At 40.3% G+C, this 109813-nt stretch overlaps 6 protein-coding genes and 1 long non-coding RNA gene across 9 annotated transcripts; 6 read left to right on the forward strand and 1 right to left on the reverse strand.

Annotated features, from left to right (window-relative positions):
- Positions 1-880: 880 nt before the first annotated feature.
- Positions 881-14722, reverse strand: LOC144517091 (NACHT, LRR and PYD domains-containing protein 12-like). Its single transcript, XM_078248944.1, is given in 16 exon segments — positions 881-3012; positions 3014-3125; positions 3374-3515; positions 3652-3768; positions 4150-4415; positions 5466-5683; positions 6690-6736; positions 6915-6970; positions 7156-7211; positions 8149-8322; positions 8720-8893; positions 9912-10085; positions 10578-10751; positions 11451-13263; positions 13638-13843; positions 14613-14722. Coding segments are annotated over 15 exon segments (3924 nt in total). The 5' UTR covers positions 13819-13843; positions 14613-14722; the 3' UTR covers positions 881-2792.
- A 1385-nt stretch (positions 14723-16107) lies between these two features.
- On the forward strand, positions 16108-16914 carry LOC144517100 (uncharacterized). The gene is made up of 3 exons (XR_013501893.1): positions 16108-16238; positions 16407-16468; positions 16549-16914. It is a non-coding gene; the product is annotated as an uncharacterized LOC144517100 (long non-coding RNA).
- Positions 16915-21933: 5019 nt separating this feature from the next.
- On the forward strand, positions 21934-42055 carry ipo9 (importin 9). The gene is made up of 24 exons (XM_078248945.1): positions 21934-22239; positions 24455-24516; positions 24727-24813; positions 24960-25161; positions 25969-26057; positions 26319-26405; positions 26785-26904; positions 27074-27174; positions 28176-28234; positions 28366-28517; positions 28632-28730; positions 29321-29427; positions 30041-30180; positions 30415-30577; positions 32143-32369; positions 32703-32851; positions 33053-33181; positions 34405-34680; positions 35398-35564; positions 36993-37126; positions 37262-37381; positions 38191-38298; positions 38432-38508; positions 41185-42055. The coding sequence occupies exons 1-24, from the start codon at positions 22080-22082 to the stop codon at positions 41293-41295; spliced, it is 3126 nt and encodes a 1041-aa protein (XP_078105071.1). The 5' UTR covers positions 21934-22079; the 3' UTR covers positions 41296-42055.
- A 1314-nt stretch (positions 42056-43369) lies between these two features.
- Positions 43370-52399, forward strand: shisa4 (shisa family member 4). The gene is made up of 5 exons (XM_078248950.1): positions 43370-43657; positions 45952-46129; positions 49013-49149; positions 49241-49432; positions 50214-52399. Exons 1-5 carry the CDS (start codon positions 43579-43581, stop codon positions 50252-50254), a joined length of 627 nt encoding a protein of 208 aa, XP_078105076.1. The 5' UTR covers positions 43370-43578; the 3' UTR covers positions 50255-52399.
- A 986-nt stretch (positions 52400-53385) lies between these two features.
- On the forward strand, positions 53386-58038 carry lmod1b (leiomodin 1b (smooth muscle)). Its single transcript, XM_078248946.1, has 3 exons — positions 53386-53971; positions 55056-56813; positions 56904-58038. Exons 1-3 carry the CDS (start codon positions 53684-53686, stop codon positions 56928-56930), a joined length of 2073 nt encoding a protein of 690 aa, XP_078105072.1. The 5' UTR covers positions 53386-53683; the 3' UTR covers positions 56931-58038.
- A 2262-nt stretch (positions 58039-60300) lies between these two features.
- Positions 60301-66123, forward strand: timm17a (translocase of inner mitochondrial membrane 17 homolog A (yeast)). The gene is made up of 6 exons (XM_078248954.1): positions 60301-60384; positions 61738-61837; positions 62588-62651; positions 62929-63057; positions 64137-64247; positions 65205-66123. The coding sequence occupies exons 1-6, from the start codon at positions 60359-60361 to the stop codon at positions 65279-65281; spliced, it is 507 nt and encodes a 168-aa protein (XP_078105080.1). The 5' UTR covers positions 60301-60358; the 3' UTR covers positions 65282-66123.
- Positions 66124-67582: 1459 nt separating this feature from the next.
- Positions 67583-93939, forward strand: LOC144517098 (ras-related protein Rap-1A-like). 3 transcript variants are annotated; one of them, XM_078248951.1, is made up of 8 exons: positions 67583-67692; positions 76531-76619; positions 77509-77577; positions 77881-77937; positions 81289-81429; positions 87148-87291; positions 87697-87823; positions 92840-93939. In XM_078248951.1, the coding sequence occupies exons 2-7, from the start codon at positions 76563-76565 to the stop codon at positions 87784-87786; spliced, it is 558 nt and encodes a 185-aa protein (XP_078105077.1). In that variant the 5' UTR covers positions 67583-67692; positions 76531-76562; the 3' UTR covers positions 87787-87823; positions 92840-93939. The 3 variants fall into 3 exon arrangements, with proteins under 3 accessions (XP_078105077.1, XP_078105078.1, XP_078105079.1); XM_078248952.1 differs by lacking the exon at positions 67583-67692 and adding an exon at positions 70241-70355; XM_078248953.1 differs by lacking the exon at positions 67583-67692 and adding an exon at positions 73814-73823.
- Positions 93940-109813: the final 15874 nt, after the last annotated feature.

Below are 109813 nucleotides of genomic sequence, written 5' to 3' on the forward strand. Positions count from 1 at the left end.
TAACTGGGTAGACACTTTTAGCTCAAGCCATTTGTGTGATGTTGAGAAAATCGAGACTCATCCACAAGGTAGAAAACAGTCTCCGTTTTCTGTTGATTTAAACTTTGAAATACACTAGTCAAAGTTATGGGGACACCTGAACATTACAACTATATGTGATTGTTGAACATCTCACTCTTAAACCATGGGCATTAACATGTTGCTATAATCTACACTTTTGTGAAGGGTTTTGCAGGAATTTGCTCCCCTTGAGGTCAGCCACTGATGTTGGGCGATGAGGCCTGGCTCACAGCCTGCTTCCTTATTCATCCCAAAGTGTTGAATGGAGGTAAGGTTAGGGCTCTGTAAAGGCTAGGCGAGTTCTTCCATATGGGATGAATATAATGTCATCATTCAAAACTGAAAAAAAAAAAACTTTGTAGCTTGAAATCTTATAATGGTTTTGTAAGATTGAAACTGAAGGCTTGCATAATGTTTTGATAGGCTGAAAAACATTTAGCATTTGAGTTTTCCTTCTTCACAACTGCAGCACTCTTTTTACAGTGTTTCTCCAACACATTTTCAGACTTTCAAATGGGTCACTGGTGTATTAAGCTGGTGCGCATACGCTGTTGGGGGGGGAGTTCAGAAATGTTGAATTCTTTATTCGTGGATGTACATTTGCGCTCATATTGCAGACTGATCTTACAGAGCTAAGTTTACTCTGAAACAGTCGGAATCCATTTGCTCTTGACCTATTGTTTGCTCTGAGTGCTGCAGTTGTGAAATAGGAAAACTGAAATCCAAAATATTTTTGCAGAGATTTTTAGAAAAATGTTTATTAGAAATGTAGTAGAGAAAAGACGTGTAGACAGCTGATTCATCCTCGCAACACAAACAGTTCTGTTAATAATAAAACTTTATTTATATACAACTTTTCAGAACAAAGTTGTTAACAGCAAAATAGACAGAACCCAATTAAAAAACTAATAAAAAGAACAAAATAAAAAGGATAAACTTAAAGTATACAAGACATTAAAACTAGGGCTGTCAATCGATTAAAATATTTAATCTAATTACATACTCTGTGATTAGATAATCGAAATGAATCGCATACATAATTAACAGTGCCTGAACCGATACTTTAAGTAAAAAAAAAAAAAAGGGTACTAAACAACAGTTGGTGACATTAAAGAACGGCTTGTTTATTGCTAAGGCCATATGGTCAAAATTAAATTATTTAATAATAATGTATAACAATAACTTATTTCACTAGTAAATTGCTGTTGAACGACAAAATCAACAACCAGATAGGAAAAGGACATTTACAATAACTTGGATAAAATGCACCACGAGGCTGTAGTTTACCAGTTGTGTTGTTTCTCCGACGGCAGCTACAGATTGTTACATCCCGGTGTTGAATCCTCTACAGTAAAACACAGTCACACTTTACACCGTTTAGCGTTAGCTGTCAGCATTTTAACCGTGTTTAATCCAGCTACTAGCTAGCGGTAGGCTAACGTTAGCTGCTGTTGAGTATTGTGTTAACTAGCGTCACGTGCAGCGGCGTTTGTGTTTCCTGTAACGTCTGTTTCAGAGCAGCAGAGAGAAGCGCAGACATATCAGTGGCACCAGATTTTCGTCGATATGCAAACGTCAATATGGAATGGATTAATCTGCGTTAATTTTTTTTAACGCGTTATTTTTTCTCAGATTAATTAATCGAAATTAACACGTTATTTTGACAGCCCTAATTAAAACAATGGAATTGATAATTAGTTTTCTATCTAGATCTCGGAATCTGTAAAATGGGACGCATCGGAGGATCTCAGGAAACACTAGGCTCATATGGAATTTAACAATTACTGATATACTCAGGGTTTAGTTCCATCCGGGCCTTAAAAGGTATAATATGTAGTGAGTAACAAGTTTGTAAAGACGCATGGTTCAAAGTTGGCCCCTCCTCCCTGGCTCAACAGCCAGAGAGAGCGCGCAGCAGTGGCGGTGGTAGCGCCGTACAAAGCAGTGAATCAAAAGAATAAAACGTTATTTTCTGATTGTCTCGCAGCACTTGCGTTCTAAAAACACAAATAAACACACCCACACCTCAGTGGGAAGGTTCAGCATTGTATGATTAGTGTAGTGAATGGAGAGCTTCATCCTGTCTGTTTCTGTGTGTCTGTGTCAGTTAAACTTGTGCGTCGATATGAGACCTGAGGGGCAAAGCGGCAGTTGTGAATGAGAATAGGCTGCACACCCTGCACGCCGTTATTGGCTGGGGGTTACACACCCACGTGAGGCCCAAAGGCTCTTGTCCCGCAATCCCTAAAATAAAAAGAAAAGAGAAAATCCAGGCAGAGATGCAGATACAGACACCACCACACACTTCTAGTGGGTCATAAGTAATGATTGAGTGTTTTTGTATTAGTCTACATTGTTTTTTTAGGAAACTCCATTACATATACCTTTAAAAGAAGGGATAATTAAAATCTTTAAAATCGATTTGAAAACGCAAAAGGTAGCCTAAAATTGGAAGTGTATGTAGTCTTTTGTTAGAGTTAGTAAGGAGTCTGGCACCAGCATTTTGAATTAACTGAAGTCTAGAAAGGTTGTGTTTGATTAAGCGTGAGAGGAGTGAGTTACAGTAGTCTAGACCAGTGGTTCTCAACCTGGGGATCCCGACCCCCAAGGGAGTCACAAGATCCTTTCCGGGGGTGGTTGTGGATAAAATTACATTAAAAACGAGGCTTTCCCGGCCAAACAGACAGCCATTATAGAGATTCATCATCACACTCCAGTTTCTTGCTTTTGCTTCAGCTTACGTTCAGCACTGTGGAAAGGCCTGGATCCACCTCACGGAGAGCAGCGATCAGAACGGAGCAGGCTTCAGCTCCCTTTCTTTGCACCGTGTCGATCACTTCTACCGCTTTTTCTGCTTTGGCTTTTGTTCTGGCTGACTGCATTTCAGCGTCATTCATCACGTGAAGCTCAAGAAGTTTATCTAGAAGCTGGTCCAGAACAGGTTCAGATACGGTCAAGAAACTCTATTTGACTGGTGTGCAGCTTCTTGTCACCTGGGACGCCGTGCCCTGCTGGGACGCTGTCCAATGCTGGGATATTTCTCTGTGGAGTTTCCCCTCTTGGACCTTGACGATAACCACGGAAAATACTTGTCATACAACGAACAATCACTTTTACACAGAGCTCTCTTAGAAATTACGAAATTGTAAAATAAACTGAAATTAAATCATGTCATGTTTGTATCTGCTACAGCAACATATCTGCTCTGTAAGTCCCTGAATGTGCAGAAGAGCTACATATCTATTCTCTTCCGGTTTATGGCTGAACTCTTGACATCAGGTGGAGTGCTGCTGCAGGTGGGTGACGTCTTTACCTTTCAGTAACACCTGACGTTTCCAGATTACTTTCCTCTCCTGGTCCTGAACCATCAAAGTCACTTTCTCCGTGTTCGTAGTCAGGAAAACTTCAAATGTCGGATGCAAATTTGGGCCATACTTCGAGTGAAAGGGTGCAGACTGAAAACCAGTAGCAATGCGTCATTTTCAAACCAGTTGTAAAAATGTTTATCTGGTAATTCCCCGATTGTGAATCTACATGCAGCCAAACATTGTATTATTGATGATTATAAGAATTAAAAGTGACTTGACTCACATCAGGCTGTATTGTGAAGCTGTCAGGTTCACAGTGGACACTGTAACTCTGACCAAAGCCGAGGTAACATTTGGAAAAGGCTGTGACGTACTCCGCACCTCGTCGTTTCTTTTCAACCTTTAGTAAAGACATTTTTTATTAGTTTATGCTCAGATAGTCAAGACAATTTTATTTATAGACCATTTAAAAACAACAAATGTTGACCAATGTGCTTCGCAGATTGAGAATTACAGTCAATGAAAAACATGAGGACATACTTTAAAGTTAATTAAAACATAAAATAGGAAATATCACACTGACAGACAGAAAAACAGGCTGAGAGAGAATCCAGAAAAAAGCCTACAAACTAAAGAGCAATCCAAAGATCTACAGTTCAGATTGAGTTTGATTTTTTAACCACAACACCAGAAGCAAAGTGTGAATCATCTCTGTGGAAAACGCTGTGGCTTAAAACAAGAGTTTAGGCTGATGGTGAGCACATATGACAGATAGCGTTACCTCATCTAGAAGGACGTTGTCAGGCAGCAGCAACACATCGAGTACTTGATGCCCTGCGTACAGGGGTCGGAGGAACAGCAGAACTTGGCCCTCTATTGGCAGGGTCATGTTCAGAAACCTTTTAACGAAATCCCAGACCAGGCCAAAGGCAGCGAGGTGAGGGACCTTTACGACAGCATGAGTTACTGTAATCTTCAGCGGCTTCAAGATGCTCATTCCGTCATCGGTGATGTTGACGACAGACAACAGGCCATCAACGAGCAGCGCTGTGAAAGCAAAGAGCTGTTAAACCTTTACATACAACAGTAGCATTTCTTACCACTTATTAACTCTGGAGCCTCCCAATGACGTACCAGTTTGCCTCCATCCTTTACCTATTATTTTTGAATGCGTTATTACTTTTCTGTCCCACATGTGGTGGGTCTGGATGTGTGCATTTAGTGATAAGCTTCATTATAATTTTATATACAATACCGTTTGTATTCTCCTGCCACGAGAGCTTGATTACAGTCAGATGTCTGAGAGCACTACTCTATATGTCTGAATTGTCTTTAGTGCTTTTAGGTTGGAGAGAGTCCTCTTTACAAATGGATGTTATTGAGTGAAGAGTTTGTTTTGTACATGGAGAACCAAGCGATGTACAATAGTTCAACCAGACTGGGAACTGAAAGGGCAAAAAGACAAAGATACCTCTGAGCAACAGTTGAATGAAAACTGTAAGCCATTGGTTAAAGAAACTGGAAGCTTACCATCAAAATGTGTGTAAACAGGTTCCTGTTTCTGTGTGCACACAATAACACAGCTTCTAACAAGCTGGAATTAACAGGCAATATGTTGTGTGTAAGCTCTTCTTCAAACTACAATAGAAATAGAAGGTTAGTCTAGGATTTGCACTATTGGGATATCAGCTGTGTCATACTGTGGACTGAAAAATCAGTTTAAACCTCTTCAATCTAACCTCCGAGTAGACTGCAGAGGGCCCAAAGAAAAACCGACTCAACTTAATATTTAGAGCACAGCTGTGTTTCAATAATGATAGAGGGTCACTTAACCTTTCTGGACCGGAAAATTCATTCAAAACCCAAGGTCCAACAGTATTTTCCCCATCATGCAACACTGTGGGGACATCAACTAAATGGAAGTTTGAAAATGTAAATAATACATGTTTTGTCTGAATTATGTATTTATCTCTGTTCAAAGAGGTGTTATTGAAGGAAAGAAGAAGCTATGTATATTTTTCAATGCTACACATTCATATTAATCTTTGCAAATGTTACTAATTTATATTTTGACATTGTGTACAGCCATGTCTTTACCATCCTTTGTTTCACAGTGTGGGAGGCGGAGCTGAAGGACAGCAGCGTCCTCAGAACACTTGATGTTGAACAGCGGCCCTGCAGCCTTCTTGCCAGCTGGTTGGAGGAGGCTCTGATCCCATTGGACAGTCCTGTACAGCAGCTCCGCCTCCTGAGCCATAACAAACACCAGTCCAGTCAAACTACACTGGAACACACCTGGACCAGGACACCTGAACCTGTAGGACACCGAAGGGACTAATTAATGTAACAAGCATATATCGAAGCCGTGCAGCTGAAAGCCGTTGCTAACTCCGCCCATACAGTTGACAAATTCATGTGACGCTTCAGAGAAAAGGATGTCTCATCCCTCTAAAAACACATTTCCTCTCTGCTCCCACGATTTCCCCCGTGCTTCCTCGGTGGGGCGGACTAAGACGTGAGGAAGGGAGGCAAGTGGATGAGCCGGGGGATGCAATATAAGGGAAATGAGAAGGACCCAAATCCCCAAGATCCCTTCATTGCCATATTCCATCCATCCACCAGATGCCCTCGGACACTCCCTCCTTCCCCCCCCCCCCCATCACCTCACTGCCCCACCCATCTTCACACCTGTTGCCACTCCCCTTATCTGCTCTGCCTGGCCTTCGCCACCCACCTCCTCACCTCTCCTGAAGGGTTGGCCAGCACCTTGCGTGGTAGCTCGCTGCCATTAGTGTGTGAATGAATGAGAGGCAAAATATATAAGATTATATAAATGCAGCTATGGTGTCTGCATGCCTCCACCAGTTCATTCTCTGGTGTTGAGCTGGCTGCAAAGCCATTAAAGCATCTACCTCCATGTCTGACCTGTTTGTTCAGTTTGTTGAACTGCCTGCATTAACAGCTGCTGCAGCCACCAGCCTCTCACTATTTGTTTAGTTTGAAGAAGAACAATATGTATGAATGGTCATTGACCATTGATGGTTAACTGACGCGGGCAGAATGAGGCTCTTCAATGAGTTGAAGGGAAATAAGAGAAATTAGTGTGCATGGAGCGTGCACAGTTTAATGAATCAGATTTCTTGTTTTATATGGACTTTACACAGTTTTATCAATGAGGTCCAGGTCCATACTGCTGTGACCGCTGGGTGCGTTATGATTATTCAACCTACAGTGTTCAGCTTACTAGCTCGCCACAGACTACAGACCCTTGACGAACCATGAAAGATGTTGGAATAGTGTTTTGTCATATTATAGGATTACCTGTATGAACCTTCAGTTGTGTGTTCAGGTGAGAAGGATAATGGAGTCTGGAATTAAGAAAAGCACAAAGTGAGTTATTTTAATAGAAGTCAAGTTAAATTTTAATTAAATGAAAACAAACCACAACTACTCGCCCTCTGCTCACTTGGTACAAATTCATTACATTTTGTTCAGTGGTGAAATCTCAATAAATATACTTCACACATACAACTGCTCCTCTCTCACCTTTCTGTAATCCTCGGGCAGCATTGTTTTCACATCCAGTTTGACACCGGAGTCATCTGATGGAGAGAAGTGAAGGAGAAAGAACAACAATGAAAACATGAATCAGGGTCAGAAACATTAGCAGGGAAAATTCTTAAATATTTTCAGCTCGAACAAAAATGGAATTGACAAATTTTTTTTTTATACAATGAGGACATTGACACATTTTAAAGTAAAATAGTTTGATGAATTCAATACCCACTGTTTTTGTGTTTCTCAGCTGAACTTGCCACATGTTTAATAATCTTGCCATTGATCCTGTAGAGATAAACACAATCCCAAAGTTATAGCTCAAGTTTAAAATAATTGTTTGTTCTTTGAGTAAAGAACAAACAAGCTTCAGAATCCTGACATGAGCAAACTGATCTAATGCTTTGTATCGCATCACATCTTCTCTGCAAAAACTACAACTGACTGCAGCCGATGTTCTGAGCCTGCATTAGAGGAAATAACTAGTCAGTCTAGATCCAAAAACATCATAGGCAAATTCACTCTCCTGTAAAATCCCACATCGGTTCAAAAGTGTCAACCGATTGTAAAATGTTGCTTGGCTTTGCATTGTCAGTTTGCATTTTATGGTTTGTGGAAGAAACGAAACATAAGATGAAGGGATACCCTACTGTTAGAGACACATTAGGCCGGCTGCACACTGGCTGCGTGGCGTGTCCATTTTTATTATCCATGTTAACAGGTTAGTGCTTGCACACTGCCTGCGTGACACGCACGTCTCAGGCGAGGCTTGAGCTTTTTATGTTTGAAAGTCTCTAGGTTTTGACATAAATGTAATTTAAAAAGATTATAAATAATTATCGATTTTCAAATAGCCTATTGCACTTGTCAATACAGAACGAAATATTCTGTAGCCCATTTTGCTGTCAATAGCCTACTGCTGACGTTGTCTTTGCTGTAATCAAATCTGTGTGTGTATGTGTATATGTATATATATATATATATATATAAAAACACATGGTATTTCATTTTATCAATGGGAAACATACATGTGTACAGACAAGGCTAGCAGCAGCGCCGCGTCAGACACGTTTCTGGTGTGCAAAGACAGAAAACGCCACGCAACTGACACGCAACAGAAATGCCACACTCACGCCATGCAGACAGTGTACAGCTGGCCTTAATCTCCATGGGTTTATTAAAATACTGCTGAACCAGCATGGACTGAGTTGGCCCCCTCACTGACCTCAGAGTCTCCAGTCTACAGTGTGGACTCTCCACAAGAGCAGACAGCAGCTTCAACCCAGAATCCTGCAGCCTGTTGAGACTCAGCTCCAGCTCTCTCAGACTGGAGGGGTTGGACCTCAGAGCTGAGGCCAAAGAAGCACAGCTGATCTCTGACAAACTGCAGTGCCACAATCTGAATAATAAAAAATAAAAAAAATAAAATCAATGAAATTGATTTATTATTCATTCAATCAGATGTGTTCAGGTTTTAAATGTGTAGCTTGACATAACTATGTCCTTAGTTAATTTATCAATTAACTTGTCCATAAAATGAGTAGAGGGACTTTGTCATTGTGGATCATCATTACATCAGACTTCTATTTTATTATTTAAGAAAACACATTGAAATGAATGGAAACCAAAGAAATATTTCTACTTCAGAAAGTTAACTTCATCACATTAAAACAAACAGTTCAGATGATCGTCTGTATGCAGATGTGACCCTTTACCAAAAAGTAGAAACATTAATTTACTACAACTACCAGAGTGGACATTTTCTAGTTTACTAACAAGAGAGCCAGTGAACTGACCTCAGAGTGTCCAGTCTACAGTGTTGATTCTTCAGAAAATCACACAGCAGCTTCACTCCTGAGTCCTCCAGCTTGTTGTTCTCCAGGTCCAGCTCTCTCAGATGGGAGGCATTGAACTTCAGAGCCGAGGCCAGAGAACCACAGCTGATCTTTGACAAATTGCACCTCCTCAATCTAAATAAAGAATAAATTATGTAACTTTAGGAGACAATTTTCCTGCTTAAAAATCTTACAATGTTTGATTATCAGTTCAAAGCAGAAGAAGGTTTCGAAGGTAGAAGTTTAAAAAAAAAGGGAAAATCCAAACACCTGAACCCAACAGGATGCAGGTTAAAAACTGTAAAATACAAAAAGAGAGGTCTCAGTAATATTAATACAAACACTGTGTTGCAAAAGCCTATCAGTGTTTAGATTCTTCTGATGTCCTGATGTTGTGTAATCAGAAATGGAGGAACAAATGATTGTAGCAGTCTGTGGGCTTCCAGAGCTCTGTAGTACCTCATTATTTGTACAGAGCCTGGACGCTACAGTACGAACACACAGTTATAGTCTAGCTAGCTGTCTCGATTTACCCTAGAGGTGGGAATCACGATATGATATTATCACGAGACTTGCGTCACGATACGATATTACTGCGTTTTTAAACATAGTGATATATTGCAATTCATTACCTTTTTTCCAACTTCTAATGATGTCCACAAAGCACAACTTGGTTGACATCTGTTTGGTCTAAAAAAAGAAAGGTCTCTGGTTTGTTCCATCTCACTTCAATTTTCCATCTAGTGGACTGAAAAAGCAATTGAGTGTATTATTCTAGTACCAAAAGGTTAAATTCTCATGTGCAATGTATATATTAAAAAGATCCATACTTGGCGTCCGTGTATCGATACAGTATTGCCATGGAAAATATCATGATACTATGCTGCATTGATTTTCCCCCCCCCCCACTCCTAATTTACCCTGCAGAGATTCTGAGGAGCAGTTAACCATAGTCCTCATAAATCAACCAGAGTTTGAAATGCCAACACAAAGAAAGGGGAAGGCGACGGACATCCGGCCGAAATGGGGGACATCTGGCGGAATTTCCGGCGGCACCGGCGCAATCCCGGAAGTGAAACATCGTTGATAGAGTAGTGCACCACAACTTTCACAAAATATAATCTCAGCACAGAAGTAAAAAATTATGTCTGACCTCAGAATCTCCAGTCTACAGTGTATACTCTCTAGAAAACCACACAGCAGCTTCACTCCAGAATCCTGCAGCTTGTTGTTACTCAGCTCCAGCTCTCTCAAACTGGAGGGGTTGGTCTTCAGAGCTATAGCCAGAGAAGCACAGCTGATCTCTGACAAACTGCAGCCCATCATTCTGGATAAAGAATGATGTAGATAGAATTGCATTTATTGTCCGATCACATCTCTTCAGTGTAGTGTGTAGCTCAACATTACTATGCCCTAATCAATATGCCTTTATCCTAAAAAGTAACTTTGGCATTCTGTTATTGTGGACTATCATAATGTCAGCAATGGTGTAGATACAAATCAATTAATGATCCAAGCTCAAACTGTTGGCAGCCTGTTTTATCTGCTATCATCAGATCTCAAACAACGTTATTTATTACTGTCAGCCTCATCAGTACTGATATCATGTTCACTGACTGATGGGACCACAATGTGAGTATGTCAACGCTAAAAAAACTGTCAAATAATTTCCTTTCTCAACTTTTCATTACTTTACTAACTGTTTACCCATCCCGAAAGACAGAACATGTTGCAGGAAATTATATTTATTTGTGCTCAGGCAAACGCAGAAAATGTACGAACCAAGTACGTGAAACTAAGTCAAGGATTTGAAACTGACCTTAGTGTCTCCAGTTTACAGTTGGGACTCTCCAGTCCAGCAGACAGAAGCATTACTACCGATTCCTTCAGGGTGTTGTCAGTCAGGTCCAGCTCCCTCAAATGGGAGGGGTTGGACTTCAGAGCAGAGGCCACAACTTCACAGTTCATATCTGTGATTCCACAGCCAGAAAGTCTGTTATGACACATAAAAGAGAACACTTTAATTCACGCACTGGATGACAAAACAGTTCGACATATCCGGTTTTGGTTAACATTGGCTCTCCATGTCAGTGGTTCAGCTGAGCTTATATTTATGTTTCACATGAAACAATAATTATGTCTTTTTCATACCTGCAGACTTGTCCCATGTCTCTCTCCACAAAGTTATCATGAGGTCATGTTGATTAGAAAAACATGTTTACAGCTCAGTGAACAGTTACAGTTGAAAAGAGAATCTCTCTTTGTCGGCTACCTGCTCCAATAAAGTTTTATTTATTTCAACATGATATCATCAGAATCTTTTAAAAACTCTGTATTTCTATGTGTGCTTTGTTTAACCAGGAAGTTCCCATTGAGATCTTCTTCATCCAGGGAGTCTTGCCCTTAAGCATTGTGGTAAAAATAATAACCAGGGACTATTGTATGTCTGATTATAAAAGAAATCGTGCTGAAAGTACTCATGTAATTACAATATGCTAATGACAACTTTACTGCACTTACTGATAACTGTAAAATGTTGCATTTCAAACAGCTCAAGAACATCTATGACTAAATAGAACTGACAGATTTTGAAAAACAACGAGAAAGACAATTTAAAGTATAATAAGAATTTTTAAGTTTTTACTGGAAGAAGTTAACTACTAATCTAAAAATGAATTACATATGGACTTACACAGCCTTTCTGCAGTTCGTCACAGCTGGAATCATTCTCTCTCGTCCCCAAAGTGTTGTGGTGTACTGGTGCAGGTCCAACTCATCCAGAACCTCCTCCGACAGCTGCAGCATGTAGACCAGAGATGTGCAGTGGATCTCAGTGAGTTTCTTCTGTGATCTGCGCTTTGACTTCAGGAACTCTAGGATCTCTTGATGCACCGAGTGGTCGTTCATCTCCATCAGACATTGGAAGATGTTGATGTTTTTGTTAGGAGGCATCTCATCACTTTTCATCTCCTTTAAGTTTTTGATGGCTTTCTGGATGGTTTCTGGACTGCTTTCTGTCTGACCCAGCAGGCCTCCTAAGGATCTCCGGTTGGACTCCAGACAGAGGCCATGGAGAAAGCGGGCAAACATTTCCATGTGGCCATTTTCAACTTCAAGGCATTTTTTCATTGCTCTTATCAGGAAGTCATTCAGGGATGGGTAATCGTGATCATTGCCATCACCGTTTTCATTGTCCCAGTGTTTTCCCAGGAAGTCCTTCAGTACCTCCGTGTTCCTGTTGGTATAACAGTGAAACACGTAGAGTGCGGCCAGAAACTCCTGAACACTCAGATGAACGAAGCAGTAGGCGGTTTTGTGGAAGACCACACGCTCTTTTTTGAGAAATGTTGTACAAACTATTGAGTACACAGAGGCCTCTGTCAAATCAAGACCACACCGTTCCAGTTCTTCTTGGCAGAACAGGGTGTTTCTTTTCTCCAGCTGTTCCAACGCCAGCCTCCCCAGCTTCAAAATAACTTCCCAGTCCGCCTCCGTCAGCTTGTGTGGGCTCGTCTCCTGTTCTTCATCATTCTTCCGCTTTGTCTGAACCAGCAAGAAGTGTGAGTACATGTCAGTCATGGTCGTGGGCGGCACTTCTTTCAGGTCTTTAGTGAACATTTCTTCCAGAACTGTAGCAGTGATCCAGCAGAAGACTGGGACCAGACACATTATGTTGAGTTTACTGGACGCCTTGACATGTGAGATGACTCTACTGGCCATCTCTTCATCAGTGACTTTCCTCGTGAAGTACTCATCCTTCTTGGCATCAACGAAGCCTCGTACTTCTGTTACCCTGTCAATAAATGCAGGAGGGATCTGACCTGCTGTTTCAGGTCGGGAAGTTATCCAGATGAGAGCCGTGGGAAGCAGATTTCCCTGGATGATGTTAGTCAACAGCACGTTCAGTGATGACATCTGTGTGACATCAGAAACAACCTCATTGTTCTTGAAATCCAGTAAGATTTTGCTTTCATCCAGGCCGTCAAAGATGAACATAACTTGACAGGCGCTAAGCTTGTCTGGTTCAATCTGTTGTAATGTGGGATGGAAAAGCTGGATCAGCGTGAGAAGACTGTACTGCTCATCTTTGATCAAGTTCAGCTCCCTGAATGGAAGCGGAATCATTAGACTGATATTTTGGTTTTCCAAGCCCTCTGCCCAATCCAGAGTGAACTTCTGCACTGCGAAGGACTTTCCAACACCAGAGATGCCGTTCGTTAGGACGACTCTGATCCTTGGCGTTACGTCAAGTTCGGAATTAAATACGTCGCGGAACATGACTGGAGTGTCTTGGATGGTCTTCATCTTGGAAGCTGTCTCAAGCTGCCTTACATCATGTTGGGTATTAACCTCGTCACTATCTCCCTCTGTGATGTAGAGCGTAGTGTAGATCCTGTTAAGGAGGGTTTCACTTCTCGTTTTATCAGTTCCTTCAGTTACACATTTACATCTCCTCTTCAGACTGATCTCATGTTCGTCTAAAACCTCCTGCAGACCGCCATCTGCTGAAACAAAATGTTTCACCAAAGAAGAACATTTAGAGAATCTGGTGATTATTTTTATGACCAACATTACAAACAAAACAATAAAGCCTCTTTTTATTTCATGATGTTTATAAAAATCTTGAAAAGGAAAACTAGGTAGTTTTTTCAACCTGGATTTCCCAATTTCCCCATGCATTTGTGTCTAAGTGACTAATGGGAACAAAAACCTTTGAAATTGGTCCAGTATTGAGCGAGAACGTAAGACACAAATGCATAGGAAAATAGGGTTAAGGTAATAAAATACAGAAATTCCCCTTTATTGACTGTGCTGAAAAACACAAGGAGAATCCTGTTTTCAGACATAATGCCATCAGCAGACAGAAGTACAGTCTTACTTTGTACAGTGCCGTTTGTTTGGGATCTTTTTCCACACTGGGGACAGGTGGAGTCTCCTGATGAAGCAGACTGGTCCCAGTATGTGATGCACTGTCTGCAGAACCAGTGTCGACAGCTGGTAGAGACTGGATCCTTCAGGACATCCTGACACAGAGCACAGCAGGACAGCAGCTCCTCCATAGAACTATGAGTCCTCTTATTCTCTCTATGGAAACAAACCCATTATTTAGAACATCTTTATAACATATTAGAGGTGACCAACCCACAGCTCAAAAGTTGCCTGCAGCTCTTTCCCCTACATATAAACTACAGTTTGAAATCAGCGGTTACATAGCTTCTTCTTTCCTTCAATAATAACTATTTGAACAGAGATTTAAATACTATAAATCAGACACATCATGAATTATTTATTGTGAATGACTCAAACTTCCATGTACCTACAGTGTTGCATGACAGGGGAGAATACTGATGGACCTTGGATTTTAAATTTGTTTTCCAGTCCAGAAATGCTAAGTGACCCTCGACCATTATTGATCCATCACAATGGTGCACTAAATATTGCGTTAGTCCGTTTTCTTTGGGCCCTCTGCCGTCTAATCAGTGGTTAGATTGAAGAGGTTTAAACTGTGATTTGACAGTACATTATGTTCAGCTGATATTTCAACAGTGCTTAAGCTGGACTATAACCTTCTATTTCTATGAGTTTGAAGAGCTTTGCTAAAGCAAACGCTTGCCTGTTAACTCCAACTCTCCACTTAGGCGTGACACATGTTAAGTAGCTATAGCTGTGATGGCTCAACAACCAGGAAATGAAAAAAGGAAGAAGACGTCGCCTTGGACTCTAGGCCGCGGATTTTTTTAATTGAGAAAGTATTTTTTTGAGATACAGTACAACAGACTAAACAATGAATCGGGGGGGGGAACAGCAGCTTAATAAAAAATGAGAGTAATCTTTATTTGCAAGTAACACTCACCTTGCCTCAGCCAGTCTGTTTTCCTTCCACTGTTCTGTCGAGTGTAAAATGGAGTCTGGCAGTCTGACTTCATATTTTCACTAGTTTGCTCCTCCTCCCTTCGGATCATAATCAGCTCTATTGGCCAGGTGTGGGAATACTGAGAGGAACTTTGCTCTCAAAGTTAAACAGTTTCAAGAATACTTTACAGGACGACAGAAAACAGACACAGCTAAAAACAAGGAAAACAAAGCTGAACAAATGTAGGTAAAATGAACATTTAACTATAATGTTCACACAAGTAGGTTAAAAAAATTGCGTTGTCTTGCAGCTCTGAAACTCTGAAACAGACGATCTTGCAGGGACATGTTCTGCTCTGAGTGCTGCAGTTGTGAAAGTTTTTTTTTTTTCTGTTTTAAAAACATCATGCAAGTATGGAAGAAAATAATGGCCATACAGATTTGGATTTTATAGGCAAGTGTATGGAGTTACATTCCTATCTTTATTCAAGAGCGCATTATTTCAATTTGAGAGCATTTCTCACTAATATTACGTTCAGATGTAATCTTTTCCCTCAAAACCTTTCTCTCACACTCAAATAGTCACTGCTCGCGCTTGGATTTGCTGTGCTTGTGCTCAAACTTTGTGCTTGGACTCAGATATTTCTCCTTGCACTCAGGCTGATTCTGCGCGCTTGCAAATCTTCTCCTCTCAGATCTCTCCTGCGCTCTCTGATTGTTTGTGTGACAACCCTATCAAAATTCAGCAACCAATAGAATGCCAGCTGTAGTGTTGACCAATGAAATGATCCCTGCCCCGTTGAGGGTGCGTTCGTTTTATGTTAAACATCTGTTGCGGACGGCTCCTCTGTAACCATGGATCTGTAACCCAAGTTTATTTACCCCCGCCGTCCATCGCTTTATTATTAGTATATGTCAATAATGTGCACAGAATGGTCGACGCTCTTTCACCTGCACCCATCAGGAAACGGGAGAAAGCTTTGAAGTGGGACATATCAAGTTACGTACACAACTATGAGGGTGAGTAACATAAATTAAGCACATAGCATATGGCGCTAGCCATAGCTAGCCTAGCTTGATATCCGTAAACAAATAGCTTTTCTTTATACCGGTAGTTTAGCTAGCTAGATTGAACGACATATAATGGACAGTATGTGTGTATTTATAACTGGTATTTAATGACCCCACTTTGTATTCCTCGTTTGGTTAACCATGTTCCTGGGGATTTGGCTAATTTCAGACATGCTAGAGGCAATATTAAAACCTAAACTGTAATATAACTGAAAAACAAAAGAAACTGGATTGTTTGTATCAGTTTTTACATCATTGTTGTATGTTTTTCAGCTATTGTTCTAAATTCTTATAACATTATTTTAACAATAACATTAATATATATTTGTATAGAAAGTTGTAAGTACAATTTCATTCCTATAATAAAACACTATTTAAAATAGCAGTTATTTATTTTTACCCTAATGAAATCAATACAAAGCAAACTGAACAGAAAAAAAACAAGTATTTTGTTTCCCTTCTTCCAGGTGGGGCATAAGTACCCCTGTTGAGCTGCATCACAGCTGCACCGTGTGCATGGACCAGTGTTGTACAACTACACTACTGTGTTGTTCCAGTCAGTACATTACTCCAAACGCAAAATCCCATTGGTTCCCCCTGTACTCACCTGTGTGCAGAGGGCAGGCAACAGTGGCACAAACCAAGAACGTTGGCAAGTCTGATAATTTAATTGTAAAATCATGTTACATACACTTATCATTTCTTATCTTGCTTAAATTCACAGGGTGCACAACAAGGCCCGGGAGAGAAAATTACTGTGATGTCCACAAATCCAAAGCAGAGAAGGTAAGGTAAGATAGTAATGATGTTAAAGAAAGCTATGTACACCTATTATGTGTTGATGTCTATGAATTTGTCTTAAATAGGAGCACACTATACAAAGACAACAGTGGAGAGTTGCTGGATCTGTCTGTCCTCAAAGTGCCAGAGATCTATAAGGACTTCACCCGTTTCTGCACCATCACCGGCATAATCCAAGTGATAAAAGAGAGAACAAACTATTGTGTTCTCTGCTTACATGAATAGGTGCCTGTAATGTCTGCCCACATATACAATCAATTCAATAAATGTTGATAAGTATCACTGATATTTCTTAAATCATTGTAGTTTTTCAGAGCAATAAGATTATTAAAGCCATGTTCATATTTGCAACAAATTAAAACCCTTATCAAGGCAAATTGGTTTTTCATGTTCTGTAATCTTTATAAAAAAAACCAGTACAATTAAATTTACCAGAGTGGACGCTTTAATTTACCTTGTCAAAATAATGAGTAATTCATAACAAACTGCACAATATTTGACACAAAACCTAAAAAGCGTATGGTTCATACTCCTGTGAAGCAGTACACTTTGCCTGTAGGATTTACTGTAGCAGGAACATTGATATTGGCAAACAGATGACCCAGGTACAGGTAGGTTTGTGAGCAGGGTTATGATATGAACTAAAATAAAGATAAGATAAGCCTAGTGTTCACAAGAGGGATAATTCAGGTATTGCAACACAAGTTAAGAATAATTGAATTAAATAGGAGGTATATACAACTAGTAGAAGATAAATTAACTATACAAGAGCAATTAAGGTCAAGTTATGAGGTAGTAGCAAGCTAAAGTGACGTATAATCAATAGCAGTGAGTCAAGTCAACAGTGTACACCAGAATAATATATACTGTGATTAAGTAATGATTCTTAGTGTTGTCTGTAGCCTACTAATATAACAAAACAGAAAAATAATATAGTGTATGATGCAGTATGAAGAACAACCGAGTCCCATATGACCCCAAGAGACTTTAAGTGCAGCTGTTGATGATGTTGCAGATGGTTGTAGTCTGTAGCCAGCCATACAGTAGGTAGATCTGGAGCAGCAGGGTGACTTCTAGCTTTCATGGGTTGGTGATAAGACACTGTGCTGCTATGATGCAGCATTGGTCGAGCCCTTCATCCTCAACTGGAAGAAAAGAAAAGAAAATGCTTGTTTTGCATTGTTTGCTTTGTATTCTTTAAAAAAAACTGCTATTTAAGGAGCAAATCATTTCTAGATCTGTTTTTATTATAGTGATAAAATTGTACTTAACATTACAACGTTTTATACAGACTGATCATGACACATAATTTTCAAACTAATGTTATATGAAGGAATGAAGACTAAATTCTGATGAACAACACTGATGCAAAAACGGACATAAACAATCCAGTTTCTGGTGTTCTTTCAGTTATATTACAATTTAGGTTTTACTATTGGCTCTAACATGAAATTAGCCAAATCCCCAGGAACAAGGTTAACCAAACGAGGAAAAAATACAAAGTGGGGTCATTAAATACACACATACTGTCCGTCATGTTGTTCAATCTAGCTAAACTATAAAGAAAATATTTGTTTACGGACATCAAGCTAGGCTATATGCTAGCATGTGTGAAATTAGCCAAATCCCCAGGAACATGGTTAACCAAACGAGGAAAAAATACAAAGTGGGGTCATTAAATACCAGTTGTAAATACACACATACTGTCCGTCATATGTCGTTCAATCTAGCTAGCTAAACTACCGGTACAAAGAAAAGCTATTTGTTTACGGACATCAAGCTAGGCTAGCTATGGCTAGCGCCATATGCTATGTGCTTAATTTATGTTACTCACCCTCATAGTTGTGTACGTAACTTGATATGTCCCACTTCAAAGCTTTCTCCCGTTTCCTGATGGGTGCAGGTGAAAGAGCGTCGACCATTCTGTGCACATTATTGACATATACTAATAATAAAGCGATGGACGGCGGGGGTAAATAAACTTGGGTTACAGAGGAGCCCTCCGCAACGGATGTTCTAACATAAAACGAATGCACCCTCAACGGGGCAGGGATCATTTCATTGGTCAGCACTACAGCTGGCATTCTATTGGTTGCTGAATTTTGATAGGGTTGTCCAAAGCCCGGCTATGGAAAGCCGTTCCACTCCCTATTCAGCCCTATTGTACCGAATTTGGTTGCAGTTCCACCAGAGTTCCACTGGGGCTGATCGCGGTCCAGTGCTAAATGAATGGGACTCTATAGAGCTAGATGGCTAAATTTGTCTCTTTCGCCTGATTGTCGTTGAGAAATCTCAGATTTGATTGTAGTTTTTGAAAGTTCAACATGGATTATAGGTCAAAAGTTGAATGAATGAGTACTTGTGTCCTTTCGATTTCTTATAGGTTGAGTCGTTGTTGCCCATAACACGCTAGCATTCTGCTAATGAATGCTGATTGGTCAGTGAAGGACTGATTACGATCGGAGATCCCGCTTGACGGCATCCAAAGCAGAACCAGAATGTCACGTGTATTAACAGAGCCTAACCTGTCAGCTGTGTTGTCGATGCTTCGAGAGAACAAAGGAAGCGACTCAGAGCTTGCCGTAAAGCAGTATCTCTGGCCATATATGTGTATGACGTCATTGACATTTTAAAAGGCTTTTTAGAACAAAAAAGCCACTTTAAAAAAATCTAACACCGAGTGTATTTTCTTAGCCTCCCCTTTCGAATGCAATATTCAAATTACTAGACAAAAAATGATATCCTGAGAAAAGTGGATTTTGAGGGGTATAGCTCCATAGAGTCCCATTCATTCTGCACTGGCCTGTGAGCGCCCCCTATATGGAACTTTGGTGGAACTGCAACCAGTTCAGAAGCCGGAAGTAACGAGAGAGTGGAACTTCTTCCCTTATTAGAAATTCTTTGGGTTGTCACACAAACAATCCGAGAGCGCAGGAAAAATCCGAGAGGAGAAGATTTGCAAGCGTGCAGAATCAGCCTGAGTGCAAGGAGAAATATCTGAGTCCAAGCAGAAAGTTTGAGCACAAGCACAGCAAATCCAAGTGCGAGCAGTGACTATTTGAGTGTGAAAGCAAGGTTTTGAGGGAAATTATTACAACATCTGAACGTAATATTAGTGAGAAATGCTCTCAAATTGAAATAATGCGCTCTTGAATAAAGATAGGAATATAACTCCATACAAGTGAATACTAAATTTAACCACTACTGAATACTTGATGTTAAAATGTAAACTGTGTTTAATTAACTAACGTTTTATTTTTCAGACAGCACTGCAGTTGAAAGCAACATCCCCCCCAGCTCCACAAGAGGGAGCCAGAGTTTAAAAACAAAGACAGACAAAAACATGTGGCCCGAACCATACATAGATTGTTAAATACAGTCTATGGGCCGAACGCATGAATGTGTTATAATAAAGATTCTCTATGAACTCGGGTCTAAAACGTTTCTTTTTTATAAGCAGAGACTATTTAGAACCAGTAATTATTATTAGTAATAATAAAGAATCTTTGATTATAAACCGGCCGAACGCGACTATTTTTTCCCCAGGATGAATGGTGAAGGCATGTCCCGCCCTACTCTGCATTTGATTGGCTGCCCCTGAGTCCCTGACATTCTTACCTTAAAGGGGTGATAGAATGATTATATAGGGTATTTCACACTGTTCCTTAAGGTCTCCTAATAGGGTATGTAACATTGGTTGGGCTGAAAATTGCCCGAATGCTATTTTATTAGGCCCTTAACTACCCTGTGAATATGGCTCTATTTGGAACAAGAGCTTTTCTTCCAAATATGGTATGTTCATGAATATTTAGATGAGCTGCGCACTGATTGGTTTGAGCGAACCACATTGAAACACATTGGAGACGAGACGGCAGGTCTCATATTTCAGACACTGCAAAGTTATACATTGTTTGTCGGGCTATTTCGTTATTAAATTCACTTCTGAGACTTTTTTATGTGAGAAATCAACTATATAAAGCGCAAATATGGGCCTTCTTACGAAAATTGATGGCTAATTGCAAATTTGGTAAGACGTGTCGGACTTTAGGAGCTCCACACAGTCTGACGAGAAAACGGCAACCTCCATACCCAGTGAAAGTCACCGCTTCTCGGCTACTGGACTACTGGGTCTTGGGGCTCCGCAGAGCTGGCTGGCTGCCAGCTGCCGGCATAACTAGAGTATATTTAGTTTGAATTTTGTCACGCCACTTATATAACATCTACCCCAAGGTTGTCCGATTTGTGCCCAATTTCAATTTAATGCATTTTTGTGAACATTGGGGATTTCGTTAGCTGCTACTGTCCCTTCAATCCTATGTGTACAGATCGCGGTTAGTTAGCTTCACTTTCGACATAATTAAAGTATATTTACAGTTTGAATTCCGTCACGCCACTTATATAACATCTACCCCAAGGTCGTCCGATTTGTGCCCAATTTCAATTTAATGCATTTTTGTGAACATTAGGGATTTTGTTAGCTGCTACTGTCCCTTCAATCCTATGAATCGCGGCTGGAGCTCCATCAGGGCCTCGGCATTTTGTAGTCCAGTAACCCAGAACCGGTGACTTTGCACGAGTATGGAGCGCCGCGGGCTTCCCTTCGTGACGGAGATCCAGCTAGCTCACAGCGAGTCTATGAAGTAGGACACGCCGTGTGGCGAGGCAGCACCGGCCGCTGTCACGTAGCCTGCTGAGCTCCTGCTGAACTGCGACACACAGTCGGACAAAATTTGCAATTAGCCATCAATTTTCGTAAAACGGCCCATATTTGACCTCTACATAGTTGATTTCTCGCATAAAAAAGTCTCAGAAGTGAATTTAGTAATTAAATCGCGGACCTCTGGAGATCTGCATGACCCAGCTAGATTCAGAAGACTAAGCTGACCTCAGGTCAGTGGTGTGGCCTATGCAAATGTTGGGGCGTGACAAAGACTAGGAGTTGGGATGCTGACTCAGCTTCCAGCTTTGTTGAGATTCACCTGTTTTCAGAGGCAGTTTCAAAATGTGAGATTTGCAGAGGATAGGGGTATCAATGGGATTTTGAGCTTCTATGTATGTCATATTTACCCACCGAACTGTCGTTATTCAACTATGACGAGGTAAAATCGGTTTTGCATTCTATCACCCCTTTAACCCCAGCACTCCACTTGCCTAAACCTAACCAGACTGGTTAGTTATGGAGAATCTGTGACGTAACCAGCCCAACCAATGAAGGCAACGAGTACTAGCTACAGAGGGAGAGTTTAGGGTTAGAGTTAACGACAACATTTTCTTGGTCAATGCCATGAATGGGATCAATTTGGGTGGTCATTGTTAATAAAACTCACTACTAGAAGAAGGTGTCATAATAAAAGACTAGTTCCAGAAGGGGGCAGCAATACAACATTACGGATACCGGCTGCCATAAAACTCCAAAGAAGAAGAATAAGATAACGTTTGTGCCAAAGCCCATACGTTGCTTCCTCCCGCAAAACCCCGCCTCCACGTGTCCATGCATTGGCGCGCTTCACCTCAGGCTCTGGCTTTCTGCTCCTCCCCGGGTGGCTGTGGTGGTGGACTGACTCTGTAGCGGGCTCCGGGTAAAAACACAGCAGGCATGAGTGCGGTGGGTAGTGCTCGGTCCGGTTCGGCCGCTGGCCCGGTACAGCAGGGACTTAAAGAGGCTCTGATCGAAACGCTGACGGCCATCCTGTCCCCGGTTCAAGAAGTGCGCGCCGCCGCTGAGGAGCAGATCAAAGTGCTGGAAGTGACAGAGGGTGAGTGGTAGCCAGTTTCTGAACGCTAGTTTGAGGGAGTTAACAGGGGCTAGCTATCTGGTGTTCTCACTGATTAACGGCGTGGGCCTTTTCAAGCACCATGGCGACAGCTGTTTGCTGCTTCTACCAGTGCTAAACTTGGTTGTATTTTGCTAGGCTGAGAAGTAGCTAACAGTCGAAACGTTAGCCGGGAACTGTCTTGGCCCCCGGGAGGCCATATTTTCAGAAGTTAGTGATGATGACCAAGTTAGCCTGAAAGCTCGTGAAAAAAAAACAACGTGCTATCCTTTCCCGAGCTTCTAGGTGGTTGCCTTTCCGTGCTCAAACTGACGCGATCTGACAAGTCACAGCTAACCGTGCCAAAAGTGCTAATCGTTAACGTTAGCTCGTAAGTTAGTTACATTAAGCACATGGGGGACTGTGAGGACCCCGGCCTCAACAGCACAGCAACAGGGTGGACACTGGTTTATTCTTCTGCTCCAGTAAAAACATTCAGTGAAGTTACATTATCTTTCCCGTTAACATATGTGTTGGAAACTAGTTAAAAAGATTGTCATATTGTAATATAACGTTAATTATAACACAGTTACTGCTCTCGAGCACATTGAAATCTGATAACGTCACAGGGAAACGGGGGAATGACAGCAACAGATCCACAGCCGTTAGCCACCTGAATCAACTGTTTAGTCAACCGTTTATACATCTTAAGGGCGACAGCATGCATGTAACAACCGACTTCCAGATGTCCCAAAAGTAATGTTACTCCCAAACTGAATCTTATTAATTAATTCCATGATTGCTATGGTAACCCACGAATGCTCGACGATGACAGATTTTCCCGCGAAGATGTCTCCCAGGGGTTTCTCCCGCGGATCTGGCCACAGGCTGCCAGCCCCCCCAGCATCATCAGCACCATTAGGATGCACATTAAAGAGAGGGAGGGAAAAAAAAAAAATGTCCCAGAGTCCATACATGCATACATCAAGTCCATACTACTGAATATAAGATATTCCTACATAAACATAAAAGTGCCTGATCTGACCTGCATTACTGCAGTAACTGCCCAAAATGAGCTTTCTTGTTCAAGTTGTGTGTGGATTGAGTTAAAATGAATGTTTCCACCTGTATTCATCCATCTGTTGAATGATTGATGTATGAAAACTTAAATGTAAAATTTATACCAGCATGGGTCTCAGGTTTATAATTAGTTAAGATCAATGTAAAAATGTTAGGACTGAAGGTGTCAGAAAGTCCTGAAAAGATCTTGAGGCTAGAATAGTGTGCTCTCTTATCACACTCTAAGAAATTAAACCAGTTAAGTATCCTCTGGTAGGCAAATAAACGGTTGAACAAACCCTTTTCCTATTCTATTATTATTTTGTAGCAACACAATTGGTCTATTTCAGTTGTAATTGCCAATAAAATGGTTGTTAAAGGTCTCAATTCAGTTTTTACTAGAATTTACAAGCACCTTGTACATGAACTGGTGATTGGTTGTTGTATTTTTATTTTGATAAAGATCTCAATTGGGGCAGATGGATATAGTAGCTAGTAGCTGTCGCTTATACTCACTAGACATTACGTTGTCTGTCCTGAGATCCTCGTGTCACTGGTGAAAGGCTAATAGTGCACACTGTCTGTCGGCTGTACTGTGGTGTCGCAGCGAGGCCAACCCTTTCCGCTGGCCCCTCTCTAAGGCAGACGCTCTGTAGGACTGTCAGCACTAACATTGTCTTCTGGCGCCTGATGTCACTCTTAGTAAAACCCAGTGAGAGCATGCTGGATCAGAGCTGAGGTTGATGCTGATCCTGAACTCTATTTATCGCTCACACTCTGCATGCCTGTCAGCCCAGGTTCAAACTATTGTGCTCTGTTACCTTTTATATAGCTCATGGGTTGTTGCAATGTTGTTAGCCTTGGAACCAGTTAATAGCAACGTTGTCATTTATTGTAGTTAACAGGCTCACAACAACATACCTAGACATATGTCATATTTAATTCCAGCTAACAGGACAGGAATATACAGTTTAATGTCAAAGTGAAAACAAACTTAAACAATGAACATCTACCACAACAAAAGAACACGTATAAACACAAAATGTATTCAAGTTACTATTGAGTCGAGGCATCTTTGGCAGTGATTATAGCCTTGAGTCTATTTAAATTTATGAATTAATTAATACATTTTGCCTTTTTTGATATGTTCATGTATTAGAGTTTGGTGTCCATCTGGCAGAACTCACAGTTGATCCTCAGGGAGCGCTTGCAATCCGTCAGGTGAGTGTAAAAAGTAGACATTTGCAAGGGAGCAAAGGATGTCTAGCCCACACATATGCATGTCAAATAAAGGTCCCAGTTATTGATTATGATCTGCATGTGTGTTGTCCTAATGTTATCCCTATCCTTGTATACATGTACAACCTGTATCACTAATGTGCATCTTAACAAATATCTATAATATAATATCTGTCTTGTTTGTGTTTGCAGTTAGCGTCAGTCATCCTGAAGCAGTATGTAGAAACTCACTGGTGCTCCCAGTCAGAGAAATTCAGGCCTCCGGAAACTACAGATCAGGTAAACCACACATCACCTTAAAAACACTTCTTTTGTCGGCTACTGCCACAATTTTTTTTCCGAAAGTATTCTTGCACACTATTTTTATTTGACCTCAGAGGGCTTTTTGAGCCAAATGTTGTCAAACTCCTGTCATCCCCTTCCAGGCTAAAGCCGCCATCAGGGAGCTGCTGCCAAGCGGTCTGCGGGAGGCGATCAGTAAAGTCCGTTCCAGTGTTGCGTACGCCGTGTCGGCCATCGCCCACTGGGACTGGCCCGAGGCCTGGCCACAGCTGTTCACTCTGCTGATGGAGATGCTGGTCAGCGGAGACGTCAATGCTGTGCACGGGGCAATGAGGGTCCTCACAGGTATGTACATGTGTGTGTATATACACATAAAAACACTAAAGCTGTACATGTTTTTTGTTTGTTTTTAGAATGTAGTGCTCATAGTAAGAGCATTCAGGATAGAGGTGTGAATCTTCAACGATCTTTCGACTCAATTACAATTGTCATTCCTTCGATATCTCGATGCGTCAAATACATTTTTCTATTAAAGCCATATAGGATATTTAATTCATAGCTTTTCGAGCTTCAAAAACAAAACCTTCTGCAGTGCTCTAATACTAAATAAATTGGATACATAAAACTACAGCACTGAGCACATGGCACTTGCTGAATGTGCAAAACATAACAGAATATGTAAACAGAAATGTTGGCCTACATTAAATTGTAAACAGAAATAATTCATAATGGCTTGGCCGATTATCAATGCAGCCTCGGCCATGTCCACGATTCGATGCATCGATTTATTTGATTCATTTCAACACCTCTAATTCAGGAAGATAAAAAAAACTTTTTCCAAGGGCAGAGGCAGTGTTAATATTTAACATTAATAATGCTTATAGCACTATCATCAGTGCCAAAAGACGAGCATTTAAAAAATGCAAGTTGCATCCATCCAAACACCACAACTGTCATGTTGTCTGCCCTCAAATTGCTTTTGCCAACCTGTCCTATTTTGTCTCGGTTCACTTTTAGCATCTTTTATTTCTGATTTCAAAAGTAGTAAACACTTGAGGCAGAAATCCTCCCCCTGGAAAAATAATAACTCTAGGAACATGTATTTTAAATGTCTTTTGGTTAATGTAACAACCTGTTGTCTGTTATGTCCAGAGTTTACTCGGGAGGTGACTGATACACAGATGCCGCTGGTGGCTCCGGTCATCTTACCTGAAATGTACAAGATCTTCACCATGGCCGAGGTATTGTTACAACTCTATCACTACTGGTCAACAAGAGGGTTACTATATATTTTGGCATAATACAGTGTTTTACTGAGGGAAAAAAACACAGTAAAACAGTTGAATTTTCTTCAGGAATTTGTTTTCTCTGGATGCACACATTTTGTCAACCACTAGTGGGAACTGTACTATTTTGTGTTACTGATAATATCTTTAATTGTTCTGCATTGCGTTTGTCTGATAAGTTTCAGCTTCCTTTTTAATGTTCCTTGACTGGCACAGGTGTACAGTATTCGTACCCGATCCAGATCAGTGGAGATATTCACCACCTGTGCCAACCTCATCTGTGCTATTGAAGAGCTTGAGAAGGTGAGACAACAAGACAATATTATGATTTTAACCTAGATATTATATGCATAATTCCATAATCAATTTAGTTTGAATTAATTATATAAAAGAACATTCTTACTCTTCAGTAAAAGTCTTTTGCCATGGAAAAAGTTTTGAACTTATTGAGTTGCAGTTGATAATTTACTTTAAATGAGATCATTTTCTAAAAACTGATAGACTGTTTGGAGATTTATTTAAAACCGTGTTGTGAAATTGTCCTCATGTTGTGTCACATTTATATTTTGTATTTTCTACACAAAGGAAGTGACGTGTGTGTGTGTGTGTGTGTTGCATGAGTTGCGTGTCAATACTGTGTGTGTGAGAATACTGTGCCTTTAATGTCACTGTGTGTGTGTAGGGAGCAGCCAAAGCGTTGATCTTCCCCGTGGTGCAGCAGTTCACAGAAGCGTTTGTGCTGGCTCTGCAGATGCCTGATGGACCCTCGTCTGATAGCGGTCTTAAGATGGAAGTCCTCAAGGTGAGAGACTCTACAGACCAAAGACTGATTAAGTTAGTTGCTAAGTGTGAGCCTAAAATATATATTTAAGTTATCCAATTTGCAGTTAGAGTCACAAATTACGGTGTTTGTCGCATTGTATTTAAAAATTAGGTTTTAAATCTGTCTTTTTTTCCCCCCTCTCTCCCAGGCAGTAACAGCATTGGTGAAGAACTTCCCCAAACCCATGGTGTCCTCTATGCAGCAGATATTACCCATTGTTTGGAATACACTGACTGAAAGTGCAGCTTTATATCCTTTTACAATACCAAAACTGCGTATTAGCTAATCATTTCTTGCTGGGATAACCACCGCTGGCTGTGTTGTAAAATAATCATTTAGACCAGTGAGTGAAAACAGCTTCCATTTGGGGTGGAAAACAAATATGATAACTAAAGGTTTTAGTTCCTTTCTGGGCATTTGTGAGATTGGAGTTTGTGGCATTTTGATTGCAGAACGTCTTCTCTAAGGCCACGTCCACACGTACCAAAACAATCTTTTTTTCCCCCCCGTTTTCCCTGGCGTCGTTTCAAGAATGTTTGCGTCCTCACTACTTCATATTCCAGGCCTATAGGTGCCAATGTTTCTGCTACAGAAATTCACCAAAAACGGAGAAGAAGAGGCGGAGCATGTGCATAAAGCTTGCGCGCTGTATACAAACGGACAGTAGAAGAAGAAACCAAACAGCCCTAGTAACCCTAATAGGCTCAATATCTTCTCCAGCAGGAACACAAGCATGTAGTCCGCCATTGTTGTTGTTGTTGTTGTTATGAGATGTCTGCGCGGGATAAGAGGTCGAAGGCTGGAGGTCGAGGGGTGCGGCGATGATATCATCTATACGCAAGTATGCGGCTTCGGCGTCCAAACGAAGACGCAAGGACGGCGTTTTCAAATTTGTTTTTCACCCTGGGACCAGGTTTCCAAAAAGTGCGTCTTCCGGCAGTGCGTTTACAGGATTCGTTTGGACGATCGGCCAAAATTATGCAAAACGTGCGTTTACACCAAAAAGCGTTTCCGTGTGGATGGCCCCTGAACCACAAGTCCACCTCATTAGCTGCTCATTCTCTGGCATGGACGTGTCCCGCTTACTCGGCAAGATCGAAACACTTTCATGTTGAGAAAAAGTCTGAAAAAATATCGCATTTTACAAAAACTTATTTTCCGATTTCCGATTGAATCACACTGATTGAACCGAATTCAAACATTACATTTAAAGCAATAAGAGCAAGTGCATTCCTTAACCACATGTTCACTTATGTGAGAACAGAAGTCAACTACACGGAGGAAGTGGATGACCCTGTAGACTCGGATGGTGAGCAGAATGCTTTCACTGCTAACATGTAACATGTCTTTGAAAGTTTGCAGCATTTCCATATTATAAATGTATCACTTTTTTTTTAAGCACCTTTTTAATCTTCTGATATGATTGGCTCATTTTCGCAGGTGAGGTTTTGGGTTTTGAGAATCTGGTGTTCAGCATCTTTGAGTTTGTCCACACGCTGCTGGAGAACCACAAGTTCAAGAGCACAGTGAAGAAAGCCCTGCCCGAACTCATCTATTACGTCATCCTGTACATGCAGATCACTGAGGACCAGGTGAGGAATGACTAACACATGAGGGTGAAAGGGCTGTTTGCATAGATGGAAGTATTAGTGTAAAGGTTTAATATTTATGGCGATTCTCTGGCGTTTGCCCTCTTGTTTCTTTAGATTAAAGTGTGGACGGCGAACCCCCAGCAGTTTGTAGAGGACGAGGATGATGACACCTTCTCTTACTCTGTCAGGATCTCTGCTCAGGACCTGCTGCTGGTGAGATAAAAACCTACAATTTACAACAAATCTGTGTGAAAAATGTGATGGACAAAATGCAACATTTCAAAGCCTAAATTAAACTAACCGCTTTGGTACATTTTGTGCTTTCTTGATTTTTGTATAAATTTATAGCTGAGTGAGTTTCCTTAAAATCACCTTTTCGAATAAAAAGTATCTGAGGGTGCGTTTGGTCTCTATCTGTCAATCACTATTTATTTACAGTCTGGTCTAAAAATGCTTACTGTTTCTACACATAGTCCTGGAGAAATACGCCTTCTTGCTCTCCTTTTTCCTTGTACAAATACAGCCTCAGCAAACACACAAGGCATCTGTTGCACCATGTTGACCTAATCCTTGCAAACAACTGCAAATGGTTGTTTACGTTAGCACAGTGATTTATGTGGTGTTGAATCATAGGAACACTGAGCAGTGTGGTTACATATGTAAAACGGGTCATAAATGTAGAGCATTGGACAGGTTTGCAGTGGTTTCATAGCAACTCTTTGGCTCATCAGCTCACTTTGCTGGACTCCGGTCCACCCTGAGAGTGTGTATAATGATGGTAAACTTTTGACTTTTGCTTGCAGGCTGTTGCTGCAGAGTTTCAGAATGAGAGTGCAGCAGCGCTAGCAGCGGCAGCGACAAGACATCTCCAGGAGGCAGAGCAGGCCAAAAACAGTGGCAATGAGCACTGGTGAGAAGAGACTCTACACGAACACTTCTCTGACTCATTATCTGACTACATCTCAGTGTCTGGTCTATAAAGCTATAGTGCGCAACTATTTTATATTGATGAACGTCCGTCAAGCCAATGCCAAATGAGTTTCTACAAAGCTAATTAAGACTATTGGCTCCACAAAGCTCTCTCTGTATTTCTCAGTATGGCTGTGTTTAGAGAATATTGTAGTCTGGCGACTTTCCACGCAGAAGCTGGAATGATGCGTTTTAGGTCACCGCCGAGAAAGGACAACAGCAGCACTCAGCTTTGGAGACAAAGAGGACATGCATACATAAACTACAAGATGATTACCTCTTCTGAAGAGTCCATCATGTTTTTTTTTAATCCTCCGTGTTAGTGACTGCGTGGAGGAGGGGTGGGGGTGCGATCACAGAAGGCTTGCGTCATGTGGCTGCTCCAACAGTGTTGTTGTTGTTGTTGTTATTACTTAGAATTCCTCATGGGGGAGACAGAAACTACGCCGTAAAGCTTTAAGACTGTCGAATTTGAGCCCCATTCCTACTGTAATTTCACATCTGCAGACCTGTGCTTTTAAGTCAGAAGAGTATTTTCTTCTTTTTATATACAGGTGGAAGATCCATGAAGCCTGCATGTTGGCCCTCGGCTCTGTCAAAACAATCATCACAGAGAACGTGAAGAACGGTCGTATCCAGTTTGACATGCATGGTTTCCTGGCTAGTGTCATCCTCGCTGACCTCAACTTGGCAGGTGAGTCCTAGACTGACCCTCAGAAGTGATCAACCACACGGCACAACTTTCTGAAGTGTATGGGGATTGTTTTCCATTCTCTGTAAGTGCCTCAATTCCTCAAAAAGGAAGGAACACAAAAACCGAGAGATTTAATTATTGAATGAAAATGACACAATATTAAATAGTCTCTGACTTGTCTTCTCTCTGGTTGTTCTTCATTGCCGTCTCTTGTTTTTGTTTTCTCTTGAGCAGCAGCGTCTCCGTTCCTCCTCGGCCGGGCTCTGTGGGCGGCCAGTCGCTTCACAGCAGCCATGTCTCCTGAGCTCATCCAGCAGTTCCTCCAGGCCACCGTCAGCGGCCTCCACGACAGCCAGCCACCCTCCGTTCGCATCTCTGCGGTCAGGGCCATCTGGGGGTGAGCAAGCAGTGTTTTTAACTGTGCTGACACCCAAACACAGACTTCTTGTGTTTTTGTGATCTAACACAGCGAGCATGAAAAACTATCTGAATGCCAGAAACTACAGTAGCAGTTAGTCTGACACCTGGATCTTTTCAAGTATAAGAAAACAAAAAAAACAATATTACTTCATAAGCTTTCTGGCAGACTTAGCTGTCAATAAGGCTGAACACATTCTGAACCAACTATTAAGCATCTTGAAATTTTGAAATTGGACAGACTGATCATGATTGCATTCACGGCTGTACGTAAATATGATATGATATATAGGCTATAGCCAGTTAGCTTAGCATAAAGACTGGAAACAGATGGAAAAAGCTAGCCTGGCTCTGTCCAAAGGTAACAAAATCTGCCAGAGCCTCTAAAGGTCACTGCTTAACATTTTATATCTTCTTTGTATGTCTTAGCCTGACGCATTGACTTTCTAGGGTCTTGTTGTCACCATGAGGTTGCCAGGCAACAAGAAGTTGCTGTGCCCGGCTAAGAAAACGTTCAGAGAAACAACAACTTGTTGCTTTTACACTTTTGATTTTGCTTGTGTTAAACAAGATGTAACATGTTAATTGCTGAGCTTTAGAGATGCTAGGTAGATGGATTTTCTGACCTTTGGACTGAGTCAGCTTGTTTTTTTCACGACTTTATGCTAAATAAGCTGCTGGCTGTAGCTTTATATTTACCATTAGGGCTGGGTGATATGATGATGATGTATATCTTCAGAACCATATAAAAATGTCTATTGTTGTAATGTTTCTATATCGTTTCTATTGCAATGTCGGCAAAACCGGCAGCCAAACTGCGTTAATGGCAATATTTACGTCATTTGGACAACGCTTTACATTCTGATGCATGGTATGTTTTATTTCAAAAAGAGAAAACCCTCTGTATTTTTTATTTGTCAAGTATTGAATTCAGACAGGAGTAAACAAAACTAGGCTTTACCATTTGGTTATGTCATATAGACTATTTATTTATTTATTTATTTATTTATTTATTATGTAACCAGAAAACATGCTATATCATGGAGAACACTGCATTTTAGGAGTTGAAAGGTTTACTAATAGGGCTGCACAATATATCACTTTTTCTATCATCGTGATATCAACTGGCGCAATATACACATCGCGAAAGGCTGCGACATATCCTGAAAGACACTCAAAGATTTTTTTGTGTTAGTTAAAAGAGAACATCAGTAGAAAACTGCACTTTAAAACTGTCACTTTTTTTAGTGCTACCTTTTTTATATTCAATTCAGTGTTCAATAAAAGAATGTTGGAAATGATTTCCTTTGTATTAAATTCAACAAGCAATTTGTTGTATTTTAGCAGAATACTGAAAGCAGCAGAACTGACTACACTTTAATATCTGTTTAGATATCGCAAGGAATATATATATATATATATTTATTTTTTCAACAACATCGCATATTTTCCTCATATCGTGCAGCCCTAGTTACTAACTGATCAACAAGATGTTGGGTGGATACTGTCTGGTCATCGATGCCTACTATTCATGTCATTCTCCAGGTATTGTGATCAGCTGAAGCTGTCGGAGAGCACACACGTCCTTCAGCCCTTCCTCCCCAGCATCCTCGAGGGACTGGTCCAACTTGCCGCCCAGTTCAGCTCAGAGGTGCTCACCCTCGTCATGGAGACTCTGTGCATCGTCTGCACTGTCGACCCGGCCTTCACCACCAGCGCCGAGAACAAGATCTGCCCCCTCACCATTGCTATTTTCCTTAAATATAACAATGGTATTGCTATAGCTCCTCTAACCACTTCCTCTACCAGACTTCTACTACTTTCACACAATACTCTAAATTTCAATTTTTTTTTTTTTTTTTTCTTTAAATTTATCCTTTTGTCTTTTCAAGGTTATATCGAGGACACATGGATTGCTATGGGACTTAAAATTTCCCAGCTTGTCTCTAATATTTTTACATTGATTATCTGGAATCCCTTTCTGTTAGCAAAATGTAGCACTTTGTTTTTTTAGATTTTCCAGAGAAGACGTGACAGAGAGAGACGCATGGTTGTGATTTGTCTCTTATCTATTCTTTTTGCCCTATCGCCTCTTTTCTCCTCAGACCCTGTGGTGGCGTCCCTGGCCCAGGACATCTTCAAGGAACTGGCACAGATCGAAGGCTGCCAGGGCCCCATGCAGATGCGTCTCATTCCCACGCTGGTCAGCATCATGCAGGCTCCCTCCGACAAGATCCCCACTGGACTCTGCGCTGTAAGTAGATACTAGCACCTTGATATTGTCATCATATTATAATCATCATCTGAAACTTCACTTTGTCTAGATATGGCACCTTTTGAAAATGACCAAACTCAAATAATCAGTTCTGCTTTGCAATGTAATCATCAGTTTTTTTCCCACTCAGATTCGTAACAGAATTTGACTCTTTTGCTCCCCCCTCTGTCTGCACCACAGACGTCCATCGACATCCTCACCACAGTTGTCCGAAACTCCAAACCTCCTCTCTCAGAGATGCTGGTGTGCCAGGCGTTCCCTGTGGTGGCACAGTGCACCTTACGCACCGATGACAACACGATAATGCAGGTGAACCCAACAAAGACACAAGCACATGAATGCACCAGGAGAACACTGATGTTTTCCAGCAAATGTCATGAGCTCCTTTTCAGTAAAAATACCAAAATCAGTTAAACTAAAACATTTATTTTCATCACAAAGACTTGCTTTGGGTAGAAAATATAAAGAATACATATTACATATTATTGATGCGGATTAAAAACTATTGTAGGTGGCAACACCGCTCTCCTCATCAGGGTTTCCACAGTGTCTTAAAAAGTCTAACATTTCATAATCACAATTTGCAATAATCAATACTGAAGTATTGTGTTCTAGGTCTTGCATACATTTAAACTAGTCTTAATGTTCCTACGTCCATGTAACGCTACCTCCAATGCTCATTGAAATTTTCCCGCAGCGCTTTAGAATGTTTTTTTTATTTTATTCCGTGGTGTTGTAAGTCTTTCTTTCGCTATTAAAAATATAATTCGCTGTGTTATGACTACAAACTAGAGATGGCCCGATACCGATTCCGATACCTGAACTTGCATATCGGCCGATACCGAGTACCGATCCGATACCAGTGTGTCATATATTTTATGTTATATATGTTTTAACAACTGTATACTACTATCCCTGTATGGATGTGATATTATTTCTATCTTTGTTGTCGGCCTGGCTCAGGTTAAACTCTTTGTGAAACGTGAACAAATAACAAACAATGAACGCCCCAGAACTTTCTTTTATTCTCCAGTTTGACAGTCAGTTATAACGGAATAAGAACATAAATAAACTACTTTAACGTAGATTTTCTTTAGGGCTTTATTACGTGGTATCGGATCGGTGCATAAACTCCAGTACTTCCCGATACCAGCGTTTTAGGCAGTATCGGAGCCGATACCAGTATCGGTATCGGAACATCTCTACTACAAACGAGACCAACATGCAATTTATATTGCAGCCAATCAGCTTTTCCGGTTGTTATTGCGAGATTCTCTCGGATTGTACCACAGACATAAACGGATTTTATTCTTCAGCTATGGGGAATGCAAGTTTAGCGATACTTGGCTTGAAAAAACGTTTCAGACAATGTTTCAGGACTCTGACATCTGACTTTTAGTTTGATGTCGTGATATAGGTCTTAAATTTCATTCATAATGGTCTTAAAAAATTCTGACTTGGTAAAACCTGCAGAAACCCTGTCTCATTCTCCTTTTACATCTGCTCTTTCACCATTTTCCTTCCCTCTCCAGAACGGAGGTGAGTGTCTGCGGGCGTACGTCTCCGTCGCCCTTGAGCAGATCGCTCAGTGGAGGGACGAGCAGGGCCACAGCGGCCTCTGGTACGTCATGCAGGTGGTCAACCAGCTACTGGACCCCCGGACCTCCGAGTTCACAGCCGCCTTCGTCGGCAGGTTGGTGTCCACTCTGATTTCTCGGGCAGGAACCCAGCTGGGGGAACAGCTGGACCAGATCCTCCGAGCGATTCTGAGCAAGATGCAGCAAGCTGAGACTCTGAGTGTCATGCAGGTAGGGGCACAAGGTTGATGTGTGTAGGCATGGGCCGGTTACCCATTTCAAGGTATACCGCGGTTTGAAAAAGTTAAGGTTTCAAAACCACTAACATTTTCCGTCATACCGTTCCTAAGTGATGAGCTGTTTTTTATGAATGGTAGAGAAACTGCAGTTTAGAAATCCTTCTCCCTGCCAGTGTGCAAAAAGTAAAAAAATAAAACGTGGGGCCCTATCTTGCACCCGGAGCAGCGCAAAGCCCGACGCAAGTGTCTTTGCTAGTTTAAGACCGACGCAGTTGTCAATTTCCCTCGTTTAAATAGCAAATGCATCTTTGCGCCCATGGGCGTGCTGGTCTTACAGGGAGGTGTGTTCAGGTGCATTCTTGGCGTATTGCTATCTTGAGACAGCGGGAAGTGATCGCGCCATTGACCAACAGAAACCTGGTCTAAAGTCAATAACGCAGCATTTCATTGTTATTGACAGCGCTTAGATTGTTAAAATAGGGCCCTTTGTGTTCAATGGAAAAAATGTTGTTTTTTACTAAAAAAAAAAAAAAAACATTTTAAAGCTGTAATTGCAATACCATGAAACCATGATATATTTTTTTGACATACCATCAGAATCTCATACCGGCCCATACCTAGATGCGTGGCTGTTACTTCACCAACAGGCTGATCCATCTAAACCTGTTCCTGATGTGTTTGATAACCTGGTCGTCATTCTCTCCTGTAGTCTCTGATCATGGTGTTTGGTCACCTGGTTCACTCCCAGCTGGAGCCTCTGTTGGAGTTCCTGTGCAGTCTGCCCGGCCCGACGGGGAAACCTGCCCTGGAGTTTGTCATGACAGAGTGGATGAGCAGGCAGCACCTCTTCTACGGACAGTATGAGGGTAAAGTCAGGTCAGACAACCTTTCCATTCATCATTTATATTTACAAATAATTGTTTTTACAACATTTTAAAATGCAAACCCATGAATAAATTGAACCTCCAGCCAATGGTTGTTTATAAGCTGCTTGCTAATGCCCATGTCCATCATCTTTCCAAAACGGACAATCAGTTAATCACACCCACTTGACGCTGTGATTGGCCAGCTGTGTGGTAGCAGGGTTTGAACTTATCTCTCTCTCTGGTTCTCCTTTTCACATTCTTAACACCATTTTTTTCTATCACTTTTGTTGTGTACAGATGAGTGTAACACTATCAATGTGTTCCAAAAGAGACCGTTTGCAAATGTGTGAGGTTATCCCCAAATTTAAACAACTGTCACGGCTAGTTTTCCCCATGGTTGAACAAGTGTGTACAAACTACTTCTCATAAGCATAACTCAGCCCTCAAACTGAAACTGCTGGCACTGTGGCTCTGCTATTGGATGATACTGGCTAGGCCTGGTTTGGGTACTTGGCGTCAGTGATATTGTGATTTTTTTACAGTTGTTTTGTTAGGTTTAATCTTAGACAGGCAATAATTGGCAGTTTCTGCTTCCAGTACAACTCTGCTCTCACGTTTTGCGAGAACTGAAACGGATCAGATTGGAATATGTCATAAAAAGGCTCTTTTTTTTTCTTCTTTTTTTTTTTAAAGCTGCAGGAAGCAGAATGCAAAACAAATGACAGAATTTGAGGTAGAGTGAGACCTCTTCCTGCCACTTTCTCGCTCTCCCCTTTCTGTCCATCAAACCAGCAGAAGCACCGGCTTCATACAGTAACGTATCATCCCAGCTCCAGTGCCTCTGGTCCTAATAGCAGACTAATGCTGCCATCCGAACAAGGAGACGCTGGAGGATGTGTGACAGGAAATGTAAACACGGCAAACAAGCAAATGTTCGTGCTAGGCTAAAGGCTAACCCCAGCACACCAGCTCTCTCTGTTTTCACAGCAAATGTCTGCTCCCCGGACAATAAATTGGGCTACGTTTTCACACAATTTCGTTCCTCAATGTACTACAGTACTGCACTCTTTATAGATGGATGACACTAAAGTCGCTATCTAATATTTTAGCCTTAAGTTAGCTACAGCCCTGAGCCTTCGGCTACGGTAGGCTGAACTTTCACTGAAGGAACATGCACACGCATCTGCATTGGTAGAACAGCCAATAGGAACGCTCTCTCTAGATTTTCTAAAGCCTGAAAACGGAGCCAAGGAGGAGGTGCAGAAGTCTAGTTTACTTAGATCACTTGAATAGCAATATGTGGAAAGATTATTATGGAATGTTTGCCCAATGACACCAAAAATAAACTGCCTCCCCAGCTTAAATTATTTCTTTGTTTTCTCCACTGTTGCCACATATTTTAAACTTTTGTCATCTTTGTTTTTTTTTTCCCCTGCAGCACGGTGGCTCTCTGTAAGCTGCTGCAGCACGGTCTCAACACTGACGACAAACGTCTTCAGGACATCGTGGTGAAGGGAGAAGAGATCTACAGCCCTGAAGACGGCATCCGCACACGCTCCAAATCAGCAAAGAGTAAACGACCCGCAGATAGTTGAATCTGTACATCACATTATGTCCACACAGTGATATTAGGAGATGTAACGTACGTCCTGTTAACATTGAGCTCTGTGTCTTCGTGCTCTTCCCTTTTGTAATTCTCCTCCACAGACCCAGAGCGGTGGACCAACATTCCTTTGCTAGTGAAGATCTTTAAATTGATAATAAATGAGCTGTCGACTGTAGTGGAGGCAAACGCCAGCAGGGGGAACGCAGGAGACTGGAGTCAAGGTGAATACAAATACTAATGCTTTGATTCAACCCATGGCTTTTTGAGGGACATGAACACAATTGAGAGGATCGAACCTTTCTGCAGATGGACCTCTGTGTCTATTTCTTGTAGTAAATTATTGGCGGAAAGTGATGTGATCAATAAGTCAACCTAAATGTAAACTTCTGATCTGGAAGCCTTTTTAATTATTTTTTATGTATCGCCAAGGGCTCCGAGTTCTCATGGTCAACAGCATCAACTGGTTTGTGCTGGTTTCAATAATACTTGTAGCACAATAAACTTTTCAGAACCATTGTTGGGTCATGTAATATATCCACATCAGAAGTGCAGGTGCTGAACTTTGGCGACCTACTGGATTTAACCCATGCTGATCATTTATGAGCAACGTTTAAGATTCTTTTTTCGGCATTTTTAGGCCTTTTATTTGGATAGGACAGCTTAGACTTGAAAGGGGAGAGAGAAGGGGAATGACCTGCAGCAAAGGGCCACAAGTCAGAGTCGACCCTGCGGCCGCTGCGTCCAGGAGTAAACCTCTATATATGGGCGCCCGCTCTACCAGGTGAGCTAACCAGGGGCCCATGAGCAAAGTTTTTTGGGGGAATCAATCAATGTAATGTTCCCTCTCAGGTCAACTTTTACTACAAAATAGTTGCGACAGTGTTTTTGTTGTTGTTGTTATTGTCATATTTGGCAGGTGAAGCCCTGGACTTGCTGAAATATTGCAGAGTTGTTGTATTTGTTGCCTGTAAACAATGTCTGCTGAATAGGACAGCAGACCTCTTCAATCACCAGCTGTTGTTTGTCTCAGATTCCAGCGGTATGTGGGAGGGGGAGGATGAGGGGGAGGATGAAGAGGAGGAAGATGAAGGCCTTGCAGGGCAGCTGCTTTCTGATCTCATCGCCTCCAACAAATACGGTACTAGTATCGCCCCAGTGCTTCAGCTATTCCTGTATTTTGTCTTCAGTTCCACTTCTTGCTCATACTGTTACGGTAGAACTTTGTTTACAGGCACTAAGTTTCCGTATCCTGGTGTGTTCCTGTCTCACAGATGATGATTATTACGAGGACGATGAGGAGGATGATCCAGATGCTTTGAAAGACCCCATATATCAGATTGATTTGCAGGTATACTAACTCTAAACTTTCACATATTTCAAATACTTCCATTTGTCAGGTAGCAGCAGGGACTAATGAGTCAGGACAGTCCTTCAGCTGGAGGATCGCAGTTTAAGCACTTTGCGGAAGATTTGTGCTAATAGTGGTGGGTGTTATGGTGAAAATCATCTTACGATATGTTTAATTTTGTGTTGTGATATCAAAATACAGTCAGGTCCATAAATATTGGGACATTGACACAATTCTAATCTTTTTGGCTCTATACACCACCACAATGGAGTTGAAATGAAACGAACAATATGTGCTTTAACTGCAGACTTTCAGCTTTAATTTGAGGGTATTTACATCCAAATCAGGTGAACGGTGTAGGAATTACAACAGTTTGTATATGTGCCTCCCACTTTTTAAGGGACCAAAAGTAATGGGACAGATTAACAATCATAAATCAAACTTTCACTTTTTAATACTTGGTTGCAAATCCTTTGCAATCAATTACAGCCTGAAGTCTGGAACACATAGACATCACCAGACGCTGGGTTTCATCCCTGGTGATGCTCTGCCAGGCCTGTACTGCAACTGTCTTCAGTTCCTGCTTATTCTTGGGGCATTTTCCCTTCAGTTTTGTCTTCAGCAAGTGAAATGCATGCTCAATCGATTTAGGTCAGGTGATTGACTTGGCCATTGCATAACATTCCACTTCTTTCCCTTAAAAAACTCTTTGGTTGCTTTCGCAGTATGCTTCGGGTCATTGTCCATCTGCACTGTGAAGCGCCGTCCAATGAGTTCTGAAGCATTTGGCTGAATATGAGCAGATAATATTGCCCGAAACACTTCAGAATTCATCCTGCTGCTGCTTTTGTCAGCAGTCACATCATCAATAAATACAAGAGAACCAGTTCCATTGGCAGCCATACATGCCCACGCCATGACACTACCACCACCATACTTCACTGATGAGGTGGTATGCTTTGGATCATGAGCAGTTCCTTTCCTTCTCCATACTCTTCTCTTCCCATCACTCTAGTACAAGTTGATCTTTGTCTCATCTGTCCATAGGATGTTGTTCCAGAAATGTGAAGGCTTTTTTAGATGTTGTTTGGCAAACTCTAATCTGGCCTTCCTGTTTTTGAGGCTCACCAATGGTTTTACATCTTGTAGTAAACCCTCTGTATTCACTCTGGTGAAGTCTTCTCTTGATTGTTGACTTTGACACACATACACCTACCTCCTGGAGAGTGTTCTTGATCTGGCCAACTGTTGTGAAGGGTGTTTTCTTCACCAGGAAAGTATTCTTCGGTCATCCACCACAGTTGTTTTCCGTGGTCTTCCGGGTCTTTTGGTGTTGCTGAGCTCACCGGTGCGTTCTTTCTTTTTAAGAATGTTCCAAACAGTTGATTTGGCCACACCTAATGTTTTTGCTATCTCTCTGATGGGTTTGTTTAGATTTTTCAGCCTAATGATGGCTTGCTTCACTGATAGTGACCGCTCTTTGGATCTCATATTGAGAGTTGACAGCAACAGATTCCAAATGCAAATAGCACACTTGAAATGAACTCTGGACCTTTTATCTGCTCCTTGTAAATGGGATAATGAGGGAATAACACACACCTGGCCATGGAACAGCTGAGCAGCCAATTGTCCCATTACTTTTGGTCCCTTAAAAAGTGGGAGGCACATATACAAACTGTTGTAATTCCTACACTGTTCACCTGATTTGGATGTAAATACCCTCAAATTAAAGCTGAAAGTCTGCAGTTAAAGCACATCTTGTTCGTTTCATTTCAACTCCATTGTGGTGGTGTATAGAGCCAAAAAGATTATAATTGTGTCGATGTCCCAATATTTATGGACCTGACTGTATATCGTGATTTAGTCAATTTTCTGTAAAAACAATTCAGAAACTGTTTATGGATATGGATGGAAGTAGCTACATGAAAATGTCTGTTTATTCCTGCTAATAACTAGCAGGTACTTCACTACTTCCAGTATTGCCATTAGGAGTCCTTCTCACTGTACTTGCAGCATTGCCTAATACACACAGATATTAAAGTGCTAGTCGAGACTGTGTAAACCTCATGGCAAAATCTCTGATGGTAGACAAATATACAAGTATATATTGTCTCTTGGTTTATATTGTCATGTTGGCCGACCCTATGTGCGAGGTGTTAAATAGCATAAAGATAGCATAGATAACACCATGCTGGTCAGTGAATTTAATATATGCCCAAGTGTACAGAATATAAAACCTTATAGCCTATCATGTGCATACGAATGCATGTCAATGTAATTGTCTGCAAACACAGTGAATTGTAGGGGATGTAAAGTCATCGTAAACCCCTCCCCTACAGCACTTATGTTATTGTGAAACCTTTTATGGTCTTTTAAAAGTCACTATAAATGCTTTCCGGGAAGAGCCAGCCCTTCAGAATGGCTGCAGCCATCTTCACCAGTGTGTGAGTGTCCAATCAGATCAGAAGATGCCCCAATAATAAAAAGGTTTTAGGGTGAAATGGTGCCATCCTGGCCGGATTAGTCTTTAAAGATGAAGTGTGCGGTTTATACAACTGCTGATGAAACATTGTTACTTGATTATGCAGCATTATTAAACAGGATTTGCCTAAATGTCTTTTTATAACACTGCTGCCATTATAATTGACCTGCACTGTATCACCTGTCCTTTCCCAGGCTTACCTGACAGACTTCCTGACACAGTTCGCCCAGCAGCCATGTTACAGCATGTTCTCAGGCCACCTCAACACAGCCGAGAGACAAACCCTGCAGTCTATAGGCCTCTAGCCCCGCCGTCTGCTGCTCCAACACATCTTCTTCCATCTAAGCTCTCTCCTAATGCCCCATCACTTATGCGCTCATGATGAATTGACAACATAGCAAAGAAAAAAGAGAAATGGGATGATGGCCCTGGCGGAGGAAGGAGCCGGGTTAAAAGAGATGGACATGCACTTGCCCACAACGCCCCTGTTTCTACGTACTTGTGATGGGATGAAGGACTTTGCAGATGTTAAAGCGATGAGGATGAAGAGGTGAGAGACTGCCCAGGTCTGTTCCTGAAGAAGGTCCGAGGACTCACCATTTAAGAGTAATTTCAGACTGGACGAAAGGAATTGAATAAAAAGGTTGAGGCTTCACAGTGAGACAGGCAAAACATGAAATATGAACAGACTATTTTGCCATGTCCTATTTGTAACTTAGCCCGTTATTTTTGTGTTTCTGTATAAACAGAGTAAAAATGCAACATGGAAAACCCTTCCAAGAGACTTTACATTGATTGAAGGAAAGTCAAACAAAAACAAACATCGGGATCTTTGGGGAAGGGAGAGAAACTTTGACAGCCTTTTTATTCCAGAAAAACGTTGACTGTTTCTGACAGGAAATGAAAAGCTCTTCGACCAGCTGTCATGTCTAGGGCTTTGTTGGGTATTTTGGAAATTCACACGGTTGCCATGGTGATTCACAGCCTGTTCATTTCCTTGTACACCCATTGAAATTTGGGATGGAGAAATTTCTAAATAAAAGTCCCGAAAGGACAACATTTCCAGATTCCTCTCTTGTCTCCCTGAGCTGTAAATAATAATACATGCAGGTTCTTATAATCCCGTTTTTAATGAAATCCGTTATTTAAAACTGAAAAATACATGTTCTTTCACCTCAGAGGATACAATCACTTGTTACGCTGTCCCAGACTGGCATCTTACTGAGCTGCATACATTTTTTCCCCCCTATTTAGGGAAAATTAAAACTGAGTGTTCAAAGTATATTTAGTCTTTTATAAGCAATATATAAACATTTAATCTGACAGAAAGTTAGTTTTATAAGGCTTACCTACTGCACCTTTTAATGAACACATATCTGCATACAACTACATTATAATGTGTTATAAATCATTTAATAAATATTTATATACTGCATAAAGTGAAGTGTTTATGTTCTGGTGTGACTTATCCTTGGGACAGATGTTAACATGTGCATGATGAAAGCATTATTGTTAAAAGTTGAATGATAAAGCTGTGGTGAAAATAACAATCCATAAGAATATAATAAATTGTTGATACTTCTGTTATGCAATATAACTGTATTTACTGATAAAACATGGACATAATGCTACATTTTGTCAGGCTGGAAATGTTATAAATATTAAAGACATAAATTTCCTCAGAATTAAAAATCACGTATCCAGTTTAAGGGTGTGGAAGAGTGAAACATCCTGTATGTTTTAGGAGAATATTGGTAAGAAGAATGTGGCCAAAACACTAAACAACTACATTATACACTGAATAATGCATCTTTGGCACATATACCCACAATAAATTGTAACAGTTTGTACTCAAGGCAGAGCCTCAGTGTTTGACTTTTGTCTTGAAAGTCAAAAATGAATAGAACATGGATTTTACAGACCCTGAACACACCCACGCGTGTTTTCCTTATTCTGACTCATTATCTCTCATTTCAGGTTGAAGTTGGAGGTGCTGTGCCTCCAATGACTAATGGCGGCTAATAATCTATCTAGTAGTATACAAAGTATCTTAAATTGGCTCCACATTGATGAACTACAAACTTAAAGTGCTCTTACATTTATCGTTAATTATAAAAAAAACAGAATATAATAATCTATATTATATAACAATTTGAAAGGAGTCATTCTGCATAATGATACTTTCGATGCCTTTTGATATGTACTTTTACTGAAATTACTTTTTGAATTCAGGATGCAATGGAGTATTTTTAGACTATAGTTTTAAAGGATCTGAGTACTTCTTCCACCACTGCCTTAGCACAAATGTCATAGGATGACTCGGATCTTGAAACGGCCTTGTTCTTCATGGTGAATTTTGTTCCCGACGTTTCAGGCAGTACGTGAAGGCAACACCATCCTCCTCTCGTCCCGGGTGAACGGCGTCACAGACGCGATATGTCATTTCGACGGATAAATTACCGCTTGTAAACGCCGTCCCATCTCCTATGCTGTTCGCGAGCCAGGATAATGTCTGTGAACGACCGTTAGTCTGGTTATACTTGTACATCTTTAGAATATCGCTCGCTTGGTTTTGAATTAGGACGAGGATGATGTTTCCAGCGGGCAACATGTCCCTCATCGCGCTGATTTTAGCGCTGCTCACCATCGTCCTCTGCACTTCTCAGGGTAAGTATGGGTCTTCATCCAGGCCGCGCGCCGCTAGCTAACGGATTTAAATGCAGATCCCTATTAACGTCTGTTCCGCCAGCAATGGACGTTATTTATTTTAGCCGTTACAAGCAGACTCTGGCGGTTCCTGCATCTTCCTGCAGCCTCACAGCCATACTCACAGCAGGCAACATGATCACATGCTGCTTTCTGGCTGTTTAACATAACCTAGATATTTATTTTAGGCCTGGAAAACTGTTAACGGTATACCGTTTGCGAGTACTTTTTTGCCCTAGGATGGCAAAGGCAGAACCCGCCCTAATTTGCCCCTGATGTTTACTCTGACATGTTTTACCCTAATCCTAACCAATCCCACTCCTCTTGCCTAAACCTAACCAACCCAACTAGAGCAGGCAGCGAGTGCTAGCCAATCAGAGGGAGAGTGGGCGGGTCATGCCTTCGCCATCCCAGGAAAAACGAAATTGGCAAACTGTTCACAGTTTAACGCAATGTATGTTATGAATAAACAGCCATGGTTTAACGTTAGTGTCCGACTACATTTAATGCTAGCATTCATTTGTTCAGTCCTATGTGAAATAGTCTTACGGTTTTTGTGTGTTTGTTTAGCTAAATTATGCGGGGTTTTTGTTTACTTTTTGCTTGTACAGCAAAAAATTAGTAGCTATATTGTCAACATTAGCCTGGCCGTATGTTTTTGTTTTCTAGAATTGAAGAATAACGTGACAAAACAACATAGTTTGGCTTATCTGTGTCTTTGACAAGCTAGTAATAAGTAAACAGTTACACTATTGGAGATTAATGCACACAAAAATAGAAATTATATTTAAGGCATATATTTTAGAGAATTGTTTTATTTTATTTATTTTTTTTACCACCAAGTTTGCTGAAAAATTAATCATTACAAGGCAATATGTACAACACAATATTGCAATAATATCACAATTAATTGTAGATGTCGTTATTTTGCTTTTATTTAACCGTTGTTCAACAAGTTAAGAGGCAAACAGTAATTTTAAGACCCAAACAACAATACAAAAATACTACACAACGATAGATTTTGTAATATCAAGGCTAATATCAAATGGCAGAATAAGTATTCCTGATGCCAAATCTCAAAGGGCATGATCCAAAATTAGTCTGAACCGTTCCAGGAGCCAAGTTAGATCTTGACTCAACAATGTACTGCAGACATCCTCTAATGAAGTTTCCATCAGTTTAGTACACTCAGAGAAATCCAACAAGGAAGAGCAGCTGCCTCCCTCAGGATAAATTTTTGTTTTTTGTATAGTCAAAAACACTTAATGTGTCAGTTTTTTCCCCAGACATATAAAACTCACGTAAAATGTACAAATCGGTGTGACTTTTAGCAGCCTGCACAGGTGGCTGTAATTTAATGTGCCTTACATTCTATGTTAATAATATGAATACTAGCTAGCTCCCTCCAACTCAATTTAGGACTTACTATGTGTTCATCCACATGAAAGAAGTATGCAGAATGTTTATCAGTCAGTATGTGAACTTTAGTCTCCCAAGAGACCACAGAACTATAACATAATTTAAAAAAAGGTACATGATGTGTAGTTCTTGACTAAATTGTCCTTTACAGTGGCAAGCAATTTGAGTGGGTCCAGGTTCTCAATTGTGAGAGTTGTGCTGCTTTTTATGACTGTTGGTGGGACAAAATAATACATTTTGCTGATGTCATACTTGGGCTGTACGATATTGTGACAAGCATTTGTTGTTGTTTTTTACTGTATGTTTTATAAACCAAACAATAACTTAAATGATAATAAAAAATAATCCATAGTTGAAGTTTTAGAATAAATAAATTGACTCCTTTTTTCATTTCAGACACCTTGTCCTTTAAATCTCCTGGGTACCTTACTTAAGTCCTAATTAGTTTTTAACCTCTGCCACAGTGAACTGTTGAATAATGCATCATGACTGTTTGGCTGGAATAAGAACTCTGTAAAGAAAGAAAAGCCAGAACATGATCAAAATAAATATTTGTTCTTTTGAAGGCAGAACAAAGCAGTGTCTGTAAGTGAACCAATCAATCATTTTCTCAATTTGAAAATGTGTGATAAAACAGAAACAACAGCATGTCGGTGAAACTGAGAGATCGTAAGGAGGACTAAACTGAAGTTAGACCTGCTGCTCCATTCCTTTATTCTCTCTCTCTCTCTCTCTCTCTCTCTCTCTCTCTCTCTCTCTCTGCTTCCTTGTTTCTTTTTGATCATCTTCCCTGTAGTGTCATCCCACTTACACTTTGTGTTATATTTGTTTTGCAGTCAGTGCGAACGAGGACTGTCTGTGGTACGTGGATAAAAATGGCACCTGGCACAACGGCTTCGACTGCCCTCTCATTACGTTTTGCTGTGGGAACTGCCACCGGCGCTACTGCTGCCTGGACGCCTTTAAGATGATCCCAGAGAGGGAGCAGAAACGCTGCATGCTCTTCCAGTTCAGGTGGGGGCAGCAGCAGGGTTTTATTTTAATGACGTATTTATTAATTTACTGAACCCAAAGAGTCTGTCTTTCTGTTCACAATTCAAGGCTATCAGTGCAGTATCACATATCCTTTATTTTCTGAAGACAGACACTTTTTACTTTTGTTGATTACAATTGGTTGCCGCAGTCTGCACAATGAGATGCGTCCTCTATCATCTATGAACACAAATCCATCCATACAAAGTACACACTATACTGACAAATGAATAAGTGAAAACAAAGCAAGAGGCATTCAATTATATCATTTTAATTCACACTTTACAGATAGAGGGGAGAGAGAATAATACCTACAATAAATACAGAAATCATTAATAAAATTACTCATAATAATTTTAAATGTGGGTATAATGGAATGACAATATGAACATTTTCTGCTTTTCTCTTTGTTATACCATTGTAAATTAAATAGCTCTGGGTTTTGAAATGTTGGTCAGATAAGATAAGGAATGTCACCTCGTGCTCCGACAAAGTGGTGAGACAATTTTCGCACATTTTATAAAGTAAAAGTAAAAGATACATTTATATTATAAAAAATATTATGACATTATAGATCTATTGTTATAGATTGTTAGTTGTAGCCATACACTTTACTAGAAGCGATGGTTAAAGCAATAATGTATTATTGTAAAATATAGGAACATTAAATGTTAAATGTATTGCAAAACATGTTTAAATTAGTTTTTCACATTATTAGATAACTGTCATATAATGCACTATTGTAGCTCTGAAGTGATTGCAACTCTGAAACATCTTGCCTCCCAAAATGATAGAAACGAATGTGTGACAAAATAGTTTTAACCTCCAAGGTCCACTTACTGTTTTTCTGGAGCTTGCAACTGTCTTTCACTTTCTTTATTTGTGAATGGAACTGTCATCATGTATATAATGGGTGTCATTATGTGACCTAAGTGTGAAACAAGCGGTCGTATTGCCGTGAGCCTGGTCCATTCGTTGCTAAAAGACAGTGAGAGGCGGTTGAAAGAAGCATAAAAAAAAATAAATAAAAAAAGCTTATAAGTAAACCTCATAACATCATAAGATAAGATCAACTTTTTTTTATCCCACACTGGAAAATTCAAGTGTCACAGTCACAAAGGTAATTACTAGAGAAGATGAATACGTGTGGATAAAAAACATCAAAACGTTGTATGCTAGTTTATCATCTACTGGCTTGACCTTCAGTTGATTCTTAAAGCAGTCACGAGCACTTGGAGAATAAAGTGACACAAAGCGGGTTTCAGGTCTACAATGTTCTGAAGGTTTGATGAAACACACTAGAGTATACACATGTTGTCAGTAACAGTTGTTCCAGTCATTTCTATGAGGTGACAGTAGATAGATAAGGGGCACAAAGGAAAGGAGCATTGGTTCAAGGTTGGTTCACACAGATACATTGTCTGGAAGGGAAACATTGCAACAATTTATTATACAAAGTCAGATGAAAAAGGCTAGATTCAGAGTTTCAACACAGTGTAATGTAACAGATGTACAACACAATGTATGCATCATACATAAATAGTAATATTAAGAAACAATCACAAAAATAAATAAAAAAACTGCACTGGAAGTAACAGAATTTGGTGATGGGTTAAGTGTCTTGTATGTGCAGATATCAGATTTAATAATAGTGTATATATCAACATTAAACTGTTGCATCACTTCTTGGGTGACAATGTTTTGTGTACAAGGGATTTAATATAAATGGGAAGGGAATTGTATAAACGTGTATATAGAAAATGTTGTCCACCATCACCCTGCATTCTGCTTGAAGTCTGGACTCTCTTCAGGGCTCAACACTAACTTTTAAAAGTGGTTGGCAGGCTGGCAAACAGAAAATACGGTTGCCATTTTTAGTCACCTTATATTTTGAGTAAATAAGATGACTATGCTGTTACATGTCAGCCTAATCATGAAAATGTGACATAAAAGATCAAAAATTTCCTTTTTGCTTTTTTTATTCAGGTTTACATGGTTCGGTTGGATCAATTTGCACATTTGTTTGCGATGTTGACGGCTTAGTCAGTCAAACAACTTAATTTGCTTCGCTATTGTCTCTAAAACAATTGCCTTTGCACACGTGAGAAAACGCACCGTACAGCGTTGTCACATGCCGTTGTCTGGTTCCGGTTCTGACTGTAACAGCAATTTTTAAATATCACTAATCCAACTTTTTTTTAAGATATTTATTTTGTCATGTACTTTTTGCCGTCCCTATTTTTTACATGTTAAAAAGGCCAAGAATTGGTTTTCCAATATCTCAAAATGGTTGCCAATTGCAACTGTTACTGTCGAGCCCTGCTCTTAAACTGGCCTGTTCTCATGTCCCATTGGCTGCATTTGACTTAATGACCCTGCTTTGGTCCCGACAGTGTAAGATGTTCTCATTATGTGTTCTATCAGCTATCCCCTGTGACGTATCGTGATAATACTGGACTAAGCAAGCTTGTACCCCCGAGAGACAGCAACATGGCACTTTCCCTCCACAGCACTGGAAACCATCCATCATGGCATGGCAGACAACCTGCAGCTTATTTAGCCCAGTGGGCGGCAGAGGCTGAGCTGAAATGGAGGGCTTTGTTGCTTGACTATGAGGCGATGGAATCTGGTAGAGAGACAGAGAGATGCAGGGTGTGCGTCATTAACTGGGATGTGCTTTCAGGGTCAGTCTGTGGTCAACAGCGTGTCTAAATCAAAAGCTTCACATCACGGCCATTTCTACTTTAATCCTCCTGTAAAGTGGGTTGTAATTAGCGAGATGGGGGGGAACAACGTGAGGCGAGATGATCAAACTAAGAAAGGAAATGCTTTGTAACTTAAGTCCTCTTCTGTCTCTCTTCTCAGCCCCACCACTTTAGCTGGCATTGCCTCTTCCGTCCTCCTGTTTGTGGCGATCATTGCGACCATGGTCTGCTGCTTCATGTGCTCCTGCTGTTACCTCTACCAGAGAAGGCAGCAGAGGGGCAGGACACCTTATGATGGTGAGACCTCTACTCTTTATGTCCATGCTTGTGCAGACAACCATGAGGTCATAGTTGTCCTTCACAGCAGTCTGGACTTTTTGACCCACAGTCCAGCAGATCCCCATGGCCAGCTATCCAGTGGAGCCCATGTATGATGCTTATGGAAAACCACTGGGACCCTCTGAGTATCCACATGCAGGTTATCCAATGGCGCCCCTGTACGCTGGCATGCCTCCGCATTACCCGATGATGCAGCCTGGACCTTATCCACCACACCTGATGGATCCTGCATACAGCCAGGGTAAGAGTAGCATTGCATAATATGTCCATATGTTGTTGATCTGCTCAAACAACAAAAACTAGTATAAAAAACTCAACAAAGACTATTTTTTTATAAATACATAAATCAATGCAAACAAAAAATGTGCCAATATATTATATAAAATACTGTGTTACCTACTTTTGGGAAAGTGAAGTGGTTCGTGCTTGTGTTTATTGCCCTGGTGGATGGTGATGTTGTTTTTTTACGTCCTTTGAACAAGAGATTTTAACAACCACTGGACAGATTGCCATAACATCTATTGAGTATTTAATTGTCCATAGGGTGTTTGGGTGACCCCTCCCCCCCCCTGATCTTTCCTGTAGCACCAACATCAACATTTACACAAGAAATCCCCCCCAGAGGGTGAACACTCTCTTTTTTTGGGATGCTGCCCTCCTACACCACCAACAGTTAAAAAAAGTCAACTTTGATACAATACAGTATATCTGATTTTAAAAAGCAGATAGCAATGGAATATGGTGACATTTGCACATGTAATGCTACCATGGGCATATACCCCTCTTAATTCAAATGACTCCATGTTCTCTCCACTAGTGCCATCACAAATTTTACATTTTTAACAACACTAGAGATGGTAATGGTAGTCACCACTTTACTCCATATCTCCACAGCTATTTGTGACATTTTTGAGGATGAGTCCTACTGAATTTGGTGCTTCTTTTTTGTAAACGATTCCTAATGTAGTTGTAGTATATGAAGTTCTGACTTTATTTTATGTTTCTGCCTACTTATTTTTCAGCCCCTCCACCTTACTCTCCACCTCAGTATCCTGGTCATTGATGGGCTCATCTACAGTACACACATGCACACACACACAGAGTGGGAAACAACAGCAACTGAGAGAAAGGACTGTTTCAAAAGGAGAAGGCAGCAACACTCTCTCTCACACTCAAACACACATGCACACACTCAAACGCTACAGCTCGACTAGCAGTGGTTTGTCTGTTTAAGAGAACTGGAGGCACTTTAAGGTTTTTCTATGTTTATTTACAATGTTGTCCTACTTTTCTGGAGTATTGACGCAACTCAAATTGTGTTCTGCAACCCGACACCTGATTGCTCCCGGCGAGTTTTGCAGAGACGTCACACCTTCCCTAAAGTGAGGAGGTATCTGGCTGGCGTCTCGACTCTGTGCTGCCACTTGTGCTCTGACACACTTACCTCAAAAACAGGGTGTCACTTTACAGAACAGGGGTCAGAAGGGGTTCATAAAACTGATAATGCACTCCCTCTTTATTTATAAAAGGCAAAAATGCTTTACTTCCTCACTTTTGTTAAATTTGAATTAATTGATACCTCCCTAAGGCTACATTCTTGGTCACACACTCTCCAAATATGATGACATGATGTCTTTATTTCTGTATTTGATTTATTTATTATTTTTTCCCCGTAATGTGGTAGAGACTAAAGTGAAAAACAAACGGAACGTTTGATTAAAAAGGTGACATGTATGCTCAAAGGCAGTGTGACGCTGTCTTAAATTTGCAGACGGCCTTTTCGGCCAGGAATTAGGAGTACCATTTCATGGTACTCCTAATTCTGTGTAAGAGGCCTTTAGTCACCTGCTAGTTTCAACTTTGTTTATTCTTTTTTGTATCTGGCTCGACTAATTTACTTCATGGTAGTATATTAGCTGCTTAATTCTAATGTAACATCTCATCAGCATGCTACCCCAGTCAAATCTGTTCTCTCTTGCTTTATTCTGGTTTTAAATGAATTAGAAGTCTTTAGATTTATCCCATAATGCCATTTGGTATGTTTTCCAGTGAAATTCATGTTAAATTGTTATTTCTTGTAACATATCAGGTCGGGGGAGTTGCAGGTCATGCTGCTTAGTTTAAACAAAATGTCCCGCCTTAGAAAAATTAACCACAACGGGAAAAAAAGGGATTAACTATTTAAATACATATTTTGTAAATCTGTTCTTCAGCTGAATATTTTATGATATTGTAACAAGTTATTTTAAACATAATGTATTGTTATTGTAACATAACATATGATGTTTTAGCATTTGGTATTTCTTATTATTGAGGTTACCTTTTTCTGTGAATGGGTTCTCCCCTTGTGGTCAGAAAAAGTAGATTTTTTTCTGACCACTTCACTTTAAAGTACCAGTTTGACATTTTGGGAATTATGCTTATTTGCTTTCTTGCTGAGAGTTAGATGAAGAAGATCAATACCAATCTCAACAGATATCATGGTATCAATCTTCTCATCGTTACTCTACAAAAAAGCAGATAGGTGTATTTCCCAAAATGTCAAACTATTCCTTTAAATTCACACTTAAGGTTTCGGGTTCCAGTGAGGTCAGGGCCTGTAACCTGTAATTATAGTTTAGCAGTCTAGTTTAGCATCTTGGACAGCCCTGTGCTTTTTGTAAGATGTATGAACTGTAAAACATGACATCTCAAGCATGTGTTGTACAGTAAGCTGTCTGACTAATGGGTAATAATTATCTTTATTCAGGTGTATGTATCTCAACCTCAAAGTCAAATAAAACAAAACACTGTCATCATGCTGATCAGAGAAGCCTGAAGCTTTTCCTCGAGACATACTGCTGTATCTTGTCTCTAAAAAAAAACAACTAGTACTGCTAGTTTACAGCATAAATTGTTTCCTCCCATGGCGACGTCCATTTATACAGATTTGTTGAGCCTTTGTAAAGCACAGAGAACACTGGACTTTTCTCGGTAAGATGCTTACATATGTAGTTTGACATAACATTTGATCAATGATGTTTCTGTTTGTTTGTGCTTCTAGACCAACTCCATGAGTGTGTTTACTGAAACTGACATCAGTTGGCATAATAACTTGTCTAGATCTATGGCTTTTTGTCTGTTGTCATATGGATTGTATGACATTGTAATATAAAGTGAGTTTTATTTCTATTAACATAAAATTTAACTTTGGAATGTAAAAATACAACTGTGTGATGTGCCTTTTTCTTATGAAACATTTGAAAAAAAGGGTTAGTATGTGTTTACATCATTTTGACCATTTGACCATGGACCATGTCCGTATTTACTCCAAAACAATGTTGAATATGTTCACGTTCAGAATTGATTCATTTTGTTGTTATCACAAGCAACATCTAATCAAAAAAAATCCCATTTGCATATTTGTGCTCAAGCTATACAAGATTTTATTGTATGGTCTGCCTTACAACTGTGACACATGTACATTTTACATTTTTATATTTAAAAACAATTACAGTCCACCTGCACACCAGGTGCTACCAAAAGTAGCATTTTAATACATTACATATATTTATAAAAAAAACAATTCATTATATTTTTTTCTGATTTGTACCCATATTCAAATTTTTTATTTTATTTTTTCATTTATTTACTTTGTTGACATCTTCTATTTACTTTTGTCACCTTAACAGACTATTCTTCTAAAATCATCTTGACTTAAACATTTTGGCTACTTTCAGGTAGTCATTTGTTTTTAATCTAATACATGATTAGTGCGGCTTAAAAATGTACCAAGTTTTTTGAATTTTAGCGCCTTTTGTGTAATAAACAGCGGGATATTAGGTTATTGTTTATTCTGCACCAGGCTTTTAGCAGAGCCTCAAGAGTATGCCAAGCTGCATTTCATATTGATTGACCATGTGAATCTAGCATAAATGTTCCAAACAGAAACACTGATGTTCTCACTGTGGCAGAAAATCTAATGTGAAATTCTGAACTGCTAAAATTAGATTCATTACTAAACAAAAAATTAGGAACTGCTCTCAATATAAAAATAAATTGTGTAATAGGAAGTCTGTGTAACTCTGCTCTGGCAGCTCTGTAAACTTCAGCCCTTCCCATTACCTTTAAAGGAGTGTGTACCCTAAGCTAAATAAGGACATGCACTTTCACAGGATTTTGAAGAATGTCCCAGCCTCACAGTCCACTTTGATGATGCGAGGCTCTTGCAGTTCATCACTGCTACCCCTCACTGCAAGACTGAGCGTCCAGCCTCTTTGTATCAGGATTGATGCCTCTGGTGTCTTTTTGGTGAACGGGACGCGACGGGACAGCAGGACACCAGCTTTGGCCAGCTTTGGGAATACTCAACTTCTCACCATAGGAAAGAAATTACTAAATAATCAGATTTAAATAAAGAGATTTACTATACTAACACCCTTAGTCCCTCCAAAGGAACCAAATTTCTCTCTTTTTCTCTACGGGCTTTTACCCCAGATTTTTTTAGACAACCATGTCCAGGAGAAAGGTGAGAGGCCTGACCTGTACAGGCCGCCAGGTCAGTGAGGACCCAGACCTGGACAACCTGCTGTCCACCCTCTCCCCTGAGGAGATGGAGGAGCTGGAGAAGGACATGATGAAAGTGCCAGACATCAAGCCAGAGGATGGGAAGATCATTGTCCAAGGGGATAGCCAAGCTGTGCAGCCACCTATGAGCAACAATGTCCGGGACGCTAAACCTGACAGCAGACGGGAGAGTGACCGAAAAGGAAGGCTCAGTGAGAGGGAACAGTCATTTGAGGTTTGTGAATGCTTAAGTTATCTGGGTTTGTTTTGGATTTGACCTTTAACTCTCTTCAGATGTTTGTATTTGAACCGTTTTTCATAAAAAGGACCAGCAGATGGGTGGCTTTGGAGGAGTTTATTAAATCAAACGACAATGTACGCACTCACGACTGATAGATTACGTAACATCCACTGTCCCCGAGGTATTTCTAATGATAGCTTTAATGTGCTGTCTTTCATTTTGCTTGAAGCAAAGCGCCAACTGGATCCCATGCACCCTGAGTCCATCAGCTCATAAATAGTGTAGAGTTGGCTTCTGTGCCAGGGAAAATATTGTTTGCCACTCTTAAAGCTTGCTGACATGCATTGGCAAACAGCATCAGAAACACACCAAACCATTTCTTTTATTCCTGTGACATGCTATAAAAGAGCCCTCCTTCTTTTAGTGTCAGGGAACCAGGTTTCTTGCAGTTTGTGTATTTAAAGGAGAGGCACTTCAGTCGATGGAGCGGAGGCCCTGCGGAGCTTCTTAATCCCGGGCTGATGGAATTCCTTGGTTGATTGCTCCTACGCTCACTGCCTTTTAAGGATACATCTGCCAGGGCCACGGCCTCACACAGCAAAACAGATGGAGACTCACAAATAAAACACTTTGCAAGGTACTCGTTGCAAATGTATCCCTGCACTATAAAAATGGCTCCTTGTCCCTTTGCTCACTGTAAACACACATGCCATATTGTGTCAGAGAGAGTATGCATGTTTACAGTGAGCAGATGGACAAAGAGCTTTTTGACAGTAAAGGAATACAGTATTTGCATGGGTATTAGGTGTTACGTCATACTATACATACTTTACATGCATTACACACTGTATGTTTGTAAATTCTACTGTATAGCCCAATAACTGATCTTAATAATGGCATTATAATGGCCTTGTTCTGTATCTGTTGTGATTTCTTTTAGGGCACTACATTTGTTGACACACTCCTTTTTGATTAAACAATATAACATGTTTTTGGTATTGGCATATATTTAACTGATTTGCTTTCAGATATAACACTAATATAATGTTCCATATCATACATATATGTCCTCCTGCAGGGTGAGACAAAGAAGGAGAGTCGGAAGCAGGAATATCTGAGGAAGATGGGCCTGAGCCAGGAGGGGAACGATGACATGACAGTCGGGCTACGAAGACAAGCTAGTGTCTCAAATGAACGAGATATTAAGGTGGACGAAAGAAACAGCAAAGGTCCCGAAAGTTCTAAAGAGGAGCGAAGTCGGCTTTCGAGTAGATACAGGAAGCAGGAAAGTAGAGAGAGTGAGGTGAAAGAGGAGACCAAAGAGAAGGTGAAACAAGAGGACAATAAGATAAGAGACAAGAGAGAAAACAGAGAGAGCACAGGTAGCAAAACAAAGGATATGATCTCTAAGTTACAGGAAAAAAAGGATGACGGCAAAGAGAAGAAAGAAGACTGCAGGAGAAGAGATGAGAGCAAAACCAAAGACATTATCTCAAAGCTACGAGAGAAACATGAAAAGGAAGTGGGCAAGGAAAAGGAGAGAAAATCAGAGAGTTTTAGGACACAAGGACTTGTCTCTAAAATGTTGGAGAAGCAGAGCAAGGCACAAGACAGCCCGGCTCCAGAGAGTAAATCAGAAGAGAAGAAGCCTAAAGCAGAGGAGAAAAAAGCTGAAGATAAAAACAAGCCTGATGTCAAACTTGAGCGACAACCATCGGAGAGGGGCGAGGTGCAGGTGAAACATGACAAGGCAGAGAAAAGAACAGATAGAGAAGAGCTGGTTAACCATAGTGACCACGTGAAAGAGAAGGAGAAGAAGATTAGCACAGAGAAGAAAGGAGAGGAGAAAAAAGAAAAAGAGGAGAGTGAAGGAAAAGTTCAAAAAGTAGAGGAAAGTGAGAAACCTGGCAACTGTGTGGCCAAAAACACCCCACACAGCAAGGCGAAAGAGGAAGAGGAGGAGGACGAAGACTCAAGCATGTTTGATGAGCTAATGGAGCAGGTTCGGAGCAACGACCCCTCCCTCACTGAGCTCAACGTCAACAACTCAGAAGTCATTAAGACCAAAACACTCATCGAGTTTGCAGAGGCTTTGCACAAGAACACCCATGTTAAGACGTTTGCTTTAGCTAACTGCCGTGCGGACGACCATGTGGCTTATGCCATCGCAGGCACGCTACGCAGCAACAAGAATATCACCAGTGTCAATGTGGACTCCAACCATCTCACTGGCAAGGGCATCCTATCTCTGATCCAGGCGCTACCACACAACTCCACGCTGACTGAGCTTCGCTTTCAAAACCAGCGTCACATCTGTGGCGGGAAGACGGAGATGGAGATGACCAAGATCCTGAAAGAAAATACCACCCTGCTCAAACTGGGCTACCACTTTGAGTTAGCTGGACCCAGAATGACTACAACAAACATACTGAGTCGCAACATGGACCGACAGAGGCAGAAGCGCCTGCAGGAGCAGAAGCAGGCCCAGGCCAATGGGGAGAAGAAGGGCACACTGGAGGTACCCAAGGTGGGTGGTGGAGGATCGCTGAGAAGCTCGCCCAGAGCTTCCCCCAAACCTTCTCCCATACCGTCACCTATGCCATCACCAAAGCTGACTCCTAAGAGAGGAGCTGGAGGTCCGGTTCCACCTCCGCCTCCTCCTGGTTGTGGACCTCCACCTCCTCCGCCTCCTATGCTGGATGTAGACGCCCTGAGGAACTCTCTGACCCCGGTGTCGCAGAGGAAGCTGGATGGAAAAAGCCCAGGTGGTTGTAAGAACTCAAGGGACCAACTGCTTGCCTCGATCAGAGGAAGCGATAAGAAACAACTCAAGAAGGTATGTATGATGGGTTTATGGATTTAGGTATCTTGTGGTGGAGCTACAATAATATATCCTCACATACTTACATTTTATTTTTCCCCACAGGTGCCGGTGCCAAAGTGGTTGCAGTAATATTTCCTGTTGGAATATGAAGTGAAAAAGAAGAGAGAGGGAGAATAGAGATGAGATAAACTCGACACTCCCAAGATGCAGTCGAAGAACTGCGCCGTTGGACGGATGGAGAAAGTGAAGCATGAGATGCCCATCGGTCAGATGACTAGCCCTCACTATGAGTTCTGCCCAAAAACACTGGACCAAAAGGACTCTAGGGAGAATGGGTGATGCAGGGCTCTCTATTAGCCGACTGCATAGAGTGCCTTGAGCTTTGTGGTTGTTTGTCTTCAGTACATATTGATGCTTTGCTGGTTATTTGCACTAGATAATATGAAGCCGGTCATATAACAGGTTGGCTTGTGTATGCATCTGAATATGAGCGTGGTGGGGATGTGTGATGAGCTTATTAAGAGATATAAATAACTTTATAAAATTCTATTATACAAAAACTTTTATCAGTGATATAGTGGACATTAATTTGACCATATATTTTTAGTGGAGAAGAAATCCACCTTATACTTGTAAGTTGTAAATCTGTTCAAACTGGGAATTTTGAAATGGTGGAAATATCAGGGAATTAACAAACATGGCGGCCTGACTTAAAACAATCTGGGTAAGAAAAAAAGGTCATGGTGGTCTTTGTGTGTCTCATTGCCAAATCTCAAGAAATCTCAGGCAGGGTTTAATGGATTGGAAAGCAGCCCAGAGGAATCCTGGTGCATGACGAAAGAGTTTGAGCATGGAAATAATTATATAATGCATTTTCATCAGGAAGTGCAAATGGCTGTCCTTCAGTATCTGATGTTATTTTTTGTACAGAATCATTCTGCCTTGGTGTTTGAATACCTTACAAAACTTGTAATGTAATACACCCACATGTCTTAACCGTAGGGGGTTTTGTAAAACCATTACTGGCTTATATCAACCCTCCTGTTGATTTATGCCATACTTTTAAGTGAATGTCATTTCAAAAAGGAATTTAATGTGATAAACAAAAATCAGAGAGGCACTTATACTGTATGTGCACTCTGTAACGGAGGACTCTCTTTCATATCTGATTACACATGCCTTTCTTACAGTGCCTGTATGTCTTCAATAAAAGATTGTGGTATGTTTGCAATGACAAGTCACAAGTGTAATGTTATGCCTGGCTGATATCACAATGAGAATATGTACAGTATATGTAAAATGAAATACAACTGAAAATAAGCTGTCATTCATTTCAGTTGGTTTATGCTCTATATGAAATTGTTCACTGTTAATTTTATACTTGGGTATTTCCATTTTCACTGTGTGCATTCCACTTCAGATCTAGCTCTTGTATGCACAGTATATACAGAGCCATACATAGATATGTATCCATAGCAACAATTAACCTGCAACATAAATAACATATTTAAAGGACTCCTGTAATAGCCTACTGCATGTGCATTCTGACAACTTAAGTCAATTTAAATAATCTCTCCATCATTAGCTACACTCATTTACATGCCTGTGTCTCTGCAACCAGAAATGAAGAACATTTCTTTACATTAGATGTCAAAAGCTGCAGGGAAACAGTGGGCGCTGTGTAGTGTCTACACGCCATCATCCTAAGAACAGCACCAGCAGCAGCAGCAAGCCAGTTTATGTCTCCATCGCCCTGCCTCAGCCTCTGCGTCCATGAAATGCCTATATTTGGGCATTTCTCAATGAAAGCTTGCTCTGCAATTCATTCCTTTCTTGTTCCTAATAATGGGATGCAGGCCAGCGGTCTGTCTCCCGGCTGTACCCTGACCAACGGAACTGATCTCAGAAGGAGGAAAAAGAGGGGAAGGAATGAAAATGTTGAGATTACTGGTTGTTCAGCGCCAACAAAGGGGATCTAAGGAGAACTTGGTGATTATTTGTATGCAGAAAGTAACTCAGTGGATATTCTTATATATTCACAACAGGTATACTGTAGTTAATTTAGTCTTTAAGTTGATCGTATATTAAGGTCCCTTCCTCTTTGTAGCATGGCCAAATTAACAGCTATAGGGGGCCACTATTGACCCCCATTTCCTCGAATATAACATAAACCCAGTTTGCGGATTAAAAACAAATGTATATAAACAACATGTTAGCATGAAGACCTTTATATTATTAGTTGATATACAGTAGGTCAGCTAATATAATAAAGGTCTTCAAACAAGGTTTTGACAGAGGAACCAAAATCTGTTAATAAAACTATGGTGCAATGTTTTGTTCTTTCGCGGCGTTACCTGGGAATGAGAACGGGCTGCACTACCTGCACGCTGTTATTGGCTGGGGGTTACACACCCACGTGGGCCCATCAGAGGCTCTTTGCTGACACCCATAAACGTCCCGCACTCAGAAAAATAAGATGAAAATAGAAAATACAGGGTCTCTGCATGAACAGACACAAACACTGTTGCAGTAGTCTAGGCGTTCCACTTCTGGGATTGCTCCAGCGCTGCAGGAAATTCTGCTGGATGCATGTATTTTCCGTTTCCTTCCGCTTTCTTTATGTTGGAATTTTAAATTCTGGTCATTTATGAGGACTATTGTTGACTTTCTATTTATGGTAAATTGAGACAGCTAGCTAGACTATCTGTCCAATCTGAGTTTTCTCTCAGCACGACTATTTTGCAATGGATCTGTGCGGAGTTTAGCACCGCTCATGACAATTCTGATAGGTTTAAAGAAATTATTTATTATTATAATTATTATTATAATTAAACCAGAGCACGTTTTCCTCCCATCCCCGAATACTGGAGTAGCTACAGTAGACTCACCTTCAGTGTGCTTTGGAGGAGGGTTTGGCAAAGTGTGACTACTGTTACAGTAACAGTCCCAAAAGTTTAAAAAGATCTTAATAGAAATCGGAGGTGTCTTTGAAACTATATTATCTTCTGAAGTAGTTATACTTAAAATATGGCTTTAAATCTTTGCAAAATACTAGTCTTGCTGATCTACATAAAAAAATCAAGTGGACTTGGAAATTTATTTTTTACATACAAAAAATGAAGTAGTTTATATAAAGGACTAGTCTGCTCTTGTGTTTATCTACATAATAATCTGATGCAAAAAGTTGCCTAGATCAAGCACGATATTTTTCATCAGTGTAGGTTCACCTCCATCTCCCCCAATACTGGCCGTTTGGCTACTTTGGACCCCCAGGGTCAACTGTCAGTAGAGAAACAATGACCTTAATAAATAAACAATTGCTGTTGAGTACGGTTTCCCCTTTTTATGCTAAAACTCACAGGATAGCAAAACAACAAGCTAAAAGTTTACAACCAGATAATAACCTGTTCCCACAATGTAACATCTGTTCCCTCAAGCTAACCTATTTGTTTAAAAACACATGAAATGCTCCTTTAAGACATCACGTTATGTCGTTACGTCAGATTGTCAATAGCGTCACGTGATGTCAGAGGCAGAGGGAACAGTAAAAGAACAAGATGGAGGAGTATGCCAGAGAACCATGGTGAGTCTTATAACCAGATAAAATACATTTTTACCCTGTGTTTTTATTAAGTCATCTCTTTGAAGTTACTAGCACGTTAAGTGTGTATACTTATTTTTATGGTACAACATGTGGTATGATCCAAAATATCTCAAATCCTGATTATTAACTAGAGTTAGCACAAATGCTAACTTTACATATAAATGTATTGGCGATGTGTGCTAGCATCAGACCTTGGGTGCTAAATCACGTTGTTAGTGACCTTGTCGGTTCATTCACCTACATGCTATTACATTTAGTTAATTTACTCCAGTCACTGAGTCTACAGGGTGATATGTGATCCACAGTTAATGTCAAGCGCCGCTGTGACAATTTTATCTGTTCAGTATCAGTCAAGGATGTTTCTTAGCTAAAGCATATTGTTAGGCTAGCTAAGTTAGCCACCTGTGTGCTAACGTTATCTGTGAGGGGCAGCCTTAGGATTGCACAACAATGTATCTGGACACGTAACACTGGTAACTTAAAGTAATAGTGTCGATGTGGATTCTAGATCGTTTATCTTGCAAGTGTTTAGCATTATATACGTTTATACCCATATCCTGCTATCATGCAGTATGCATGTTGTCCCCGTGGGTTTCCTCCCACCATAAAAACATGCATGCTAGGTAACGTTAAATGGAATTACAATTGGAGTTGCGCGTCGGTGCACCGAAATCTTTGACCCGTCGAGATCTGTGTCCTCCTACCTAAACCTGAACAAATACCGGACTATGGCAGCCCACTACTCCTAATTACATAGCTACATTTCTCGTATGTTTCTCATATGTGTAAAAATGTACTTGGTAAATAAAGAAAATATATTATTACATACTGTAATAACTGGCAATAAAAACATTTTCTGGAAATTAATGTCTGCGCTGCTTGCATAATACTAATTTCAATGTAACGGGTAGGCCTAGCTTTTGAAGTAAATGAAAGTAAAACACTTATGAATTTTACTTTTAATTGGTTAGCATGTACTCATGCTCACTATGTGGTGGTGACTTAAGACGTCACATTGAGTGATCAAAATCGTTGTCAGTTAAACTTGACTAACCGGGCTACGTCAACTAGCATGCTATGTCATAAACAACACTGGTGCACTGCCAAAACTTTCTGGATAAAACTTGCGCTCTTGATTGTCTGTTGCGGGCGAATAGAAGACATAAATAAGCTATTTTGACAGTAATTGTTAGGGCCACAGCCAGGGCGTATTGAACCGAGGAAGTCGCATAACGAACCAAACGCCCTGTGCTGAACGTTACAGCCCTACTATGTATGTATGTACTGTACACATGACAATGACATTTGCTAATGGCTGTCTTGTGCTTTTAGCCCCTGGAGGATTGTGGACGACTGTGGGGGAGCCTTCACCATGGGAGCTATCGGAGGAGGAATCTTTCAGGCAGTAAAAGGCTTCAGGAATGCACCCTCAGTAAGTTCAGACATTTAGCTTAACATTATTCCTTGCTGTATTGTCTTAATAAATTATGACATCCTTATACAGATCATACTACATACAACATGAGACTGGGTTGACACCTGTTGACAGCATGTGCTATACTATGTTTTGTCATTGTCGGATGATTAATGGCACAGTCAATTCAGCAGAGATGTCATTGTTTTAGCTGCTTTATCGTATGATCACATTTACATAATTTTAACAGGGCACTAAATAATCTAAATTACTTGTATCTTTATCTGTTGTCAGCCAAAGTGTTGGCACATTTTCTGCCTATTTGGAAATATAGTAAAACATAAAATATTAGTAGGTCTAGTACTAAAAAAGCAATGACTCTCAGTACTAGGCTCAATACTTTCTCCCCCAAAAAGAGGAAACATTATGTTAAAAGGCTTGATGTTAAAACAGGAAGAAAATCACACAAAAACCAACAAGAGCAGTAAAGTAAAATTTTATTGAAAACTAAGATGTTTTTTCTTATAAATGAATGAGATGTTTTTTACCGGACATGGAGCTTCTCGGTTTTTATGCTTAAAATATGTTATAGATGAGGGTCTAAAGTACCACACATAGCAATATATCTACAATCTTGGGAAAAGGTTATGGTATATAGCATCATTTTGTAATGATGTATACACAAGCCCAAATAACAATGGGTTCTACTGGTGATGAGTTGACATGGAATTTCCATTGATCTGTGTTGGTGTTTGCTCTCTCTTGTAGGGAATGAACCACCGAATGAGAGGTAGCTTGACTGCCATCAAGACTAGAGCCCCACAGCTTGGAGGTAAGAATAACTGCTGAATTTAAATATGTCTGAAACTAAAAACCTTTATCTTAAGTATCAAATACCCACTCTGTTTTCACCTTTGCAGAGAAAAGGGACTGTAGTCAGCTTTGTATTATGTTAATCACTTTTCAAGCCTACAGTTGTTGATTATTTGATACTTAAGAAAGACATTTTGGATCGTATAACTTACAGTGAAGGCAAAATAGCCTAAAAAAGTGCAAAGCATCATGTAACTGTTTCTTGTTGAACTCGTTTAATATTTTTTGGGTTGCAGGTAGCTTTGCAGTATGGGGAGGCCTCTTCTCCATGATTGACTGTGGTTTAGTAAAAGTACGAGGGAAGGAGGATCCCTGGAACTCAATTACAAGTGGGGCCATGACAGGAGCTATCCTTGCTGCAAGAAGTGAGTAAGCTTAGAAGAAGCTGACAGTTAACAGTCAACAGATAGCACATACATGCCAAAGGAAACAATGATGTTGCTGTTTGACACTGAACACAAAGTTTAAAAGTAATCCTATGGCATTATCAAAACTACAGTGTGCAAAGAGGCATCAGTAAGACTGATCAATGGGTGGCCACAGTTTTGGAAAAAGTGGAAATGTTTTTGCTTAGCAGGTTATTTTTTTTATATATAATGCCCGAATATTTTTGTTACTGCGCTTCGAGTAAATATCAGCTTTTTAGAGAGGCACTGTGCTCGTCACTGACTTTTCTAACCTGTCCAGTACCAGTAAAGGAAGTGAGAACTTAAAACTGTCCGATGTCATTGTTTATTGGGCACACAATTCCTCCAGACTATGGATTTACTGTGCATCATTATACAACATCAATCTCCATTATTTGTCACATTCAATTTAAACTTAACTGCAGCCATGTAGTTCATAAGAAAATCTAAAGTCAACCTGTGGTTTCTGAAAAGCTACCTTTTGTTTCTGTAGATAGTTCTTGACCAATTTTCATTAAATGTTTTACAACTGGATGTGGTCGTGATTGACAACACTGACTAAGTAGAGTTATTGAAATTGTGTGAGGTTGGGCTGTTTGCAGTATTTAAACTGGGAATGAGCATATTAACATCATTGAATAAGAGGAACTGGAGTTGTCAAGTCTTTATTAATTCATTTGAACTACGTTGTAATTAGATCCTACACAGTTATTTTCCACTCGCACTGGTGTTTTCAATTTTTTGCCTGATTAGACCTCTTTTTAGGACTGGGATTGACATTTTTTCACTGTCCTGTTCATTTTGTTGCACTTACTGGGGCAGGAAAACACCATATTAGTACTTGGCCTTTGGTGACCTTGTGTGTGTTGTGTGTGTACAGGGCCTTAAGTTATGTAACGTCAAAAAGAACATTGACATTTTTCAATGGGTGCTCTTTAAGATACAGTAACATCTCAACTTCCTTGTTTAATCTACTTATTATATGAAATGTGGAGGGGTGTGTGTGTGATATACTAACATTCCCGGTTCCTCTGTAGATGGACCAGTAGCCATGGTAGGCTCTGCAGCCATGGGAGGTATCCTGCTGGCGTTGATAGAAGGTGCTGGGATCTTGCTTACTAGGTTTGCCTCTTCACAGTTCCCAACTGGTGAGTAATCCTTCTGACATTGGAAGTTTGTGTCATTAAATGATTGGAGACGCATTGACGGATAACACAGGCTGATGATTTTGTATGTAAATCTACCTCCTTTACGCCAGCTATTAAAACCTTAATATCAGAGGTCAATAAGTCAGCCAGGTATAAATGCCTCCATAGTTGTGAAAGATGACCTCTGCTGTGGCAAAGAAAAAGTACTGTTTCACCTCTGGTTGCTCTACACCTGACAGCTTTGTCTTTGTTGACTATACCGTAGACCCATTAGTCTCCTCTCCACCTGCTAGCATGCTTTGCACAAAAAACAGCGTCTAATCCCGATGCATACTATAACATGGAATATAAATACGTGTGCAATATATATAATATATATATTTTTTTTATTATTAGTTTTTGTCAGGGACAATGCAGCGCACATTATTGCATACATAATTATCATAGTCAAAGCCGTAACAATATGTGTAGATGTGTTGCATAAAAGGTTTCTAGCTAATTGGTGTGTGTGTATGTGTGTATATATATATATATATATATATATATATATATATATATATATATATATATATATATATATATATATATATATATATATATATATATATCATATACATACATACATACATACATACATACATACATACATACATACATACATACACACTTGGTTTTTGGACTGTTGGTTTGACAATATAAATAAGTCAACTTGGGGCCTTGGGAAATTGTGATGGACATTTTTCACTATTTTCTGAAGGTTTTAAGCACCAAAACGGTTAATCCATTAATTGTGAAAACAGTCTGCAGATTAATAGAAAATAAACATTCATTAGTTGCAGTGCTACACCACATACTTTATTATTATAATTTATACTTATAATTTAGGGTATTTACTAGGGTCTACTTACCAACTAACAGCTGTTCTCACGCTAAAGTTAACTTTTTCTTTCTCTCCAGGGCCCCAGTTTGCAGAGGAACCCGCCCCTGCTCCCATGCCCACCCCCTCCTTTGGAGACTACAGACAATACCAATGAGAGGACTCCCCAACTTCTTATCCACTAGGCCTTTTTGAATTCCTTGCTGATGTTACAAAGAAGAAATGGAGATGTCAAATACCACACATCAAACAATAGCACCCAACTTAATGGACTGTGTCAGACAAGTGAAGGACAAAATACATCTTCATTTTCCTTCTTTCAAGAGCCATGTACAGATCTGCCTTTTTGCCATTCTCAGCCTTGTCATGTGCATCCGTTTCACTTTACATCGCTCTAATGCAGACATGCGATGAGATTTGTTGTTGGATGGTTTGTGGGGACGAGGTGTGTTTTTTTTCTGTTTTGTTCATATACAGTATGTACTGCATGTAGCCCAACAAGTGGGAGATCAAGACACGCAGACTCTGTTGAATCGAACAAAAACATCACACACGGGACATCATGAATTATATACAAGTATGGTATACTTATGTGTATATACAGTAAAGGCTTTCTGTTCACTTATGTTAGTCTTTATTTGCCTTAAATATTGTCACCTGCTTGGGCTGGCCGCTGACATTTGGCTGGCCTTTTTTATTTGATTTAAATCGGAGTTATAAAAGCAAACACCGATCAGATACAATGCTATCCCTGCACTATGGATTTGTTTCAAAGTGATTTATTTATTTTAGATTGTACAGAGTTGTATCAGAGAATTCATTTTTATGTGACAGCGCTTTTACATTCAACTCAAAGGTGTGGATAAGGCTGCCAATGACAGGATGGCATAGGCAGTACAAATGAATGGTGAAACTCAAGCAAGGGATTGATGCATATTGTATGAAATCTGTATTATAGAATATTCTATGGTACAATAAAGAAATAAGTTGTTTAGTGTGCCTCTTGTAGTGTTATGAATACATATATGCAATTAGTTCTGGTCTAGCTTGTGAAAAGAATGAGTTTACATCAAACTTATTTTTAAGTGTACTGTATGGTTACAGTTGCCCATTATCCATGCTGCCTGGGCAGGATTGCTCATTCTCCACTAGAGGGTAGTCCTCACAAACATCCAGACCAGCATTGCTTTTTTTGATTGGCCATAATTGTGTAACTAACTCTTTTAGGATGTGTTTACAAAAGCCACATAAGGGAGCACTTTCCTCTCACATATTTGTATGTTGGTGTCACACACACCCGTTATCTGTTTGTAGCCTGCTCTGTGTAGTGACAGGTGAAGGATACTGGATGAATAAGGGGGTGGGGAAGGGAAATGTGGGGTCAGATATGGTTCATTTCATGGCAGAGCTGTACACTTAATCAGAATAAATCACAAAAAAAATTGAAGAATGAAAAGTCTCTTTTAACCAGAAAAAGAAATCCAGAACAATAAAGATAAAATACAGTAAGAGCTTCCTCTACGTGACACACACCTTAAATATTAGGTCTGAGACTGCAACTAACACAGATTAAAAGATTTTAGCATTCTAATCTGGCTATTTTCAAATTATCTGATTAATTGTCTTTCAATTGACTATTTGATTAATAGACTATCCTTTTTTCAGCTCTAATTAGGATTAAGAACAATGTTAACAGCTTTTAAAAGAAATGTTGAAATGGTGTGTCTGTGTGAAACCTGAAATTTACTAGAAAGTTGCTTATGACTTGGACTTGCCCTCAAGGACTCGATACTTGATTTTGACTTGCACGAAAAGACCTCAAACAGCTTGGAGTTTGTAATTTGAAATAGCTTGGGCAATTATATAATTAGTTATATCTCTTAACACAAAAATATTTATTCTTTTAGTATTTTTGTTGTTGCTTTTTTGAACTCTGACAGACTTCACAACCAGAAAGTAAGTCATTTTTCAAGAATATGTAATGTTTAAATACAAGTCCTGGAATATTAGTAATATTAGTAATAATGATAAAACCAGGGTGTGTGTGTATTGTGTATTTATAGAGACACTTATCACTAGTCCACCCCCCCATTACATTTATTGTGTAAATTCTCTCATAGGTCCCTACAACGTGACAATAACATCAATTATAAAACATTTCGGCATCATACTCATTAAAGATAACAAGACAGTCCTGTCTTCACTCTCAATAAGGCGATACAGTCATATTATCAGGACATAAGATACATGTACTGCAGTAACATATCAAGAACAAATAATAATTCAATAAAAAACAAAGGTAGTAAAAAATGAAGTAAATAAAACTAAAACTGAAAGGTAGTCAGTATCATTACATTTCTCAAATAAAAAAATAAAAAATCATGTAGCATAACAACACTCATCATTACTGTGCAGTCCCGTTATCATGCAAATGATGCGGGACGAGTGGCTGATGTGTCATGCCCTTTTAAGAAAAATGAGAAATAGTCGGGAGTGACGTCTGCTGCGCACAGAGGCCGGAGGCAAACTGACACTTGCGGAGCGGCGAGAGACAGCGAGCGAGAAACGGTGAGTGGAAATGCCAAACTTTACTGGATGCTAAACGCGGTCAAATAAGTCATTTGCTTGGGAGCACGTCGGGTTGACACATGCGGGATAATAAGCAGATACAGCACGGTGCACGGCGTGTGTTGTACGTGTCGGATAAATGAAAAGAATTGTCCGCAAGTACAAAACGGAGTGTGCACTCCCATTTTAGTCAAGGCCAGGCGGAAGGGCAGGTAACGTTAGCAATCTGGTCTTTACCGAGCAAATCCATCGTGATGCGGGTTGATTTAAAACCTGCCAAGTCCGGTTGACGTTTGAGCTATGCAATGCGCTTGATTGCAGCGTGTTTCTGACAACCTAGCTGTGTTATGATTGTACGCCGAGGAGAGGAATGTGTCGGCTAGCTAGCTTGCTTGCTAACGAGCTGTAGCTAGCGGTTGTGAAGTGTCGGCGGCCCGTCGCAGGCAGTTAAAGCTAGCTAGTTAGCGGCATTTTGCTAACAAGCTTGATAACGGGACACTAGCTGCTGGTATGAAACTAGATTGTTTATGGACAGATGCGGTTCTCGGCTGCCTAGATTAAAGATTATGGCATTTTGAGTATTTATCTGTAATTTGATTGATGTTATGGAAGCTGAAGGTGTGATAATCACCATGCTCTGACGGAGTGTTGGTTACTGCTCTATGTGAAAGTCACAGCCACAGATTGTAGGGATTTAGCATGACCTGGAGTGATACGCATATGACACTGGCGTAAGCAAATTAGGTAAATTCACAGTGAGATAACCCAAGAGCTCAATTGACTTTCTCTTGTCTGGGGCTGAGCTTTATGCCAGCCTGTTGCAGGATATTTCTGCTGCAGGGACAGTGGTTTGAAACAGCAAAGGTGTGTACACCATCATCAAACTATAAACACACAGTAGGTCTACTTTATGGATTGTTACAGTTTCCAAGTGAAGTAGACATTTCTGCAAGGAGGATAACTGGCTCTTTTTTTTATTTTTTTATCCTGTGTTAAATGAAAGTATACATCAGCCTCATCTTGTGCCCTGCATCTCTTCATAGCCCAGGTCTGATGAGACACATGCTTTAAACCCCACTTCCTCCCCCTCTATAAGCAAGCCTGCTGTTTGGATTCTTGAACAGGAACAGAGACTGGAAGAGGCTATTTTAGTAGGTAGCTACTCCTTTTCCATCCTATCAGCATGAAGCCTTCTTATGCTGGAAAGAGGATGTGGTTACAAGTCAAGGCCTCAGAAACACAAATGCATTCGGCTGATGGTGCTTGTCAGTTACAGATCTTTGTCATAATTAAGTCACAGCAAAGATTTGTGTCCTCCGCGGCAGTTTTGTTCTGACTCAAGGGGGGCATTTAGGGTTTTAGTGGAGCTGAAAAGAGATGTAAGAGCTATGCAACTAGGTTATGGGAGCTTTTGATTTCTTTTCTCTTTTAGGTAGAATTTTGATAGAGAAGATTGTGTAGGATATTTGACACCGTCTTCAGAACTGTGAACAAATGTCAAATTGCCTTGTTATATATCACACGTAAAGATCAGCTTTTAAAATGAGTTGCTGCTGTGAAAACGTGGCATTGTTTTTAAGCTCTTGTGGAAACGTTTTATTTTACAGGCTTGTAAATTCCACATTTACTAGGAAGTTTCCTAGAAATAACTATGTAATTTGGCACTAATTATAGGGGTAATTAGAGACAGGGTTCAATTGGTATTCTTCCAATTAATTATTCCTACTTAGCGGCTAAGATAGCTAGTCTTTTAGATGGCACAGCAGGTCAGCTGAACATGCAACAATGTGCAATTTATCTATAGTCAATCATGCAGTTTAACATGAATAAATGTTTCTAATAATAAAAAATAAATCATTACATTTTAAAATTATTACATTGCAGCTTGTGTTTATATGGAGCTGTACTCCTCTGGATTTCAACAGCTGTTTTTAAACTTACCACAACTAACTGAACAGTCTCTTTTTTTCCTATAACGAGGACTAAATAAAATAATTCTTTCCAGGGGATTTTCAAGACATTAGGATATAAGTAAATATGTTGGCTGTAAAATAAAGCGCTGTGTCTTCTTTACTCAAGCTCTTTCCTTGACAGGTTGTCTGCTGTCAGTAGACTCTGGGTTATTCCTCTAAAGTTAGTGGGTTTCTTATGCTAAGCTCAGTGTGAACAAGTGATGTGAACTGTGGTTGTGTTGGAGGTAATGAGTAACCAGAAGCTTATCAACATTAAAAAACACTCCACCAGAACAGCTATTACCTCACTCACTCTGTGGTTTTTTTCTACCCTTAAACCTCAAGGGGATATTGTTTTTATATGCGCGTCAACGAACGAGCACATAAGAAGATGACACCCAAGTCGGTATCAAGCAGCTAGCTTAACCAACGGATGTGTGCGTTTTCACTATCTGCACCATCCGGTGAAAGATACAGAGGGCAGCTGTCAATCATACTGCCCTGCTGAGTCAGGCGCTGTGACAGCTCCATTGCTATCGGAGTTCATCCTAAATGTTGTAGTTGAGCTGTGAAGCCCTCTGCTCTCTAATTTCAGTTTCCTCAAGTTTGAGACGTAGTTTATCCAGACGCATTCGCTGCATATTCTTGCTAGCAGCACCACTTCTTCCAGTTTCCAGCCTTAGATGGATACATACCTTTTGGCTGTAGAGGGTGAGTGATGCAGTGATGTCATGGTGGAGCATGTTTTCTGTGGCATGTGGCTTTCCCTCGCTCCTTATTTGCTGGGGTTACTACGAGTTTGTTTTGTTGGAAATGACAGTGTGTAGTAGAAGGGCAATGGAAAGAGGGAGATGTCCTTAAATGGTCTTGTGTGTGTGTTTGTGTGTGTCGTGAGTGTGTAGGCAGGCGTTTGAGAGAGTGCAGCATTGTGTGTAGTTTTCCTGGTATGAACTTTGTAGAAAAGGTGTCGAAGCAAGAGCATCCTTTTTGGCCTTTTGTAGAAAATACTGTTACATGTGGGATGCTCAATAAGACCGAGGCAGGTGTTGTTCACTAATTGAATATGAAGCTGGATTTTAGCCTTGATTAGTAATGTTGTTTGAGAAAGTGGTATTTGTGTCTTGGCAGGCATCAAGCACAACCACTTTGCCCTTCTCAATGAACATAAATTAACACACTCAAGCTGAGAAATCTTACTCCTACTCTTGCCTTTTTAAGTGGATTAATGTTCAGTGGTGCACTTTAACTTCACCAAAACTAGGCCGAAACTGGCCTAGGCTGGACTATGTATGGCCAATGTGCTTAATTGTGGCCAAATTGTTACAAGACTTGTCAGCAGTGGTGTCTATATTGTGAATTCCTGGATATTAAATGTTCGTCTGTAGTGGTCCTAGTATTTGTGTGCTGAAGTAGCATATATATCATATGACATGGTTAAGCTATTTTTGAGACAAATAATTGAGGACTGCTTTTAATTTGATATGTAACAATATAATCCTGCTATTTTCAACAATGTATTGTTCTGGATTACTCATCTAAAGTGTTATTGTGTTATTAATGATAATTTGTTAAACAGACCTGACTTGACCTAGGTTGCACAGCCTCAAATGTTGGTGTGGAAGAGCTGCAGCATTTGTTCATGAACAAATGGAAACCTACACTGTAGGGGTGTGTCTAGTCTCGCTTTGCCAGACCATCCACATGCTGCGGACCGGAGGAGGGTCTGCCTACTCCACATAGCATTCTGGGATGGGAGAAAAACGTGCTCTGGTTTATTGGCATTTCTTTTAGTCTATATCCTTCGCGTTTCACTTCCGGTATTGCTCCAGTGCTGCAGGAAATTCTGCCAGATGCATGCATTTTCCGTTTCCTTCCGCTTTCTTTGTGTTGGAATTTCATAAATTCTGTGGATTTATGAGGACTATTGTTGAGTGCTGCTCAGATCTCTGCAGGGTAAATTGAGACAGCTAGCTAGACTATCTGTCCAATCTGAGTTTTCTCTCCCAAGACTATTTTGCAGCGGCTCTGTGGGGAGTTTAGCACCGCCCATGACGATTCTGATTGGTTTAAAGAAATGCCATTAAACCAGAGCATGTTTTTCTCCCATCCCCAAATGCTATGTGGAGTAGCCAGACTCTCCTTCAGCGCGCTTTGGAGGAGGGTCTGGCAAAGCAAGACTACATTTCTTTAAACCAATTTCAATCGTCATGGGCAGCACTAAACTCTGCACAGAGCCGCTGTAAAATAGTCGTGCGAGAGAAAACCTCAGATTGGATAGATAGTTTAGCTAGCTGTCTCAATTTACCCTGCAGAGATCTGAGGAGCAGTCAACAATAGTCCTCATAAATCCACCGGAGTTTAGAACGCCAACACAAAGAAAGTGAAAGGAAACGGTCATCCATGCATCCGGTGGAATTTCCTGTGGCACCGGAGCAATCCCGGAAGTGGAACATCAAGGATATAGACTAGGGTGTGTCATATCGTATTGTTCACAATACGATATGACACATGATACTCCTCCGAGCAGCGCGGCGGAGATCGGATGCTGTTCATCTGCATGTACTCTACAGATGCTGCTAAGCCAATGCATTAAAACAGTTAAAACAGCAGTGACGGCAACAACAATAACCGCGTATTGAAGAAGTGAAACCGCTGAGTGATTGGACATAGTGGAGGCAAAAGCCTGAGTGCTGCGCCGATTAGTTTTGAATCTCTTTATCTTCTCTTCTTCGGGTAGTTGGTTACCGAACTTGATATTAAACGTAGGCCGTAAAAACAAAGGCCACACAATGCGCTCACATTTTTTATGTATTAAAAATAACATGTTTTTTTTTTGTTTTTTTTAATAAAGGGAAAAAGTTGAAAAGGCAATAATACAAATGTAGGTACGAAAGATGTTCATGCTAAATGGTATCTTTCTAATCAGAATTTGCACAAATTTTTTCCAATTTTCTACTTTTTAAAAAAACTTTTTATAACTTTTTTTTTTAGCTTCTTTAGGTGAACAGCATACGCTTGTGGCAGGAAACAAAACTACTTTTAATGTGTGGAAGACAGGATTTCCCTTAGCATTTTATATGGTGGCACCCTGCCTCTCCTTGAATAAAGAGTGCCTCCTTTTATTATCAGAATAAATTATTAAATTGTTAACAAATGTCCTGTAAATGCAGGTAAATCAGTTTAAATTGATCCAGTTTTTTTTTTTTTTTTTTTTTTTTAATTCCAGGTATTTTTTTGAATAAGAAATTAAAACAATAAGCCTCAGACATACACAAAGGCATAGATTGGAAACCAAGGTCCTAATGGATAGGTTTGATGTACCTCAGCTTTCTTCAAGGGGTGATAGAATGCAAAACCGATTTTACCTCGTCATAGTTGAATAACGACAGTTCGGTGGGTAAATATGACATACATAGAAGCTCAAAATCCCATTGATACCCCTATCCTCTGCAAATCTCACATTTTGAAACTGCCTCTGAAAACAGGTGAATCTCAACAAAGCTGGAAGCTGAGTCAGCATCCCAACTCCTAGTCTTTGTCACGCCCCAACATTTGCATAGGCCACACCACTGACCTGAGGTCAGCTTAGTCTTCTGAATCTAGCTGGGTCATGCAGATCTCCAGAGGTCCGCGATTTAATTACTAAATTCACTTCTGAGACTTTTTTATGCGAGAAATCAACTATGTAGAGGTGAAATATGGGCCGTTACACGAAAAATTTATGGCTAATTGCAAATTTTGTCCGACTGTGTGTCGCAGTTCAGCAGGAGCTCAGCAGGCTACGTGACAGCGGCCGGTGCTGCCTCGCCACACGGCGTGTCCTACTTCATAGACTCGCTGTGAGCTAGCTGGATCTCCGTCACGAAGGGAAGCCCATACTCGTGCAAAGTCACCGGTTCTGGGTTACTGGACTACAAAATGCCGAGGCCCTGATGGAGCTCCAGCCGCGATTCATAGGATTGAAGGGACAGTATCAGCTAACGAAATCCCTAGCTAATGTTCACAAAAATGCATTAAATTGATATCGGACACCATTGGTAGCTTTATAAGACCTTGGGGTAGATGTTATATAAGTGGCGTGACGAAATTCAAACTAAATATGCTCTAGTTATGCCGGCAGCTGGCAGCCAGCCAGCTCTGCGGAGCCCCGAGCCCCGGTAGTCCAGTAGCCGAGAAACGGTGACTTTCACTGGGTATGGAGGTTGCCGTTTTCTCGTCAGACTGTGTGGAGCTCCTAAAGTCCGACACGTCTTACCAAATTTGCAATTAGCCATCAATTTTTGTTAAACGGCCCATATTTGAGCTTTATATAGTTGATTTCTCGCATAAAAAAGTCTCAGAAGTGAATTTAATAACGAAATAGCCCGACAAACGACGTATAACTTTGCGGTGTCTGAAACATAAGACCTGCTGTCTCGTCTCCAATGTGTTTCAATGTGGTTCGCTCAAACCAATCAGCGTGTAGTTCATCTAAGTATTCATGAGCATACCATATTTGGAAGAAAAGTTCTTGTTCCAAATAGAGCCATATTCACAGGGTAGTTAAGGGCCTAATAAAATGGCATTCGGGCAATTTTCAGCCCAACCAATGTTACATACCCTATTAGGAGACCTTAAGGAACAGTGTGAAATACCCTATATAATCATTCTATCACCCCTTTAAGCAAGGGAGGGAACAGATCAAATTTGACAGTGCACTTTTTGAAGGAGAACATGTCCTCCATATCGACTTCCTGAAGCAGTCCCATAATAATCTAACGGAAACTGTTACAGAGCGGATTCCTGGCGTCATCTGTCTTAGCTAGAGTCAGTCCACAGTGTCCATACAAGAACCATGACTGGTGGATAGCTGCAAGTGAGGCCTAGCCTAAAGTATGACACTGTTTAACATCGTATATGTGACACTGTGCACGCACTTGACTCTTGACACTTGAGTTAAATGTTTACACGAGAGTGCAGCAGAGACTGTTTGCCTAGCACTCGTGTAGCCACGGTCTTTTACTTTTTTCTTCCAATGGCTCCTCCCTAATCGTGCAAGGAGATCTTCTCTTTGTGTGTTGAGAATTAGTGAGTATGAATTATTTACAGTGAGTCCGGGCTTCATATCCAACATAGTCACTGCTTGTGATTGAAGTTTGAGGTTCTTGGGTCCTTTGTCCACCCCCCCTGAGTATTTAGATGAAGTGTGCTGCAAAAAGAATAGTGTAGGAGGGGATCATCTGCTTCCCAGAATGGCTGCCGATTTAGCTTTTATAATAGTTTGAAGAAAGAGTTGATTATCAAGCAAGGTTTTACTTTCTCCCTTGAGACCTGATTTTTACATGAAGACACGCTCTGATTTTCAACACAGCCTTGATGCCAACATGCTGCACAAAAGGCGACGTCTAACAGTCCAAAACCCGAAGATATTCAGTTAACAGTCATAAAAGGAAGGATACCAGATAATGTTCACATTTGAGAAGCTGCTAACTTTTTTAGTCATTTCCTTTCTTAAAGCTACATTGTGTAAGAATTTCTTCCATCTAGCGGTGAAATTGTATATGACAACCAACTGAATATTACTTTCTAGCCCTTCCTCCTATGGTGGCCGAACCCGAAATTAGCTCTCTCCGTCATTTACACGCAGCTGTTTCTAGCCACTCCAATATTAACTTTGGTCTTGTTGCTTTGCCTGTCGCCTTGTTGTTTTTAATTCTCTTTTTCGCTTCCCTGGCGAGTAATCTCCCCCTGGCATTCGTCACAGTGCCAATAGGTGTGAGAGGGCGAAAGGCGGAGGTATGTCCCTCTTTGGCTAATGTATTTTAAAGATGGAGGCGCTACATGGCTGCCATCATTTGAGCGAGTCACTCATATGTATTCTGAATGATTCTGAATGTCAGATTCTACGCTTATGAGAGTACTTTGATTAGTTGGTGGAAGTAATTACACATGAATGAGTGCATATTTGTGAAAGAACAAGGGGCTTTTGCTAAGAATCAACTAAAACAATTATTAAAATGTTTGTTTTTTTAAACTAATTGATTAATTGACAAATCTTTGGAGCTCTAAACTGAAGGTTTAAACGTTTCTTTATGGGTTGAGAAAATTCTCCCATTTCTTAGACTAAACTAATCATTGACAGACTTTTTTTCTTTTGAAAAATGTACGTTTTGTAGTCTAAATCAATCTTTTGCTGACAGTTGATCATCAGCTTTTACAAAAACATAATTTGATATGCAGCCAGTAAGTTAACAAAGAATCAGGAATCCCCCACGTCACCCAGCCACAACTAACCCTCAGTGTAGCAGTCTCGTAGTAACCCAGTTGGCTAACCCAACTGACTTTGCGCCACAGTGTGTGCCAATGATTTGAAGCCTCTGCATCCCTAAAGGGATATTACAGTGATTTCACAATTTCCTCCCCATCACACTTTTCCCTCAGCTGTTATTAGTCATTAGTCAAACACACTGAAACTATGTTGCTTGTTGTACAACACCAAGAATGAGTGACTAAAACATCTGTCAGCAGGGTGTGTTTTGGTGTGTGAATGCCAGATGATTGTGTCATTAGGAGGAATATCTGCCAGATCCATGTATCCTCTCCCCTTCAGTTCCCTTTAGTCCCCCCTACACTCATACACACCACAGCTGGTTTGGGTTAGAGAGGGGTCACATACTCTTAACCTCCTCCACCCTGAAGCAGCTCCACTTATGGGTGTTCCCTCCATTGTTGTGCTGCTTCTTGCCCATAACCTCCAGAAATGACTGAGGAAAAACTCAGACCAGACTGGGAAAATTCCTTTGTTTTGCTTGAAAAGTTAGGCTAGATCTTGTTTTTTTTATCTGTTTTTGCACCTTTTCTTATCTTGTCTCTCCCGTTTTTGCTTTTCCCCATTTGTCCTGTGCAGACTGTTGGGCTGTCCGGTGAAGCAAACCCGCCATGCGTGAATACAAGCTAGTGGTGTTAGGCTCTGGAGGTGTGGGCAAGTCCGCTCTGGTGAGTATTCCCTACTGAACCACTTCCTGCCCCCCCCTCCCCACCTCTTAACATCTCTTCAGTGTGTTTCCTAAATACATTTTGCTACAAAGTTTTTTTTTGAGAAAACCATGTTGTTAAAGAATTTAAGGCATTTTTGTCACAGGGAGCCACAACACCACCGATGAAACTATCCATTTCCTCATTTTTTACTTAAACTGTTTTTGCTTTTGCTATAACTATTTATGGATAACATGCTTGCGTCTTTTGACAAGTGTTCAGCTGTACCATCCTGTAGCCCAGTGTTATACAGTACAGTTTTTTAGATTAGCTATGTGTGCTGTCAGCTTGTCTGTGTCTATAGTTCCCATCCATTTTTTTTAGGATTGCCATTGGTTCTAGATGTAGATATCAATTTCACCATTTGAAATTAAACACAGGCACAAAATTCTGAACTTTTATGTATTTTATTGTCATTACAAAGTTGTCTGGGGACCATGAATGTCTATGAAATGTTGCATGCCCTGCTTAGCTAACTTTGACCAGGTGTGGAAGTCAGGTTAATCCCTCGAACTGGCAGGCTGACATGTTTAGACCTTAAGCCATTGTCAGGTCAACGCTTGTCTACCCTTGATGTAAACCAACCATTAAGCACAGTGCTTAATGTAGCACTAGTTCTAACTAAGACTCTTTAATTTGCATATGCATGTAAGATGAATCAGACTTTTTCTTGTATCCTGGCTGGTCTGACTGGCAACATCATGAACATCCTCTTCTTGAATACCCGGCCGAGTTGTTGTAATAACACAGCAAGGACACATGGCACTTTTTGCCACTCTAGATGTTTTGTTCTCACGGCCGGGAGGACACATTGATCTGACGTTGGCTTGCTCTGTATCTTTTCTTACAGACAGTTCAGTTTGTACAAGGAATCTTTGTGGAAAAATATGACCCTACAATAGAAGACTCGTACAGAAAGGTGAGTGTCCCTTGAGGGTGGAGAAGGGGAGGCAGAGTGCAGGATAGGAATGAGCTGATTGTTAGCAGCTGCTCTGCAGCTTCACGTCGTCATATTGTGCTCTTTTTTTCATTTAACTTACCTCATCTCTATTTCTCTCCTGTTTTTATTTATTTCCATCTCTGTATTTACATGTATTATTATCTCCTGCTTCTAACTCATGGTTTGTATTGTATGCAGCATATAAATATGGAATATGATGTGCATGCCCATTGACCTGAAATGTAGCTTTACATTATCTGTTGCCATTGTTTTCTCTTACAGCAAGTGGAGGTAGATGGGCAGCAATGTATGCTTGAAATTCTTGACACAGCAGGCACAGTAAGTGAACTCTATACTACTGAAACCTCTGTTGATACCATGTATTAAAGTGTATAAGGACCCCTGAGTCCCTGTATTGAACACATTGAAGAAATCTCAAAACATCAAAAAAAATAGATGAACTAGAATTGCATTTAGTGTTTTCGTCACCATGAAAATTATGACTAAATATCGTCGTCAACGAACCTTTATCACGTGACGAAGACGAGACTCAACGTAAATGATGGTCATGTGACGATGACTATAATTAAATGTATAATGCAGTATTGTTGACGAATAAAAACGACTAAATGTGGTTTACGAAATAAAAACTATGCTAAAATGTCTCTTCATTTTTGTTGGACGAGATGAAATGTTATGTTATTTCGTCTCGTTTAGTCTCATTATTATTATTATTATTATTATTATTATTATTATTATTATTTTGCAGTATTTCTGTTCCCTGTGTCTCACTTCAGGGGTTGCATCAGATCGCACTCGGGTCGCACAGCGTAGACGCAGGCGACGTTACTTCCTCAAGCCCTGTCGCGGCATTATTTAATTTAGAAGATGCAGCGGAGAGTTAGAGTTGGAGACTAGCGTAAACGACAACAAACAAAATTAAGTCTGACACAGAGAAAGCTGGGACCGTGGCCGGCCAGCCAGAGTTCGTCTTTGGAAGAAAAAGAATAAACGGCATTAGGAAAAACTTTCATTACATAGATGTGGAAAAGAAAACGTGTGTGTGTGTGAGAGAGTGTGTGGGTTCTTAGTTCCTACCTGACTGACTCCATGTGTACTAAGCATCCTTTGTTGGCCAACATTTTGGTTTTGTCTATACTGCTAGGTACTTATACTATATTGACTGGATTAAATAGAATTGCATTACTAAAAACAGACTAAAATACAATTTTCATTGACTAAAACTAGACTAAATGTCATCAATTTTAGACTATAATAGTTATGGATAATTCTGACTAAAATAAGACTAAAATGCTCAGACTTTTAGTCGACTGAAACTTGACTAGACTAAAAAGAGTATGAACGTGACGAAAACTAAAATGACCGCTTGACACAAAGACTAGACTAAAATTAAAACAGGCCGCCAAAAACAACACAACACGCATTCAAACATTTTACCAGCGGATATGCCATATAGTTATGACCTGAGTTATAAGTTTTTCCCTTACATAAATGTAGCATGCCCTACCTGACATTCATCCTACTGACTTTGTTCACTTTTTCCCTAGCGTCGCCATAAAGTTTACATTTGTGGTTTTGAGTATAATTTCTCAACAACCTTTGGATGGATTGCCACAATATAATTTAGATTTATTTGGTGACGATTTTCCTGTTTTTGTTAAGGGATCAAATAAATAATTTTACTGATTCCCTAACATTTCATCTATTATTATCATCATAAGTTTAAAACTTTGGTTTATGACCAAATAACCGCTAAACATCAGCATGCTGTAAGGATTTAGCTCAAAGGCAAGAACAGTCACAGCATGGCTGCAGACTCTGTCTTGTTCACGTAGGAATAGATCTCTCCTTTGCCCAGCACGAGTATGCTTGAAGACTGTGTAGGAGAGTGTAAGGTAATTGTAGGTATGTTGATGGTGCAGAAGCAACATGTTCATTCTTTGTTCTAGTGGAAAGTCAAAAGGGTGCTGATTAGGGGTGGTACGGTTCATGAAAAAAAATCCTAACCGCTCGGTTCGCTTGTCTCGGTTCGGAGCGTGTGTGCGTCGCACGGTTCGTCAGTACACTGTTAATGTGCACTAACCACTTACTGCCGTAGTGCCCACTTTCGACACCTATGTTAAAACACTTACTGGAAACAACAAGGGGGAGGAGCGTGACGAATGCGTCACGTGGTTCTTGCTGCTCCCGAATTTCAAAACGGACTCTAATGGCGTCTCGTTCTGAATCCAAGGGGGTAAGCTTCGCTTCAGAGCTCGAACCTCCTATGGTGCCATTTTGATGCTAACAAGCACTCACCCCCCCGTTAGCATTCCATTGACTGCCATTCATTTTGACGTCACTTTGACAGCGAATAACTTTACATCTGAAGCGTTTAAAGACTTTATTTGTCCATTGTGTATTTCTAAAGAAACACGACAATGTATAAAAGGCTCCATTACCTTGTGTCTCACATTATGGCTCCGTAGCAGACGTTTTTGTAAAAATAGGCTGATTGTGTCATAGCCACGCGACTTACTGACGTATAGTACAGGAGAAGCTTGCAGGCAGTTTCGACTTACATTAGCTGTTTAAGTTTAATTACTAATGTTAACTAGCATTTTAGTTAGCAATAATTAGCCTGTGTCCATGTTATCTCCTTACATATACCTACGCTCTCCGTCTCTGCAATATTCGGAATGATTGAGATTTCTCTTGGCACAACTACCAGAAGACTTACAACTTTCAGACAGGTTGCTCACGTCACATTTACGTTGTCTCTCTCAGTTGGAGGCTGCGCAGTAACGCTTGACGCTCACCAGAAAAGTGCTTCTAATGGCCTTCGCTGGTCTCCGTCCAGAGCAACGGGATCTGTTGGTCCATTCTATATACAGTCTATGTTCTGAATACGATCTCGTATTTTATGAAAATAGTTCACCGAAAAGTGTTTCTGAAAACATTTTAAGCGAGAAATAGGCGATACAGTTGCTGAATCTGTCTGCTTTTTTGATTGACAAAGGTCAGTTTAAAATATTTGTCAGGTTTTTAAGAGGCGCTGAGCCGACCACTCCTCAGGTGGAGTGTGGAGTGCTGCAGGTCACATCACATGCAGAAATGGTAAGTGGGAGAGATAAGGAAGGCTGCCCGGAGTTGGAGGATGCGCCAGCGTCGTATATAGTCTGGTGTGTGGGAACATTTTGGATTTCATGTTACCTATGTTGACAGCTGAAATAAAACAATAGATAGAACTGCCACTGTATGCATGTATTGTGCAACATGCATTCAATATGCTAATTTTAGCTATATATCATATGCTGAAGTATATTTCTGGAGTGTTAAAGATTAAAAGAAAAAAATAACAAGAACCGTACAGAACCGAAAACCGTGACCCTAAAACCGTGATACGAACTGAACCGTGGATTTTGTGAACCATACCATCCCTAGTGCTGATAGTTTACCTACACTCTACAATGATGTGAGTGTGCTATGCAAAGACTTGACAGAGATCCAGCAATTCCACTGCACTATATCTGTCACTGTATGTACTGAATCTCAGAACAGGTCACAACATTGTGATTTCCTGTTGTGTAACAGACGTTTACAGTAAATGTTCAACAGTTTATAAAATGCCAGAGAACATATGACAGAGCTCATAGCCCGTCTTTCCTCTTAATTTTTCCCGCTTTTTAGGAGCAGTTCACAGCAATGAGGGACTTGTACATGAAGAACGGCCAAGGCTTCGCCCTGGTATACTCCATCACAGCACAGTCCACCTTTAACGACCTCCAGGACCTGAGAGAACAGATTCTACGAGTAAAGGACACAGAGGATGTAAGTAAACAGTATGCACTCATAGGGCCGATTTATGCTTCGCCGTAGCCTACCTAAGTGGCCTGAGGTTTATACTTCTGCGCTGGTGTGTCTGCGTCCTTCTACCGTATCTCTTTAAGAGAATAGCAGAGCCGGTATGTGTGGGGATTGTGTGGTAGAGCAAGTGAGAGAGTGACTGGCATGAGCGAGTACCGACTCTAGAGGCATAGTTTGAGAAACAAAGTGTGTCCCCTGTGCTTTGTGATCACGGTCGGAAAGCTGTAGCAGGAAAAGTTAACCCTCTCCTTGATTTCATGTTTTTTTTTTTTTTTTTGGTTTAAGATTACTTTTTGGGGGTTTTAATGACCTTTTAATTGACAGGATAGCTTGGAGACAGGAAAGGGGAGAGAGAGGGGGGATGACATGCAGCAAAGGGACCACGGGTCGGAATCGAACCCGGGCCGCTGCCAAGGACTCAGCCTACATGGGGCACACACTTTACTGGGTGAGCTAGAGGTTGCCCCATGATTTCATATTGTTTACAGAGAAGAAGAACCCAGAAATGGGTAGGGGGAAATGCGATGCTACCAAGCCGCGACGTGTATTTACATTTTTGGAGAGGTGCAAGTCAGGCTACAGCGGAGGGGCCGTATCTCCATGTACGTACCTATGGCTTCGATTTAACGCAGGAGCATAAATTGGCTATTTCTCATTTTATTTTTATTTTATACCATGGTTGAATGGGTTGTAGAAACACAGATGGTGGAAAACGGTACAAGTACAAGCTCCCCACTTCTGTGTTCTCAGCCACCTACATTGTTCATCCTGATTGCACTGTTGCTATGGATACCATTCAACACTGTAATCACTGCATTGTATAACAGTAATTTTAAATTTGTATTACCTTGACATAATGAACATGGTGTCATAGCGTCATTTCTGTGTTGTCTGTAGAGTGAAAACAATGAGAAAGCACTTAGTGAAACTTGTGTACTCTACGTAGCCTAGCATTAGCTTATATCAGCGTCACGCAGGTCTCTGTGGTTTGATTACTTCATGTGTGTTTAACATAGACACTGAGCCAAAGTCCCCACTAAGCAAAGAGTCCCGTAACAAGTAGGGGAATGTCTTTGTCTCACTAGTGCATGTTCAACCCTCAGTCTTGCTTTTTACACACATACACTGTGGTTTTCCCCTCCAAGTCTGCCCCTCAGCCTGGATCTGTAACAGTGCACATTAAAAGAGAATGTGTCATATCATTATTTTCCTGGACTGCTGTTTGTTCGGAGCACATTTTCTTTTTTCTATATCTCTGCTAAATTGTGAGGCTGTAGAGTGAGTAAGCCCTCCATCCCCTCTCTGCTGGGGCGTCAGCAGGATCTCAGATGCCCTTTTTTGGTGATCTCTGAAGGGAATGAATGTTACCATAACACACACACTCACACACACTCACACTCACTCTCTCACTCTCTCTCTCTCGTCCCCCCCCGTCAACCATCTAAAAAGCCCCTCTGCAGCCTGGTGCTCTTTTCTGTCCCATCTTTCTGTTATTCCTTCTCTTGCTCCCCTTCCTCTATATCTGTGCCAGTATACTCCTGTTGCTCTGGGTCCCCCCCCCCCCCCCCTTTTCTCAATGGTTTGCATTGTGGTCTTACTGTGGTCTGGCACTCTGTGCGGGTCATTGGACTGTCAGGGATGATGTGCAAGGAAAGCCTCAGCTCATCAAAAACACACTGCATCGTGAGGCTGTGGTACTTTATTAGAGCCTACGTGGTTAGGGAGCTGAGGTTAGCCTCAGGCTAACGGATGGATTGCAGGATCAGTGGCTCCTCAACGTGCAAGAAAACAGTTGACGTCCCTTTTTTTTTTTCCTCTATGTATATATCCCTAGTTTGTGCTTATCTGGGTATAACGGCCACTCTGTCAGCTATCAGTCCACTGGTGATTTAAGCCTATGATGACCGTGGCATCTGTTTATCTTTCTTTGCCCCTTGCAGGAATGCACGACCAAAGGAAATGCTTAACATGTTTTCTTTTTTCCACCCAAGAGGACAGATTTCTTATTTGGCTTTCAAGCTATTGCTAAAGCACACATTCTAGTTGCTGCCGCAGCTGTTCTCATTCTCAGCTCTTCCACGCACCATTTACTGAAAAGCTGGCAAAATGTACAGAAGCACTTGATATTGCCAAGCTCAATTAACAAGCCCTTTTAATGACTGTACATTAAACACAGTAGGGCCAAATTCCATCTCCTTAAAAAAGTTGTTAGGAGAGAAGAATAAAGTGAGTGAGCAGTCGCCAGTGTATTAAAAGCTCACTCCCCTTACTTACTTCCACAGTTCTTATGTAAGAGAGGTCTTATGACTTTTCCGGGCCATCTCCGTCTCTGCTTATGTGACTCGGATGGTACTAATGCCTGACTCCATGCTTGTGACTCACTGCTCCATTTGGAACGACTGGCTCCATTTATTTAAGCTACTCTATACTCCCCTGTTCTGTGTTCCACAATCCAATGTCTAGCATGCCATTGTGGGCGGGACAGGACCTGTCTGTAGCATGTTAACTGGGTCTGAACAGATTCTCTATGGGCTGCATGGATTCCTAAAGTAGTCTAATGCTGCCTTGTGTGCTGCTGACAGTGAACATTTTTTCTTCCCTGCATACCTCCATCCTACCATCCCCTCTCTCCATCCTTTTCATCCCAGCTTGGCTCATAGTTTGTGTTAGGAGGGCATACCACTGGTTCTCCCAGGACTCATGGGAGAAGTGTCATTCAGCAGACCAGTGTGAGGGCTTGTTTGGATATCAAGCATCAACCTCCATGGGGTTAAACTAAACATCACGGTTTCCTGTCGTCTGCCCAACAGCCCAGAAAGACGGAGAGAAAGCAAAGAAAAAAGGACCTTGGAATATTCATCCTATGCCTTCAAAAGTATTACATTTTCTGGAGGAGCGTGGCTGTCAAAACCAAGGGGGTAAGCCTCTCCCCAGAACGCGTAGCTCCTATGGCGCCATTTTGATGCTACCAAGCCATCACCTCCCGTTAGCATTCCATTGACTGCCATTCATTTTGGCGCCACTTTGACAGTGAATAACTTTACATCTGAAGCGTGTAAAGACTATTTGTCCATTGTTTATTTCTAAAGAAACACGAAAATGTATAAAAGGCTCCATTACCTTGTATCTCACATTATGGTTTTTGTAAAAATAGGCTAACGATTATGTCATAACCACGCGACTTACTGTCGCATAGTAGAGGAATTGCCGTATAGTACAGGAGAAGCTCGCAGGCAGTTTCGACTTACATTAGCTGTTTAAGTTTAATTACTAATGTTAACTAGCATTTTAGTTAGCAATAATGAGTCTGTGTCTATGTTATCTCCTTACATATACCTACGCTCTCCGTCTCTGCAATATTGGGAATGATTGAGATTTCTCTTGGCACAGCTACCAGAAGACTTACAACTTTCAGACAGGTTGCTCACGTCACATCTACGTCGTCTCTCTCAGTTGGAGGCTGCGCAGTAACGCTCAGCCATCACCGGAAAAGTGCTTCTAATATCCTTCACTGGTCTCCGTCCAGAGCAACGGGATCTGTTGGTCCAGTTTATATACTGTCTATGGTCAAAACGACCTCTGGAAAGTAGACTTGTGGGTGGGGGAGGGTCTCACTTTTGAACAAGTTAGAGCATGTCAGGGTTCTACCATGTTGCTTACAAATATCTCGTTTTTCCAGACCCTCAAGACATGTCTGGGTGCGGTTTCTAGACAAGGGAGCGAAGGCAGGATTTCCCATGCATGGATTTATTTGTTGCAGTCCCACCACAAATAGATTTCCCCCAGTTGATGTATTATTGGCGCCTGTTGTCCTGCCTGCAAAATGTCCCACTAGTTGATTATGTCTCTTGCTTGTTAAGCTGCACCACAAACACAAATATCCTGTGAACCCCTGGAAAGCTGAGACAAAATACAGAAATCTTCTACAAACTTGAGTCTTGATCCTCTTTCTGTTGTCAGTGACAGTGGTGGTGGTATAGTAAAGTTTAAACCAAATGAACGCAATCCACACACAAACACGCACACACACAGTCTCACACTATCCTGTAATTCCAGCAGCCAGAGCCTGGAATCCAGCTGAAATGTCCGAAAACATTCAGGAAGGAAAGCGATGTTATCCCAGCTGGGCGGGGCTGCCATGACTTCCTCCGGGCCCTAGATAGACGGTCAGGAAACAGCAGGCAGGATGAGACGCATCCCGACACCCTGACTGCCCCGACTCTGCCCACTGTGACAGTTGGGGCTGAAGTTTTGCCCAGAATATTTTCTCTTCCTCAGAAAGTTTTTAGTTTTTTTGACCTTGGTTATTAAAACATTTGACTTGGGGCACAAAAGAAGAAGTGTTGGGTATTTGGGAGATTCCAAAAACAGCTGCACATGTCAGTGGTTATGTTTTCTGGTTGTGTTTTCAGTTTAGGATTTATTTTCATATAGAAAACCCCCCCCCCAAAATAAACTGCATTCATTGCAAGTTGATATTGATTCGTTAATCTCTTTTGTCACTGTTGTGTAACCTAAATGATTTTTTTTTTTTGCCTTCCCACAGGGATGGATTGATTTCCTTGATTGTCTTTGTGACCCTGTAATCCAGCCTTCAAATTGAAATGAATAGACTCCTTAGCTGTTAATAAGCATGTCTCCACTCTTGTACTTTGTGGATGCACGAGTTCAGCATTTGTTGACAAATATTGTCCTGTTATTACTCTCACTTTGTTCCAGTCCCAATGTCCATCCTTGGCACTGGATGTCACAGACTTAAATGTCACCAGTGTGCTCAGCAATGTTGTGTGAGTAGGTTGGGCCTATAGGAATAGAATTGTTGTCATTTCAAGGGGTAGACAGCACCCTGTATAAAGTGTGGTTATAGAACGTGTATTTGGTTTATTGAACATACTGATATATGTGCAGGCAACAAGATGCCACTCAAAGCTTTGTCTACAGAAGTACAGCAGTCACTGCCACGCCAGTTAATCAGTTTGTATTGCATCTTGTCTTTGATAAAGCACATTTTCCCTTCCAGCCAATATTCAAGATTTATGTAGCATTTCTTTCATTTCACACACATTTTGCATTCACAACTTCAAAATGCACATTCAAGCAGGTGAATGCAAACATGAACTTTGATGCATTTGGGAATTTTGGATAATTGTGTTAAAAGAAACACTTTTTAATGTGTTCTAAGTTGTATCTAAAATAAGTTTAGAAATTTTTGTACTGAAACTGTATTGGCCATAGTGTCAAAAACATTTAAAATGTTACCCTGCTTGAACTCTCACTTTGTCCACCAATATTTTTCCATCTCCTATTTTCCATTACTTTCTGCTCAAACCCCCTACTTTTTAAAATACTACTTCTTTAAAATTTCTATTGTCTAACTCCTTTTCCTAATTGTTCCTCTCTACTTGTCCCTCCTTTTTCTCCATTTATTTTTTTATGGGCTTACCACTTAAAATAATGCCAGAGACATTGGTGTTTGATTAGCATTTTTCATTGCTATAAATCTGTTTATCGTCTATAGGTGATGACAATCTTGTATGTATTGATGTATTCATTTATCCCCAATGTTATACAAATAAACTATTTTTAAAAGGGAGAAGGCTACATTTTGGTTACATGTAATGAACGCACAATCACAAACTTGCCTCAAAGGTTTCATGCTTACTTTGTTTTGCTTGTCTTCAGGTGCCGATGATCCTGGTGGGGAACAAGTGCGACTTGGAGGATGAGCGTGTGGTGGGAAAGGAACAGGGCCAGAACCTGGCCAGACAGTGGAACCACTGTGCCTTTTTAGAGTCCTCTGCTAAGTCAAAGATCAACGTCCTCGATGTGAGTACACACAAAACAAACGACTGGTGAACGTGCCCACATTGTAAACCACTAGTCCTCAAAGACCAGCCCCAATATTACATCTATCTCTCAAGGAATCATTTAAATGCTGACCTATTTGTAAGAGTGAACTTATCAGAATTTTATTTATTTTTTTGTTAACAAAGACCAGTATGGTTTATTCAAGATGCAGGTGGTAATGAGCTCCGCTTGATTATACCCACTACTCAGTGCTGCACTCTTATTAAACCTACTGTGTGTAAACGGCGGTATCCATCCATTTAGGGATGAGGCTTCAAATGCTTAAAGGTGCCACAGTGTGTTTAGGACCTGCCTTGTATGAAAGCGGAGTGCTTGTTAAGTCACTGGCAGTTTTCTCTCTTTGTTATGGTTATGCTTTCTTAGATCTTCTATGACCTGGTCAGACAGATAAATAGGAAAACGCCAGTGGAAAAGAAGAAGGCGAAAAAGAAATCCAATTGTGTCCTGCTTTAAAGACTCCCCTCCAGCCCCTGCAGCAGCTCTGAGCCAGGTGTGTATGTCTATAATTTTATACCACATTGTCACATAGTAGAAGTCATAAAGACCTAGCAGCTTACCTACTGTATTCATGAGGTCATGATGCATAGGCAGGCCGTCGGGTTAATTATTGTTACATAATAGCTTTCTATGCATCTTGGATGGTGCTGCTTGCATCAGTTGCAGTTATCATTCATCACAGTCTATTACGCGTTTGTTTGCCTGCAGTAAAGAATGGGCAAGTTAGTTGAAAGAAAATATCCGTAGAAAACTGCCCTTTGAAATATAACTGTCATTGTTTTTTTTAGTGGTGACTTTTATATTCTAATCAATGTTCACTTTGTTTAATAAAAGAATGTTGGAAAGGATTTCCTTTCATTTGTTTTAAATTCAACAAGCATTGTGTTGTATTTAGCAGAATACTGAAAGCAGCAGAAATGCAGAACTTTATAAGTTATATTGTTATCGCGATATTCAACATTATCGTATATTTTCCTCATATCGTGCAGCCCTAGTTAAAAATGTAGTCTTTGTCTGAGAGCAAGAACTATTCCACGTGACAACTTATCAGTCAGACATCTTTTTTGTATGTGTTGGACATGTCTTGTCACTTAAAATGACTGCAGTTGTCATCCTGTGACAATGAATAGCATTTCTTTGATGCTGATTAAGTTACAGATCCAAAAAAAGTTTTGGGGCAGGCTGACACCCCCCCTGAGTCAGCCTTCAAAAGTGTGAAGTGCTTTCATTAGCAGTTTCTTTTTACATCTTCATTGCTGTTGAATTAATGAGTCACTGTATGATGGCTGGAATTAAACATGGACCTCAGCAGACTGCAGCAGCTGGTTAGGTCTGAGAAAATCCAGATCGGTCATCAGGTTGTTTCCCAGGAAAATCAGAATCGCTTCTTCTTTTTTCATGTTTATTCACAGCGTTTTTTATAGTGTGACCAGATACTGGTAATGAGGAAGTCTGACAACAGACACGAGCTGTAAACCAGGCTGCTATTCCCGTCAATCCTTCCAAACAGAGAAGCTAGTCTAGAGATTTTAGCTTGAGGTTGTCAATTTGAACCAAATCTCACTGATTTTCTGGAAAATCAGCTGAGAAACTATTATAAATAAATATATAACCAGGTAGGCAGGCATTTTTGTTTGTTGATAATTTAGTAAGTTAAATACTTGATCAAATCAACGTACCTCCTCACATTGGTGCAAGGTTCCTATAATGCCAAAATTAGCATAAAGCTTATAGATTTGCAACAATGGCCGTAATGGCCTTTTAACAGAGAGAAATAGTAAAGCTATAGCTGCCTGGTATGAGCGGAACAAATCTCTATCATCTTGCAGTATGTATCATCATATTGGCCTATTCTAATTTTAGCTGCTGGTCACATTAACCCTAAACCCACTGTAGGTCGGAGGTCGCTATGAGCTCCTGATAAGATTTAACCCACTGCTCACCGACTTAGAAAGTCACAGTAAGAATGTTTGCACCCTGATGTGGAAAGTTTCCTTTGAAAGATGAGTTTAGGTTCAGCAGATCTTGTGAGATCTCATGATGTGTGTCCAGCCTCACAGGGAGATTACTTAGTTGGGCCTCCAGTATTTCCAAACGATAAAGGTATGAGCCTTAAGGGGTCACTATGCTCGGAAAGAACTGTTCCCCATGGCCACTCTCAAAGGCAGGGTGAAGAGCCGGACAGTGTCTCTTAAAGGCATTGATGGTGTTGCACTCAGATGTACACGCTAAAAGTGAAGAGGTAGTTGTGTGAAGAATAAAAAGAGAGCTTGACAGAGAAGTTCAAGCCATGTCTGGGGGTGTGATTTTCGGATTGTCAGTAGAAAGTAGGGCTGGGCGATGGGGAGAAAATCAGATATCACGATATTCTTGACCAAATACCTCGATATTGATATTGCGGCGATATTCTAGGGTTGACAATTGGTGCTTTAACAAAATATCTTCACACTTAGATTTTAGATAAATAATCATCAGTAATGTGGACATAATGTCCAAGTGGGGAAAAGGTAAATAATAGAACAGCTAGAACAGTCTGGTAAGTTGAGAAAAGTACATCACTTTACTGTAATGCAGCCTTTAAAACCAGTAAAAGACAACACTTCTGTCATATCACGATATTACGATATCCAAAATCTAAGACGATATCTAGTCTCATATCACAATATCGATATATTGCCCAGCCCTAGTAGAAAGTTACCAATATTCTAACTAAGGCCTCAATGTTTTTGTTTGATGATACAGGAGCCTCTGTACACAATGTACTGGCCTGAATTCAGTTTGACAGCCACTGTGTCTGGTCAGTGAAACTAATGTCCAGCAGGGTGGCAAGATGACTAGAGAAACTTTGTCCTTAAACTGGAGGACTTCAGTACAAGCTGTCATTTCTGTGGTTGTCAACCATGCTGAAGTGTCCTAGATGCTGACTCTTTACCATGTTTAGGGCTACTGTCCTGTAGCTGACCCTTTTTTATCTGAGTGGACAAATAATTTCTCGTATCTCAGTATCACATAATCATAATAACTATTTTCTCTGCTGACAGTATCCAAACATCTCTAGAGCTGCAATGATTAATCGATTAGTTGTCAACTCTTAAATTAATCGGCAACTATTTTGATAATCGATTAGTCGGTTTGAGTAATTTTTTTTAAGACAAAAGTAAAAATTCTTTGATTCCAGCTTCTTAAATGTGAATATTTTCTAGTTTCTTCTCTCCTCTGTGACAGTGAACTGAATATCTTTGAGTTGTGGACAAAACAAGACATTTGAGGACGTCATCTTGGGCTTTTGGGAAACACTGATCCACATTTTTAACCATTTTCTGACATTTTATAGACCAAACAAACTAATCGAATAATCGAGAAAATAATCAACAGATTAATCGACTATGAAAATAATCGTTCGTTGCAGCCCTAAACATCTCTTCTGCTGAATCTCCTGTATTGTTTCTGGATCAGTACTGCTGCAGGAGAGAGACGATTGCCTTTGGTGTGATCACTTTATTCATCCCCTAAAATCTGTCGTCAGCACCTCTATAACATACAGGGCAGTCAGTATCAAAACAGATGAGTAATGCATTCTATACTAGACAGTGGGATCTTTGTGCAGTGTACTAGTATTGAATAAAAATCAAACAGTTCATTAAAAATGTACAGATGTAACATAATGAAGTGTGGTTTGGTGTCAGTAATAGGACCTCTTTGTTGTTTAGAAATTAAAATGGGTGTAGCTGAACAACTTACAGTTTACAAGAGTTTTTCAGTTCCTCAGAATGCCTTACAATCACATCTTGGGCAGTGTCGTCAGAACAAAACTTCAGTGTTGCCAAACCAGCCAGCAGCAGAGATTTTATATCTACCTTCACTTTTAACTTGCAGGGAGGGAGGGAAATAAAAAACTTTTGATATTACAGATAACACGGGATTAGTGAAACAGACAGTACCATTGTGGCCAGCCCAGACATCAGGGCAACTAAACCACCCACTGCGTTCCTTGTCTGAATCCATCTGTGTTGGTCAGTTAGTGGTCCACTGTGTGAGTGGGCCCTGGGGCGGTGTCTGGCCCCCCCCTTTACACGCTGGCCAGTCCAATGAACCAACACTAATGGGATTACAGCCCCACTGTTCCACTGCTCACAACACACAAGCTCGTACACTGTAAGAGAGCGAGAGGGGTTACAGTGCCAGCCTTGCACAGGACAGAGAGAGAGTTAATGGGACATTTCACTTTGTACAACATGGGCATTTTCCAGTTAGCTGACCTCATGAGCCGCCAGTCTCAGATTTTAGCTCTCACTGTATTCACTGGTAGTCGGACAGAAATTGACAAGGAGCTCATATATAATATGATGGTATATTGATTCTTAAGGTGCAGGCTATTAGTATTTGCAGTTCTGTAGATTTTTTAAACCTGGAATTTGTTGGCTATGCTGGATACGGGGAGTTTAAAAAGAGACAGTGTGTCTTTAAAGATCTAAGTGTAACTATTTATTTGAGAGAAATCTGGACATACCTTACAGGCATCTTTTCAGACTCTTTTGGGCACCTACAGCAACGGGGCCTTTTTTATTGTAGCTTATCTGCACAGTGTTGAGTCAGATGTGCCCACATGTTGTTTTATCACCACAATACGTGACTTTGCCATTAGAGTTTATAGGCTTCGTAATTGAGCTCTAGGTTGTCTTTTAAACTTTTGAAATCTGAAAGTTAACTTGGATGTTACCTCATCTGAGAGTGTTGTATGCAACTCTCTAACAGACTTCACAATAAGCTCTTTTCAAAGCAGACTGCCACAGCAGCAAAAGCACAGGGGAAAACCATTGACATTAGTTATGGCTACTATCCAAGTGCCCCAGTTGGTCGTGCCGGTGATCTGCAGTAGCATGTTTAATAGCATGGCCCTGGAACATTTAATTGGAATGCAGCCATCGCATCACTGCCCAGTTTAATCAGGAGAGACTTAGCTTAGACTTAACTTGAACAATTCATTTTTATTCCAGTGCATGATAAAAAGAATTTGAGAAGAGTGTTTGGCAACAAGAGCCCATTGTGACGTGGTATATTTAGGGGGTAGTGAGAGAGAGAGAGAGAGATCTTTTCCTGATTAAACTTTCACTAAGCTTCATTTGGATGGTAGCATGCCCGCCACTCAAAGAGCCAGCTGAGTAAGCACTTGCAGGATTATTGTCTGTGTTCCACCCTTAGGCTTTGCTTTTGGTCAAAACCATTAGTTTGACCTATAAATGAAGCAATTTCATAAAGAGTATACAGACAAGTTAATGTATTTAAAATCAGTTTAATCAATCATTTGTATGTTTAGTTACTAAAATTCATGTGTGGCACTGCTCAGCTAGTACAATAATATTTATTAGTGGCCCTGATTTAGTTTTCTCCTCCTACAGATGTAATGTCATTAACAGGCCACTGGAGGGAACTGACATTTTGTAGATGGTGTTTTGGAATTCCTAGTCAGGCTATGAAATGAGGACTTAACCACTGTGCTGTCTTGCAGAAATGCTGTAATGAAGAACTGTTGCCCTGATTGGAACGTGCCAGCATTCCAACAGCTCCACCCCACCCCCTTCCCCTCCCTCCATCAGCCATAAATGGTGAATCAGCTGACTGAACTGCTCCTATCAAAGAAGAGGATGATCTACACCAGAGAGAGAGAGAGAGAGAGAGAGAGAGAGAGAGAGAGAGAGAGGGAGAGAGTAAAGAGAGAGAAAGAAAAGACAGTAAGAGAGAGAAGACTCTGGTCTCTCACCTCCGAGGACCTTCCTCTGTGTCTGTTTCAGTGTGAACCCTGAATGAACAGTCTCCATTTTCTGCACCAACAAACACCACAAACTTATGATGATGATGATGATAAAAAGCCTCTGAAAGTTTTTTTTAAAAAGTGTCCATGAGCTGCCTACATGGCCAGAGTGCAGCCCCCTTATTTTCATTTTTTGACAGTTCAACAAAAAGAAAAATAACAGCGTTAAAAAGAAGGAAAACAAAGTTAGAACTTGGATTCAGTATTTTTCATCTTTTTCAATATCGTATTTGAAAGACATGGAAGTTGACCTCTTTTTAGTTGTATGATTATAAATATTCTTCAAATATGAGCATGAAAAATATGCATCAGTTATTAAGTGTAGATGTTTTCAAGTGGAAGAGTGAGATTTCTTTTTTTTATAGCCATACACCTATTCTCCATGCCTGTCATGTCAGTGATGATAGATCAAGGTCTATGATATGTATTATTTTTATTCTATATTTCTTTGTTCGCCCTGTTGTTCATGGACTTCTGCGAATATCTCTCTCTGATGTGACTTAATTTTATACTCAGTCACTGGGATTTCATAGCTCCCATAATATATTCTAATGCCATTTTTTGCATAATAATGCTTCAGAAAAAAAATGGGTCTTTTATAGAAGAAATATGGGGAAAATAAGGATTGATTTCTATGTCTCTTGAAGCTGAAATATATTATACTAAACCAACTCTAATAATGCTTCTTGTGTTTTTCTGTCAATGATGTTCCAGCTTTTATGGATTATTAAAGTACATTTTAGTACATTTTCATTATATTGGTCAATGTATTTTTGTGAATTAAACTTTTATCCAAAGCGGATTTGACTTATTTGAGAAAATTAAAAGGTGTCTTTTTAAAGGGTTGGGAACTTCATATGGAACAAAAATAGGCATTGCATATTTATATTTTGTTAGCTATTAAGTATTCATAAATATTGATTATTTACAGTGAAAGCTGTCTGTTCATTGATCAACAGATGGCAGAGAGAAGGCAGTGTTGGATTACTGTATATGCACTGTACAACTAGCCTATTTAGGTGTATTATGCCCTACATATGCCTTACTTTTAATGTACACTAGGTGTCAGTATATGAAAAGAAATGACATTCAGTGAGTTTCAGTAAGTCAAAGCATACACCCCACCAGTTGTGTAATGTGGAATAATGGGACAATCACAAAAAAATTGGTGCATCTTTTTTATGATGATTTTTCTTTACACAAAAACTTGTGTATTGGAAAGAAGGACCGATGGTAACTACTGTATATAGTATTGAGCTGGTTCTGGTGCTTTGTACACTGAGCCCCAACAGCCTGGATTCATTTTAGTTTCTCACCTTAAAGACAGGATTTTCTGTAATCTTCGCTCACTGATTTCCAGTGCAAAGAAAAGCTGGAGGGATTTAAAAATCAGAGTAGATGAAAGGTTGAAGGCAACATTAAATTCAATGTGATTTTTGTTCACAAAGCAGTTGAGTTCATTAGCAGTAAAACACCCTTATTCACTTTTACACAGTCAGAGCTTTTGCTGCTACAGCCTCACTTTGTCTAGTTCTCTTAATACACCCATGGGTATGACCAGTAGCTTATGGTGGCTAAAGTTAGCTAATGTTGTGTTACACTATGCTTGAGGTCTTGTATCCATCCATCCATCTTCGTCCGCTTATCCGGGGTCGGGTCGCGGGGGTAGCAGCTCCAGCAGGGGACCCCAAACTTCCCTTTCCCGAGCCACATTAACCAGCTCCGACTGGGGGATCCCGAGGCGTTCCCAGGCCAGGTTGGAGATATAATCCCTCCACCTAGTCCTGGGTCTTCCCCGGGGCCTCCTCCCAGCTGGACGTGCCTGGAACACCTCCCTAGGGAGGCGCCCAGGGGGCATCCTTACCAGATGCCCGAAACACCTCAACTGGCTCCTTTCGACGCGAAGGAGCAGCGGCTCTACTCCGAGCTCCTCACGGATGACTGAGCTTCTCACCCTATCTCTAAGGGAGACGCCAGCTACCCTCCTGAGGAAACCCATTTCGGCCGCTTGTACCCTGGATCTTGTTCTTTCGGTCATGACCCAGCCTTCATGACCATAGGTGAGGGTAGGAACAAAAACTGACCGGTAGATTGAGAGCTTTGCCTTCTGGCTCAGCTCTCTTTTCATCACAACAGTGCGATAAATTGAATGTAATACCGCACCCGCTGTGCCGATTCTCCGACCAATCTCCCGCTCCATTGTCCCCTTACTCGCGAACAAGACCCCAAGGTACTTGAACTCCTTCACTTGGGGTAAGGACTCATTCCCTACCTGGAGAAGGCACTCCATCGGTTTCCTGCTGAGAACCATGGCCTCCGATTTAGAGGTGCTGATCCTCATCCCAGACGCTTCACACTCGGCTGCGAACCGATCCAGTGAGTGCTGAAGGTCACAGGCCGATGATGCCATCAGGACCACATCATCTGCAAAAAGCAGCGATGAGATCCCCAGCCCACCGAACTGCAACCCCTCTCCACCCCGACTACGCCTCGATATCCTGTCCATAAATACTACAAACAGGATTGGTGACAAAGCGCAGCCCTGGCGGAGGCCAACTCTCACCTGAAACGAGTCCGACTTACTGCCGAGAACCCGGACACAGCTCTCGCTTTGGTCGTACAGAGATTGAATGGCCCTGAGAAGGGACCCCCTCACCCCGTACTCCCGCAGCACCTCCCACAGTATCTCCCGGGGCACCCGGTCATACGCCTTTCCAGATCCACAAAACACATGTAGACCGGTTGGGCATACTCCCAGGCTCCCTCCAGGATCCTTGCGAGAGTAAAGATCTGGTCTGTTGTTCCACGACCAGGACGGAATCCGCATTGTTCCTCTTCAACCTGAGGTTCGACTATCGACCGAACCCTCCTTTCCAGCACCTTGGAGTAGACTTTACCAGGGAGGCTGAGAAGTGTGATACCCCTGTAATTGGCACACACCCTCTGGTCCCCCTTTTTAGATCTTGTAATTATCTTAAAATTGTCACTTGTGGCCACAGTGGCTGCAGGTCATTAAGAGTTATATAGTCTCGCTTTAAAGGTTATGTTTCTTAATTATTGCTTGGTCTATAAAATATCAGACTAGTAAGAAGTTACAAGTCTTGAAATCACTTGTTTTGTCCAGCCAACAGTCTGAAACCTATACAGTAGATATTAGATTAACGATTAAGATAATAAAAGCAGCAAATCCTCACAATTTAGAAGCGGGAACTGGTGGCATTTTTGCTTGAAAACTGACATGATTAGTCGATTATCAAAGTAGTTGATAAATTGACTAATTGTTTCAGCTCTAAATATTGTGATATAGTATTTTAGTTTTTCCGGTAAATCAATTGAGAACCTTTTTTTTGGCTGATCTAGCAAATTAAATACCTGACAAATTAAGGCATCTCACTGATGCAATAATTCTCAACTCATTGATTCACAACTTTGTCCACAATAATCTAATACAGCCAGAGATATTAAATAGATATTTACCTCAGTAAAATGGTGTGGTAAATATATGTCATATCATGGTAGATATCTTAAAATCCACCCTACTGCATGTTACATTCTGTAACCCCAACCACAAGGCTCTGTATTTTGTCAGGAGTCAAAATAACCAGGCAGACCATGAGCACGAGCACTTCTTCAAGTTTTTTTTCAAACTTTTTTTTTGCCAGAGGAGAAAAGAAATGCTGCATCATCTAAGCTCCTAATTTCTCAGAGGAGGACGTGTCAAGCAGAGGAGGATGCTAAATGTCTGCTGGTGAGAACTGTGGAGAAGGGATTATAACGTGTGACTCACTTCATGTTCTTGTTTTTTTTACTCTTATCACCTACACTGCAGCCTTGATCGGGCCCTTAATCCCTTTAGCGGTTGAGAAGCGGAGTAATACCAAAACACTTTTGCAGTCATTATCCTCTCTGTGAGATAATGCCTGCTGTCATCCTCCAGACTCCCCCGGTCTGAGGTTTCTTCAGCTTCTCCAGGTCCCCTCGGAAAAAGTAGGAAGGCTGTTTGGTACCAGGTGGGCTCGCGTCAAATCAAAGCACTCTCTTTTTGGGTCTTACAAAATGTGATCCTCACGAGTATACATCTATTGGAGCTTGTATAAAAACATGGTATAATAAGCTTGATATTTCACATGCTGTTACACTGTATTGCCAAAAAGTAAAGGGACACCCCTGTCCTCATACTTTTATGGACTTTGGTGTAGGACTGTTTTCATGATGTGGACCTTAGCTCCAATTTGGGGAATCTTAATGCTGCAGCAAACAATACTATTTTAGTGTGCTTCCAACCTTGTGGCAACAGTTTGGGGAATACCTCTACCTGTTTCAACATGACAATACCCTACTACACCCCAGGCAACAGGTTCTCACTCCCATCTCGTAAAATACGGACGCTTGATGAAAAAGACATCGTTGGACAATATACGAAAACATAGAAATAATTTAGCAGAGTACATATTCGTATAGAAGTATTTGCCATCATCAGATATAACCCTGCCTTGAACAGTGATCTAAAAGCATCTACTAAACTGCATTTGTTTACATGATGTTGAAAGCATTGGGTGTTGATAAGTGTTGATGTTTTATTTTACAAGTCAATGACTAGATTAAGCAGACCTGTGACATCACCAGCCTAAATGATGCAACTGAGCAATCAGTGGGTTTACCCGGTGTGTATTAGCTGTTGTTTCCTGACAACTTTATCTGGTCTTCATTAAGGTTTTAAAAGTAAATTGAAGGCTTGGAACTGCAACAATGCCTCTGTCTTTTTTGGAGTAACTTTAATTTTACGCAGGTTGTATTACCAGTGGATCTGCTGGTTTCTAAAACTTGACTGGCTTCCATCTCATCCAACACCTTTGGGAATAACTGGAGCGCTTATTGCCCAACAGCAGTGCGAAACCCCACTAATTCTGACCTGAATGGAGAATGGAGGCTGTTATAGCAGCATATTAAAGTTCATGGTTTTGGAATGAGATGTTCAACAATCACATATGAAATATCTCAACAACTATTAGATGGAATGCCATGCCGTTCATGTTTCCGGGAGGATGAATTCTGATAACTTTGGTGATCCTTTTGCTTTTCCTCTGGTTTTGTGTCAAATGTCACAACAGCTATTGGATGAATTGCCATGAAATGTGGTGCAGACATTCTTGCCCCCCTCAGGATGACTTGAATTTGTCCAGTTATTTGGTTTATGACTAAATACCTGCAAAACTAATAGCATTCCCATTAGCCTCAGCTGCACTTTGAGATGGTGACTCCAAATCATGCAAGTGATGTCCCACTTTGATGTATGCAGTGTCTTCTGAAATCTGACACCTTTCCCTCAGAGGAAAATATATTGTTTTCCGGGTGTTACTATCTAGCAAAAATTGCCCCCTTTAGGTGGCTGAATTACATCTTCAACACAGTTTGAGATCTATATTGTTCAATGGCAGCATAAAACACTCTCTGGGTTTGCAACAATACACTGGGATGGATGAATTCTTAAAGAGGGCCTCCAAACAACAGCCAGCTTTCATCCACTCAAGGTCCCCGAACCTATTATAAAAGATTATATATTTCTTCTGTAATGTCATCACCCTATCCCCTACACACACACATGCACGCACGCACGCACACACACACACACACACACACCCTTCCCCTCTTCAGATCAATTAACAGATTAGTGGTTGTGTGGGATAGATTGGCCCGGGCTCAGGATATCAAATGTGTCTAATGCATTTTCAGGAGAGGGAGTGAACATGAGCTTCACTATCAGGGGAATATTGACAGTTTGGAGTGCAAGGTTACGTTTGCCCTCTGAGGATTCATCATCTGCCATTTCCTGTCTGTAATTTATTTATTTTGATGATGTACACTGATGCTATTGATGTTCAGGTAATTCTCTAATATTCCACATCTTTTAATGCTAGGTTACCCCTTTGCTAGCAGACATTTCTTCTTCATACTGTATATGTGTTTCACAGTAATGCACGTGTTAAAAGATGCACAATATATTTCTTCAATTCCCTTTCTTTTGTCTCTTTTTCTGAACCATTTCTGTGCAAAATGGTACTATTCATTTGCTGTAGGTTTCTTCTGGACTACATTTTCTTAATCAAATACACTGTATATCCCATTTATATATTAACTAACAATATAAAATGCTTTTTATATCTTTGTTTTTTTCCTTCTTTTGTTCTATTAACATGGGTACTCTGCCTGCCTGTGATTGCGATAGCACAGTTCTGTAATTAAAACAAAGGGCATCGGTGCTAATTAGCAGTGGCACCTAATTGAAAATGGATGATGTTTTCCCCGTCTCTATTATTACTTTATGTTTGCATTAGGAATAAGAGGCAATTTGTTCACAGCATATTCCACATGTGTTTACACAGGCAGTCTGTGTCTTTGTTTATACTCACACATAGCTGCACATATTTGTGACTTGACTGTTTAGACAGCAGTGCGACTCTTCTAATTATGACAGCCGGTGTACAGAAAATTGAAGTCATTGTAGTTCAGTCTTGATATTATTTAAAATATGTCAAATTTGTTATATCAGTTTAACTTGTTGTACTTTTAAATAGTAATGGATTATAACAGCTACAGTTTCAGTGAATGATGACATTGTGCACATTTTTTTGACATCTCAAACACATTTGATACCGATGATCATTAAATTATTCTTAGCAAACTACAGTATTTAGTTTGCGATGATGTTGCACTGAATTGGTTTCAAGCTTATTTTACAGGGAGAACACTGTTGTGGGTGATGGTGCTAAATCAAGCTCATCATTAATGGCGTGCTGTAGGGTTCTATTCTTGGTCCATTACTACTTACATTACACATAAATATTATTCTTCCTAACACATAATTCAAAGTCTATTTCTATGCAGATGATACCATTTTATGAACCTATTGCTCCACTCCAGGCTCTTCAGTCTGCTTTACAGATATCCTCTCTTAATCATAAACTTGTTTCGCTGATAAGACCAAGAAGATGGTGTTCTCCGCCATCTACTTCAACTTCTACTTCTTCAAATCATATCAGCCAAAAATTTAAAAAACAAACAAGTATTTCTGAATATAAATCAAAAGCTGTTGGCCTTTGTCTCTAACCCTTAAAACAGTCTACTTTTATGTCTGTACTTGATTTTGGAGATATTTTGTACTGTCATGCTGCCCCATCATTGCCTCAATGCATTTGGCTTTTATCACTAATACAAATTTCTCATTATTGCTCTCTGTAACACAAAGTTGGATGGACTTCCTTAGGAATAATCATCTTATGATATTCATCTATAAAGCTCTGCTGTTAAAGATTCTAACTACCTCACATCTTTTTTAAATTTAAATGTTGTAAATTGAGTACATGATCCAAACCTTAGATATTCAAAATGTATATACTAACCTTGGCAGAACTGGTTTCTGGTACTCTGCACTGCTCTTAAGCCGAATTCGTTGATTCCTATTGGAGATTTTAAAGCTTTACTTTGCTGTTTGTTTGTATGACTAGTAAACATTTGTATTCTGTTTTGTCGCTTAATTGTTGTGTGTCTGGGTTTTGTTGCTCTTGTATGATTTAGTGATTATGTATGCTTGTTGTTCTCAGGTCCTTCTTGAAAAAGAGAAGTTTATCTCCGATTAAATAAAAGTTACTACAATTACTTTTATTATTAACTATATTATTACTATTATTATTTATTATGTAACTCTTGTACCCTTTAAAATGCTGCACACTTTAAGTTTTTAAGATATGAAACATCACAATTCACCTGTAAAGGAAGTAAGTCCAGTAAGCGTTCCTGATTCATGGCCTGTACACTTTGTGATGACAAGAGAACATTGAAAAATCAGTGGTAATGTGTTTAAAAACCAAAGTGGCAGCCGCTCTTCTGGGACCTTCCTGTGTCTGTTGGCTTGAGTTCCAGTCAATTACTCTTAGTGATACGTCTCAGCAACACTGTGCGTCTGTCTAGAGATTGTGCTAATGCATCACAGCCTCTGATAGTAAATAAGAAATGGCTCCCATCATCTCACTTTGAAGAAGTGGTCTCATCACGATCATCAGACAAACAGATGCAGCTACTGTTTAGAAGAAAGCCGCTTCAAAATGGGTGTATTTATGTGGAGATGTTTCGTCTGAAACTGTTGATAAACAGGAATAAAAGTAAGTAGTAAATAGTCAAAATATCAACTGTGAAGGAGTAAGGAAGGAGTAATATCTTTCTTTCAAAACTTGCTGTTTGTATAGATATTCAACAGGCATTCAGACTAAAATCCATTATAAAAGAGGATGCCTTGTTTGACTCATACATAAATGTAACATAATACTATATAACCTTTGCACCTGTTTTAATCAAAGCCTTTGATTTTATCTTAACAACGATCTTACTCTTACTTTTTTAATCACAACTGCTTCCTTCTACCTACATTACTGTAACTAGTTTAGGCAACTTTTTGACCTTGAAAATAGTAGTTTGACAAAACAATCCCGATCCATGTACTGGCTTTTTCCGAAGATTCTAACTGTATCACAGTCTTCATCAGCTGATTGCTTAGTTGCCATTGAGATGGATCTGTTGAATTGTGAGTTCAGCAGCTGTTATGATTTCACCCCAGCAGTTTAGAAAGTAATTATAGTACATAGACTTGCAGGACTGATGAAGGTTATTCTAAGAAATGTGGGCGATTACTCACAAATACAAGCATTTGGATGCACCAAAAGATGAAATTACAGCACAAGACAGAAAAAAGACTAACCACAAATGTCTGTGGTTGTGACGGCACTCTTAACCCATAACAAGACTAAAAGAGTCTATAGCCACGCTACCATGTCTGTGAGGCTGTACTTAGGTACAGCAAACTGCTAATGTCAGCCGCTAACATACTCATGTTTAGCAGGTATAATGTTTACAGTTTTTCACCATCTCAGTTTAGTGTGTTAGCATGCTAACATGTGCCAATTAGCACTAAACACAAAGTACAGCTGAGGCTAATGGAAATGTCAGTAGTTTTGCAGGTATTTGGTCATAAACCATGCAAAGTATTGGACATATTAAACATTTTTATCTGCTGATGGCACTAGATGGAAAGCTAATGGAGTTGCTTAAGTTATTACAATTCATCCTGGGGGAACCATGATTATATGATGGTATAAAATTATATGATAAGCAATCCAATGATTGTTGAAAAATTTCACTCATCACAAATGTGAGCCTCATGATGGCGTTAGAGGAAAATTCAGAGGGTCACCAAAAGCAGTAGGACTCATCCTCTGGGGACCATCAATATTGGTACAAACTTTCATGGCAATCCATCCAGTAGGTGTGGAGATACTTCAGTCTAATCTAGACCAAAGTGCACAGCTCCCCGGCCCTGTGCTTTATGACCCAGCCATCCTCCCCGACCTTCTCCCTACACGGACAGACCGGCCTTATACAGCAGCAGTCAATGTAGTTCATACAGCAATGAATACATGGAATACATTACACTGCATTAGTTCTCGTAGCTATATGTACGAATGGTTCAAGAGAACAGCCTACAAAAACATGTACTGTATGACCAACGATCTGATATTAACATAAACATGTTTTTCTCTACAATTCGTCTGACTCATGAAAATATACAGCTAAAACTCTCTAAGGGCTTAAAAAATAAGACAAATCAATTTATACACTAATTAATAATGTTTGTAATCAGGCTTGACTTCACACAAACAACACAAATTGCAGTAATAATTATAGGAAAATGCAGCTCTTGTTCCGTGGTACATCCTCTGTGCAAATCTTTTTCTTCTTTTTCTTCTTCAATAAATTAGAGCACTTTATAATAAAACATCACTGATGTTTTATACAGTGTATGCAGTGTTGTATGGTTATTCAAGATATCACCATGCTTGTACTGTACAGGCATAAAAATGGCCCTTATGGGAATTTCTCAACGCTGTGCAGCTATTTCTGATGTTTCTTGCAGTATGTGTTTTTGAACATTTTCGGATTCAAATTATATCTTGCACATCCTAAAATCATCTGATCAAACCTCTCCTCCTCCATGATGCAAGATGTCATTATTCATTCATTCATCATTGAATTTTTGCAATCTGATCTTCTGCTTCTGTGAGCTTTTTCACTTCTCATCTTCACTTCAATTGCCTGTAATTTCCCAACTTATTTTGTCAGGTAAAACCTAATTATTATTTTTTTCTGCTGTCTTTGCATGCCAATGTTTGGAGCATCTTTTAAATGCAAATCATTCATGAGAGACTCATGTTTTTCAATCCAGCAGCTAAGCATGTCTCCTCTGAAATGTCAATAGCTCATTAGAAGAGGGCTCTCCTCTCTTGTTGTTATGGGGCTTTTATCATCATTACCTCATTCCCTGGTTACCAGCTCCCACATGTCTGTTACACACCACAGTGAGTGTGTGTGTGTGTGTGTGTGTGTGTTTGTGTGTGTGTGTGTGTGTGTGTGTGTGTGTGTGTGTGTGTGTGCATGTGTGTGTGTGTGTGCGTGTGTGTGTGTTTGTGTGTGAGTGTTGATGTTTCTGTGTGCCTGGTCATTAGAGAGGAGGTGATGACTGCAGTGGTGTTAGTGATGTTTCAATATCAATTCCCGCCAAGGCCCTGACTCTGTGCTGCTGCCCCTCTTTGCAAATCTAACCTCGTCCTTGCCCCCATGTAATATAGTAGCAGGTCATTGGCCTGCATAGTTATTCATGGCGGTGAGGAGACTTCATCCTCTGTCACTACATTTATTTAGCGTTTTAATCAGTAACGTTTTTCTTTTCTTTTGTAATTGTTGTGTATGTATAAATGAATGAGTGAATGAATGAATGAATGAATGAATAATGTTATTATTGTGTCATGCACACAAAACGTATGCCCAGCCCAAACGGGCTTACAAGACACCATTACTTATAGCAAGGAACCAGATACCAAAATAGCAACATAAATTAAACAAATACACCTTCTTGTCTTTTTTGCCATGCTTTAGAAACAAAATGTATGTATCTTAGTCAATTAGATTACTTGTGTTCAGATCTCTCTTATGCTAATTTAGTTTTCTACTTTTCTACTTAATGTCTTCCCCTTTCTGTAATCTCCTATATTCTCTGATATTCTTCAGTGTATAATCGGTGGGGTTACTGCAAATAAAAATTGGTTCTTGTCACCATCAGATGCCATATTAAATTGTATCAAGACAAAGCTACATTTGCTGCTATGTTATTAGATCATTTCTTGGTGCTAAACCAATTGATATAGTCTTTTTATTTCTGGTTTTGCATGCATTATATGTATTTTGTCTTGCAGAACATGTGTGTCACTAACCAGGCACTACAGTAAATGAGATTTGACCCTGAGCTGATCCTCAATGACAGAAACACATTCTTCATGAGGCAGCTGCTGACATCTGGCCTTTTGCAGACAGAGAGTCTGAACATGGAGTCGTCTGCCTGTCGGTACACATTTTACATGCTTCCCTCCTATTAGTCATATAGTCATATATGGAGAATTTAGCCATTAAACCTTCATAAGAACAAAAAGGATAAAAAAAAGTGACAGCCTATTATGGCAACAGAACAATGTATGTTGCAGGACAACTGATAGGAAATGGACTGTGTGTGTTTTGAATCTCTGTGCCATTATCAACCTTGAATTGGAGTCAGGGCTGCAGAGCACTCTGCCATTGATTTAAAATCCTAACAAAGGAGCAGAAGGGACCTCGTATCATTGCACGGCTTTATATTATAGAGATACAGGAGCTTTTTTCCTCATGGATGAAACCACATTAAGGGCACACATACCACACTCTGGCAAATAGAGCTCTTGTCAGCTCATAGAGGAGAGGTTCACTCTCTTGAGTATGATGGCCACTTTCTGCATGCAGTCACATTTGTGGGCCGACATCGAGGGGAAAACGGCTGGAACAATGGCAAAAACAAGGGTGGGGGTTTGAATGGGGGATGGTTTTCCACAACCGGGGAAATGCGGCTTGGAGCATGAAATCAGAGCCACTGGAGATTGCTGCTTTCTCATTGAATCCTGCTCTCCTGTTCTGCTGACTTGGAGGTTTGTGGCTGTAATGAATATCTTGCCTGGGATTGTGGAGGCTTCCCTGGGCTGTTCTGTATTCAGCTGTAGCTCAACACAAGGTAGACTCTATGACTCTACGGATGGATGGTTGGATCTTTTTTTTCTCTTTCTTCTCTACTCCTTGATGAAATTCATTGCTTGTGTAATAGGGGTTTTATTGTGCGCTGACTGGGTTTTATAATCTGCTCTCAGTGCACGTTGGAGATAAATCAGCCCCGTAGAAAATCACCTTAAGGTATAATTGCTTACACATCCAGTCCTCACCTGGGGTTTGCCATTTAGTTACACTGTGACTTGTGAAATAAGAACAGAAACACCAACAAATGTGTACTGCAATGAAAAAATATTGGTTTACATTATAGGAAAATTGATTCAAGAGTGATTGCCCTCCAGGCTCTACAGTTTGCTTTCAAAATGTAAGGTTTGTCTTGAAATTATTCCTCAATGAGAAGCTGTTTTGTAGTATCTCTTTAGTTACTAACACTCATTAATGTCTTCAGATTATTTTTAGGTATTATTTTTGCCTTTTTTGTCAAGATCCAATTTAATGTAATTAAAATGTCTAAGTGGCTGTTCAGTAAACTCTTATATTTAGTTTGGAGGGAAGAGTCTGTTTGTTACCCAAAAACTGAAAACACAAGAGCAAAAATCAAAGGAACGTGTAGCTTACATTTGTCTGCTTTAGCATAATTTGCAAACGTGAGCATGTCTGGTTTTCCTACCTACAATTGTAAACGATCCTTCCAAGGCCAAGGAGCATTTAATATTACATTATTTTGTTGGGTTGCAGGTTACGTAAACAAAAACCTTCACAATAGCAAGTACTTTTAGCCCGACCTGGCAAATGAAAAAACATTGGACCTTGTTAATTAATCATTAATACTGTGTTATCCTGTTGTATTTTTGGATAGTGAGGAAATGCAGGCAGTGGAGAAAAACACATGAGGTGCAGAAAACACGAGAAATGTGAGAAACAGGTCATCTCTTCAAAACAACAAAATTGAGGTAACAGTGAAAAACAACTGAATTTCAGTAGAACAATAAAACAAAGAGGACTTTTTGTGTTTCTGTTTTCAAATCAGACTGAGGAAATCCGTTTATATGAAATTCTTCACTGGACTCTCTACGTTGTGAGAGAGGGTGGGAGGAAGCACGCACGCACGCACGCACGCACTCACTCACTCACTCACTCACTCACTCACTCACTCACTCACTCACTCACTCACTCACTCACTCACAATAATGTGAATTTCATCTCCGTGTCCCCATGTGGTTCTCTAATACACAACCAGAGAGGGCTGAACTGAATACTGAGCTGCTTATTGGAGCATGATTACACACCAAAGGATCCACAGTTAAATATCACCCAGATGAACATCCATTTCCCCACAACAATAGCTAATTGAACACAGCACCCTGCCTCTCAGTTGGGGCCTATTGAAATGGTGCAGGTTGATATTTCTTTCAAAAGGGACTCTCAAGAACTGAGTATCCACAGCTGCTGTCTGCGTTAAGTGGCCTGGTGGCCCTTATTTCCTGCAGTGTAACAGTGTAACAAAGACTGGATAAAATGCTTCTGGATAGTCACTTAGGAGCTGTGGAGTGGAAAGGATTTTGATAGATGATCCTGCAGAGTCAGATCACACAGATACATGATATTGCAGGCACAATGAACCTACACAGTTTAGGTGCTGCATTGAAGGGACCACTAGTGTCCAGACAGGCCAACTATGAGTGAAGAAACATGTACATTATGGGAATGTATGAGTATGAGCAAATTACTGTCTTGATGTGTGTGTGGGTGTATGTATGAGATGACATTTTGAACATACTATATACATAACATTTACAGCCTAAGGTCATTTGCAACATGTGGTTATGACAGACTTTAAAAATGTGCATGTAGTGCATTTAAAAGACATTATGTCAAACATAAACAACAAACAGAAAAAATACATTAATAAAATTCTACATAAAGTCACCAGATCACCTATGACATCATGCCTGATCACTCTTCAGAACTGTTTAAACTTGGACTTACAGTAAAACGATCGCAGTTATAATAGTTTTGAAAGCCATCTGTCCAAAAGGGGTTTCAAGAAATTACGTTTTACTGACACATGAGATCATATCGGCTATCCACACTGTTATTTTGTTGTTGTTGTTGTTTTTAGGTTGTTTGCTATATTTGGATTGTTTGTTGTATTTTCTCTTTTAGTTAGGTAAAATGCAAACAGCTTCCCATACTTAGCTATCATAGGAGCTGCCTTGCTTTAATGTGAAAAAATCATATGTGATGCCGGTGCTGTGTTTTGAGTGGCTTACAATGCATAAAACACTCACTACTGTATACAGCAGGGAAAAGAAAGTTAAATATGTGTGTGCTGGAAATACATTTTTGGAAGCTGGAAATCTCAACACCTGGAAAATGCAACACTGGTCTGAGTCACTGGACTCAATCAAAGAAACTGTAACCTACTCCATTACAGTAATGTGGAAATCTAAGTTAAGTTTGAACCAAAATATTAAGTAAATAGCGTCTTTTGTTTACATAAGACCACCTATTTCTCCAGGTCTAATGTAACAGTTATGCTGCTATCACATAAAGGGTGGACAAAATGAAAGCAATACTATGGAAGGTATCATATTTTCCAATACGAATCATCTCTGACATAACAAATATTTACCATGATAAGCTGCACAGTTAAAGTACTTGTTGCAGGGCTGTTGCACTGGATTGCTTAACACTATGGATGCTGTTATTGTGTCCTGCTTTCCTGCTGTCGCTCTCAGTTACTAATAGATGCCCATCTTTGATATCAGAGCCCAGCATGTTGTCTGAATGTTTGGACACGTTGCACTGAGGTGCAGCAAATCTGCTTCCATTGGAGCCAACCTGCCAACATCAGGCCCCTCTCTCTGGAGCGTGTAATAACTCTGGAGATCCCTGCTGTGCAGAGTGTGTGTGTGTGCATGTCTGAGTGTGAGTGTGTCTCTGTGCAATAGCAAAAATCCTTGCAGTGTGCACTCATGCATACTGATAAGTGTGATGTGTGTGTGTGCGTGTGCGCGTTTAATAGCTGCTGAACTTACTAATAATACATAACAGCTTGGAATCTCGTGAATCAATTCTCATAAAGATAGATAGATAGATAGATAGATAGATAGATAGATAGATAGATAGATAGATAGATAGATGTGTGTTGGTTCGGGTGAGCTTGCTGCTCCTCCTCGATGGCTTGAAGATTGTCAAAGGCTGTTTGAGCCTCCAGGGCTTCCTGTCAATCTGTCTACTTCTATCACATCTTTATCTTCATAATGATGAGATACGGGGCTCTGTGGGGGCTGATGGTACTCTAATGCATTCACTCACTCTGGCAGGCACATACACACACCTGTACACACAAACCGGTTTTTATCCGAGTACTCCAAATAGCATATTCAGGTAATTCAAAGCTGGAATATGGTGTTTACATGTGCAAAACAAAATGGGATATTCCAACAAGACTAAGAGTCTACAGCCATGCTCACAGCTCTGTGAGGCTGTACTTAGGCACAGCCGTCAGCTAAATGCTAACTTCACTAACACAATGTTACAATTAGATGCTGATGTTGTTAGAATGCTAGAAAACATTTGCTAATTAGCACTAGACACAAAGTACAGCCTGAGATTGATGAGGATGTCATTTATTTGGTAGATATTTGGTCACTCACAAACCAAAGTACCAAGGACAAATGAACATTTTCATCTACAAACCAATCCCCCATTCATGTTAGTTTTCAGCTAAAGATTCTCTGGATCTTTTGATGATATTATGGATATTATTATTATCCCTAAATTTCCTTGTACATTGTAAACGTTTTTTTTCTTTCTGTTGGACTATTTGCTCACACAGTTGGTCACAAAGTGGTGAACCCACCCCATCCTTGCTTGTGAACGAGTGAGCCTTTTGGGGATGCTCCTTTTATACCCAGTCATGACACTCACCTGTTTCCAATTAACCTGTTCACCTGTGACATGTTCCAAACAGGTGTTTTTTTCAGCATTCCTCAACTTTCCCAGTCTTTTGTTGCCCCTGTCCCTGCTTTTTAGAAACGTGTTACAGGCATCAAATTTAAAATGAGTGAATATTTGCATAAAAGCAATAAAGTTAATCAGTTTGAACATTAAATATCTTGTTTCTGTAGTGTATTCAATTGAATGTAGGTTGAAAAGGATTTGAAAATCATTGTATTCTGTTTTTATTTACGTTTTACACAGCGTCCCAACTTCATTGGAATTGGGGTTTGCAACTGTAGTGCTTGACAAAGAGTTGAGCAATCACCACAATTTCTACAATTCATCCTCTAAGGAACATGAATGTTTTGAGAATCCATCCAATTGCGGTAAAACATTTCCCTCAAAATCACAATTGTCAGACTGTTGGTGGCGCAAGAGGAAAAGTCAAGACTCACCAAAGTCAGTGGAGTTCATCCTCTGGGACCACAAATGTCATGGCAATCCATCCAGTAGTTGTTGAGATATTTTTGTCTATATCAATGTAGTGGACCGACCTAGCATGGCTAAAAAAACTGATCATAGCAAAGA

This window comes from Sander vitreus, chromosome 4 (genome assembly GCF_031162955.1).
Source record: "Sander vitreus isolate 19-12246 chromosome 4, sanVit1, whole genome shotgun sequence".
Taxonomy (NCBI): Eukaryota; Metazoa; Chordata; class Actinopteri; order Perciformes; family Percidae; genus Sander; species Sander vitreus.

Coding starts and splice junctions, on each gene's coding strand:
- ipo9 (XM_078248945.1), top strand. CDS start 22,080: ATGAGTGCGGTGGGTAGTGCTCGGTCCGGTTCGGCCGCTGGCCCGGTA. Junction 35,565..36,992: donor CAGTATGAGGGTAAAGTCAG/GTCAGACAACCT, acceptor TTTCCCCTGCAG/CACGGTGGCTCTCTGTAAGC. Junction 37,127..37,261: donor ACGCTCCAAATCAGCAAAGA/GTAAACGACCCG, acceptor TCTCCTCCACAG/ACCCAGAGCGGTGGACCAAC.
- shisa4 (XM_078248950.1), top strand. CDS start 43,579: ATGATGTTTCCAGCGGGCAACATGTCCCTCATCGCGCTGATTTTAGCG. Junction 43,658..45,951: donor CGTCCTCTGCACTTCTCAGG/GTAAGTATGGGT, acceptor TTTGTTTTGCAG/TCAGTGCGAACGAGGACTGT. Junction 49,433..50,213: donor GGATCCTGCATACAGCCAGG/GTAAGAGTAGCA, acceptor CTTATTTTTCAG/CCCCTCCACCTTACTCTCCA.
- lmod1b (XM_078248946.1), top strand. CDS start 53,684: ATGTCCAGGAGAAAGGTGAGAGGCCTGACCTGTACAGGCCGCCAGGTC. Junction 53,972..55,055: donor AGAGGGAACAGTCATTTGAG/GTTTGTGAATGC, acceptor GTCCTCCTGCAG/GGTGAGACAAAGAAGGAGAG. Junction 56,814..56,903: donor ATAAGAAACAACTCAAGAAG/GTATGTATGATG, acceptor TTTTCCCCACAG/GTGCCGGTGCCAAAGTGGTT.
- timm17a (XM_078248954.1), top strand. CDS start 60,359: ATGGAGGAGTATGCCAGAGAACCATG. Junction 60,385..61,737: donor GAGTATGCCAGAGAACCATG/GTGAGTCTTATA, acceptor TTGTGCTTTTAG/CCCCTGGAGGATTGTGGACG. Junction 63,058..64,136: donor AGCTATCCTTGCTGCAAGAA/GTGAGTAAGCTT, acceptor GTTCCTCTGTAG/ATGGACCAGTAGCCATGGTA.
- LOC144517098 (XM_078248951.1), top strand. CDS start 76,563: ATGCGTGAATACAAGCTAGTGGTGTTAGGCTCTGGAGGTGTGGGCAAG. Junction 76,620..77,508: donor GTGTGGGCAAGTCCGCTCTG/GTGAGTATTCCC, acceptor CTTTTCTTACAG/ACAGTTCAGTTTGTACAAGG. Junction 77,578..77,880: donor TAGAAGACTCGTACAGAAAG/GTGAGTGTCCCT, acceptor TTTCTCTTACAG/CAAGTGGAGGTAGATGGGCA.